Source organism: Enoplosus armatus, chromosome 9 (genome assembly GCF_043641665.1).
Source record: "Enoplosus armatus isolate fEnoArm2 chromosome 9, fEnoArm2.hap1, whole genome shotgun sequence".
NCBI lineage: Eukaryota > Metazoa > Chordata > Actinopteri > Centrarchiformes > Enoplosidae > Enoplosus > Enoplosus armatus.
The window spans coordinates 6,204,706-6,348,884 of NC_092188.1; the positions used below are offsets into that span (position 1 = coordinate 6,204,706).

The 144,179-nt window shown below is 42.6% G+C and overlaps 3 protein-coding genes across 3 annotated transcripts in view; 1 reads left to right on the forward strand and 2 right to left on the reverse strand.

Moving 5' to 3' along the window:
* The first annotated feature begins 24,593 nt into the window (after positions 1-24,593).
* Positions 24,594-108,194, forward strand: iglon5 (IgLON family member 5). Its single transcript, XM_070911872.1, has 8 exons — positions 24,594-24,654; positions 93,902-93,980; positions 96,592-96,824; positions 98,593-98,712; positions 104,835-104,966; positions 105,241-105,361; positions 106,552-106,703; positions 108,091-108,194. Exons 1-8 carry the CDS (start codon positions 24,594-24,596, stop codon positions 108,192-108,194), a joined length of 1,002 nt encoding a protein of 333 aa, XP_070767973.1.
* A 14,885-nt stretch (positions 108,195-123,079) lies between these two features.
* Positions 123,080-124,102, reverse strand: LOC139290286 (free fatty acid receptor 2). Its single transcript, XM_070912012.1, has one exon. It carries the CDS (start codon positions 124,100-124,102, stop codon positions 123,080-123,082), a length of 1,023 nt encoding a protein of 340 aa, XP_070768113.1.
* A 13,235-nt stretch (positions 124,103-137,337) lies between these two features.
* The window catches only part of LOC139290103 (uncharacterized), an 8,540-nt gene continuing 1,698 nt past the window's right edge, over positions 137,338-144,179 (reverse strand). Inside the window, exons 3-7 of the mRNA XM_070911798.1 lie at positions 142,512-142,799; positions 142,039-142,152; positions 141,796-141,857; positions 139,712-141,634; positions 137,338-139,298 (exon numbers count right to left, since the gene is read on the reverse strand). Of these exons, the coding sequence (XP_070767899.1) occupies positions 139,269-139,298; positions 139,712-141,634; positions 141,796-141,857; positions 142,039-142,152; positions 142,512-142,799 (2,417 nt within the window). The 3' untranslated portion in view covers positions 137,338-139,268. The remainder of the gene's footprint in view (positions 139,299-139,711; positions 141,635-141,795; positions 141,858-142,038; positions 142,153-142,511; positions 142,800-144,179) is intronic.

Consider the following 144,179-nt stretch of genomic DNA (forward strand, 5'->3'; position numbering starts at 1 on the left):
CTATGTTCAAGGACAAGTAACTCAGACCTCCCCTTTTCAGAACTGCTTTTAATTTGGTTCAATGTCTCGTGCAATCTTGTGCCTTTAATGTGTTTTTAGTTATCTCGGATCTTTTGTTAACCCGTTATGTAGAGTGTCTTGAAAGTATCTTTAAAAATGCTATAAATAAAATGAATTATTATTTTGGCAACTACAGTGTGGTTACGGTATGGTTAAGGTAAGGGAAAGATTATGGTTACAATTTAAAAGAGACTTACAAAAAACCCCAAGAACTCGGACTCAAACTCTGGAATAGAGACACTTTACCGATCCAGCAAACTGACCTCTGCATTCTTTCTTTCCGCCTTGCAAATTAAAATTGTCCAAAGTAATTTCTAGTGATATGAGGCTGTTCCAAGCTGAGGTTATTTTAGCTGCTCCTCACTTCAGTGTGAGCGCCTTTTTGGGATGAGTATTTGGGTTAGGATGATAAAGGTTAGGACTCAGATTAAAGGAAAAACCCAAAGCTTTCAAACACTTAGTACTGGACAACTTTAATCAAGTCAGCTAATTGCTTTACAGCATCATTATTCTCTCTTCTGCATCGTGTGTGTCTTAAACCGCCCCTATATGATCTTCTAAAACTATGATGGGACTTTCCACTTTGTGGTTAGAGCCACCTTATGCCTTGTGTCTAGCTGGCGGAGGAGGACCAGATGTGACTCACAGTGTGACAGACTTGGGAGACATGTCTGGCTGTCAAGGTTTTGGTTTTTGTTCGGAATCAAAGAGCGAGGCCTTCTTTCCAGGCATATAAGAGGAAGATATACCATTTCCCCCACCAACACATAGCTTTAATAAACAGAATGTAATGCAGTCTCTCAGCATGGAGGCCATTTTTGTTTTTGTTGTTATCTTTGTTTTCCTCTGATACCTGACATCAAATCTTTTTTTTTCACATAGTGATAAACTTGCTTTTGGCTATCGCTGTTACTCTCTACACCCACATGTTTAGGTGTCTGTGTTTGTGTGCAGTATGTGCGTGCGTGTTGTATCTGTGTGTTTGCATTTGTGAGGCATGTGTGTTGTACGTGCCAGTGTGTGTATTTGAGCGTCAGTGTGCATATATGAGCCTCATGAGTGTACTGTATAAATGTCACTACATCATCTCTTTGTGGATGCGGCTGAGTAAGTATAGCTCAGAAAAATCAATGTTGTGCCCCATAAGGGTAACATAAAACCACATAACATTTTTTTTTGTTTCAAAACGTGTTAGCTAAGCTTTAGACTTAAAGCTTGGCCAGCAAATCATATGCCTTTTTTTTTTTTTTTTTTGCTGAATAATGCGGTTTAAATAAAAATTGCAATACATGTGGACACAGCTAGCATGCAACTGCTTGGTAGCTGCTTTAATCAAAATGATTTTCTCTGTCATGTCACCTGATTTGTGTTGGAAAGGCCTTTGTACAGCAGAGGAATTTGTTCTCTTGTTCAGGGGAGCTGTGTGAAACAACTGTAATATAAAGATTGCATCAACCAATAATGAGATTTTGATGTGTTTCCAAATGTACAGCCCAACATGAAGCCTGTACATTCTTCAACTTATTTCATCAGCCTTCACTTCACCCTTGTCCCATTCACTCTTCCTCTTAACTAACTTCCTCTGCCTTTCCTACCCACCCTGCCACCCTCCCTCGCCATCCCAGCACCCCCTTGTTCAATCTCTGCACTGTCAGTTTGTGGCTCTCGCTTCTCCTTCAGTCATTGATCAAGGTGGCAATAGCGTAGTGTTTGCCGGTCTGGAAATGTGTGTCTCTGCGGGGAGGGAAAGGAGATCAAACACTTTAATTACCGCAGGCTTGTAGGTGGTGCCAGCTACAGGCAGCAAGTCATGTAACAAGGACAGGTAGAAGAGAAACGCCCCGGCAAACACGGATGCATCATAGCAAAAACCTCCTTAATCTCGATGCACTCGTTCGCACACTCGCACACATACATCGAGCAACATCATAAATACCTTTCGCATCCTCGCGTTCATACATCCTGCTGACATGGATGGGCCCTGAATGTGTGTGCCGGGAAGAAAAAAATGAAACTCTGCTGCACCTATTTATAGGAGAGGAAATCACTCCTGTATGCAAACACCACAAATGCATTAGCATACATAGACAGTATGCACATACTGTCTATGAACACATATACATCTTCATAAGTCATATTTCCACTTCTTATTAAACTAACCAGCGTGATCAGCCAATCTCTCACTAAAAACGTAACATCCTGTACGACCTAAAAACCTATTGTCATTCAGCTTTTATAGCTCCAGTGATTCATTTGTAGGACCTGCACTGATCCTGCAGAGAACTACATGGAAAGCAGGAAAAGGCTGACACAGACTAGCACTGTGATTGATGCCCTGTCACGCTCGTCCCTGTGCTGATTCAGAGCTCCAGGCATTGTGGGAACCAACTCTCTACTTCACTGGTTTTTATTTCTACCAGGTAGTGCCTTCCTGTCACCCAGGACCCAGCCATGACTGCACACTGTGTCAACCAGCTGATCAGATGTGTGAGACGCCTGGACTGGTCAGAATTACAGTGTTTATAAACCCTAGGGTCAAAAGGTGGTGCAAAGTCATAAGGAAGGATTATGTGACCTCTAGAGGTTGACGAATTTATGGGGAATGGTTGTCGAACTTGTGAATGTAGTAATTGAGAGTGAGAGGGTGAAAAAGAGATTTTCAAAGTATAACAGATAGGATCAAAGAACAGGTAAATCATAAAAAGGTAATTACTTTAACATTAACACAAAGAGTGCAAGATAAAGTATAAGCATTCTAATTACGCCGGCTACACAAAGCCTTTTGCTGGTGGGACTCTTATAATTGTTCAGGTCGCTTTGTTTGTGGATTTCTGGTTTAATGAGCAAATTATCTCAATACTGAATTTTAGTCTAGTCTGAGTGATGAAGTGTTTTCATTTTTCCCCGGGAAAAAAAATTAAGCAAGTGGCCAAATGTAATCAAGGAGACCAATTCCATCTTATTGTTTGTGAACATAATTTATATTTTCATTGAGATTTTCTGCAAGGGGTGCCGTCGCTCAAAGGCAACGATGAAATAGAAGAGATAATTAAAGAGATATGTGAAATAATACAGGTAAAGGGATGATTGCATTCTCCCAGTGTTTCATCATTTCTTACCTGCAGTATTATTTTTTATCTGCTTAAATATACTGCTTCTACCAGTCCCACAGGGACTGCCAAAAATTTATCAGCTTTATGGTTGTTTGGTCTGGCTTGCACCATAGAAATGGCTTTCGTTTTTCATTAAGAGGTGAGGTCTTTGAAATAGCGGATCAATTTTTCACAAGTGTTTTTCTTTGATAAACAAGGGCCTTTTCCTCACCGGGTGAGCTCAGATACAGGCTTGGACCTAACCCAGAGCAGGTTGGAACAAGAGCAGTCAAAGAATTGTGGATGGAGGGGGGGGGGGGGGGGGGGGCTCTGGAGGAGGGAGGGAGTCCTAGAGAGGAACAGATGAAGATGGAGGCAGCAGCAATGAAGAGTAGAGAATAAATATTTATGTCCTGTAATGTTTCTGCATGACAGATTCTATATCATATTTGAATGTGGTGCTACACCTCAACCATGAGAAATGTGTTGGCAATGAATTGCACACTGCACCAATAAAACACATTGGGGGATTTGGAAAGAAAGAGGAAGGGTAAACAGATAGGGGGGTTTGTGCAGGAAAGAAGGGAGGAAGCAATGAGAGATGAGAGAGGGAGGAACAGAAGGTACAAGAAAGAAAGAAGAAAAGAACCGATATGAAAGGAGGAGCAGAGGGAGGAGATACAAACAAAGCACCGACAGACAGAAATTGACATCACAGGTACGGCAAATGGGACAGCATACATCAAGCAGATCGAGATAGTGTACACAGGGAGCGATGGCAAAAGAATGAAAGAGAGAGATTTGTGGCCTGCGGAGTGAAGGGCATGAAATGAACAGAGCCAGGGGGCCCACTGGAGTGTGTCCTGGGGATATGTGCGACTGGGTCAGGGAGAGGAGTGGGCTGTGGGAGCAGGCATGGTTGCAGGCAGGGTCTATAGAGCCAGCTGAAGGAAGAACAGACGAGGCCCATTAACTCAGCGATAGTAGCTAACCAGGATCATCCAGGGAGGGGCAGCAGTTTGGATCTGCACTGATGGGAAGGGGAAGAAGGATGTTTTAAATGGTAATCTGCAAAATCCTCAGTTTTTTTGATTTATATGGTGTCATGTTTGGTGATGAGTGGTCCTAGCTGTGCTGTTTTGCACTGCACTTCCATCAATTTAAAGACCAGAACTGTAGTTTGTTTTTTTACCACATAATTACAACCATATTTATTTACATAGCAGAGGTTTTAGTAGATAGTTGAAAGACTGTTTTACTGCCTGTGAAAATAACTACTTTGTTAAGGTTGGAGCTTTGTCGTCATGGTAACTTTAATAAACACATGTTTAAGGTTAAGGGACAATCTTTACATCATCAAAAAACATTAAAATCTTAGTTTCAGTTGTTGTATAGAGTATATTTTTGTATTGAAGACCAGCCAATCAATTTGGGATTGATAGCAGGTTGTGCAGCTTCTTGTGTTTTCAATTTTGTTCATGACGTGTCCCTTTTCTTTATATCACTGATTGCTCCTTTAAATCTAACAGTGTGGTCAGTGCTGATGTCTTTTTATCAACTGCAATTTCTGTTAATTAAGTCAGTCTCTCCCTTTTATTTGTCTGTTCTTCGATTTTTTTCCCAAATAGCTGCGGCTTTGCATCAAGGCAGCGTTCCCAGGACCAGCTGCTGCAACAGTTACTCTAAAAGCGGTCATGAGCCGGGTACAGGTTGATTCACTGATGTTTAAAACAAATTTGCAGTAAAGAGTAGGTCGATACATATTTATTTAAATAAAAATCGTCACAGATTATTGTTTTAAGTGCGAGATTGATTCCTAGAATTTATTGTTTTAAGCACTGACAAAAAAAAAAGAATAGTGCAGAGGTACGAACGCAAAGCCCCAGCAGCAGCACATTATCTCAACTGATATATTATTGTGATGAAGAATGCATAATGAGAAAGACAGATCGAAAGAGGGGAAAAATCCTATTCACATGGGGCTAATTTTACTCAGGCGTATTATCGAGTGATTTTTAATAATTGTGGTGCTTGATAGTGGTTTTAATCCACAGGGAATCTGCTGCATCTACTGTTTCAATCTTCCCCGTGCCATTAAAAATAGAGGAAGCTAGTGGTGGAATCAGTGGAGGAGGGCTTTGAATAGGTTTTCAGCAGAAACTTCACATTTTCCTTTGCTGAAACAGGATGTGACAATATTCAGAGCACGAGGTATTACAGTTAAAGGTGTTAAGCAATCATTTTGATAGTGACATTAAATCAAAAGACTCTATGATGTGGTACTGCGGGTCGTAACTGTTAGATAGTCGGCAACATCTGCAGCACCAGGCAGTTTCAGCCCCTTTCAGGTCACTGTTTTGATTTGCTGGTCCACATGGTTCAGTCCCTCTGGAACTCACGACCCCCGCATATTAAACTGTGGGCAGCCGCTCTCAGCTCTCATGCACACACAAGCTGATTGTAGGCCTCCTGCCCGGCGTGAAATGGTGGAGAGCCAAAGTAACTGAGTGACTGGTGAACACATCGAACATCCAGGAAGCCGGAGAGAGCCAGATGTTTTTCTCAGGAGTTGGCGGACGAAACTGTGGAGAAAGCGCCAGTGAATATTGGACCTCATTCAACAGGTGGTGAGAAAGAGAGTTCCAATTGAATGCCTATGTTGATCTGTTTCCTCTGGATGTTTAAGCAATGTTTGGCAATTGTTTGCTAACACATTAGCCCTGTGATAAAGTGATAGTTTATTAAGGCTTATTGCTGGGAGTTGCTTTTGGAGTCTACATTCTGCCCACTAGAGATGAAAAACATTTAATGCAGCTTTAATTTAATTTTTCCTACATGAAAGGTTTTAACAAAATTTGAAGATTGGAGGGTAATACACATACAATAGTGCATGAGCAAATCTTTTCTAGCATGTTTCTTGGTCTATAATACGGGAACAATCTCACTTTGGTCCAAGCCTCAGCCGCTGATGTCCACATTGCAGCCTTGGACTATATGCACATGAGTGTGCCCATGCACTTTAATGCCATACAGCACTGAGAGGAAGCACTGATGTGTGACAGAATTGCCTGACGGCTGGTGATGCGCTAGCAGGCCGTATCAATGGAAGTGTCTTGCTTGCTTCCCCTAAATGCGCTCAGACATAGACAAAGACGGAGGCTGCAGACTGAATCCCTGAAATGGACAGCCCTGGGACGCAGAGTGAAAGTCAAACAGTTTAGTGCATAGTAGTTAGGGGCTGAAGCTCTGTCTGTCTCCTCCATTAATGGAGAGTCGTGCAGGTGAGTGCTGCAGTGGTGCAGAGGCTGGCATACGCCAATCTCGAGGGGTGAGACTGGCAGTCTAGACCCCCTGCCTTCAGTGTCATCTGTCACCATCGGGGGAAGTATGTGTGTGCTAGTGTATGCATGCATGTGTGTGTGTGTGTGTGTGTGTGTGTGTGTAGGTGCTCAGCAGGATAAGGAGAGAAAGGAAGATGAGGGAGAAGGAAGAGGACAGAAAACAGTGCTGTATGGGCTCACAGTATTCAGGAAGGTAGACTGGAATAATTGATAATCCAGAGCTGACACTCAGCTTCCAAACAGGTGAGTAGAATGTAAAAAGAGTATATGTTTCAAGTGAAACAATAATGTGAAAACCTGGTGGATATCTATCCAGTGTTTTCACTTAGATCACGCCTTTTAGCTGTAAATATGTATTAAATTATTTAATAGTTTCTGAAATAATATACAGCAGAAAAATATAACTCATTGTTATTGCAATTAAAGGTTTGAAATTTCCACTCTGCTGCCCGCTGTGGCCCTGACCCACTGTTGGAAGTCAGAGTGCATCTTTGGAGGTATTGTGACATCCCTCAGCTCTTCACTGTTGTGGTTCACTCTGAGCACTCTAATAATGTCGTCTCCAGCCGCAGCAGGCTGCTGTATTCTGCAAAAAAGCTCTAACACCCACAGCGCGCTACCTCTCCAGCACCAAACTTCAGACAAACAAAATTAGCAACTAGTTGGTGAACATCGTGGAGCATTTCGCAGATAAAGAGACAAATATTTCCCTCAGGAGTTGGTGGAGACCAAAAACTGACTTACATTCAACAGGTGGCCAAACATGACAAATAAATTATAATGTTGTTCCGTATCTGCTGCATGTGTAAATAGGCTGTTTGCTAACAAGTTCACCATATGAATTTAAAAGATACTGGTGTTATGTTTCCATGTTGTTTCCGCTTCCCCCGAGCAGCCCAAAAGTCAGTTATTGCAGGTTTTAGAATTTAGTCCGGTTAGGGTCGGGGTTATGCTAAAGCTTGGTTTATAGGGCTGTGTGTAGAAATGCATTAAATGGGGAAGTGAGACTGCTGTAACATCTATCTTTCTTGACATGATGCATTTGGATCATGAAAGTTTGACATTATCTGTCAATCATTTGCAATCTTTCACACACGGAGTGTTACATTTACTTATGGGGTTGGTAGTTATAAAATTATGTAAGTCTATGTAAGTCATAAAACTTAAATGTAGTCATCAGAGTCTCACAGCACTTTCAGAAGTGCATGATCCTCTGGCTACAGAGTTAAGTTAGCTCACAACTCACAAATACAGTAAGAATATGATTTAGTATTTTTCCTCCACCCATTCGGAAGCAACATCTTCCCCTACTTAAAAATGTTCAGTAGGTTACAAGTCTTACAAAAGTCATTGTCACTAAATCTGCATTTTTCTGTCATCAGCAAAAGGAGGTAAAAAATAAAGCTGGCTGATAAAAAGAAAAAAGTGCATTTAGCAGAGCAGAAAATCAAGAAATCGCACACACTCGAGCACAGAGGTACTAGGCTTTATCATTCAAGTAATGCAAGCAATTTCCCATTTTATTTGTCCTTTCCTTTTCTTTCTTTTTTGATGACAAGCTGCAAAGCTGGGCCCTTACATGACACACAGTCTTTTTCAGCCCATAACACCTTATAACCCCCTCTTGAGTTCCAATTTATTATCCAGTGGCAGAATGAATAGTAGTTGAGGGACTTACTACCCACGAAGCTCCATCTCTTCCTTTTGTAATCAAGATAAAAAGGACACGGCTCAGCAATAAGGTATTAAAACCGAATCCCAGCTCAATGTGAACCCAACATGCACAGAAACATTAATGCATTTATTGTGCCTGCTGTATTGTGGATATATATGTATATAGATATAGATATTGTGCTTTTATAGGTGGACTCAAGAATGACAAGCTTCTGAGGATGTTTGTTTTTCCATTATAACACAAATCTAACTTAATTTAGCGACTTCATTTTCGACACAATTCCAAATTAACCTCACACGCATCAGAACAGAAAGTGTGTTCGGTCCAATGAATCACTTTTTGACCTCAGTATGTAACTGTTTGGGGAGTTTGGTCCATCAGAGATGCTACTTAATCTGTCTCCCTCTCAGTTTTGTAAAGACTTCTCTTCACCTCCATCACTTCACCCTGAGACAGTTTGTTGCGACTACAGAGGCTTCTGCCTCTCGCGTCTGTCTGCCTATTTTTCTTTTTTCATTCAACTTATTTGCTTCTCTTTTGCCGCGGGGCACAGTATGTCATCGCGCAGAGCAGGTATTGCTGACAGGGTGTGACGTTTAGGTGAGGCCTTGCAGGTCACTTTTATTCATTATCAAGCTGAGATCATGGAGAAATATTCTGCACAGGAGTTAATATGTGTCACCTGCGTTGTCACTGTTGAGCTTTAGTCAAATCTCCTGAGCTTAAGATAAATCAGTCTGCCAATAGCCAGATGAGCTGATCGCTTATTCCAAAATTACTTGCTCTGCTTTCCACCTTCCCCAGAGGTCTCCTGTTGTGCTTTGAAATTATCTCTCTGGATTTTGATATGCTGCTTTCAGAGATAATCTAACAATGTAGCAATATTAAATTGCTTTTTCTTGGGACTTGTAGCACTGGTCACTAATAATGAATCCACTTTCTTGGTGCCAGAAAGTCAAAAAGCTGTATATTCTTGGTGTTTGTTTTGACGTTGTTGTTCTCCAGGGGTGTGAATTTGGTTCCAACTGACAATGTTGGTACAGGTATTTTGATGATGATAATCTGTGTACAGATGTGTACAGATACTACAAACTACACATAGTTTGTAGTATCACTGCCACACCGGCAGTTAACCAGCTGGAGGGTCAACGTTGTTAGCCATTGTTTAGTACCATCTGTGATTTAAGCATCCCTACATTACTCTGTGTTGTGATTCGAATCACTAGCTAACATACGGAGCGCTGAAGTTACAGACTACTTGTTGCTGTGAGTTTGAACGTGGACGTATGAAAGAGAAACAGCTAATACTATCTAGACCCTAACCCTAACCCTCCTATCTATAATGTGGGATGGATACAGCCCTGAGTGTGCAGGAGCTGCAAAAAGACTCAGCAGGTGTTAAAATAACACCTTTAAAATGGACATCCAGTGGTAATCGGCTTATGTTAGCAAGCTAAGTTAACTGCTTCAGCACTCCAAGTGGAAACTAGTCAGATATTTACAGCATGATGGGTCCTCCTTAGAGTTAAATGTTGAAAAGGGACAGACATCTTAATTGTCAAGTAACCAACACTGTGGGCTTGTTGAAAAAGGGAGTAAAAAGCATATTGTATCAATGTTTGTAGGCATATATATACACAGTCAGTAGTGTACCCGCAGACGTTAACAGCATGTCTCAAAGCTGGCTCAAAACTCAGAACATATAATTTACAGCCAAATTAAATTTAAAAAAATTATACTGGATGACTCACCAGCCAGCATACTGAGGCCACACACTCTCCATGAAAAGAAGACAGAATTACCAGGGAACTGGGCATAGCAGAGAAATGCATCCCACTTGGATGGAAGACCAGCAGTGCATCTTGAAGCTAAGCTTTTGGAAGGGGCCACCCAGAAGTGGTGCCTGAAGCTAGAATTATACTGCTCCACTCGCACAGTCAATCTTAACTATGGGGAAATGGGCACTTGGCCTCCTTAAGCAGGCTCAGCATCTGACACCTGCTGCAGTCTTGGGTTACAGGTGCATGTTGTCCCTTCAGGGCGTTAGTTAGCAGCTCAGACCATCTTCCAGAAGAAAAGGGCCTGGGAGAGCCAAATGGAATGAAGCAAATGGATGTCAGGTGTTATCTGATGGACTGCAGGTAGTGGAGGATACATGTCATGAGATTAGTGGTTGTTAGGAATTGCATTTGACATACAGTCCAGTCCTTGGGAGCTGAGAAATACAAAGATATGGAACATGTTTTTTTTTCAACAGCACTGCAAATGTTATACTACTCTCTTCGTGTGATGAGCAATTTACTTCATTATATCCTGGAAGTACATATAAGTATTTCAGTCTTGAGAGTTCTGTCACTATGCAATCAGCAGAGCACTGTGATAAACTCAATACCTTCAAAACAACATATCTAGCTGCAGAACGTTGAGAGAATTTTTTTTTCAAGGCAGCTTTTTTATTGCCTGCCTTCACTGTGAGGAGCTTTTCACAGCGAGCGTTAAGTGCTTGGGACTGAACATGAGGGCCATCATTCACTGACGCCTTCTGCCAGAGCCACTTTTCACCATCCTCTTTTGGGTACAGAGTAAAATTCTAAGCAGTGGTTTTAGAGTGTCAAGGCCCTCGAGTTTCTTCAAAGACAAAGGCTCCAAGAAGTCCTGGAGAAGTCAGATGCTCCGCTATTATTCAGTCACTCGGAAGACAGTCAAGACAGTGCTGCGGAGCGTTTCTGCTGTGGCAGGAGTTTTCTGAAAGCACTTGTGGGGGAGAAAAAAAAGGGGACACAGAACAAGATCAGCCTCTACTCTCCCAGGGAGGAGTTTTCCAAAGGTCACAGTGCCCATTCACACACCAATCTACATTGATCAGCACTCTCCACAGTTGTTTATGCACCAGGAGTTTTCCCCAGAAACCCCGCCATAAATCAACCACATACTGAATCCAACATCAAGAAAAATCTAAAAGCCCTTTTTCATATAAACGCGATACCTGCAATAGCTGCAGCAGACGCTTTATCCGGACGTATCTCTTTGTGCTGTTAGACACCGTTTGGTTTTCCCTCCCCAACTTTGGTTTGCATTTTATGTAGATCAAAGCACAACAGATTTCACAAAGAATCGGGCTGTGAATCCCAGCGGTCACTTGAAAGCACTGACAAAATAAATTAATAAAGAGGAAAGATAAATTCTACTTGACATGTATTCAGTTAGTCTGTTTCAATGTTGTGGAGCTATTTGTCTAATTAATATATCGATGTTCACTAGTTCAGTTGGGATAAAATGGATAATTACTGTAATGACTCAATCAGGTTTCAACCTCTGTTTTGCCTGTGTCTTTTTTTTCCCTCTGTGCACCTTCAGTTGTTTTCCCAGGATGATGGATATTTGACTTTCATGTGCACCACATTCAGCTGAATATATACATAACACACACACACACACAAGCCCATGAATATGGAAATTGTGCAAAACAGGTGGTGAGTGACTAAAAACAAAGTATGTACGGGGAACTCAGGACCAGATACTGTATTAAAGGATGAGTCTGGCAATCCTCTTTCATCTTTCTTATTGTCAACAAATCCCATAAAGACCAAAAACTAACAATTAATTGAGTCTACTCAGCTGATTTGAGTCACTCGACTGAATGGATGTTATCATCGGTTATCAGCCTCATAGATAGATGCTACACCCATCTGCGTCAGGCGACAGACACAGGACTTTCACCCAGGAGACCGGGATTGGTGTCCTGTGTGAAACCAAAAATCAACGTTTACTTTGAAGTTATAAGTTACATAGCGCTACGTAAGTACGTGACTTACCTACGTGACTTACATTAATAACATACTTATCTTAACCCAAATCATGATCTTTTCATAACCAAGTAGATTTGTTGCATAAACCTAAGTGCGTCTGTATGAGACGCAGACATGAGTGATCAACCATATGAATATATGATAACTGCCTTCTGAATCTACTCGTAGGTGTAGCAGGCCCCTTCTAACCCAAGTCAGGGAATCACCACAGTTTTTTAAATTCCTTTTGTGGGAACATGAATGTCTGTACCAAATTTCATGGCAATCCATCAAATTTTTGTCAAGACATTTCACTCCAAACCACAAATGTCAACCTCATGCTGGCACCAGAGGAAAAGTCAGGGGAACACCAAAGACATTAGGATTCAACCTCTGGGAAACTGAATGTCTGTACAACATTTCATGGCAATCCATACAGTAGTTTGTGACCAGTTTTTAGAGATTTACCTCTTCATTACAAATGAGTGACCTTGAGGCCGAGTGCCACAGGCAGCATAGGGAAGTCAGAATATTTCTTGACATTAAAAAAATTTAATCATAATACCACCTTTATCCTCTCACTCAATGATTCTGTCAATAAAAACCTTGGTTTCTGGAGAAGGTGGCCTTTTAACAGGTGGCACACTGCCATCGTCCTGATGCAAAATAGATTATCCTAAAGGTGATGGAAGTTTGCAAATGCATGATAATGAGATTCACACTGAGTTGCAAATCTGTTTGCCTCAGAAATGTCGGTGAACTTTGTTATAACAACAGCTGCTGACCTGTCATTACAACTCTATCAAACAAGACAAAGCATCCAGTCGCAGCATTCATTTCTGCTCCAAACGGTTTCATATCATTTGAGTAAAGATATTACAGCTAAAAAAGTACAACGTAAAACTTAGAAATTAAATATGATCGATGTGTATCGGAGCAGTGAGATATTGAGGGAGTTCAAAAGAGATGGAAGAAACGGCTGGAGGGACTGAGAGAAAGATGATATCAGCTGAGTGATTGAGATGCAGAGCAACAGGGACAGACAAGTTGAGAAGCTGGGTGATGTGTCATTGATTGGCACTCTCATAGTGCCAGGACAGATTCCACATCAGCTCGGAGGAGTTCGATTCAAAGCGTATTGACAAATGTTCCCCCGAGCTTGGGAAGGGGAGGATGTGTTTAATTAATGGGCAAAACAAGGGGGTATATGTTAAGAGGATTAAGCACAGGCAGGGCAGAGCAAAAATGTGACTCTTTTACTGTAGAGAAGCTTGGCAATGGCTGCAATCAATACATTAATTAGTAGTGTGTAGTGCGTGATAATCACACAGAGATGTGGATGACAGTCCTACTTTGATTAATGATTTTACCGGGAATCAGTCCAAGCGCAACGCAAATGCGCCAGAACTGTGACATTAACAGCGCAGCATATCCGTTGTACGACTGTTTAAATGTGTATTGATGGACCATGGCAAATGGGTTAAGAGACAGCCAGCGAAATGAATGGCAGCGCCATAAACAATCAAACATTTAATTGTACATTCCATTCCACTTAACAACTCGGTTGGCTGAAAATAATCAATTTTAAAAGCCACTGAGTGAAGTCTCAGGAGTGCGGATTCTGTTTTTGGATAAATTTAATACGCTGCAGAGTTATCACCATCATGTTTAAACCCTTAATACTTCAACTGTGCACAAAAATGATTGCATTTCTGAAACTCCGTCTCTGTATCTCCCTTCACCTCTCAATTCCATCTCTTATTTTCCTCTCTTCCTTTCTCTCCAAGCATTACAAACACAGCAGAAACCTTCTGAGAAAATACAACATGGCACAGATTGATTACAGGTCTCTGCTAATACATCGGAGACCGCCACATTGTACGGATGTTGCTGAGCGTTGAGGGGAAATGGATAAATCTACCAGTATATGCTTGTCTGATTGCACTGCACAAACAGCTGACTGTGGCTTCTTTTTCTGCTGCACTTTTGTGAAAATCTGAATTAAATAATGAAATGTTTTTTAAATCTACAAACTGACAAGAAATTTATATGTGATGATGAGCGTATATATATACTGTATGTATTTCTTTTTTTTTTTTTTGTTTGTTTTTTTTGTTTATATACATCTCTGGCTGTCAATCCAAGAGCTGTTCATCAATTCTCTTTCATTTATCCATCAGACATCCTGCAGCAGTTCTACAGGGAAAAAACGTTTCCAAGCAACTGCTGCAACAGCTTAGTGAGAGACAACTATCAAAGAGACAGAAATCACAACTCATTCGTGTACAGGGCCATTTAGCTGCTTCTCTAACAGAGTTTGAGGGTTAAGTTGAAGGAATCAATATCTGCCCTCTTCCGTACTGGTATGGTTGTTTGTTATACAAGAAGCAGCTCTGAAGTTAATGGTACAAAACAAGTGACTGCATGTTTAGCGTGCCTTTGTAGTGTTGAAAGCCTGATTCATCATTCAGAGAATGTTTACAGATTGGAGTTGCAGGACTACACACATTTTCCAGTGGCAGAAATCATCTCTTTGGTTGAATTAAACAGAGCCAGGAGACTTTTTTTTTAATTTTGGCTTTCATGTTTTTGTAAGGCCCCCAGAGGTAATCACACACGGCTTCTGTCAGAAGACCAGTATTTGTAGTCCAAAGACATTGAATTGTTTTTTAGTAAGCCATGAACAGAAGTCAATATGGTACCTTCTACTTTGAAACTTGCTCCATGTGCTTCTCAGAACAATGGGTTCATCTATTCTCTTCACTCATGCATCTTTTATTCTGATGTTCAAGGATGATACCAGTATTTTGCAGTCTATTTACTACAATTCATCTGAAAGCGGTGTTGCAGGAATGTGATCACATGTAGGGGCTCGGCCTCCAGGTACAAACTCTAATATCAGAATCAGAATCAGAAACTGTTTATTGCCAAGTAACATACATTACCTGTAGTTAAGATGTCCAATTACTGGCAGTAGAGCCAAGATGATGTAGGAGAAATGGATTATGGGTCTGGAGGGAGGGATGAGGGATAAAGGGATGGAGGATGGGGGTGAGAGTTGAGGGTTGCAGGATGAAGGTTGAGGGATGAAGGGATGAGGGGAGAAAATCAGGGTCGTGAACGGATGGATGGAGGAGTATGTTGATGGGACAGGAGGGAACCAGGGGAGTCGAGACTCTGAGTGGGGGAGCCATCTCTTTGTGTGCTCTGGCAGGGTAAAGTTCCTGTATTAAGAGGAAGAGAGAGAAAAAAGGGGGTTTGGGGTGGAGGGATGTGAAAACTGAGTCAAGAAGAAGGGAACATATAAGGTGGGTTTAAACACTTCTGTGTGGAAATGGGATGTGTTCTTCACAACTGGATTGGTTCTGTAGTTTCATCCCTATCACCAGACACCAAGACATCGACATTGGACAATATGTGAAACCCCAGAGCACATTCAATAGTTTTTTGTATGTCCAATGCCAACGTTTTTTGAAATTCTTGCTTTCTACAATATCTGCACATGGCTACTACTGGCAAATAAAAGCCACAGCCACACAAAACACCGGAGCAAATTGGACACAGGTTAGAAATATGGCCAAGGCTGTAACAATACATACACATACTGTCGTTTCAGCCACTCTTTCACTTTAGCTGTAGAAAATGTAATATTAAATTTTAGCTGACTCGATGATGTTCTAATTTTATTGCTGCAAATGCCCAATTGAATCCAGACTGATTAATTTCTAGCGTGGAATTTATACAGAGGAAGCAAGTGTGATAGAGTAAAAATAATAAATTATACGACATGTCATATTCTTTAATAAATGTCGAAATATTACCGTACCTGAATAATTCTCAAAAACTAAACGAACAAGAAAACATGTTTCTATTTGGAACAAGTGACCCAGAATATAGTCATCACAGTCTCACAGCTTCCTTTTTTATGAAACAGTTTCATGGGAAGAAATCTCTTTGGGCCTCGGAGCATCACATGACTTGCGTGTGCACCTTGTGAGTTTGCCCACTCTGCCAAAATCCCCACAGTTCAGCTCTGTCCCCGGGGGCGACGTTCTTTGGCTCTGCCCAGTTGACAAATGTGATTATTCAACAGCCGAAGCAGCTCTGTCTCCGGGAGTGTTTGTATTATTACAATCTGTAGTATATGTAGGCCTTCTGTACACGTGTTAATGAAGCAGTGAGAGTTAATAAATATTGCTGCTGCATTCTACAAATGTGTTTTAGAGACGAAATTACAGCACTGCAGCTGTTAAAATACATGTTTAATGTTAATTATTTATTATCTATGATAAATGTGAATACTGAATAAAAGTATTGAAAATATTATTGTATTGTATTGAAATGCTTAGGTGTGCATCAGTGTATGTCAGTGTCAGTGTTGACACAATCATCCTGATTGATTGGTAATCTGTCTTTACAGTACTGTATATCAGTGCTGTGGTGGCGATACACTGCTGGCTGCCGACATGATATCTTATGCATGGCACCAATGCTGCAGCACAGAATGCTTAGCAATGCCAGCCACATCCAATCAAGACATTGTTCCACAACTCTGCGGAGGTTACCAAGTAAGAGGACAGAGCAAAGGAGCCCCATTTGTAATGAGTCGCAGTGGATTGCAGAGCGGGATAGATAGAGAACGAGACAGAGGAGGAGAAGAAAAAAAATCAAAAGACGGAGCAGGATAGGACTGGGTGAGGTAGTGAGGGCGGGTTGCAGGATTGCGTCAACGATAAGAGAAGGCGAAATCAATTTGGGACGAAATGAGAAAGATTGATTTGGGAGTGAAACTAAGAAAATAGTGACAATAGCAAGTATGGGAGGGAGGAGGGAGCGAGCAGGAGGGGAAAATGGACACATGACTGAAAACGTGATATCACTTATAGGTGACTGGAAGTGACAGACTTTCAAAATGGTAAAAGAGCACTAAAACTGCAAAAGTGCAAACATTTAATGTTTCAATCAGGGATATTGTTCTGTGTTATTCCAAAGTTTATTTTTCATTCTTCTTGTGAATTTCTTTCATTTAATTTCAGCTACAGTTGATTTCATCTTTTTCTACGTTCTGAACCCCTGCCGTCATTTATTCATTCCTTTGTTAATCTATCTTTCCACTATTACTGACAAACTCATAGTAAGGTTATCTGTCCCCAGTGGTTGTTGGATGAATGAGAAAGTCCACAAAAGAAGAAGCATCATCATCCACTCACCTCCCCTTGGCAGAGCTGATCTGTGTGAGCTGCTTCATGTATTTGTCTCTGTGTGTCCTTGTTAAATTTTTTAATTTTCTTAACGTAAGAACCTTGGCGAGGTGGCCAGATGGTTAAATAGTTTTTCATACTGAAATTATAAATACATTTGTTAATAATACATTATGCTTGAGTGTAAGAACTGTTGATTTATTAAGTATTATGAATCTTAAAAAAGTTGTACATTTCTATAAAACAGTTGTTCATTTAAACACATGGTTCTTATTTTTGACTCAAGCCCACCATACTTTTTGACCTCGGCTGGCGGTCACACTGTCAGACATGAGTGCATTTGTGCATCAGCTAAATTCATTATTGCAAACGTTAGTACAGTCTGTCAGTTTGTCTGTCTGTCTCTCTGGCCCTTGCTCTCTCTCTCTCCTCCACTCATCCATTTACTCTCTTTTTACACCTCAGGCAAAAAGCGAGGTTGCTATCCTCATTAACCTCCCTGCCTCTCACCAGCTCACCTCAGGCCAGCCCCACCTTAAGCTGCACTCATTACTGCTGAATCAAGCTGGGGAGACGGAAATTGAAGCTGGGAAGCAGAGAAAGTAAGAAGGGGGGTAGACAAATAGTCGGCTGGAGAGGGAAGACTGTCATAATGGGTGACAGAGAGGGAAATGAAAAGAAGAGAGAGACAACAACTGGAAACAAAAAAATCAGACAAAAAGGAGTGATTCGCTTTAGTGTGGTTAAGTGAAAAAAGGACAAAAGAGACAGACGACGGGGACAGAGAATCCATTAGGGAACTCGGGAGTGGCTAAGATGATGTGTGAGCCAGTCATAAGCAGACATGCTCAAAGCTTGGCACTTGGCATGGTTATCCATGATAGATATCTACCTTCAGATACCAGTTATTCATCAATGCCACATTTCTGTTGGCTGCGAGACTACCAATTCAGACTCAGAGCAGAGTGTTTCATGCCCTCTCCTATCCTTTTCTTCTGACTGCACTGATCTTTACCAAACTGCTTTTGTGGACCCTTCTGCTGCTGCTGCCTTATGGCTGAGTTCAATAATCCCTACAAACGTATCATTGATTAATGAGTTGCTGCTTAATGTGCAACAGTTATGGATACAAATGGATGCAAAAGTACTCTTGATGATAATGAAGCACACCATTTTTTCTTCCGACCACTGAAAAGTTCTCTTTTTGTGCTGCCCATTTTGTTTCAAGATCTATAGGATATGTGGATGATTAATGGCATACAGGATTGCTCTTGAAATACTATCATTAAGAATTTTTTAATTAGTAGGGGATGGTTCGCGGAGTGAGACGCAGCACTTATTCCCAGACTGGGGGAAAACGACAGAGCTCAGCAGCAAAGGCCTCCTCATGGCCAGAAGGCAACCAGCGGATGCTAACTAAGTCCCTGATGTGACATGAAACATGACCGGCCGATCCGACATCAGTCTACGCTAATAAAGTAATTATACTGATGTTTTTCTGTGTCATTGTACTCCAATAGCCCATGTCAGTGACTTGCATCTCGAAAGTGAGAGAGTGTTGCAGTGATGGAAAAATTTGATGGAGTGGAGAATTAAAATGAACGGAAAACGGCAGCATTTTTAAAGCCATAAAACACACACACACACACACACACACACACACACACACAGAGAGAGAGAGAGAGAGAGAGAGAGAGTGTTAGGCAGCAGACATGATTAAATTCCATCATCTATTACAGCTCGGCTCGTGGCTTTGATCTGGCTTCAAGGCCGCACTCTCTGACGCGCTCAGGCTCCATTCGCTTCTTAAAAGGTGACTCTCCCTGCACTGTCTCATCATTCATTTACTATCCATCATTCTCCGCCTATGGCAAAACACATCCATGTACATATTCCTGCGCTTCACCCACACACTCATTCTTTGGTTAAAGCAATTAGCAGCCTTGACCAAGATGGAGTACAACATTTACATTTTGACCCTCAAAGGGAAAAACCTTCAGTTTTTTTCTCTGTATTTTTACTTTTTCTTCTCTCTCTTTTCTTCGACTTTCCTCCACTTCCTTCATCTCTTGGCAGGCTCTCTCTCTTTGTCATCTCCTCTTCAGATTCAGATGCAGTACCTCAATTTCAAGGTACTTTACAAGCGTGGCGTGTTGCGGCAGCAGCAATCAGCAGTGAAAACAATTGTGTGCTTAAAGTGGATGTAACAACATCAACTTGTGAGGCGCTAACAGCAAGGGTTGTATCGGCGGTGGAAATGAACCAAATTAATAGGTTATGGTTAATAAATCAATTTTCCTGAATTAGAAATGTGAGGCCTGTTCCTTCCTGACTTTTCCTCTCAGTTCGGGAAGTTTAAAGACGATGGAAACCAATTAAATTACAACATTTGGAGCTTTAATGTCAATCGACCTCTGTCATCTTCTTCTGACCCACCAATCCCTTCCTTTTCCCTCTCATCTTCTTCATGTCGATCAAACCTCCAAACCCCCACCCATCCAACTATCAATCTCCATCCATAATCCCCTACATGAATCTCCCATCCAATTCTCCTCTCCTTCCATCTGTCCTCCTCCGTTTCTCCAGGAGCAGGGGAGCTCACATCACAGTTTCCTCTCCAGTTTCTCCCTTTCTTTTCCCTCCTTCTTCCATATCTTCCTCTCTTGCTTTTCCCTCCCTGTCTCTCTTCTTTCTTGCACCTCTTGGGATAACATAACTCAGAAGACAAGCCTTCTGAGACCAAAGGCTCTCGCTCGCTCGCTCGCTCTCCCTCTGTCCCTCTCTCCTGCAATCCATCTCAGTGGGGTTCTCCGAGGGACAGTGATTACAACCAAGTCACTGCCGCCTCTGCCATGCCAATTAATGTGGGGGGCTTAAAGACGAAGCAAGGGGAAAGAGGGAAAAAGTGCCCGTGCCCGCATCTCCATACATTACCATTCTAAACAGGCTGGTGGGGCGGCTCAGCCCAACTGGTAGCTCTACAGCAGACACTTCAGGGACAGGTTCCCCCAGCCAGACGCACTCCAAGTCAGACATGTTTGCATAAACTGCCCCGCTCCTCAAACAAGCTCGGCAAGGTGTCCTTCTATGTTTGTCCTTACAGTCAAGGTGCCAACATCTGACATTATAGTACGGGTCTGCTTTATACTCTATTAATTGGGTGTGAAATGACTGTCATTTCAGCCCAGTGCTCTCAAGGTGTCTCAGTGACTCTGACTGTGGGCGATACGTACCGAGGCTCAGGCATATACCCTCACTGCACATTTGGGTATTACCCTGAACAGACAAACTTGTAGCACACAATGCATCTTGTAGAATTTTTTAAATAGCTTGCTGCAAAGTGTGGTTAAATTACAATCCATCAAACTAACCTCACTGTTCCTCCCCCTGATGAGTTACGATGCACTCAGTAGCATTGTGGCCAGTCAATCACACTCTAGTATCCATCATGACCCCATCATACATCAAACAACCCCAATCAATGTGACTCTTACATCCCCCTTATGCTCAAAGAAGCCATATTAAATAATCTTTCTATTTTGCTGTGCCATGACAGCGCTGTAAAGCCTGTTAGCTCTGTGCAAGAAAATAGTCACTCACCAAAGTCATGAAAAACAGTGTTAATGAGAGATATGATTGGGATTATTAAGTCAAAAATTAGTTACAATAACTGGTTGCTGCAGGTATGAGAACCTTCACTTAGGAAAGGTTAAGAAATTAAAGACTGAAGGTAACACAGAAAATCTACAAAAGGTCAGAGCTCTGAGATGACTACTCTAATTAGTGTTACCTTCGAAGAAGATGAGGTCTCCCTCTTCAGAAAAAAAGTCTCCTGCTCTTCTGTGAGTAAGAGGGCCTGGGAGAAGCTCAGGCTAAGTTTTCTCTGGCTCCTGTCCGTTGCATTACATCCTCTTTAAACATTTCCCCCGGTACAAAACCACTTGCCTCCACTTTTACTTTGCCTTCAGCCAACATTTAAAATGACTGAGCAAGCACATACACACTAATTTCTAACCTCAAACATGTACTTTCCTACGATTGTCTACTCACCTTTTCCTTCTTTTTAAGTGCTTTTCTTTCTCTGTTTGTCTGAAATGAGGGTCCACTATCAGTCTCTGTAAGGTAGTGAGCCTCTGAGGGCCCTCTAAGTCTCCGGGAGCCTGCAAGTCCAGCTCGATGCTCATATTAATGCTGCCCATTGATGCAGGACTAATATGATTGCTCATGTTCTTCTCAGCCGAGTTGCCCTCAGGGACAAAATCAGACAGTATGACAATAATGCTTTTAGATAAAAATAAACAAAACAAGAAATCGATGAAAACTTTAAAACATCGCACCAAATTTAACAGCCAAGATAACTCTAAACTGAGCAGTCAGATGATATAAGGAGATAATAACTGGCTCTTATCCATCCCTGTTTATTTGACTTCACTTTTGCATAGCGGGAGGAAGAGGTGACCCTTCATATACAGTCTATTCTTCACACCCAGTGCTTTTCCACCCACCCATCAGCATTGTTTAAGCGCAGAGAAGAAAGCCTATACTTTATAAAGATATACTGCTGAAGTAGAGAACCACTGTCAGCAATACGACAGACACTCAAAGTAACAATGTGAGCATGTTGTGTATTTACAGTAAGTGTTGCATGTGTAAATTTAACTACAATGCAAAATGCAGCCCCAGGTCCTTATGCCTTAGCATGTCAGTCTTTCCAAAATGAAGAAATATTCCTCTGTCTCAGCCCACTTCCACTGTGCTCAGAATGTCATACAGTATGATGGGAGCTGGCGAGGGCTGAGGGTAATTGCCTTTGTAAAAACTGAGTCAAAATGTAAATTTATGTCAACATTTTCGCAGGTGTTTCTACTTTTATTGAATAACTTGGAACAACAGAGTAAAAACAAACTGCAACTTGTGACAGGTCTATAAATAATCTCCCTGAGTACACGGAAACCCAGCTGAATTACTGATTGCAATCATGAATGCCATTAATGAAGCTTTGCAACTGCATATACAGTATCTCTTGTTTGGATCAGAGTTTTAGTATCACGCAGAGGGCAATGTTTCTATGTTAATGTGGAAGCTGTACAATAACTGTCCTGCGGCATTTCAGGGCAAATACTGTATGTCCAAATGAAGAGGAGGAGGAGGACATGCTGATTAGAGGAACAGCGTACCATACTGTGCTAGGCTTAATTGTTTTGTACAAACAATAGCATACAGTTGAGGGTGTACAAGCCATGTTGAATTGGGGTTTCTCTCAGGCTAAAGACTAGACCTATTCTCTTTATTCAATTACTTGTATTATATTTATAGTGTCGTCCTCACTGTTTGTGTATGCCACTTTGCTGCCGGCTGTATAAAAAACTGGGACTATCTATCTATCTATCATCTGCAATATCCACGAATCACAAATCATTTTTGCATCAGTTAGCTAAAAATCAGAAAGTAACATTCAAAAATATCGCCCTAATGAGCCGGTGGTTAATACAAACACGGCTGGCTCCTGATTCACTCCACTGTGTCAAATCTTTAATAGTGAATAATAAGTATTTACAAACAAGTCAAACACTGTAAGTAACTGACGCTGGGCTTTGATTAGTTGACTCATTAATCAGTCCTGGGTTTTCTTAGTGCTTGCCCGTTCATCTTTCATCTGAGGCAGATAAGCAGTCAGTTAATCCCCAATTGTATTTATTGTAATTCTGTCTGAATGCCATACATCAGCTAATGGTGCTTTATAATATATGTGCTCAGCAGTAATAAAGCATTAATTGGTTATTCGAGGAATAAAGAAGCAAGTGTATCAGTCAAACATGGAACAATACATCAGCTAATATGGAAATAAGCATCTGAGGCATACAGTAAATATTGCAAAATGGACCTAGTGGCCTCTTCATGAGCTGGATGCTGTGTGTTTCTGACCGACGGGGGTCTGCTGATGTGATGCAATATGACTGTAATGAACTGGAAAATGTTAAAGAAGCATGCATCCATTTGGCAATCACGTTTTCTGGGACTTACACAGCTTCCTGTGTAGCAGCAGGTGTCTGTCTTCTCGGGCTTCTAGCTCTCATGCAAGATGATTAGCCCACCATGCAAGTGGCCTTTTGAAGAAAATGAGATCTTCACTGTAGACAACTGCTTCTCACACTTTAAGTACCAGACGTAGCACAGAGACTAAGAGACTAACATGTTTATAAATGGCTCATTAGTGCTTCTGCAAAAATATCAAGTGTCTTCCTACACGGGGTTGTGTCGCCTGCCATTAAGCCAGCAGTGTGATTAAGTCAGATGGTGTGTTTTCTGCAGTGCTGCACAATCTGCTCTGACACTCTACCCAGTCAACCCAGTCCGCCCAGTCCACCCACAACTTATATTTATGTGGGCAATTTTCTGTTTGTCTTTTCAGGCTTCTCCTCCTCTAATCTCACAATATTCATTTTCAGCAATTGAGTAACATCTGCTCATCAGCGGCACAACCTACCTCATTCTACCTCGTTCTGTTTCCATTCATCCTCCCCAAAACCCGCGCACCGGAGCCCATATGGCTCCACCTGCCCCTAACTCACCCCCCTCCACCTCTGTCCCTGTAGTTATTATGCCTGCCTGTCCCCCTGTGGACTGTTTTCTCTGAGTACTGCAGCAACACCGAACCGGCCATAAATCACATTGCATTATCACCGCGCCGTGCTTCGCGTCGCGCTCTGCCCGCCCACCGCGCCCCTCTGATTGGCCGGCGAGGCTGCTTGGCCGGCCTCTCCGAGCGCCATATCGGTGCAATCGTAAATCCCGCCTCCTTCCTTGTGGCCGGTGATTGGGAAAGGGGCTCTCCTTGAACTGTCAATCATGTTCTTTCTTGTGCGCCTCGCATTCAGTGCTGCTCCCTGCGACGCGCTGAGTGCGGAGCGACGAGACGCGCTGCATACCAACAGAGACATACGGGAGCAGGCTAATTAAGGCTGAAGTGGCGACTTGCGACTGGTCAGGACGCGCAGACCCCATCCTGTTCTCTGACTAAAAAACATATTTATGTCAAGCCATTGGACAGTTTCAACGTTACCTTTTCTTCCCATGCCTTTCCTAAAATATTTTCTCTTTCCTTCAAGAGAGACAAACTAAGTGTCTGGGATATTTGTTTTTTTTTCCTGCTCTGATATTTTTCCGGTCGAGAGATTCCTCACAGGAGAAGACAAACAGCCCTCTCCGTCTCTCTCTCTCTCTCTCCGACGGGGGTCATCAAAAGGAAAAGTCAAGTGGACAAGACTGATGTTTTCGTCCAGTCACATGTAGAAGCGTTGGACTATTACTGTTGACATTCATCCACTGGGTCGTTTTTTTATATACACAGATTCCCCGCAACGGCACCATAAAGGAGGAATAGTACCAAGGCATTTGGCTGCATAAACAAGCAGAAAATCAATCAGAACTCCATCATGGGCTGCCCCCTCTTGCGGAACGCGTTTGCTGGTTTGATCCTGGTTCTGCTGTCGAAAGGTAAGTTCTTTCGAGCTACTTTAGCGATGTGTTGACGGTTCTCTGCCGCTGCGCCTCTACGCATACGTATCTTCGCCTTTCATTTTCTGGAAACGGTTGTGGAGGTGAATACTAATGATGAGGAGGGGGGCTCTACCTGCCTGTGAATCACGCGTCTGCTGTGCCACTGCGCTCCAGCTTTCCGTTTGCTCACGCAGATATATACAAATGTAGAGAGACAGAGAGAGAGAGAGATGCCGTAGCCGATGTGTGTGTGTGTGTGTGTGTGTGTTGGCGCGCGCCTCTGTCTGCGTGAGCGCATGCACGTGAGCGCAGCGCCAGGTTCATCTCCAAGCCAACCTCGTGGTTCATCGTAAGCAACGAGTGATGCATGTTAAGATATCTGCTGTGGAAAAAAATACACACCCATTCCCAGCCTTCTGTGAACATTCCTTTACGTGACATGACTGGCTTGATATCCCACGCACACGACGCACCACCAGTGCAGGGGGGGGGGGGGGGGGGGTTGTGGGTGGTGGTGGGGTTAACATAAGTACGGGAAGAGGCAATGCAGGGAGACTCAGGAGAGAAAGACAGTGTTTTGTTCTCTCTCTTCAAAACCAAGGTCGAAAGAGACAGAGAGAAATACATGATGAAGAGTGGACAGTTGGGGGGGGGGCTGGGGGGTCAAACAGGCACTGGGTAGTCAAGCCTACATTTCCTCTTTTATCACTGGCATAAAACATCTTCCCCACAGCTCCACAAAACAGACAAACACACTTCATTCATCTGCCCTGAAATTCCTGCAGTTCAAACCTTTTAGGGATAACTTGAGGATTCAGACCAGCTTCTTCATGAAAAACACAAGCAGACAGTGTTGTTATGTTGTTGTTGTCCACAGGGGACGCTGACCAGGGAATATTTAAAATCCTCTTGCACTTTTCATCATCTCATCCTCTAATTTTCTCGCCATGCTATGGGATGTCCCACCATATATTAGTTGTGCGCAGCATTCTCACCATGCACTCTAATTTCCCCCTGCCCATCTAGCATTAACACACACACACACACACAAATACACACACCTGGCTCAATTAGTCCTGCCTTCGTCCTGTGGGAAATCAGTATATAAATAAATTACTCCGGCCCTTAATAACAATAATTGATGTGTCAGTGCAATAAGATGTGAGGTTAACAACCTGCAGATGCAGACGGGCTATAGCCTCCTGCTCCTGAGCTCCTTGTGAGCAGGGGAGCCCAGCTGGTCATGGCTGGCTTGCCACAGCAAGCACCTTCTCCACACCAGGCAGAGAGCAGACGGACAGCCCTGCAGGACGTACACAGCACACAAACTCAATGGGCTCAGCTCCACACAAACCAACCCTACAGCCACATTGACTCTCATTTCAGCTTTCAGCCCTCTGAATTTATAACCTGTGGGTTTTTGGGATGTGAAAGTATGACCAATCATGTAAGCTACAGTTGAGGTATGATTGGATATTGATGTGAGTTGTGCACATTGCAGCACATGTGAATCAGATTCATCTCGGAGAGGGATCCCGCCTGCTGCTCTTGAGTTGCTGTAGGTCCACAACACGTCCATCTTTTAAGGTAGAAAGCATGCATTATAAAGGAAGAACATGACTGTTAAAAGGGCACTGTCCGCTGCTTGATAAATCATGCAGCAGCGGAATAATCCTTTTTATCTGTGCTCCTGAGTGTGGTATGTGGTTGCTTAAATGCTTCGCCACCATTGTTTAGCTGATAGTGTGTGAGTTATTATTGCACGACAAATATTTATTAACAGGGAGTGCCGTTTTTGTCTTTCATACCCTCAGAAACAGATAGTAAAATGTGTTTCAGACCTGTACAATGGGATGCCAACCAGGTTGAAAAAGGGCTTCTTCTATGCTACAAAAAACAATTGGGCTGTTCAAAGGTTTCCTACTGGCTTGGCTTGCACAAACCACTCTATGGGTGTGATGGCCAGCTCCTGGCATGCCATCATGGCTTTCCCTTCCCAGTTATTTTCCCTTTTCTTCCACTTAAAATGTCTGAGAACCATAACTCTAGAAGGGTGGATGGCCAAGCGCCTACTCATACATACAGTAAAATATCTACGTATTTCTGGCACACAAGCTGTCTGCAATTAATCAAAACCTGTTTCATCTATGAGACCAGACGCTGTGAGGCTCTACCGTTTTCCCGATGATGGAGCATTAAGGCGGTGAATGTATCCACACCTCCACACGAAATTAAACAATTTACCCTCCGCTCAAAGGATTTCTGTTATGACAGAAACCTGCAAGATCTGATAATGAGAATAATGCCGTCATTGATTCAGTGAAAAGTGAAGATGACAAGAGAAATTGCTTCTTCTTATGGTGCTACATAGGTCACAGCAGAGGATGTTTAAGGTTATATACCAAAGGATATTATTTTAATACATTTAGATGTTTAGGAAACAGATTTCTGCCTTACAAACATCCATTAATGCAATTCTTACAGGAAACCCCCCTTTCACACCGTACTGTATACTGTACATATATGTCACTAATGTTCAAACGGTCCAACAGATGGGTCTTTCCACCAACATGCACTGCTGTGATGGAGGTTCTGGTAATAGGAAGTGTACAGAGCAGGAACACAGGTGAAAACAGGCGGGGTCGCTTTGTAGCCCGCCATCCTTCTTGTTTCAACAACATATGGGGGCCAAGTGGGGTCAATGCGCATTGCACATGTTAGCACGAAGCCTTCTTCCCTGCCCTCACACACACACACACACACACACACACTCGACTGGATCACCAGTGTTGGCTTGGAGATGAAGAGAAGGGAGATGCCAGCATCAACAGATGCCTTGCGCTCCTATTCTGGAGGGGCCTCTGCTTTTTCTCCCTCCCTTTGAAATCCATGGTTTCTGTGTGCTGTTGTTCTCCATGTTTGGCTCAGAAATGCTCTGCCATTTTGGCAGGTTTTATTTATCTGCAAGTATGTGAGCGAGGGGGCCTGGATTTGGTCTCAAGAGTCTCGGGGACAAGGGTCGGGGGTTTAACCAGCCTGGAGTGGGTTTGTGGTCTGAATGTTTTTCCCTTGGGTTCCCCTTTTTTCTGTTTCTCTTGCTGCTCTGTGGTGGCCTATGGTACGGTGCATCCAACATCTTCCACTGAATCTATTCCTCACACATAGTGGAGCCAAGATTGTACCTTAAGGAAATCCAGCTGTGTTTTGACCGAGGACTGGCAGAGACAGGTGCTGTGGTGGAAAATTAAGGAGTTTGGTGTTGAATGGAAACTTAATTTTTATTGATGTTGAGAATTGACACACGTCGCCACCCTGATAAAGGCAGAACGTTTGGTGAATAAAGCATGGTGTATTGGAGAAGAGTTGTGAGACGTGTTTTAATGTTTCAAAAGTGTTGTTGGGTGCAGCAAAGTGCTGTAATGGTAAAGGCATCAGAGAGTGAGAACAATTTTGAGATTTTGTAATCTTAAAGCAGCAGAAACATTTTGAAAATGTACCAGAAGTTATTGAAAAGAGTCAAATTGCACCCATGGACTATTTTGGAGAACTACTTCAGAAGTGAAACGTCTATTGTTGAATACAGTGCAGATAATCATGCCACTAGCAACCTCTGACAATGCTCTTATTGGATTTCAGGTGTTAAGGATCCACATCAAGGACTGTAAAATACAACCAGTTCAGTCTTTATTGTCCCAAATTGGAAATTTGAATTGTAGAATGACAAAAACAGAAACCACCACCACCAAAACATTCGTCAGTAAAAATAGATTAAAACAGATACCAGTAAGTAAGAAAAAGTTAAAAAAAAAATGTTTCAATAAGACAAGGACTGTCTTTTTGGTCACTTCAATGGTTTAAGTTAAGTGATTTATTGCACATACTAAAAAGACATGTTTGAATCTATTGCACCTGGCTCTGGGGAGTCTATACCTCCCTATACCCCTTGAGGAAGCAGCTCAAACACTTAATTTAAGGGGTGGCAGGTATCAGTGGCAATACCAAACGACAAGAACAGAGAGGAATGTTGAATTGTCTTCATTATCATGTCCTCACTACGTGGATTTTGCAGCATTTCCAATTACAGGCTAGACTGAGATGAATAACCCCTGAGCTGGTGACCCCGTGACCTGCCAAGCTGAAGCAGAAGTCCGCACCTCGTAGTGTTAGCAGCTATCCGGGCAGAGCGGTGACTGAGAGGTCACAGGTTCAAATCCTTTGAGGATGGTTAGCCATAGCGTTGCCACGGACGATAGCCGGGTGTAGCACCACCTTGCTGCCCTTGAGATTTCTCCTGTCGGATTTGATAAACACTTCACTGGGCCTCACATATTGGTTCGGGGGGTTGGCAATTACACATAGTGTCAGTGTCATAAATAATGATTACAGCGAGGCTTGTTTGCAATTATAATTACAGTTATAATATATGGAGTTCAGTGTAATGGAAAGGAACTGGGGCTGCTTTCAGCTCGGGACAGGTAGTTATACTGTGTTTAATTACTGTAGTAATTCGCTCCGTTACAACCTCCCCTCATCCTCCCTGTGTCCCAGTCCCAGCTTAAAGACCTGCGTCGGTCCAGGTGTGAATATGAACATTAGCTGTGGGTTCTCACTGTAACAAACGCAAAAAGGGTTATGTTTTATTTAGTGCAGAGGAAGGATCATTCAAGAGGGAGCAGAGTGGCTGTAGAAGCAGGAATAAGTGGTGGCTCGTGTACTCACATCAACCACTTGCCCACGCAGGCACACACACACACACACACACACACACACACACACTCTCACAGAGAAATAAACGTATGCATGTATACACTGTGGAATAGATCCTTTACTTGGGCCACTGGGAAGATGAATTTCAACAATTCCCCCCTCTAAAGGTGTGAGCGGTAAATCAATGCAAAGCCAATGGAGCCCAGCAATGAGGGAGACAAGGGGACGTCTTTATATATACAGAGATACACACATCAGCGTGGATATTAATAACTCTCATTGATCTCTGTTCAATAGCGTTCATATAAAGAAAATCGAATAAGTCTCAGCACAGTGCAAATGTCTTCCCTTTGGTTTTCAGGGCTTCAGTCCACACTGCAGATTGAGCTGTCTGCAGGGAAAAAGAGAGTGGGAGAAAAAGAGATGTTTTCTTGTTTGGTGATGTGCAGATGTTACACATTTACGAGGAATGAATACTGTTAGAGGGGGAGAGAGAGCGCTGTGTGATTTTCTTCCCTCTATTCCTCTTCCTTCTAGTCTTTTTTTGTGCCAGGGAGTTAGCATCATTGGAAACACAATTCAGATTAGTGCAGGCGGCTTGTCCTAGGGGAGACGGGAGGGACGAGGGTCCCGCTTCTCTCCCTGTCCTCATTACCAAAAGACAAGGAGCTCGCCGGCAAATCAATGGAAAAGGCTTAGGCACTAATGCAGGCCATGCCTGGTGATGGGACTTAGCTTTGTGTGTGTATGTGTGTTTGTGTCTCAGTGTGTTCATGTGTTTATGTGTGTGATCCTTCCCTTGTGTGTGTGTGTGTGGAAGTTTAATCATTTGTGCTACAACAGAAGGCTGGAGAAAAACATTAGTTTCAAACGACTGCTGAATTGCTCGCCGTTGGAGTAACCTCAAAACTCCCGGTTAACTGCGCTGATATTTACCACGGGGACATGCGATAGCACGGAAGCCCTTTAATTACGCAGAGATAACGTCAGATTCATCAGTGAATCCATTTAGTCCAGTACTAACACTGTTACCATTGTAATTATAATTGCTCAGGGTATTGTTGCCATGACTACTATTACTTCAATAGCCTGCAGTTGTGTACAACTTCCTTTACACTGACAAAAAAAACGAGCAGCACCTTGGTGTTTCCTGTCAACAACCCCCTGCAGCGGATGCCGGCATCAAAATATGCCGAACAATCCACCTGTCTCACAGCTCAATCTGTGCCGCATCTGTTCTTGCTGTAGCTGATGCTGTTGTTGTTTTCACATTTGCCTTCATCCCACACTCACGCCTCTTGTTTTGTTTACACAGGTAAAACTACTGGGTGCAACAAATGCTAAATAATGGTTTCATGTTGTGGATTTTCAGCCCCTCCGCCGCCTCTGACATCTTATGGTGCTGGAGGTGTTTCTGGGTCTGTGCAGAGGGGAAGGGAGGGCAAGAGGGAAGAGAGGGAAATAAATAAAACTGAGGAAAACAGATCAATAAATATTTCAGCAGCTGCTCCCATCACAGACTTCTCCTGAAGCCATAAGAGGTGGAGAGAGAGAGAGAGAGAGAGAGAGAGAGAGAGCTAGACAGAGGGAGGGATGGATAAAGTGCAAGAAAGAGAGGGACAGAACAGGAGTAATTGTGTTCCAGACTCTCATTCACAGTGAGCGAGAGAGATGGAGGGTGAAAGAGAGAGACAGAGAATGGGATAATTGTGTCCCAGACTTTAATAAACAGAGAGAGAGAAGGCATGAGTGAGGGGTGGAGAAGCGACACAGGGTGTGCTAATGAGCACCACATACCAACATAGTCTCCTATGGGAACCAAAAAAGGCATACGAGAGGCTGGGTCCCCGGACTTTGGCACTACATAATAGTGACTGTAAGAATGTCTCTCTCTTCCTGACTTTCACATAATTCTAATTCCTGTCAGGAGTTAGCGACAGACCGTGTGGGTGTGTAGTTTGTGCAGCGAGCGGTTCTAAATGATAATGAGTCGGTCAGCACCTGAGACGGCTAACGTGTGGCTGTGAATCAAGCATGGGCAGCGTCAATGCCACCGTGCTCCAATCATTAGCTGATATGTTCTCACGTTGCCATGAAATTTGCACACACACAAAAAGCACTGCAGTGTGGTATATGTATGTTTAATGCAGAGAGCGAGAAGCAGTGGGGGCTGGGGGCTGGGGGGCGGGGGGGAGGGGGCAGAGGGAGCCTATGAGGGTGGGTGGACAGGCTGGAGAGATGGAGGAGTTATGAAAAAATGATTGAAGGAGGGCTGCTGAGAGGAAGCAAGGGAAGAGAGACAGATGGTGTGAGGGAAGAAGGGGAGGAGGGATTCAAAGACCCGCAACAGGCAGTGATCGAGATGGATTGATTTCGCAGGCAGATGATTAGGTGGTATAAAAAACATGTCAGGTTTATCCTGCCAATGAAACTGTGTTTGGGTGATATTGCTGTGAGTGGGAGTAGTAAAATTGTTTCAGGGTCACTTGTTGTGTGATATTGCGGCATTAAGGAGCTGGTGCTAATGTGATATGCCACTGGTTAGGGAGTCATTCCAGCGAGGCAGCACACCTCTAATAAGATGCTCATGCAGTGCGCCCACATCATAATAAGTGGTTGGAGCTTGTCAAGAATCCACAGGTTACATAAAATATTATATTTAGATGCTCTTTAAAATTGCCAGCATACACAGCAATCATGCACTAACATTACATGTTTCCGTTGCTATTTGGAAAGCTACATAATTAGGAAAACAAACCATGCCGATGCCCGGTGGTAGTCAATGCTTGGCGTAGTCGATGTCCTCCACTCAGAGCTTATGCTGCGATTTAGAGATATGCCACAATTCTCATGTCGTTTAAGGCTGGCACGTGGCTCCGGCTCCAGCTGTGAAGGTGCCGGTGGGATTTTCTTGTAATAAAGTGTCCATATTAGCACGACATCCTGACAGTAAGACTCAGTTAAGGAGAATTTCACCAAGGATTTGGCTGTGACAGCCCATAAATGGACTTACAGGAAATGTTCTACAGTGTCTTGAAAGATTTTGATTCCTTTCTCCATGTCCTCTGGGTGTTAAAAAATTGCTGCACACATTTTGAAGCAAAAGATCACAGGAATCATTTTTGAACAAAATATCATATTTGTGATATTGTGCTGCTATTGTGGTAATTGGGATGTTAGGTGAGATTTCATCAAACATTTGTGCTGCAATAGACCATTAATTGGGTTTGGGAGAAGACGCTGCTGTGTTATCGTATTATGATATTTCACTAATTAGATGTGGGGTTGGATAACACTAAAAGCCTGTGCTGCTCTTCCCAGTTTTGTAATGCAGTGGGTGAAAATTCCATTAGTGCTTGGACCTGCATGGGGGCGGTTGTGAGCACAATATTCAACATTATTCAAGACATTTCCAGGATATGGCGTGCCTTTAAATTGTGCTTCAATCACATGCAGTTCCTTTATTCATTAAGGGATGTGGGTGAATGGTGCTATCTAATTTGTTGTATTTATAATTTGTAATATCATTCCTAGGGTGCCAGTGTGATTTCCAAATTTTCATCAAAAATCTTTAGACTTTTCAAGGCTGTGGTTCACTTTAAAAAAACACATGCCAATTACTTTTTTCCCCCTTTCCTCTTGTTAGAGCAGCGCTAAACATGAAGGAATCTGGCCAAATTGTACTTATTAAAATGCATACCATTCCAGAGATGCAAATCAAATTTCCAATTAAAATTCCTCTTCATTACTGTCCTTGTTGGGCTGCTGTTTACTCCTAGTTGCAGCAGTTATCGCAGTACTAGAGCACATGTAGATGTATCAATAAAAACGAACCTGCCAGAACTCAATATTCCCCGTCACCCAGAGTGTTCTGGGTTAATGTTATGTTTGATGTACTGATCAAATATAGTGCTGGAGGCGCCAAATAGGTTTAGTACATAAAAACAAAAACAAACATTTTAGCAGATCCCCCTTTAGAAATGACTCTGTGAAATCATTTTGTCACAGCAGCGAAACATCACACTCTCTCCCCATCAAGGGGGTACTGACTGTATCGATGTGACCTTTATCTGGCCAGCAGACCTCCAATTCCATTAAGAAATAATGAAGGTGTCAGAAAAGGGCAATTTGCTGCTTAATGTTGGGCAACAGTACTCTAATACAACATAGTTTTGCTGACAAGTCAATATCTATACCTGAAAACAACTGCTGTACTTTGAGACACAATAAGAGTTATTGGAGTAGTTGACATTACAGAAATTAATTCCACTGAGCCTGTTTTACTGGCTCCTTAAAAACAAAACTGTTATGCATTTCTGCTGCAATAGACTGGATGAAAAATAACTGAGTGATAGAGAGGCCTTTAAACGGTACTATAAAATGAAATATTTAGTCATAGACTGAGTGATGATGTGACAAGAGGCTGCCCATACAAAATAAAACGTGAGAAGGTTCAAGATGAAAAGTTTTGCTAAACAAAATCAGGCTGACGTCACAGCAAGACCGACTGTATTTAAGATTTAAATCAGATGATATCTGAACAACCCAGTTCAACACTTGTTATTACGCTTCATGTTGGTATTTATCGTAAATATCTGCTTCATCAAACCTGCAGTTACCTTTGTTTGTTATTTTGGGTTTGACAGCTGTAATCAGAATTGATCTGTATACTGCAGGGAGGCAGCTAAATCAGACATGACAAATGTGGGGCAGACAGTGCAGGTGTTTTCTCAATCAGGCCGACGTGATTGATCTTCTCTTGAATCCATCATGATCAAGCCTTATTGACATTGGGCTTCGTTTAAGATTTTTTTTGATGGAAGAGAGAAAAGAAAGATAGCAGCTGATCGACTACAGTGCAAAAAAGTTTCAGCAAAAAAAGATGCTACAGAGCATTTATAAATCCAAAAAATGTTGGAAGGAATTCTGCTGCTGCTATTGATTTTCCTTTAATTAGATTTTTTACCAGACTGGTTTTGTGTGGTGAATTAATGTGAAGAGTTATGATGGCAGGAGAAGACTCGCCTTAAGGTTCAATTATTTCAGACAGTTAAAGCCATGACATCATATGTGTAATGGATTGCACTTGATTAAACATGTTTTGTCTCTAAAATTTGGGATGAAGTGCTGAATATGATGCACTTAAGCAAATATGGTTGATATCATGTACTGAGTAAGAAACGCTTTAGCCAATGCCTGTCACATTTAATGCCTCATTTCTGCTCCCTTCATGGCAGCGAGGTTTTTATTCACAAGTATATAGATGTCCGTTGTCAGCATTTTGACAGTGCAGCTTGATGAGGCGCAGTGATTTCTTTCTCAAAGCAGGGACTTCTAAATGAGCAGAGATTCTCTTTTATACAAGTGTGCCGTGCAGACTGAAAGCAAAGATGGCACAACACAAGTTGTCAAGCCATATAGACTGAATGGCTTTGAAATACTGTGTCTTTGAAACTGCAACATTTCAATTCAGGGACGGCAATTACACAGTCAAACATGGAAGTGGATAGAATTGCATTACAGTAGCGCCGCATTTATTATAATGTAAAACCCAGCCGGTTTGTGTTCTATAAGTTATGCTTTAGTGCTCAGCCCTGGGGACCCCCTGTCCTTCCAACTGTGCCCACTCACCCGTTGCTACTTCCTACTCTCAGCTCACACTTAAAAGACACAAGCGCACAACCTAAGGCCATCTGTTTGCTTTTTACTGGGGCATCTTGGTGCCTACGGGGATATGGACATATGTGATAAAAAGTACCATCAGAGTTGTCAACCGTGTGTCTGCCCTGATTACCCGGGGAGCAGCACATCTTCACAACTTGTAATGAAAGCCTCGCTTCGCCTGCTGTGGTGCCCCCTGTAATGTACTCCCTTTGCAGCAAGTTTAATGGAAATGTGCGCAGATATTAATAACTTAATTCATGCCATGCTCGTTAAAAGATGGCTCCTTCCAATAGTCAAAAGTGGTATAACAAAGGACATGTGTGAATACATTCTTCATGAATGTGTGAACATACATTACATCACTCGAAGGCAGGCCTATGTGACTGCTATCAACATCACAGTAATGAAACTAATATTTTTCCAATATAGATATATTTATAAATGTATGGCAAATACATGTATATTAAATTGTATTCTGCTTCAGACAAAACTCTTCACTAAGACAAAACCATTTCTTTTTGCCTTATTTTGTAAAACAATAAAATGATATGAACATAGTGTCAAAAGTTGAGATACGATAACATTGAAATATTGCCCTTACGTCACTCGTATACAAAAACAGTAATGGTATGATGGGTACCTCGCTCAGTAGAACCAGGAAGTAGCCATACAAATTACCCTGTAAATAAAAGTCACACTTTTCAACGCAAAAGGTGATATCTCAGATATCGCTGATGATTTTGATCAAACTTGACACATTTTGTCAACAGTTGGTAACAAGTTTATTTTCCTATGCAAAAGTGTGTGAAAACAGGATTGGCATTTGATATTGGGTTATGATTATTATTATTAACTTTATTATTATACTCAAGGGATGCTGGTAACGCACACAGGTAAGCAGTCGGCAACCACTTCAATGACACGCGTTTTATCCTCGATTGCAGTGATTGCGACTTGGCTGGGTGCCCCTTTGAACAGATTTCAATGTTGCTGATGGGAAGCCAGTGAGGGATCCATATGTGTAGGAGGAGATGTATTGTCTTTACCTCCAGCTGACCTTCTGTTTGAAAGAAGGTCAGCGGGAGGCTGCACCAGTAATGGCTCCTGCATGTAAGGAAGTGGAACATGAGAAGAGTGCTGCATTATAGGAGTTAATTGGCTGGGCTGGAAAGGGTAAGGCCACCTCTGGGATGGACTGGGCTTTGCACAAAGGATGGATGAGCCAGATAGAGTTGGTTGAGACAGAAGCACACCATATGGATGGCTGTGTCTGGCTGTGGTTGGTTGTCTTATTTATTAGCTCTGCCAGGTTGGTTGCAACATTCATTTCATGCCTGTGTTACTCCACCTGCTTCTTCGGTTGAAGCTGCTGATTTAACAGTAGCTATATAATCGGGGAACACTCGCTTTCACTCAAACTGCAGGAAAAAAAATTAATAAAGTAATACCAATGTGGCATTTATTGTAATTTCAAGTGATTAATAATATGTTTAATTTTCCACATTGTCTTTAAGCTTTTGATCTTGTGCACACACTTTCCTTTTGATCTCATATATTCCCTTTTCAGATATTCTGGGTTGTATTGTTGAATACGGATGTGCTTTGATAAAATCACAAAGTCCTGATTTGAGCAGCAGAGTCACAACATAATTAAAGGTGACAAGAGCACAGCTGCTCTGACTAATATTGACTTACATCATGTTCCCTGGCATGTTAGTTGTATTGCCATTTCTCACCAGTGTTCCTTTCAGTTACTCATCATAATGTCAATCACCTCTGAGTCACTGATTGATTGAAGGAGAATTTGTTAGTGAAAATAAAAATATATTTTGACTAAATACATTGAATATGACAGCCCTCCATTTCCAAAATAATAAACAAAGAAAATTGGAGAAAATTGTTGGATTTCAGTTACATAAAAATCAGACACACATCTGTTATGGCACATGCTCAGAAAACTGGGTCTGGAAAAATTTGGCCCTGGCCAGAAAGGTGAGTTGTTTGTAAATTGCTAGCGACAAACCAAACTGAAGGATGGTGGAGTCTAGCGGCTCGAGAGGAGAGAAGTAAAGTGAGGAATCTGACCTCTTGGCCAATCAGTGTGGATCAGTTTGGAGGGGAGAAGAGGCTCTCAGCTGCAAGCGTCTTCTCTCATGTTGAAAACAAACTGTGAACAAAGAATTAATCCCAGCCTCATGCATCCAAAAAAAATAAGTCATGGCATAAGATTTGACTCAAGCTTTGAATGTGGAACCAAAATCTGTTGTTTCTCCTTTGCAGTTTCCCATAAATAAGAGAAACTGTAACAAGTGTGTCTGAGAACTGAATCCCCACTTGGCCTCTTTCTGTGTCTGCAGCAGGATGACCTACCTGTCCAAAAGATTGTCTGAGTCCATGATCCAGGTGCTCAACCCTAGTCTCGTCTCATGGTCCGTCAAAACCCACTGGGGAAGCAGCTCTCCCCTCTCTTTTTTCTCTTATTCCTTCCCCCATATCAAACAGACAGCCACTACTAAAAGATTCATGCATGTGGACTTTGGGTCATTAAAGAATGATCCACAGCAAAGCTGTTTTTCACCCTCATAATGAAATCCAATATTCATGAAATGGATTTTCCTCTCCGCTCTCCCACTCACTCTAGCCACAGATGTGTGTTTGCTGGTGTATTTAGTCTGTGTTTGCACAGCCTTGTTAGGCAAGCACGGGTTAATGGTATCCTAAAGGCGCATTTTCAGGCCACCTAGTTAATTACACAGGGTTGACGGATGACCTTGCCATACATTACCTGTGTAAAGCAACGCAGAGTTAGGGCGTATCTAGGCTTTTCAAAGATTGGGGTCAGTGTAAAGACCAGTTAATCAAAGCTTTGTTTATTCAAGTATGGTACTCTGTACTCGCCTCACAGAGCTTCCAGTGAGAGGTAGCAAGACAACATAATCAGATTGGTACATGTGTATTAGAAACATACGCTATGCAAATGTTGACATTGAAATAAAATAATTTTCATACCTCACTCTGTTTCTGAGCCTGCCTGCCTTTGTATTGTGGAAAACATTGAGGGTGTTAATCATTAACAATTGTAATACAACTTTTTCATACAAACAGATGCCATACAACTTGATTCACAGAAAAAGATAAAAAAGACAAGTGAAAAAAGTAAAAAGATATTTAAAAAAGAATAAAAGTAACAGTATAATTAATAATACTTTGGGCGAGGTAAACTATAGCAAACATTTTTTTAATAAAAGCAACTTTTGTGAATGAAGTGTGCATGCGCATCTGATGGTTTATAACTTTGGGGTCAGTACATTGTGTTTTCAGTTGCTGCCATGTCAGTTTTGGGAAATGAAGCAGGCAGATGGAGCAGGCAGAGCCAATATGTACACTAGGTGAAACCTAAATCCACTGAAAGATGACTTATCAGTCGCTGGTTGTCTTACCCAATATCAATTTATTTCTCTTGGTCCTATTATTATTAGTTATTTTGTCATGTGATTACCTCCAGATCCTATTTCAAAATGTAATTATTTCTCATGTTGACTTTTGAAATGTGTTTCTACCCAAACAAACCTTATATTATAGTAAAGGTGAGCCCTCCCTCACCTTTACTGGCGTAGCTCCAGTTTGTGAAAACAGGTTTATATACAGTAGAATTTGATTTCCGGCATGTATGAGGATCAAATAATCATACAACATGACTTAGACATTAACAGACACAAGTTCCTCCCCACTCACAACACTTAATATCCCACAATCAAGACAACACAATGTAATAACCCTCCTGTAATACCAAGGGACCCAAGTAAAGATCCTTCCTCTAATCAACCTGTAATACACTGCAGTTGTTCTGGATCTGACCACTAGATGGTATTAGCTTAAAAAGTCAACCACTTTTTTGGCACTTGGGCAAAACATATGTAGGCAGAACTCGTTAATAAACATGTGAAACTATTTATTTATGTTGTCGATTTCCATTTTCCTGTTCTTCCACACCTGTGCTGCTCTTTAAGGATGCTGGTTGCCTCAGCCTCAGGCGAGATAGTGGACAGCTCATCAGTATGGGTGACAAGAGTTGGGGTGGGACCTTCAACGATTGTGGGGAAAAGCTTAAAAGCTTAAAGTTAATTCAGTTAAAAATAATTTGCTTCTGTAGGTATAAAACGGCCATGTAGCCCTAATTTAATTTCTAGGGTTAGCAGTCATACTAGATTTAAAATAAAAGAGTGACATGAGTGTTGATACCCCAGGGCAGTATTGGTGGTTGAATATTCATGAAGTCATAAGGGGGATTGCGTTCTAAAATGCAACAAAAAAAACAAAAACAAAGTATGTGATGCAAGACAGTCTTCCTGCTATACTGAATTAAGGCAGAATATGTAAAATCTGGAATCTCTGTGATTAAAATTGTGCCAACAAAAAAACACTATCATCACTGGCATCAGTAGCAATTTTAATCAAGTCATCTTTTTTTTTGTCATATCATCAAGACATTATGCCACGTTTGATCCCCACCACCTTCATTATGATAACCACCAACACTGTTATCATCAACACTGATAATCAGCCGAATCTTTCCTCCCCATCTTCTCACTGTTATCTCCATCTTTATCACTGCTGCTAATTCCCAGCATCACACTCGGGTGTCTGCGGCACAATTGTGTTTTGTTGTCACAGCGAGTCACAGTGTTTTTTACCACAATTACATACTCCACTGAAGCAAAGAACGTAATCCTTTCTCTCACTGTCTTTGATTATGTTTCATTGCACTCATTCTTCAAACCACCACCCAGCCCAAGCTCACCCCTCCCCCCTGCCCACGCACCCTCCTCTGGAATCTGCTCCCACCTCCAGATGTGGACATCTGTCCTGACCTCATCTACATCTGTGAATGTGTTCTTTAAAACCTGTTTCCTTGTTTCTATCTCTCAGTTTCTCTTTTAAAGTCTCTTTCTGTGCCTGCTCCCCATTTGTTTTTCATTCATTCTGCCCCATCTCTTCATTCTTATGTGCTGGACCTCTGTTGCTCTTTCCCTCTCACTGTGTCATAAACTGTGAGATTGCTGTGTAGCACCAGGCGTACTGCTCTGCATGGGGCTGTTTGGGGTGTGTACCAGCAGTACGGGCGCTTGAATTGGAGGGGTAGAGTGTGTTTGTGTATGCATGTGTGAACACATTTGTCATGCACACGTGAACATGTGCACATTTGTTAACCAGGCCTATTCTCAGTGTGAATCTAAGTGAATCCAGTATCCTGGATGGAGGACTGATATCAGGTGGGCTGTAGTTGTGCATGCGCACTGGAGTATTGACATGTGTGTGTGCAGCATGCGCTCATGGCTGCAATCAGCTCATGCATGTGTGTGACAAGAGAAGGACGGGTCACGTCTGTGATGCCTGAGGCTTTGAGCACAGCAGGAGGCAGGGTTAAAAGGTCAGCACAGGGTAAGCACTCCTCCACCTATGAAGCATGAGTCATCACAGGAAGGGGAAGCCAGCAGAGGGTCCAGTGCAAATGTGCACCCCGCATCCCCTGAAGGGACCTCCACCCACAGGGACAAACACCTCGTTATCTTCTTTATCGTTATCTCTGTTACTGTCATCCACACCTCCATTGCTGTCACTGCGAGGGAGAATAAAGTCATCACTCCCACACACACGGTAGCGGGATGGGGAGTGCTTGCTCCATTAACAAGTGTTTTCTAATTGGCTCTGAGCACTGACAGACAGCCACGCGCTGAACAAGAACAAGAGCTTTCTATAAATACAGTCTAACAGGCTTGCGTCGCCCCAACGTGAAGTATACTGAGAGGAAAGCACACCTGCCTTCACACAGGCACACAGCACAAGTTAGACAAACAAGTGAATAAATCAGAGCCTGAATAAATCGGGAGATCTGGATATGTATTTTTTTTCCCGTCTTTTGCCTCAACCATTCCTGCCTTCTGCTTGATCTTTCAGCCTCAACAGGAAAAGAGAAATTGAATTAAAAAGTGCTTTTGATATCTCTTCCTTGCTGCAGATAAATAAAATGATCAGACTCTGTCAACAGGATGACTTCTGCCCCTGTTTCACCCTCCTCCTTCCATCTCTTCGCCCCCACCTCCTATCCCACCCCTCTCCTCTGATTGGAATCTGGAAACCCATTTGCTGTCTTGCTCTCAGACCCAACTCAGGCCGTGTCAGGTAGTCTACGCACGTCCCCCTCAGTGCTTCTACCCTCATTCCTCCCTTCCCCTTTTTTCTCTCTTATTGCTCTCTCCTTTCGTCTTTATCCCCCCGCCGTCTGCTGCAGGCTCTGTGGAGAATTTGCCCAAATTACCTGTCATACTGGCAGCTACGTGTAAATAAGCCCGGAAAGTGTGTCGCTTTCTCAGTGGCCCACCTCCCTCCCTTCCCCCGTCTCTCTACCCTTTCCTCCCCCCACCTTGACGCTATCTCATCTCACTTCAAACCGCCATCCCCCTTCTTTTCAATCCATCACATCTTTCCCCCATTTTTTTCCTTCTTGCCCTCAACCTCAATCTCCCCTTGCTGTTTATACCTACTTCTCTCTTTCTCCGTCTCTGCTCTCTCAGTTCGCCAACAAAGTCTTTGTGATTCTTTCTAGTGGGGAAAATGAGTTTGTTACTGACTCTGTGGGAGATACAGCATGCAGAGAAACAGGACATTGACTACCCGTCATTTAGCCTCGGGGCTTAGTGAATTAAAAATTGCAGCCTTTGGTCCGCTGTTTTGAGTGGTGGCGGTTGTGAGGCAGGAGGGAGGATGTGTGTTGCATGTGCTTATCAATGAATAAAGGGCAGCTGCATGTCTGTTAAGCTATACTGACATGATGCAGCAAATGTTCACCCTATTTACTGTTCTTTTTAATTCTGCAGGCGTACGCCTCTCTTTAATGGTGGTTGTTTTGGTGTTTCCACATGTTAGTCAAGGTGGGTGGAGGTGTAGGTGTGTGAGTGAGGTCAGGGCCAAGCTCTCAGTTCAATTTCTGCTTCGGAAGGTGTAATCATCTCTCACCCAGGGGTTACAGGTGCAAAGACTGTGATTTGAAGGGAGGGAAGCGGAGGCAAAACCTGGAGGAAGATGTTGTAGCGAAGTGGAGAGCGATAAGGAGGAGGACATGGAGAGAGGGAGCTCTTAAACCTTGTGCAGGTAACAGAGCCGGGCTCTCACCAGTCAACTTGTAAAATCTATCGAGCGCCCCCCTCTCTCAAAATTATAAGCCAATAGAGACGTGTCATCCTGATAAATGAAGAGTGTTCTGGGTTATTTCTGGGCTTTTTAAGGACCCTGTCGGGAGTAAACACTCCTAATTCAAGGACAGGGTTTTTTAAAAGCTGGACTACTTCATTCATCAAAATGCAGTGTCGATTTCACGTCTTCAGACTGATTCGGTACGGGCCAACAGAGATGGAAATCACCAGGGTTTGCCTACACAAATCCAGGAAACCCTCTCCGTCCCTGAAATTCTCTTATGAAATGCTCTTATCCTGAAGTCCAAAAGCCCACTTTCAATTATCATTCAGTCCGGGATTTCACGCTGCGCCTCTCTTTGTGATCTGATAATTCATACATTTGTTCTTCTTTTACACCTTTTGTGGGGACCATGAGTGTGAGGCGCCGGCCAGGGTTTGCAGAGATGATAGCACCTGTTAGCTAAAGAGGGCTCAATCATGAGCAGTCACGCATCACCTCACTGCGATCCCACCATGTGGGAAAGAGGACAAGATATGCACACTGGGCCCAAGCTGCAGTGGGGAAACAGTGTAGCTCTCCTAATTGGAGATGGCCTGCAGCTCTGGTAAAATATATATGGAGAAGAAGGAGGGGATAAAACATCGGCAGGTAGAGGATCAAGACCTTAGAGCATCTTTTGCATGTATGTGTGAGGGTATGCAACATGGTGCTTGTGCACAAACATATGGATGCAAAAGCACATACACATACATATACTTCCACAAACTCATGCTAATCCATGAGCAGTAATGTAATATATGCATAGCAGTCCCCTGGGGCGTGGCACATCCATGAGGAAAGAAAGCTAAGAGAGAAATTCCTCCTTCTAGTGAATCTTATTAGCATATCTGTTGGAACAACACACCTCAGGGCCTTTTTTCACGTGTGCAGTTTTCTCAGACATAGAGGCGGGAGGAGATAGATGTGGGTGAGCATGTGTGGAGGTACATTTAAAAGAAAACAACAGGCGCTGTTCCCCTGCTGGACCATCTCTTACCTGTGCAGCTTTTTCTCTGAACTTAAAAGACAACAGTGGATCTGAAAGGCAACAAAGGGTAGTGGGGATTGTGAATTCCAACCCGCTGCAGCTCCAGACTCACACACAGACTGATTACATATAACAGTGTGTTGCAGGCAGTGTCTTCAGATTTTTCTTTTGGGGCTACTCTCCGTTCATATTAGACCAGTACCTCTGCCAGTCAGCCAGCCAGGCCGGGCAGAGAAGCAGCAGAGAGGACGCTAGAAACTCTGACAGCAAACTGAGATAGACGCCTTTGATCAGGGCAGCTTTGTGACTCCACACAGCCCTATTTACTCTGGTCTCACTGACACACAGCTGCCCTATTGTCACAAAGCACGGAGAGGCCTCAGGACCCTCTTCCTCACCTCCTCTATGGCCCACTGTTAGTTTGACAAGCTGAAGCCAGGCTTGATTTCTCCCACGGCTAGTGTGCCAAAGAATATCTGCAGAACAAAAGCCCAAACAAACATTCCCAATTAAAAAGCATTCATGAAAATGTGGGAGCTAGAGAGAAAAAATATTCTATCAGCATAGTGTGCAGCAATACAGTGTGCGAATAAGGAAACATGCTTTTCCTAATGAGCTCAGGATAAAATTCCCCACCATGCCATGTTGGCTTTTCATGGCTTGATTTCACATCCATTTATCCGCCCCCTCACAGCAAATGGGCTTGAGAATTTATGCTTTTCTATGACAGTGGTGCTATCAAAGCGGAAAGCTGCCTTTGGATGGGAGAAGAGATAATAAAAGGGGTGTACGACTGGATCAATACCACAGCACTCGCTTGTGTTCAGCCAACAGCATAAAGGTATAACAGGGATTGAAGCGCTTGAGCCAGATGGCAAGATCTTGTAAAAAAGTTTTGTAGGTTTAATTTTGTTTCCATTTCCTGAAAGAGTAATTTAGGTGCACACAGCCAGGACATCTTTGGCTTTTTTCAAATGACAGTGCATTATGTTTACGCTCTGCTGCTGTTTGGTTGAATGTCTTCTTTTTTTCCCCCCTGTTTGATCTTTTTTTTTTTTTTGTTTGTTTTCTTTTCACTCGTGTACTCAGGACACAGACACCAAGGCGGAGCTGGATCACATACAGCTTTGGCTCTCTAAAGCTGATTGAATTCCTAAGCCCATTTCCCTTCAGAAAGGGAACGAGAGAAAGCAAAAATGATGCATCTCCCAGGCGCTCCAAGACTATCTTCTGCCGTTTCATTCTCTTCCCAATTTAACTATGTAACAAAATCCCAAACTCAGATTGAATGATATGACCTTCTTATTCACTCTGCTGTTGTACTTAAGATAAGCAGGGGCCCTTTTCTCTCAGCTGTGAGGGTAAAAACAAAACTTTTATTTGATTTCCTCCGCAAACCTAATTTGAACTTCTTAAAAAAAGGACGAGCTGAGAGAGGGCAGGATTTTGAGTTATTGATTTCTGCATATTTCCTCGAAGGGAATTCTTTGCAGCTGTATAAATGAGCACATAATGGTATCCCCATGATGCATTTTGATTGGATTACTCCAGTATCCAGGAAGATGCCTGCTCAATATGTTGGCAGTGCAGTGAGAAGAGAGTAAGTGGACATGCTCAGATTGGGATTGATTTGGCAGCCCCGCGTCACTGGAGTGCTTGTTACTCACCAGTGTTTCCCTGGCCGCCAAATTATCCTGAAAACCCAAGCAAATTAACCCTAATGTCTGTCTTAAGAGCTCGCCTGAGTGTGTTTGCACAGCACAGTCCAACAAATGCTTCATCTATGGCGAGTTGTGGTGGAATTCTCAGAGAAATAGTTGCAGTCGGCTACACCATTTAGTGATAGTGAATCTCCTACAGGAAGTCTGCTAAGACTATTTGTCATGCTTCTGTTTTTTTTCTTCATATAAATGACACGTAAGGGCATTTCTATTTGATATGATTCCCCTGGCGGATTAGCGCTGCAGCTCAGTGGGAGACCGAAGCCTGTCCACCGTGGCCTTCCTTTGCTGCTAAGAGGGGTCGTGGACACGCCACAGAGAATAGCTACGGTCCCATCAACCCCCCTTTACATTTTATTAGGAACAAAACTGAATGGAAGGAAGAGGAAAAAATAAAGAGAGTGGAAAATGGGGAGAAAGAAAGACAGAGGGAGAATAATAGGAGTATTTGTTGTAATGGAGACAAGAAGTCAAAGCAGTGTCAAGGGAAAACACTTTGCTGATGATGGAAACACTGAAGAGTATTGTTAGCCTTTGTGGAGAGTAGTGCAAATGAGAGTTAGGGGGGAAAAAAGGATTGGCGGAGGGGGATAATGAGGTGGTCAGGGTTGAAAAGACAGCTGCACATTGTACAGTGAGGATGAGAAAGAATCATAGAGGGAGATGAAGAAAAGGTGAGATACAGATACAGAGGCAAGCTCGACTCATGTATTATTGCTGACCATATTGATTGAGCTGGGAAGGCAGAAAAAAGAGAACTACTCACTGTCTTGAAACCAAGTACTGATGGATGGGAAGATGACAATAGTGGTATTCAGACGAATGAAGCATTCATTCTCCACAGTGAACAACATCCGAGGGCCTAGTGAGTACTCGGAGCAGTTTATATAGCTTATAACTTTGTAAACGACATCCCTTCAATAGGTTTGCATAAGGGAGTCGTTGTTCTCCCTTTAGGTTAGAGACAGATGATCTGCTAACAGAGTGATTGTCATCAACACTCCCAGGGAGGGCAAACTGCATGTTTACCATCGCTGATTGTTTTTTGAATGACTAATACAGGCAAATACAAAATGATTGTTGTTGTCTATACCACTTTCCCCCCACAGGCCACAACCTCTCACAGAGGCAATTAGAAATCGAGCAAAGACATGGACATGCGAACGGAGGGAGTTGCACGTCTGGCTCCCTCTCCCCCCGGGGGAAAACCACTGTCTGTGACCTTGAGCAAGGTACGCAATTTTCAGTCAGTGAGCATGTGACAAGTGCAGCAATTGCGTTGAACAGAGTCTTATCAACATGGGAGTCATCTCATCAAGCTGACATGCAGATAATTATATGGCTGAAATAGGAGAAAGACAAAATGTTTGGGAAGACAAGCTTTCGGCTCAGCACGTCTGTCTGCGGACGAGCTCTCGTCCTTGGCCCCAGCCATGGTTTAGTGCATTTTAGTGTTGATTCTCTGTGATTGTGTGAGTACCTGCGACGTGCCCGACAATGTGTTTCGATTGTGTTTGCGTGCGTGTCCGTGCGAGTCTGCGCGTGAGCGATCTGTGGCTAGAGCCATCCCTCAGGTGTCTGATATCAGATCGCCTGGATTGATCGGCCCAAGGAGAGCGTGACATTCAGCTCGTGGTATCATGCCGCAAGCTCTCCCAATAAGGCTGTGAAGCAACGGCGGTAGAGCCCTTTGTTACAGAAAGTTAATTAGGCCTGCTCAAACCGCACAAGTGAAAAAAAAAAAGAAAAGACAGGGTAGCTACGAGGAGTTGCGTTGATTTCCCAGCAGTGGATAACTGTACGATGGAGCGTTCCAAAGCTGATGCGGGGGGGGTTCCCTCTTTCTGCTGTAAGGCGAGTCCCCGGGGAAGCCAGCTCCGTCTTCAGACGAGACGCAGAGGCTTTTAGTGGGGCTCCAGGCAGCACAGGTGGTGCCCCTGCATGCATTGATCTCTCAGTGCTTTTACTATAGGGAGTGTCATCCGTGACAATGGAATACACCCAGGCATGGCTATAAGACATGGTGCATTAGAAGCACAGAGTGGAGGCTGCGCACGGTGTTGCTGTCAATACATCTTTATGTCAAATGAATATTGCATGAAATGCTGACTAAACTAAAGGAATTTAATGGTCCAAGATAGTGTACAGTACTTTTATCTTACTGAATGCATCACAGCAAATCTCAGGATTCCAGGATGACATGATCTTACACATACTACCACTTTTCTATACATTTCTGTGGTTTTGGAGTAAAATACATCCTTTGACTGGCTTCACTATATGATACGTTTAAAACAAGCTTTAAACATGTTTTTCTCTGCCCTAGACTGAATTGCCCTCTTGAGCAGACTATTATTATCCATTATCCATCTTACAATCTCTTAATTTATGTTTTCACCTTTTTAATTTGTGTTTTAACTGCCTCATGCTGTATTTGTAATTCCTCCATATTTTCTTTAACGCAAGGCACTCAGAATTGCATTTGAATTGCATTGCATTTGAAATACATTTGACCTTGCTTTACAAGGCAGTTTTGTGTTATGGCCTGATATAGTGGTCCTTTATGTGAAGGCATTTGGGACAACAGATCATGCCCAGGCCACTGATTCAATGAATGGTCTTTTCTTATGTGGTCCACAGGTCCTTTTATTCACTGCATAGCACTGTGACACCATGATAGCTATCTCCCATTCAGTGGAACTGTTTTTTTCTTCTTCTATAAGTTCCCTCTGACAAAGCTCTCTCAGTAACTGCCAACTGGGAAAAGTTCTCCCTCTGCATCCCTGAGAAGACCTATGCTCACATAACCTGACAAGATAGATAATCGTTGGGTGGAAAGGTTTTTTATCAAGAGTCTAATTCTATTAAAGGGAAATTAATAGTAGGAGTTATCGTGAGCTCCAGAGTGGTGCCAGAAGTCGCAGTGGATCCCCCTGGATCTAGATCAAGAGTCCTTCTAGTGGAGGATCCCACAAGACATAATTAACATTATCTGTCTAGCTGACTGGCTGGAGGGACATATTCTCTAATTCCACCACAACGTCCTGAGTAATCCCCAATCATGAACCCCTCTTTAAAATGTGCAACCAAAGAGCGGTCATTGACAACTACATGAGAGATCTCATGAAGGTTAGTAAAAGCAGACAAAGGATTTTATAGATAATTGATAAGATGTATTTTTGTTTTTGTTTCTGTGTGTAGCTACTGTGTTGTCGTGGTGCCAGCAATAATGGTATTTTTATTTTCTAGCTGGCATTGCCTTCATACGGCTCATCTCTGCTGACATCATAGTCCACATTGTGCATTTGGTCTGGCCAGCAGCCATGGTCATCAGTGGCAGTTACGCCTGTCTTTGATCATCAGCTGGGAGGGCAGAGCCTCACACTTCACAGCACCTGGTTGCCTCACGCCCCCGCATACCGTACACCTACCTGTCTTTCCCTGCAGCCTGCCGTGTCCTTCCAAACTCCTTTAGCTACTGCTGCACTCCAGATGTCCACCACGGCAAACAGGATGCAGGAGCGGGGTGATTGTGAAAACATTTGTAATTATAGTCTAGTCATACAGGTGCATGCTGCAAGACTAGATTAGATTCTACAGCCCGCCCTTGTGACTCTTGTGCCTTGTTGTTCAAATGATTTTCAACTTACATGAAAATCTCTGTTTCCTACTAAAAACAATGTCTAAAGTATGCAAACTCTGCATTCTGTGTAATTCTAATTAGTGGCTGGATGAATGAACCACAGAGGCGGCAGGTTCAGGATGAGATGAATAATTTTATGGTGAGGCAGACTGCATGTGACACCATTGAACATGTGGGCTCAGAGGCTGCCCAGCTGATGTAATTGCATATGTTTCAGTCACTACTTGTTTAGCCCCGAAAGATCAAAAGGCCACAACCGACATTTTCTTAATATGTGTGTATTTTCCTCACCAGTCATTTAATGCAGGGCACCTACTAAACCTTTCATAATTTGCTAATGTAGCTCTTCGGTTCTGAGGTCAGCTGTAATAACGCATTTCTCTGAACATTTAGCCTTATCTGTGGTTTTGCTCAGAAAGCACTATTAATGTTCCATTCCAATTTGTTATTGGTAAACACTGTGAAATTGCATGAGTCAACAGCTTCACTGTGGACCTGATTTGCATGAGTTTGCCTTTTGAAACAACATCCTCCCTCTTAAAGTATGTTTTAGTCTGCACCATCTGGTCTTTAGTTCAGTGCTGTATCAAGCACTGAATAGTCATTCTCCCACCAAGAATGGAAGGTTTCAATTTTCTTCTCTCTATGGGCGTCTGTTGCATTGAGCGTCAAAACCAGAGTAAATTATATGATGTAGGACTGTATTTCATCTGCTGCGCCGAGTAAATCCTAATGACTATTTTGTGGATGGACTAACATCCATCTTCCCTGTAGATCTCTTATTTTTGCCTTTTAGTTTTTGCTGTGAAGAGTGTTTATTTTTCTCATCCTAAAATGCCAAACTTTACAGGCCATAAAATCCTCTGCTACATAACAGTGGCAGTGAATGTATCTAATGTGTATTTTTATCACGCCTTTGAAAATGGGTGGCTGCCAAGTGGAAGGATAATAAGATGTGGAACGTGCCGATGAATTTTAAAACAATTCCAATTTTGCCCTCCGTTTCCATTATCATAATCTTCAAAGATGCTTGTCTTGTTCATTTTGCTCATGACCCTGGCAAGTAAGTCATTGAATTTCCTGAAATAACTGCAAATAAGAGAGCCATCATTAAGATCCCCAGCGTGTAGGAGTGATAGGACAGCAGAGACTTAGGATATGAAAGGACATCCAGTTGATGGCTTTGCAAATGATCTGAACTCCACTCATGACATGAATGCAAATCTGTCAAGTTTTCCTCTTCCTTCTGCAGTGCTGACTGACCCCCATAATTACATGAGTGCTGAGAGACGTGCTCAGCTTGTGGCAGTGCTGATGTGAAAGAGAGTGAAGTGTTTTTATACACAGTTCAAAGGTTGTAGTACACAGAGCAACTCTGATAGGTAACGTTGTACCCTGAGTTGACTCGGCACAGTTGTTCTGATCTCACTGGAATATTTTATTGAGAGGGAATATTTGACAAATGTTTTGGGCTGTTTTTTTTTCACTTGGGCTCAAGTAGGGGTGGCTAATACTAAAACAATACTTTCAATGCCTTAAATTGAGATGTTTTACTACAAAGGCCTTTTGTTGAGATAAATATATGCCAACCTTTACAAAGCATCAGTGCTTGATGCCATCTTTATACAGGCAACCACACACAGCTTTGCCTTATATCAGGAAACATTTGTTTAATGAATAAGTAAATAAGAAACCAAGAATCTGAAATGGATGCATTCGATACTTGATAGTTTTCAAAACTCACTTCTACAGACACATTTCAGTCGGTACTCAGAGCCTTGATACCCAGCCCCTAGTCATCCAAAGCAACAGCAGTTTTACCTTTTTGTAGAGTTAACAGTTCTGGTAGGTGCAGTGTACACTCAAAAGCAGAACTCTGAGGCAGAGCAGGTAAGGTTACACAGAGGTTTACAGGTAGAAAGCGAGGGCAAACAAATCCAAAAAGAGATGCAGGCAAAAACTCAAAATCCAAAAAACAGACTGAGCCCTATGCATGTTCCTTGTGTGAATTATCAAACATATCTTCATCAATAAACTCACACAACATAATACAACAACAAAGAAAATGTCATCAAAAATAACTATGGTGCATATAATTATTATATATTTTTTTCCATTGTCACTGGATTATGGGTCATTTTCTGGGCAAAGTCCGGTGAACTGCATCCCAAGCAGACTTTCTGGAAGTCTGCAGAAAGTCCATTTGAGGCCTCTTATGGACTTAAGGAATTGTGGATTTGGATGGCCTTCAGCACTCTCGGACTTCCCGGGAACGTGCCTGTTAAGTCTTCAAGTGCAGTTAAGTCCAGACATATGGATCCGGCCACAGACAACTTGTTCTCTGGACAATAGAGCATATTAATTTCCTCTTCTGGGAAGTGTCTGTATTATTCTAAACTTTTTTAAAAATGCTTATAAAAGAGTTCATTGTTGAGCACCCTGGACACAGAAGCCCTCTGCTGTTTTTTTTTCCAACTAGAGGAGACGATATATAACTAGTTTTGCCTTTCACATCATTATGAGGGGATCATTAGGAAAGGATCATTTCAGATCATCAAGGGGAACTGGCCAATGAACCAAGCTAAAGCCGTTCCACTTGGAAATAAATGAATGATAACACTGTTTCATTGTATTCAGTGTAATTTGCTGATTGTGTTGTTGCAGTCTGCAGGCTACTAAAACCTTTACTGTTAGATGAATGGGAGGATGAGCGACTCAAAATCTATTTGATGAATCTTTTTTTTGTCTTGATATTGACTCATTAGATTCAATTTCCACTCTGTATTAATATATTTAGAGAATGTTATCAGTAAAGTAAATATTGAGATAAAACAGGATAATAACAACCTCTGCAGCAGCATTCCAATGGGAATATGATTATGGTAATTGCACTGTTCACATTTAGTTACATTATTCAACAGTTTATTCTGAATTATGTCTGTTTTCTATGCATAGTATATATACTGTACATTTGCAGGGTGTCACTCATTATCCTGACTGCTGTTTACATGTTACATAAGCGTCATGACTGCAGAGCTATGTTTCTGTTTCTGAAGATAGGGGATCTTTGGCAGGCCTGGGGCTTCCATTGCACAGTTTTTACGAGCTTCCACCGAAACACACAAAGCCCCAAGGTGAGCGGGAGCCTCCATACTTGGCCTACTTAGCTGAACTTTCCTAGTTCCCTGCTGCGCTCGCCAACATTTCTCTTCCCTTAACATCATATCATCAGTATTTGTTCGAATGTATTCTTTCTATCTTTCTTCCTTGTGTTTTTAGACGTGGTAACAGTTCCTTTTTACTGTCCAACAGAGCACAATGATCATAACTTGTGTAGCTGTTCACTCTCGTAGTTCACCGACAATAAAGACTGAAACTTTACACTTTCTGAGATTTCAGATGCTCTAAACTACTTTTTCTAAATTAATTATCAGCTGTTCAAGATGGTCCTATGAGTAAGGGAGCTGCTGTAAAACATATGTCAAGCTACGGAGACAAAAAGCCTCATTTTTGAGCCAAACTAAGAAATGGCAATTAGTGATATATTATCTTTTGAGTAAATGATACTTTTGGGTCTCTGCTCTAATTAGCTAACCTACTAGTCTCTATTTTGAGAATTAACTTTATTATTTTTGTCAGTTATAGGGCACCAAAAGCTGTGACAGAAATATGTTTATTTTTGTACAACTCCTTAGTGACGGTTAGAGATCAGTTAGAGTTTTATTTCAAGTTGTGAAACATACAGTTGTCTTTCATTAGCGAAAATGTGTGCACACATTATGTCACAGTGTGATACACACAACCTCAGGATTAACATCAATGCTCTGAGGTCTTCTTAACACATTGTATTTGTTTGATCTTGTTTAAAACCATCTCATGCTACTCTGCACTGATGAAGTGTCACTGTATCCCATCTGCTGCTGAGACTATAATGTCATATATTTAAGTGTAGTGGTGTTTGTCTTGTAGTTTATCCTTGCAGAGACAAAAAGCTGGTACAGAGACGAATCACTGACATGTGTCTTAACACCAGTGTCACGCAGACAAATTCCAGTACTACTTTGAAAGAGTGCATAAAAAGTGATTTTATTTCTAATTAGTTATCTGAAAGAACTACTTGCTGCCGCTGTAACCCTGAGGTGATGGGTACAGGGTCGATGAGGGCCGTATAAAAAAAAAGCTTTAATGTGTTGAGAAGCAAATCCTGCGCTTACCCTCAAGGTTCCTCGCTGTAAGACTTGGTGCATAGCAGTTTGGGATTAAGGGACACAGCTGGGGACAAAGAAAACTGAGTTGGCTATGATTTGCTGTGTTATATACATACCAAGCACAGTTCTACCTGGCACTGCAGAAAACTAAAAGCGGTGGGAAGAAAAATGCAATGCAGCACTTTGATCCATTTTCAGGTGTGTCGCGGCCACATTGCGCTCCTGTGATATAAATTGCCGTAGAGGTAGGGTAAATAAATAAAAAAACGAAGTCGCTAGACCACATTTGAGGTGATATGATTGTAATTTAACTCAATATTCACACAGAGGACAAGGTAACAAGCATAAAATCCCCTACACCTGGCTGTGGCGCGTGTCCAACTGGCTGTCGGTAACGTGGAGCCGGCAGCAGCAGGCCAAGGGACTAAAGCGACATGCCACATGCTTTTTTTCCCTGCTGGTGCTACTCCCATTGAGACTTATTGTTTTATTCTGTCACTTATTCGCTTCATGGCTGCCTTAATCTAATGCAATTTAAGCCACTTACATTTTTCATACAGTGCACATTAGCGAGTTAGTACTGCCTGAGTGGGCCAGGTTAAGGACCTTCCTGAAGGGCATTGTCACTGTTACACACTCCCTCATCTTGGGACTTATCCGCTGTCTTATACACTTTGTTTTACTTTCTCTTCCCCCCCAGTGTGGAGTGGATGCAAGGGCTACTTCATGCTGGGGCTCCTCAATAGGTGGCTCAAAACCCATTTGCAGGCTTGAATGGCCTGGTTCTAGTCCAAAATACAGCCTTTTGTTTTCATGTCTTTTTTTTTTTCTCTTTTATTGACTGGACAGTATATCACACTGCAGGAGAGGAAAGGCCCAGAGTGAGGTGGTACTGGAAATAAAGACTAACATAAATCTCTCAGTGGCTCACCTAAGCCAGAGCATAATGCTATCTAGTAAATGACAGAGTCGTGGCTTAACATTAACATCACATATACAGTAGCTGGCAGAATGGAGATAATGAATAGTGAGGTTTATGTGTGTGTTTATTAGCGTGTTCAGCCCTGACGAGTGTGTTCAACCCTCGCTTTGCTCACTGAATACAGCTCGTTAACTTATGTGGTGGCAGTACAAGGCCAGGCAGTTACTTTACATTCAGTATTTATACATATACATAATTGTCATGCCTGTCATATGGAGCTATGGATTAAGCAGCCTAGGTGAGATAAGTATATCAGGCTCAGGGTATGGAACAAAAAACAGATGTTAGCTGGCATCTTAAACATTAACAAATAATAAAGGTATTAATCCTGGTTGCAAAGGGTTTAAAAGGTGTTGCACTTCATCACCCTTTTGCTCACTTTCCTCCCTCCCTTTCTCTCATTCCCTTGTTTTTGCTGCCTCCATCCTTCTCCTCCACCCCATTGGTCTATCACGCCATCGTGGCAGTTGTCAGAGATGGAGGAGAGTATTCTGGCTATAGAAACTCACATCGATCCGCTCGCCCGCAGTCCACACCCAAACCTGCTGACTCCCGGCAGAAAATAAAGGGAGACAAAAAAAAAAAGTCAACCCTCAGCTCTTTTCTTCCCTCCCCACCCCTCCGTTATCACAACCATCAACAATACAGGTCACTCCTTCACTCTTTGGTCCCTCTTCCTTCCTCATGATCATACCTGCCATTTTCCATCTCAACCTTTTCTCTCCCGGCGACACTCCCCCTGTATCAGATGTGACTTTCCCCAGTGTTTGCTCCCCTGTTCAGCATTTTTTTTTCATCCCAAGATCCAATTTTCCAATTCCCCTCCCCATCTCTCATATTTCTACCTCCCGCCCATCTATCTTTCACCCTCTCCTCTTTGCATCTCCTCCTTTCTGCTTCCCTCTGCACATCTATTGCTCTGTGTACACAAACACAGACGATCAAACACACACACTCACACACATCCATTTCTCTCTGTCTTCCCCCCTGCTGTTTGTAGCCCATATTGAAGGCTCAGTCATAGAGGATTAGCCACAGACTTGATCAGAGTCTCTGCGGTTGCCAAGGTTGAATCTGTGGCATGAAGATTTACACCAGACACTTAATAACACACATGTTGGGGTCTTGAGCTTGATGTCTGTATTTCAGCTTTATAGGGCAGGCTGGACTGCTCATTGTGTGCTTGCCTTCAAATGAGTCTGTCCTTTTTTGAAGACATTTTAGTAATGAAAGGTCTGCACATCACATCATTTCTGCTCCACCAGTAAAACATTTCAACCTGAATAGGTTTTGTCATGTGCCAATTACCTGATCCCATCTTATCTCATTACCTGGTGCCCTCCTATTGTTGCGTTATTCAAGTCAGTAGGTACAAGTTACAAAAATAATGAAATAAGTTCATAAAATCAGTTAATAAGCTCACTACAAAAGAGATAACTGTCATTAGAAAAAAAGACGCTTACTCTCACAGATTTATTAAGGGAACAAAATTAAAGCAAAATGAAGGTCTTTCTGAAGATGATAGCACTTTAAGACATTGTACCCTTGGTATTTTGGAGATATTTAATCAGAAATTTCAGATAATTATTTGCTCATTCAAAATGGATAACACTTTGGAATTGAACTCTTCAATATTAACCGATCAAAGATTTCAAAGAGAAAGTGCAAAATTAATTTTTCATGAAAGATACAAGTGGATCCAACCCACTGCTGTGCACACTGTGTGCACATGTGCCCCAGAATATCTAACATTTTATCTGTCTGCTAGAAGAAAAGTGTGATATGTGACAGGATTTACTAATTTCCCTGATTGGTGAGTCAATATGCTCCAATCAGGAATTCTGTTGAAGTTGTAAAAGGATTCTCAGTGACCCTGAAAATGGCTGCTTGTGCCTGCTGTTGAGCATTAATACAGAGACCCTGTGATCTGATGCATTGCATATTCACTGTCCAATAAGCAAGGCGGGAGCACATTACACATTCAGTTTTCCATCATACAGTCCTAATTCATAGAGCGTTTTCATCAAAGCCGGCCCCAAGCTGCGAGATTAATGGGCGTCATGTCTCCAAATGTAGATTGATACTGAACGACAGGAGAATCAGTAACAATTCAGCTTGCGTCTGTTTATAGTTTGGTATGCATGCTACTACGATACAGCGGCTGCCAATGAGTTGACAGTCAGAAGGCTAAGAGCTTCCCTTCTCCCCACTGCGATAAGACAGATCTGATCCGCTCCTTTGCTTGGCTGATGTCAGCAGTATCATTGGAATAAATGAATCACCATATTGCACTGTCTCTGCTTCTTCGCTTCATGCATACATGAGGAGGCGTCGATTGGCAGAAACCGGTGTACACTCTCTGTTATTTTGTTTTTCATTTATTGACCTCTGCGCAAGAACACACGCATTTGAGCTCTCCAAAATGCAGTCCAAAAAAAAATCTCTGTTTATTTACACAAATGAGTGTCCGTGTTCCTCGTTAGGCCTCCAAACGAGGTCTTAATTAGTTAATTGGCTTATTACGCCCATTGCTCCCAGGGCAGCCGGTGTGGGTTGGCTGTCATTCATCGGAGGCCTCCACAAACAGTAAAAGAGGGGGAGTTGTCAGGACCAATGAGAGACACGAAGGGGAGGGAACAGGAGGAAGCGCCGTGAGAAAAATGTGGCGGTCGCTAGTTGATTTAATAAAGTGTGGCAGTTCAGTGGCTCGCCATTCTAGAGTGGGACAGTTGCAATCTCTCAGTCTGCCCTCAATCTCACAGCGAAACAGTGGGTGAGGGGTGACTTTCAATTAGCAGAATGAGCCTAATTAATCAGCGAGGAGGTGATCTGTAATGGGAACCAGCAGCATCGCCCGCTCATCACTGTGACGGGGTGAGAGGTTTTGCTGCTTCTGTCGCCATGTCGCGATGACCTTCACTGCTACAGATGGGGACCCACAGAGTGCACACATGACAGCCCAGAATCACTATCACCCTCATTACTGAGCAATATGGTAGAAATTTTTCGTTGTCGTACATATTGCATAGTGACCTGTGCATGATGACATTGTCAGCTACAAGGTTTGGAGCATGAAAGGAACATTTCCATTACGTCCTCTGGGTTTAAATTGATTCATCAAATCGGTAAATCACATTTATGACATGGTGTTCCCCCCAAAAATGTAACACTCTTAACTCCCTGAGTACCCTGCATAACAAACTATTTTACTCCAGGTGCAAGATGCAGACTATTTTGCTTGTTGATGTACTTGCTATCTCTCTCATATAGCTGGCCCAACAGAGAGCTCCAAACATTTCTGATTGAAGGAGATTCATGTTGATTGACGGAGCCTCCTGGAGCGCTGACTCAAGAAAACTCTCATAGCAGGAGAGTTTATTAAAAAATCTTGGAGGTTATATTTCAGGCCAAGCCCAACATTCATTTTTTTTTTATTATAATCCAAAGAAGTTAACTTAAAAATGATGAAAGCCCAAGGACAGCCAGCATGTTCGGCTCAGCAGACCTGTCAGGGTGTCGAGGTGGTCCTCATCAGAAAAAGAACCACACTGGTTGTTTATTCAAATGGAAACCGATGTTTACTTTTTTCTTACAAGTCTTGCACTTTTATCAAATTATATATTTATGTTCAGTCACAGTTAGTTTCACAAAATACTCCTATGAGTAGTATTTTGGAAAGGCTATAAGGTTTTCTAATGCACTAAGAAATTACTTATGTTGTTTTGGGTATGATGATATGTCAAATATGAAGAAGGAACTAATTAAAAAATTTTATTCAGAAATTGACCATTAAATTCTCATACAGCATAGTCTGATGCAAGGTTTGTCTGGCTTGGGAATGATGCAATGGGCCTCAGAGGTAAAAAAAAAAAAAATCAGCTTTGTATTGCCTCCTAGACTCTGCACTGTAAGCTGTAATGCGATGCTCTAATTACCCTGACGTGTGTAGTTGCATGTTCACATGTTCGTTTAATGTAGAGGCATGTTGGAATGCACATGAGAGCATAGAAGTATTTACACATGAGTACATGTATGTGGAAAGCTCGTTTTGTGTGTGTGTGTGTGTGTGTGTTTGTGCAGTTCATATGTATGAGGCGTGTACTTGAGTTACTGGAAATGGCGTGGGTGTTGATGGTGCATTCATATTGGCAGTGGACTCCCTCTTAAGGCTAAAATGTTTGCACTTGACTAAAAGCAGAACACCCACACGCGCCCAGGCTTTTAATAACTAGCTGGCTGTTATACAAGTTGAATGCTGATGCTAGCAGCTCCATGGGATCTGTCCTTTTCTTTCTGTTTCTGCTTCTTTCTCTCTGCGGTGATAACCGCACCATAGATCTCTTCAGAAGCAAAGTTTCACAAATGGTGTTACAAGGGCACAAATTATCGTCAAATCCATTTGCTTTCTATTCATCACCGTAACATTGTGTTTTGTTTAATTGACTGTGAACCTGCTGGTGTGCATCCAGCTCGTGTTCGGCAGACGCCAGGCCTCACAAATGAGTCTGGGGGGAAATAAGAACCGGCAACAAATTTGCCAATTCACATGCATGTCAGGGTGCTGCATTTAGGGTGTCGGTGGGAATGATGGACAACAGAAAAAGAATAACAACCACAACTGTGAGATGATCTAATGGCAGAAGTACATGCTCATAAAAACACGCTTTTCTTTTGTATCCTGTTGTATTTTAAATTATGCTCTTGTACTAAAAGAGGTGAACACTGGTGACATTGAAATTAATTCTCAAAACTCTGAATGGAAGGTGAAAAGACAATTATTATTAGAAAACAAGAGAAAGAAAACACTATTTGCGTCACTACAGATATTTATGATTTCCTTGATTTGACTGCAGCCCCCAGTGAATGAGGGGGAGCCCAAGAGTCTCTGTATATCTCTCAAAAGGCAACCAGTGACATGGTGTGGCAAGGAGGTCACAGATCACTGGGTTTAATTGTCCCTGTTGGGCAGCACGCAGGGCAACACTGGGACTGCTCTACTTGACTTGGTCAATATGTGCTTGTGTGTGTGTGAGAGTAAGACAGTCAGATAAAGAAAGAGTGGGAGAGATAGAGAGAGAGAGAGAGAGAGAGAAAGAGAGAGAGAGAGAGAGAGAGAGAGAGAGAGAGAGACGCAAAGTGAGTGGTGCTTTCCTCCTACTTGCTTTCTGCTTTAACTCTCATCGCATCAAATGTCCCATCACGTTAACATCACTTTGTCACTCCCTCCACAACACAACTCCAGGGCCTGTTTCATTAGCTGCTATTTTCAGCTGCAGCCCTTGTTGTCTCCCTTAAATTATACTTAGTTATGAGTTATGAGCCTGCCGACTTTAAGAATCCTGTCAGGATTTCAGTCTCATTTGACCCTTTCCCCAGAAGGTGGTTTGTGGAGCGCAATCATGCGTCGGCTCGAGCTTGCCGGCTGTCGCTCATGTTGACAGTTTTTTCCACATCCTCACACTGAGCGGCAGGCCACCATGCATTTTTATGCCACCATCAAATGGAAATGATCGTTGATATTCCCATCTGAGTGACATTAAAAAGTTTACAAGTGTGACTTGACCCGGCAGTGTCGATGCACTGAAAGCCGGCTTAGGACCTCACAGTGACGGAAGCAACCTCTTACTTCAGCTCTCATGTTTTCAGGAAGCTGTAGAAGTGGCCCTGGCTGTTCAGATAATTAGCAAATCAAGTGGTTTCTCTATATAAGTCAGTAAGCCCATCATGTTCGCCTCCTAGCAAGCTGATACTGACAGGCATGCATTTAATAACTATAATTAGCAATATCCCCTTTCCCCTCATTCTGACAAGAGTTCATCTGCACGCAAAAAGGATTGTTGTGTGAAGATTTATGTCCAAGCTATTGTATTTCTTTGCAGTGTAGGGAAATCCCCATTATCCATATAACTATGGTGGTGCTTATCAGAGCAACACTGTATCCATTCATTTTCATACAAATTGGCTAATAATTACGCAGAAGTGGTAATTATCCACTGTAATAGTTACCAATATCATAGTATCAAGAACTTTGATTCATGATTACTGACTTCATGAAACACATGTCTCCACTGAAATAGTTTGCTCTTACAATGAAAGGATTTTTCATGAGACCCGCCCTTCAAAAATGTGTTGCAAAAGTTGTTGCTAATTTGCTTGATTTGATCATTAATTTTGAAACTTTTTACCATCCAAATACATATTATATCCAGCTTACATCAGGTGACAAAATATTTTGACATGAGTCCATTTTGCGGCCTAATTTAATTAAAACTCTAGAATAGACATTAAGTCATTAAATTTAATTTGTTGATACAGCTGGATAGGATTCGTCTGAGGACAACTATATCCAACTATTTTTTTTCCACAGAGCAATTCACCACCTGGCATCAAAGTCTCCTCCAATATCTGCACCTCCTGCATCAGCCTGAGCTGTGCCAAAAACTCATTAGAACCTCCACCGAGCAGAAATGAGTGTCACGGGACAGAGGGAACGGGGAGTAAGCGATACAATTGACTTTCAAAGATTTGAGCAAGTAGAGCCCACACATCGATACAGAACCAGAATTTTTATCACATGTGGAATTGGATCAGTCACTTTGGATTGGAGAAGCAATTCACAAGGGAGAGCGATAGGATGGTGGTGTAGGCTTAGCGGACTGATCAGCTGGGAAACAGGTAGCATCAGAGGCAGCGAGCATCACGAAACACCGGCTTTGATGGATGAGCTTTAGACCCACGCTAATGCTAACTCCTGGCAACGTGGCATCGCCTGTCCCCAACCATATTCAACTGCAAGGAGAAAAGGTACAAAAGGCGTTGGAATCACAATGAAACACCCTTACACGTCTTGTAAATCCAAGCCTGCAGTTCATTGGTGTTGCCTGTCCCGTGCATGTGTACTAAGTCAGCTCTGCTCTGCATGGCAGGGGTAGTAACACGCTTGAACGGACTAATTAAAGGGATCACTGTAAATCATCTCTGTGGATGCCTAGCGGACAAGCCCCGTCCAACACTCTGACCTTTAGCCTTTGCCAGCCAACACCGCTCACTACACCAGCCCGCTGACTGGTCCACTGAATTCAGGCTAATAAGCTATTAGACCATCCAGATGGTTCCGGTGGCTGGGGGAACAGGCTTAAAACAAGGCTGGACCATTGTCTGCTGCAACTCTGCGTGTGGCAAGATGTCTGAAGCCATTTTGTCTCCCTTGAAGCCGTCTCGAGCTCATGGTTGCAGGCTGATATGAAGTGAAAAAAGATTCCATGCGCTTTTCCTTGAAGTCATTTCACAAGCACTTATAATCTCTTTAGAGGGAAGAAGACGAAAGCTACTGCTGCTGCTCCTTTTGTTTCCCCTCTTCTCCATCAGAAGCATTCTGGAAAGGAAGCAAACTGGAACAAAGAGACAACGGGGACCAACACAGAAAAATAAATCTGCTGATTTAATCAGGTTGCTATGCCTGTCTCTCACCAAGTGGGTTTTATCCCTGCCTCCAAGACAGGACGGAGCTCCGGCAGCGACAACCAGCATCTCACTGATCCACTGTAACCAAGAGAAGAGATAATGTCACTCCTCTGGAGGGCATGCAAGTTCAGGTACTGTTTAATTATCGCCTCATTAGGACATGTCTTCAAGATTAAAAACTGAATGAAACAGCCAGTGTGAGTTATTATCCAAATGACCAGTTGAATTTGGTAATTAAGGCCGGGAGTGGAGAGGAAATAAGCAAGCCAGTTGGACTCTCAGGAGGCAGTCTGACCACACCTGGCGCTGGCTAACCTTCTCCTATAAGATGCTCTTGCCCACAGAGCCTCAACATGCTCCCACAGCTGTAGGCCCAGTAGGAGATCCCGGCACTAGAGGACCAATTTAGAGCCAAGTTGGACGATTGAATCATGGAAATAAGACTTGCTGAGCATATGAAACGCATAATTTCACGCCAGTCCTACTCACTGATCTCATCATGAAATCCTGCAGGAGGGAAACTGGGTCTCGATGTGCTATGCGAGCAACCCAACAGCGCCTTGATGTAAATACGTGTTGGGTAACAAGGAGGAGGAACACAACAGAGCCAAACAGGAGGCAGGTTTTCCAGCCTCCGGGGAAATCACAGCTCCAAGCAGCGTCCACCATCCGACAGAGACAGAGGCCCTCAGATTCATAAACAAGGCCGGGGTATTTAGGCAGAAAAAAAGAAAGCAGGGGGCTTTGATTTAATCTTCGTCAATGTCAGGCACTTTGTGACAGCTGATGGGGAGATATACAGTGGACTGTGTACCATTTAACCCACATGACACACTTCCAGATTCACACTGGCAGTCTAACAGACACACTGCCTAAACCGGGTGAGCTGACTGACATAGTGACTCACAGCAACACAAAGTCTCATTACAGGTAGGGGAGAAGAGGAGACCCATGAGGCTATTCCAGGCGCCTCCCACTCTCCCCGCACTTCTGGAAGCGTGGGCCAGGATGTTAAGAGGCCAGAGGAGGCTGTGTGTAAAGATCGCTCTTCTCTGGTCGAGGGGTGAATGGATCGTAATGAAAGACTGCGTGAACGGCAACATCATCAATGGAGGCAACAAGCGGCCGTCCCTCCAGACCTGAGGGGGTGTGTGTGTCTTTTTTCTGATCAATAGCCCCTACAATGATGCCCTGAAAGACAATTTATGAGGCATAAAGGACAGACTCATTGGTTCAGCTCCAACTGCCCAACCCCAGCCCCTGAGATTCCTCTGTCTGATTCTCTTTATTCTACTTTTTACCTTTTCACGCACTTTTGCCTCTGATTTTCCCTCATAGTCATTTGGTTTGCGCTCTCTTTGCTTATCTCCCGATTTGGCAGTCACATTGTCTAACTACTCCCCATCTTCTCGTTTTTTTGTTGTCCCTCTTCATCTGTCACTCGTCATCTTGCTCCGTCCCTCCTTTATCTCTCCACAGCTCCACACATCTCTTTCGCCATCCTTCCCTCTTTCATTAACTCCTCCTCTCTTTCGTCTCTGTCTCTCTCCCTCCCCCTCTCTCCCTCCCTCTCTCTCTCTCTCTCTCTGTGTGCCACTGTGCCAGCTGTGTGATGAGCCAGGGGCTGATAAGCGGTGGTCAGCCTCTCTCCAGATGGCAAGCCTGAGCAGCAGCTGCCTGGGGGGTGGGAGGGTGGGTGGTGATGAGGGAGGGGGGTTGTTGGGGAGGAAGATGGGGAGCGTGGGGATGATTACAGTTTTGTTGCATTTCCAGGTGAAAATGGGCACACACAAAAGAAAATCAATTGTCGGCAGCATGCTATGGTCTGCCTGCTGAGCCGCTGTGCGACACACGCACACAGGCAGCCTCTCTGCTGTGTGGTTTCCGCTCTGTCGCCGGAGGTGCTGTGTCGGTGGTTCGGCTTTGTGGAGTAGTCGCTGGAGAACGCCGCCTCTGGTTCTGGAAGTGCCGTGCATGCCTTCCCATGTGACATCCCTCTGCCATGGTAGCCTGGAGGAAAGAGCCTCAATGGGGGATCGCCTCCATATGCGGAAGAGGCAGTGATCTAAGTGTGAGCAACGCCATTTGTTTGGGTTAAGCGGACTTGTTATGCAACCACATGAATTTGTCGAAAGATGTCTGGAACAAAAAAACATATCCTCCCACAATATTTGCTTCAATGTGAGTCACTGATGTGCCATCATACCCTGGTACGTGATGTAACCCTAATTCCTTTCATCTGCAAAGCTGGATATAAAATCAGTGGCCTTTTGTTCTAGCCAATGTGCTCGGTCACGGTCCTGGCTTGTCTGTATGAGTATTCACAGTGTGGGTCTGAGTGAGGGGCCACTGCAAGGGAAGAACACTTAAAACAGTCAATAGTTTTAGCAGTTTCAGCAGAGCCAAAGTGGATTTCCTCACATGACCAACTTTTCAATCGACAATCAACACACTCATAAATCTTTGAAATAAAAGTGTAAGCTGTGTATTTTTCTACCCACAACAAGGAAAACACACATTGTCTGACACATACTAAATGACACCTACTTATGTTCACCTCACTTGCTCTGTTGATCTCCTCAGAATGTTTATACCATTTCCTCCAAGTCCTCCCCTCTTCTCAGTGCCCCCCCCTTCAATTTGGATCCAAACAGGGACTAAACTCTCTCAGCACCATCCACTTCAAACAAGGCCTGTTTTCTTAGAGCTGTCGGTGGGAAAGCCAGGGCCAGCAATGGAGGGTCTCCAAGGGACTTGTATGAGAGGCATACAAGCGAAAAAGGGATGGGATAGTCAGATTGGAAAGAGAAGGACTGGGAGAGAAAGGGAGTGAGGAGAGATACCCCCTGTGCATGACAATGAGGAGACCATTCAATTAGCATCGCTTTATGGCCCCTGATGTTGATTACCTCAGACAGGCCAGCAAGTCCCATCCTTTTACTGATTAAAACCAAGAAGGGCACAGCAATGAGACACTTGGAGGGATTGGTCAGACAGTGGAGGCTTTCTAATTTCGGGTTTCATAAGCAAGGAGAAACAAGGTCAATGTATTCTCTGAAACAAAGCCCACTTGTGTGTATCACTCCCACCACCAGGTAATTGGATGTAAATGGAACACAAGCTGGGAAAAGCAGTAACTAGTTGTCGTTTTTAAAATGGACTAAGAACATATGTCTCGCATGATTCTCATCCAACAAGTAAAGTGGCGCTCGACACGTGATTAATTACCTTCAAATGTCATTACCCCCTGTGGGGTAATCAGGCCGGCCTCCAGAGGGGTTCTGTGCTGATTGCCAAATGTGTCAACAGTGACAGTATTTGATGATGGTCCGGTAACGCGAGCGTCATGGCCAATGATTCTCAATTTAGAGAGCGGACGCAGCTTGCTGCTCTGTGACTCCAGTTCATCAAAGCAACAGTCGTCTTATTTACCCTTGGACCATCTTTCAGTTTATGCAGTCACTACTGTACACAGTCTTTCAAACCTCCACCAGCAGGTGTTTCTCACTGTACTGCCATTCCTCCTGTGTATGAACAGTGATGTGATAATTGGTCCCATCGTATTTTATTCTGCAGGAAAAACACTGTCAGAGGCTATAAAAGCTGCAGAGATGTGAGCGTTAGAAAGGCTAGATCACTGTTGTCTAGTTTGGAGTTTTGCGCCATCAGTTAGGAGGCATCCAACGGCAGCAGGTAAATCAGAAAGACATGCAATGCGCCCAAATGTCTTGTGCGTACCTAAAAATATTCAGCAGTTGTTTGAGTTCTCACCTGCTTTCATGTTTGTCCCAACCTGTTTTCATGGCGTCACTCAAGGTGACACTGTCATCAAATGTCAAGTAGCATAATTGTGGGCACCGGAAAATAAACACTGACATTAGAGCCTCAAAGGCCACTTGCAGTAAAGTCTGTGTCTTGTCTGTCTGCTAAAAAGAACTGTGACAGACAGTTCTGACATCCAATATGGGGGAGGAGGTGAGAAGAAGTGGGAGGGAGGGGAGGCGAGGAGCAGAGTGAGGAGGCAGAACAAGCGTGGGGTGTTTTTAATCACAATTTTGCCAGTGCCACCGCCTGCATGTCAGCGATGTTTGTTGCTTATTTAATAATTCATCCCAAAGCCACTGACCCACTCAATTAAATCCCCCACGATTCCGTCTTACATTTTCCCTTTTTTTCCAAGAATGTAGAGAAGAGAAGACAAATAAATATTGCAATTTCAATATTCAAACAGTTGCGGGGAGGGATAAACAAGTGGGGGGAATTGGTAAATATGATTGCCTCGGTAATTAAAGAAAGAAGGCGAGAAAGGAGTGGAAGAAAGAGAAAGGGGAATGGACGGAAGGATGTGTTAGTCATATTTGAAACGCGTTTGCGACAAGATTACATAAAGAGAAATAGAAGCGGATTACAGAGGGGCGAGATGGGAGGAGGAGGAGAAATAGGAGAAGTAGGAGGAGGAGGCAGGAATTGGATGAGGTCTCGGAGGCCCCGAGGTGTAGATTTAGACCGCCATGACCTCACAGCTGAAGCCCGGCAGATGAGGTGTGCGTGCGTATTTGTGCGGATATTTTTGTGCACAGATTTGTGTGGGTGTACTATAGAATGTGTATATGTGTGTGAAATAAAGAGAGATAATAGGGAATAAGGGTGAGATTTAAGCAAATGTACAGAGAATGTTTATGTTGGTGGTTTTGTCAAGTGTTCAGTGTAAATACAAAGTGGGCGAGAGCTGTTGTTGGTGTGTATTTGTAAAGGTTTGATTGAGTGTGACTCAGTGGAGGATTTTTTTTTTTTTCCAGAACGAGGATACTCATCAACCTCCCCATTGAGTCCCTCATGGCCTTTGCTGCCACAGCTTTGATGGGGGGCATATGCCTGCTCTTGTGTGTGTGTCTCTGTGTGTGGTGTGTGTTTGCATGTGCATTTCATGTGTGTTTGTAAGCATTGTGTGTGTGTGTGCCTGTGGGTGCACCACGGTTCACCTCTCCTCTGAACCCCATTCAGTGAAAAGCGCGGGCAGCGATGGAAAGTGAACAGCGAGTGGATGAAGGGTGGAGAGGTGTGTTTCGCGGGGCGTCAGAGGGTGGGGAGTGTCTGTTTTTGTGTGGGGTGGCGTCTGGCAGCTGGAGGTGACGCTGGCAGCAGTGCAATGATGGCGGAACAGGGAGGAGGGGATGGGGAGCCAGCGAGCAAGCGGCGAACTAGATCAATGACACGGCAGGCGCAGCTAGAACAAAGTGCTCCGGCCCCGTGTGTTGATGTGGTGGAAATTGCATCTTCAAGGAAACGTGCTTGATGAGATTGTGGGATCAATAAAGGACGGGGGCTGCCAGGCTGCTGAGCGGCTGGAAAGGCGAGGGAGGCCGAGGATGGGTCTGAATGAGAATGGCGGGCGCAGACCAAGGCTCCGTAACCTTCCTCTGATGGTCTAATACAATATGTCACCTCAGTCACCAAAGGGGCTGAGCCAGAGAAGTGGGGGGGAAGGGGCCTGCCAACAGTAAAGTCTAAGGTCTTTGGAATCCAGGAGCAAATTGAACAGATTCAATTCCCCCACAGCAATCCTGGTGTTGGCTGAGAGGTTTTAAACGGGCTGTGGTGCGTAATGAGCCTGCCATGCATGCAGCAAGTATAAGTGATGTCACCAATCAAACATCCTGTCTCATTTACATTAATGTTATACATTAATGGGCAGGAAATTGGATCAGTAACACACATTCACATGTCCGTGGATGCATACGACCACACAGACATACAGAGCATACAAAGTAGGACGATGGACAGTTGAGGTTTGACTTTACTTTACAATGTAAACGTCTTTCTGTCGTTCTCTCTCTCTGTCAAACACACATGCAAAAACACACAGCATCCCGTCTCCACAAGTGCCTGATTACACACTCATTCATAAGGTCTCTATCAGACAAACACACACATGCACACACACGCACAAATGTACAAAATACTCATCCAAGTCGAGCAATGCGGCAGAGATTTTTTTCCCCCTCCCCTCCTATACAAGGCTGTTTCTATGGCAACAAGCTCCAGTTTCTGGCACTGAAAAGTGGAAACTTACAGGAAGTATGAGCGGCCTCCAGAGGGCGGGCAGGGGGATGGTTGGGGGACTCGGTTGGTGGTCGGGGGAAGTGGTGGGGGCGATAAAGAGTTGGGGTTCAAGAGGGTGGCTGCAGGGTGGGGGCAGAAAACGAAACTGTAGATGCAGTCAGTGTATGGTCTCAATAGTGACCAATTATCCTCTCCTTTATTTCAAGCCTAAATTCCATCGGCCTTTTGCTATCTGCGTACCCGTCTTCCACATTCAGCTAAATTCATCAAGGACGCCTGATTGACGTCAAAGCATCTGCTGCCAAGATCTATTGCAATGCAGGGGCGGGGGGGGGGGTCTTTGTAGCTCAGCCTCAAGGGCTGACATGTAGGTCAAGGGTGGTAGGAGACAGACGGCTTGTTGCTCATTTCTTCCAGTGCGTCTGTTTTTCTGTCTTTCTTTCACATTGAAATTCCCTCCCCTTTTCCTCCTCCTCCTCCTGGGCTGATAGAATTATTCTGCTCACTTTTGAGCTGGTTTCATGGAAGATTTATCAATGTCTCACCTATAATCTTGACAGCGGAGTGACCAAGGCTATGTAGGTGCTTGAGACTCCTTCATTCCTGAATTATAACCTTAAGCATGGAAAAACACATTACAAATGCAGCACCATGCAACTGCAGCTTGATTATCTGACGCAAGTTTTTTTTCTTTCCCTGAATATGAGTGTCTGTTTGTGTTGTGGAGAATTTGCCTTAAGGGGACGGGCTGATAGCTTGGCAGTAGTACCGGCGAACAAACTGGAGGCCATTTTCACACCTAAGTCTTGCTTGACTTAGTGCAATATTAATGTCTCTCTTCATCGCCATTCTCTCCTCTCCCTTTACCTCACCTCCTCTCTGGAGAGATTTGCAATGTGACTGCGACAAACATCTAAGCTTTTCCTTTTCTATCATTTCATTGCTCTTGGTTGCTTCGGCTTTCACTCACAGTGTCTTTTTTTTCACCTTCCTGTTTTTTTGTTTCTTTTCCGGCTCATTGTTGTCTCCGTACCCTTCCTTCTATCGTGGTGTCTTTCTTTCTCCAGCTCTCTTTCAGCCTGCACTTCAAAATGACTGTGATTGACATATCCAAGCGCAATCCCATAGCACACATGACTTTTAAAAATTAAGTTTTTACATTAAAGCAAGACATACACACGTGTTTAAAAGACATTTCATTCAGCATATCCCCTCCACTTGATCCCGGTGGATTTACAGGTTTGCACACTTACCAGCTGGCTCACAAGCTAAAGTGTAGAGTGTGTAGGTGTGAACTGATGATATGAATGTGTGTGTGTGTGTATATATATATATATATATATATATATATATGATATTTATGATATTTATGGAGGTTGAACTCAAGCATTTTATTGCAACAAATACATTTGGGATACTTGACACTGCTGCTCACTGACAGTTTCTGTAAGAATTGTGGATTGAGCAAGGACTGCTGAGACATATGGCCATGGTTTAGAGGGAGAAAAAGTTTTTTTTTTCATCATGGACTTAAACCTCAATCTTCATCACACAGTAAGCTCTGCTACAGCACTCCTCGGCCCTTCCGGGAGAAAGAAAAAAATCTTGACAACCTTCCTGCTAAAAAATGTCAGAGCAGTACTGCTTTATTTAGATTTATAATTCCAATACGAAAGATTGGAGTGGATTGGACTTGGACATACAATTTTTGCAACTACATAATGCGCCTCTGAGCACTCTCTGAGCCACCAGAATAGAAAGAGACTCCTTGCTCTCAGTGGACCAGTATTGTTAGTGAGTTAGCTGGAATCTGGCTGGCTAACTTGAAATTCTGTGATCGACTCCAAAACTTTGAAGATGCCTCTGACCGGCTTCTGTAAATGAGTTTTTCTTATTTTTCCTCCACTGCATTCGGCTCCTAATCCTCCCATGAGTCAGTGTTTCTCTTTCCTTTGGTTTGTTTCTCTCCCTATGTTTCAACTCCACACTCCCTCCACCACTTTTGTCTCTCTCTCCTGCTCCATATCTCCCTTGTTTACCTTTGGTCTCCCTTGATCGGACTTAGACAAGCCCAATTCTTCTGACCCTTGGTACTCTGCCCTGTCTTTCCACAGGAATGAACAAATCTGATGATCAATTCTCTCTCTCTTTTGCAGCACACTGACACACACACCCCAAACTGGCACAGAGCGCAGAAATCGGCTCAGCCAAGCTGCCTGCCAACCAATTACTACACCACATCACAAACCCTTCCACCTGTCCCAACCCCCTCCCTGTGTGCCTCTATCTATTCGCGTCCACTTCCTTCTTCCATCGCGCTGCAAACTTAGAACAGTTTGCTTTTATCACCTTTAATTACCCATTGTGTCAAAGTTCTCCCTCCTACAGGGCTAGGACTCTTGATTGTCTTACACCTCCACCTACTCCATCAATCCTCCAACAGCAGTTTACCCTTCTCCAACTCGTTCGCAATTATCGCCTGAGTTTCTTGCTTTTTTTTACCCAATTGTTTCTTGATATTTTTCATCTCTTTCCTCCACTCTCAAGCCTGTCCAACCCCAGTCCCCGCTGAGCAAGCTTCCTGGTCCTCGAGATGTTTTCCACTCAGCTCTAATTAAAGGCTCTCTGATATGAACACCCATTTTCTACAACTCTGAGTCCTCTTCCTTGAGTGTGTAGCAGCCATGTAGTCTGATCTCATTAAATACGTATCTGTTACATAATGAATGCCTACTGCTTGCTAATGGGTATCTCTGTCATTTAGTCTTATGTCTTCTTTTGTTGTACTACACTGGAGCAATATTTCCCTGGATCAGCGTAAAGACTTAAGTTGCAGTTTTTTTAGCTAACTGTTTGCACGCTGAGCCGAACTTGTTTTTCTTTTTTGTATGTATGGGTTAAAAAGCTGGGTGGTTTGGTGAACTCTGGGCTGTTTGATTTGCTGCTTGACTGTGGTACTTGTGTTGACTGTGGAGTTTGTTTTTCTGCAGGTTTGTCTAGACAGACCCAATCAATCCTGGGTTTTCCTACAAATAGTCTTCCCTTCCATTTCAGCTCTTCATTAAATAAGAGATATTTTAGTACGGGGCCCCAGCTGTTTTTCTAGCTTCTAACTGGGGTGTGGGCATGGTAGCGAAGGAAAATTGAATGTCCAACCGAAGGGGTTGTGGCCGGAGCTTTCATCTGGGTGCCTCCAGTCCTTTGCCTTGTTTATTGCCTAATTTGTTTTGCCTAGTGTAGTTGGGTTAGACATGTCACTCTGCTAACAGGCACTGCGAGCCACAAGGTCAGTGGTTAACAGCTCCCATGAACTATCCTTCTGCCTCCTGAAATACACATTTTTCAATTGAAAGGTGTATTAAAAGCTTGAGGAGACCCATGGGCTTGGAGGTTAAAGGCTGAGTCAACCAGTTGGAGTTGTTTACATTTGAGCCTTGAAGAGAGCAGGCAGGTTTCACACTGTTGTACAGACTCCAATCAGAACTCCAAGAAGAAGACAGAGGAGACATAACTAGTGCTGTGTTTCCAGTCATTATACTTCTGTCCGAACAGCCAGCTGAAAACCCTCACAACCCTTTGACAAGCGTTTGTCCAGAGAATAGTCAAAAACAGCCATGCTGAACGAGGCTTAGCCTCTCAGTACAGGTGTCAGGTTGTGTTAACAGCAGAGCACTTATTTGTCCCATTCATCTGTAGTGTTTTTGACCTCTTATCCTCTATCTGAGCAGCCAGCATCCTCCCTCTGACTCTTCACCTCAATTTGCTGCTTCACATCCACAAGGCCCAGGCTTCAAAGTTCTTGTGACTGGTGTGTCCGTCTTTCCCCCGTTTCAGAAGTTCCTTTTGAAGTAAAAGTTCAGTCTGCAGCATTTCACGACCAACTTATTTTCCAGCCATTTCCTTGATTTTCTATTGATTCCCATCTGCCTTGGTCGGGTGGAAAGGAGAAGAAAAAGAGAAAAAGAAGAAAGATGGGGAGGGAGGAGGGTGGTGGATCGATGTTGGCTTGACCTCCCATGGGGGGATGGGTCAGATGCGTTTTGGATGAAAGTCATTAACCATTTCTGGTTTGCCAGCCTGAGCTAACGAAACAAAATATGATAACGATTCGGTTTTTATTTGATTCCAAAAGCTACCTCAACATTCAGATTTCCATGCAATTTTCAGCAGTCTTCCTTCATAGTGAACTTGCAAATGCTGTGACCATGAGATGGTGGTTGTTATTGGAAATCGTTAAAGGACATCAATTTGTGAGCTCAAGGCCAACTTCGGAAATGATAAAGGCAAATATCTGTATCCAAAGTAAGCACCGAAGATGTACTGTACTGCATTACTAAATCTGCCCCTGCAGCTATTTATCTACTATTATTGTGTCTCTGAGACTGGTGTCACATGTGTGACACACACTGAACAGGAATATAACAGGAGAGCATTTTGCATTGTTTTCCTATATTATGCCAATACAGGAAGATAGTGATGTGGGGACCCAGAGCCATACCAATCAGAATCCCAGATGCTTTCCCTTAAAAATACAATCAAATTGACATACTGTTCATGCCCATGTAATCAGGCAGCCAGTCATTAATTATGGTTGTGTAGTAGACCTCAAAACCTCAATCCACAAATGGCACAGCTGCATGCAGCAGTCTCCTCTGTGTACTCGGTATCTCCATGCTGTATTCCTAGAGCGACTCCATACAGCACTCCCTCACCAGTCGTCCTCCATGGCTTTGGCCAAGCGTGCAAATGGCAAATGGACAGCGGGCGCCCCGGCAGCCCTCTCAGCCCATGTCTTATTCATGAGCAGGGGTCGGCGCGATGCCCCTCGTCACACACCATGTCAGAAACACACTCTGCCCTGTGCACCAGAGCCTCTTACCACGTTCCCCCTCCAAACCTCTTCCTACCCACTAAAACCCCCGTGACATTTTCACTTTATGTGCCGCTGTGCTCCTATCCTGCCTAGCAAGGAAAGTGATAATAGTAATAGCCAGCCGTAACGGCAGGAAACACTCAGCTGAAATGTAATCCAATGCAACAGCCAGCTCGCAGCTAGTCACCGCTCCTCTATAAGTCACACAGATGCTGCGTGAATATGATAATGTGATTACTGGTGGTGTTTTCTTATATTGCAGCACATCAGTGAGGAGAATGTAATGTTGTGGTCAGGCCTCAGGCCAGAATGCAGCCTGCCCGTCCCACCAAGCATCTCATAAAGAGCAGAGAGTGGCGCTAAGCGAGGGGGAGTTGGGGGGTCTAGATGATTACATGGCTCTATGGTTTCATGAAGATGGGTCCAGCTTCCCCGGCAACTATGACATCAGCAGTCTGACATTCAGGATGAATACTGTGCAGCACTGGCACTGCTAAGCCAGTCAAGTCAATAAAGTAATAAAGTTGTATTGAGCACCAGGCTTTGCTTAAAGGTCGGGTCGGTTTTGGTGGCCAAGCGAAGGTGTTGGCTGTACAGAAGGTGTTGGCATTATCAACAATAATGTCTGAGTTCCAGAGAGGACTACAGCACTAATTGTATTCATTCTCAGAGTACAAATATATTTACAAAGATATATCTCACTTTGACCTGATGTTAAAGCAACACTATTTACAACAGACTCTCCGAGTATATCCTCAGATGAGTAGGGGAAAGCTGAATTGAAGAATTTCACCTTTATAGCAGCTTCATCTTTTTTAAGATCTGGCAGCTTCACTGAGAATCAACTGATCGATTAAATTTTAACAAGACACCAGTGATGGGCTCTCTGCAGGGTTTAAACATCCAATCCATCATGGCCATGGCGCTCCTTCTTTCACCTTCTACTCAACTCAATCCATCTCTTCCTCTTAACTGGTTTGGGGAAGGGAAAATTATCTCTTGATTAAAATTTAATTAAAAGCCATTTAACTTTTTCCCTCCTCCTCCATTGCCCTTAACAGAAACAACCTTCCCCTCCGGGTGGGGAGCATCTCACTTTGGTGGCCGAGAAACCACTCAACACTCCCTGGGACACTGATTATTTCTCAGCTTCTTTTATTACACCTATAGATCAGCACAATTAAAGTCCAAAAAAGCGGTCATAAAAATGCCCTTTTCTCCATGCGACGGTAAACAACCACTCTCTGGGGGTCTAAATGAAGATCTATTGCCACATCGACTATTCACAATGACCTATCCTGTTGGTACCCCACCTCAGGTTCAAAGTTAAGTTCATGGAAGCAGAAATCAACTCTAATCCACTTATCCCATCGATTCATCCAGCTCTGGCCCCTCTGTCTTGCCTGGAGATCATATCTTGGGGCCCTGTTTCCACGCTGTGCTGCTTGGCCTCAGTAACATGCAGTGGCAAGGGTCAGGATGCAGTGCAACGTTGGGGTTTCGAAGAGGATCCCATCCTCTCAATTAGCCTCCTCCTGAGTCTCCCAGGTCCTTGGGGGCTTGGGATTTAATTAAGTAATTGAATAGATGATTCCCATTTGGCTGGCTCGTGCCACGTTGGCTCCCCCTGTGGAAGGTAGTGAAAGTAGCATGTGTGTGTGTCCCGTGTGCTGTATCTATCTCTCAGTCCCCTTTAACCACCACACAAACACAATATTTTGTGCTTATGTGTGTCAGTGTGCCTTTGTGTGCTCATGTGTGCGTGTGTGGGGGGTCATCCTCCGGCTGTGCTGCTGCTCCTTAATGACCCGTGCAGTGCCTGGGAGCTGGGGGTGTCACAGCGTCGTGACTAACAGCCTGGGCAGATTGGCTGCTGCCAAAGCCCCGGCCCCAGCCAAGCCCCCATGCTCACCACACTAAAACACACGCGCACACACACACACACACACACACAAACACACATCACTGTGTGTCCTGCTGCTTAGATTCCTCTAAATGTGTTTACGTGGCTATGGATGGCTGCCTTAAGACTTTATTATGAATTCATGTGTCTGCAGGGTAGAGATGTGTGTGCGAGTGCAGTGAACATGTATGTGTTGAATGCATCTATAAGGAAGGATAAGATTGATTGTGCAGCTGAATACCGCAGCAGGAAACAGCATGTATGTGTATGGCGTGGGAGAACTCTAAACCATGGCTGTGTAAACCTGCTCCCAGTAAGTATGCATCCTGTTGCCTTTAAGTATCCATCAGGTACAGTGCACGTGACACATTAAAGATTATTAATTAATTATATTTAACCTTGAACCCTGGAGACCAACCTTTATATGCTCAAGTAAAGTACAAGTACCTCAAAATTGTACTTCAGTACAGTAGTAGTAGTAGAGTAAATATACTGACTTAGTATATGATATGACTGATATAGTGACTTTAAAAAAAAGCTGCCAAAGTCCTCAAATGTCTTGTCTGGAACTATTTGCTCAAATAATAAATGCACAAGATTAGACAACTGAGTAGACATTTGATGCCAGCTTTTGCTACTTTACAGGTTTTGAGATGGTTGGTACCAAAAGTGTTTTGAGATCCAATATCCAGCCGTAGAAATAAGAAATTATATTTTGAGATATGAGTCAAGACTAAAAAGGCAGAAGCTCCCTTAAGGCCCTTGTCATTTTCCTTAATATTTTACTTAAATTGTACATATTTACTATCACATTTATATGCAATTTATCCAGAAAATAATTGCCACACAGTGATCTTGAGGCTTTTGGGGCTGCTGAGGATCTGGGACCCCAGTTTGCCTGGTTGGTAATCCTGACTTAAATCCATAAGTAGCAACGTTTGCATACAAGAAACAGCAGGCCAGCCTGAGTGACAGCAAGTGTGTGTGCATGTGTGGATAAGTGCATTATTACATCTTTCTGTGTGTAGGTGTGTGAGTAAAAAAAAATTCTGTGTACATGCATTTGTGTTGGTGTGTGTATACACACACACACACACACACATAGTGGGCAGGTGAATGATGAGCACTGCAGCGCTTTGGTGCAAGAGCTTGTGGTTAGAAATCACATGGGGGACCCAAGTGACTAAATTCGCCCTGCGCCTCATATAGATGCACCTTCTTCTTCACAACACACACACACATACATACACACACACACACACCCCTTGGAGATATAAAGAAAGAGAGTGAGGTGAAGGGAAGAGAGAACCCTCACATCCTTTTAACTGGGTCTCATAAATCACAGACAGCAGCATGGCAGGATTATGTTGTCAAGTAAAAAATGTGTGTGTGTGTGTGTGTGTGTGTGTGTGTGTGTGTGTGTGTGTGTGCATACGCCCCTGTATGTGTCTAATGTGGTGCTGCCTACAGTAGGACAGGTGGCGAGGCATTGACACTGCATTGTTCAGTTGTTGTTTGTTGAAGAAGGGATACATAAAGCCGCCTCACAAGGTGGAGACAGCTGAACAACTTGAAAAGGCTCATCTGAAAAACTGAACAGGTGGATGAAAAGCTGAAACAGAGATGTAAAGGTTTCACAGTGAGGTAGAGGGGAGGCACAGAGTGTGTTTGTGTATGTATGAGAGAGACTGAGAGTGTGAGAAAAGAATTAGGATGGTTCAGTAGATTCATCAAGAGAGAGAGAATGAAGAGAAATGCTAGAAAAATGCATTTTGATAGCATGGGGGAAGTGAAGTGGGAGTACATTTAGAGGCGGAGGAGAAAGGATGGAACGAATGAGAGAGAGAGATGGAGGGGTCCATCATAGATCTGTGGTTGCAGGCTTCAATCAATTATTAACGCCATGCAGATTAGCAGCCGAGCCGACAAACGATGCAATGATGGCTGTCAGTTTCCCCCGCACCGCCGCCTACCTCGGGGAATGATGGAGAATGAGAAAACGACAGAGGGAGAAACAGAGAAGGGAAAGAGCAATGATGAGAGAGGAAATGGGAAGAAGAAGAAAAAAAGTTAGCAAGAGCAAACTTGTTTTGGGGTTTGTTTATTCCTCTGGGAGACAGCTAGAAGGAGGAGACAAGGACAGTGTGAGCGAGTAAGGAGTGTGATGTGTTAATATGAGCAAGAGAGGAGATGAAGTACAGTCATCATCTGCTAAAATGATTGGATGAAGGAGAGTTTAGTTCAGTTTAGAGTTGGGGGATATGAAGATGGATATCCTGAGGCGAAGGAGATTTGTCAACTGGTTCGAGGTGTAGCTAAACCTTTTTTTTTTTTTGTAGCTACTTCTTTAATATCACTGCTTGTTGTCCAGTTGGAGCAATGTTGCAAGTCAGTGAGCATAATAGGGCATTTTTCATGTCATGACATTTTATAGACTACATTATTTATTTATTAATTGGAAAAATGATAGATTAACCAATAATGAAAATAATCATTAGTTGAATTAGATTGCTATAAATGTTATTTGTCATTCAATTCCATGGATTAGCCAAAAACATTCTGTTATTAAGTCTCGCCAAATCAGTGCACATCTTTTCACACGTCACATCTTGATTTTATAACTTTTATTTTGCATGTCTACACTTACTTATTGTCTTCTGTCTCTTTTATCTCCTCCTCTTTTTCTTCTTCCTGTAAAGCTTATGTAGCTTCTGTTTCGAAAAGGGCTATATAAATACATGTTTACTATTTCATTCTTTAACAGTCGCTCAATTGAATTTCCAGATGATGTAGTATATCACATATGTTACATATAATGTGAAGAAGATTGTATCCACATCGCTCAGTTTGTTAAGGTTTGGAAATGTGATTAAAAGGGAGCCGCACCAGAAATGCTCTGTTTTTCTAAAAGAGGTACAAAAACATGACAATTATTAAAAAATAAATTAAATACATTATTATATAATGTGTTTGTTAACGTTTCAGCATGTAACCCCAGCCATTACACCTCCAGAAATGGTGTGAGATTTTTAAACGGAGCGCTGAGCCACACAAAAACAAAAAATCATGTAACACCAGGGAGAACAGATATAACTTCAAGTCTACATCAATACTCTGTGTTGTTACATCCAGAAAAGCCCTGAGTCTAGCTTTTTTTGGTCTCTCTCTCTCTCTCTCTTTTATCACAAGTGCTTTGTCTAAAATGTCAAGAGAACAAAAGCACACCAAGGTGATGTTGCCCACCTTCCCAAAAAGTTTGGGAGTAGAGGACTTGAACTCCTGACCTCTGCGTGGGAGAACAGCTTTCACCTGGGGCACCGAAAGCAACCAACGTTGTCAAGGGAGATGATGATGATGACGAGGCAGTTTGTTTGCAGAGGGGAGAGAGAGGGTAAGAGAGAGAAAGAGAAAATGGGAGAAAAGGGAAGAGGAAGGCTTTGGGGGGAAGGATTGCTTTGCCTTAAAATGTATAATGGTAAAACTCTCAAGGGCACCACAGCTGGGACGCCCTTGAGTTAGAACAATTAACCTATACGCCCATTGGCACTATACATAGCTCTCTATAGAGGTTACCATAGAAGTACCATTTGAGCTGTTAAATCTCCCAGAATTCATAAATCATTCAATGTTACCTCAGGATGTGCTGACCATATCGGGACGCCCACACAAGATACACTGAGTACACAGTCTCTCTGATGTCTCTGTATTTACAGTACGATGCTTGAGCTGACGGTCGGTAACCAAACATGCACACCTGGCGATGACACCTGAGCTCAGCACAGCAGCAGGCTGCAGGCAATGTGGCTTTAAAAAGGGTCATTGTGGTTTATTGGGACACATTTTTGTAATTTTAGGCCCTCTGTCCTATCAATATTAATCACACCACTAACGATCACCAGGTTAAGTGCTGTGATTTTGAAATGGAATGGGGAAGCGAGCTCACCAAAAATATAAATTTGAGTATGCTCGCCTTTACCTCCAAATAATGTGGTTTAGATCAGAGGCTACCAACCTTTTTACATTCTGATCCCTTAAAATCAAGCAATGTCTATGCACAATCCCTCATAACATTTCAATAAGTTTTGATTAGTTCCTCTCTTCTATCCTGTAAATTATCTTGTGGCCTCTCAGGTTCATCCTGGGGGCCTGACCCGTAGGTTGAGAACCACTGGTTTAGATAATCTTGCTAAACTGCTACAGTGTTTTCAAGGCTGATATAAATTTTGGACGAAACCACAAAAATTAGATCCAAGTTGCAAAAAAAAAAGGAATTATGCTTTTAAAATATTTTCACAGAGACCTTGGATATTTTTTTTACTGAATACATAATTGTTCCAAACCTTGCTTCCTCTGTCACCTTATGCTCACTTCCATTACTGGTGCCTTCACCCTCTTTTTGATGCAGTTTTAGGCTCTCAGAGACCAAGGGCAGAAAGAATTAAGCATTGAATTCTGCAGGGTGTGCGAGTTGAATAAAAAAAAAGAAGAAAAACTAGATAAGGGTGTGGTGATGGGTTGAAAAGATGGGGAGAGAAACATAACTTCTGGGGTTGTTTTCCTTGCCTGAAGGCTCTCTTGCAGAGGAAAAAGGTTTCAAGCTTGCCAGAAAGAAACAAGGCTTTGCAATTAACCAGAGAGCCACTGAGACAAAAAAAAGGATGGATGGTGAGAGAGTGGTGGAGAAAAGAGCAAAAAGAGAAAATACATTAAAGTAAAAGAGAGTAGGTGATACGTGTGCTCACAGTGGCAGTGTGTTCAATACTTCAGTATCTCCATGCAACATGGGAGGAAGTCAGCTTTAGGTGAGGGCATATTCAGGGATGTGTTGGTCTCTATCCTCTTTTTAAAAGAGGTGATGGCAGACAGACAGTCTATCACTGCAACACTCTCCCTTTCCCTCTTTGTTAAGCCAGGGCCCTGCCGCCAGCGGCTGCCTGCTGCACCATCTGCGGCTGCAAAGTGCCCAAAATTCATTAGTGGAGAGAGGCAAGGGAGACGAGGAGCAAAAAATCTACCAGGAGAGTGACACACAAGGAGAAAAAGAGAGGGGACAGAGAGGGCAGGAGCAAACAGGGCAGCAGATACTGACTTTTGAAGCTTTTTAATGAAACATCTCTCTCAAAAGAATGTGGAAGAGAAGTAACAGGAGAGAAAGAGTAGAAGGAAAGAGATGGACTAAGAGCGTGAAAATTGAGTCAAGAAGGTTGAGGTGCACTGAGAAAACGAGCGAAGGGAGAGATGATGCAGAGCAGAGGAGAAAAAACGGGAAGAATGGAGTGAAGAAAATGGAGAAACGAGGCAGAGAGGAAGTGATAACAGAGGGAGAGGCTTGAAGAGAGGGGAGATGATGAGAAAGAGGAGGAGGAGGAGGACATGGAGGACTAACGGGGGGTCTCTGTGTGGCAGCAAGATGTTCTTTGTGCCTGTCAGTGTCTGACTAAAGATCAGGATTTGTGTGACACATCTGTACAAAATCTCTAACAACGACAATCTGTCTGTCGCTGTCTTTATCTGGGGAGCGGAGTCTCTCACTCTCTTCCCTCTTTCTCTCCACATTTTTTTAAAATTTATATCCATTACCTACGTCTGCTTTGTTGCTCTCTTGCCTCTGTTTGAAATTACTTTCTGCGTTATTTGACATAATCTGCAGCGATAGGTGACAGGAAGCAGATTAAATGCAGCAAAGGTCCTGAACTCGAAAACTCGACGGGTAGATGGATTTATCCTGCCCATCTAACAGGATGCTTTTGTCTCTCTTTCATTTCCCTCTTACAGCCATTATTTTATTTATTATCTTTGCCCTCTTTTATGCACTTCATTGCATTTCCCTTTCGCCTCCTCGTTCTCTGACTTCCTCAGCATTCCACAGCGCTTCCTCCGCCTCCACATCTCTTTCTGTCACCTCTTCAACCTCCCACCTTCCTTCATCCCCCCCAACCAGCTCTTACACCGTCATCTATCTGCAGCACTGACTCATGATTCCCACGAGGGCTGCGGGGTGACAGGGATCATAGAGCTTTGTGGAACTTGTGTGCTCAGATAAGCTGCTGAATTAGAGGATGGAGAAGATCAGCTGTGGCGTTTCAGGGGAGAGAAGATGAGCAAGGAGGTGAGAAGATAAGAAAAGTAGTGAAGTGTATATAAGAGAGGAGGAAAAGGGGTTGAAAGAAAAGTATATTTTAAAATTAGGTCCTTGAATTCTTGACAGACGTAAACAAAAACAGGCTTCGGGGACTGTTGATTTTGTGGGCTGAAATCTGAAATTACATTGGAAATATAGGTGTAGCTAGCTAGTTGAACGTTAATGTTTAATAGCTGTTGAAAACGCTGTCTACGGCAGACTTTGTGATGTTTGCAGTTGACTTGTTTTATAAAAAGAATCTTAGGGGTCTCAACTGTGCACTTTATGGCCACATACATGATGTTGTGCTAAAAGACTGAGGCTAAGCTACATGCAAAAAAGTCAGTATCCTCACCAGATCCACAAAGAGGACATGGAAGTAAAGAAACAGCATTGTTCTTGTATTGCAGTGTAGAGATTGTTAGTGTTTGTAAGGTGATATAAAAATACATAATTAGACTGTTATTTGAGCCTGTTTAGCTGCTTATCTTACATACGTGTTCGTATTTTCAGACAGTGTGTTTTCACTTTTAATGTAACAAGAGAAAAGGCTTTTAGGACTAACTGATGTGTTTGGCAAACGTAATGCTATCTTGGGTAATGCCGGCCTGGGGTTGCAGGAGTGTAAACTCCAAATCCAATAGAGATCAGGACAGAGCTGCTAACAGTTTGATAACATCCTGGACCAGCTTCCATGCAGATATACTTGTCGTTCTTTTTTACCATAATCTGTCACCTCACTCTGACCCTTACTAGCAGTAACCAAGCTTTACTCCCAAGGGTCAGGGTTGAGGTAAACTGAACAGTTAGCTGAACATGCTAACGTTGGACCTTAAGTTAGAACAGACTAACACACCGTTGAACACATTCCTTACACTTTCACTCTTGTGTTTTTGGTTTTGGAAAGAAAAAAAAAGAGAACTTTTTAAATACCAAATATCGCTCCTACCTCAACCCGATGCACACTGCTTCAACATGTGGAGAAATACAGTCGCTAGGCTGTTATTGGACAATCGCTGTTCCTGGAAGAGGATTAGGGAACAGCCCATTGTCAGCCCTCAGATTTGTATGTGTTCATGTATGTGTGATATTTCTGTGCATCATATGTACATGTGGCTTCTGCATGCAAGCTCAGAACAGTGTATGCAAACATGAACTGTGTACTCTGTGGCAAACAACATAGAGATTGACAGCCTTACACACAGACAGAGTAGAAGAACTATGCAAATAAGTATATGCTCCATAGAGAGATGTAAGGAGAAAAGTGTGGGTGAGGAAAACATCAAATTTAATTTAGATTCTGACAATGTGTCCACCTCAGTGCATAAAGGACTTAAACTGAGAAAAAGTCCCCCTGATAAAAGTACAGCTGACAATTGCTGCATGAGGTAAAACATTCGGCTAGAGGTGTGAGGTCAGAAAAGGTCTTGAAAAAAACAGGATTGGGCTGCTGCTTTGACTCGTCTCCCTTTTTTTAAATTCTTCATCTTCCTGTCAGTTTCTTTTCTTACATCTTCCTGTTCCTCAAGGAAAATACATTTTTAATGCTGTTAAAACACACTCTGCCCATTTTATGGTTTGATGTTTTTTAACTAACTCGGATAGCCAGCCAAATGTAGACGATGTGACACCACGCAAGTTGGTTAGCGGGGCACTTTTTAGCTCTGCACTGTACAAAATCAACAGTTTTGGCTTCAGCCCAACAATTTTACAGGGAGAGATTCAGTGTAGACTATTCTAAGATACCAATTTTTCTCAGCTGACGGCAGCCTCAGTAGAACAAAATGCAAGGTTTCAAAAATGTTACGTTTCAAGGACAGAAGTCATATTTTCTCAATCTGACATCTCACTCTCTTGCTCTAACAGTGCAATTCAAGGAACCACATTAAATCACCAGCTTTAGCAGTAGTAGATGAGGCAGATTGCAGCAAAGTGGGTACACCAAAAAAAAGGAAATTACTTCACCACAAAATAACTCCTGGAACACATTGAACATCACAGATTGATGATAAGTTACATAACAGTGTAAAAGAATCCAAGGGATGATTTTTCCTTGAAAATATTAACCTAATCTTCTCCATCATCTTCTCTTTGTTCAAAAAGGTTTTTTTCCAATGAGACTCTGAATGTACTGAGTCAGGCACAATCATGTCTTACTGGAGGTTAACTTTCATCTCAGGAGGGGTGATTTTAATCCTTTACTCTTGTGCAAATGTAGGGAGTAAACATCTGGCTAATGTTTTGTCGGGTCATTTGCAGATGAAGTCGGTGCCGATGCAGTACGGAGTGAGTAAAGATAATGAGACAGCTTGTAAGAAGGTTAGAAATTATGTGTTAAAAAGCCATCTCACAATGACACTCTCACTTGCTCACATGCTGAATAGTAGTAATGAATGACATGTAAATTAAAGAAGCTGCCTGACAGTCTTAAGTGTGTTTCACACTAAACTGAGGCTATATAAAAACTGTTGTGCTACATTAGCAGGCGGCCTAAAAGAAGGATGCTTCTGTTTCCACTTGACAAAGTTTCTATTAGTTTGTAGCATTTTGGGGGGAAATATTCCTTACAGCATAGAATAAACTTTCACTTGAACAAGATTCATTGCCATGCACCCTCATTTGTTCTCAGTCTTTGACATTTGCAATACACCCTGGCAGCTGTGCATGTTTTATTATTAATATTTCAATTTGTGTCTCAGGAAGATGGCTACGTCCTGATGCCCCCTTGTTCTGTTATGCATTGTATCTGTAAAGTGTAAGACACTTAAAAAAGAAATGATTCTCCAGGTTTTTTGTTGTGGTTATCGACAGGTACAACTGGTGACAGAGCAAGTGAGAGTGTGTGTGTGTGTGTGTGTGTGTGTGTGTGTGTATGTATGTATTACCTGCTATTATATTTCTATGTGGGTATATATGCATATGCATAAGGAATGTCTGCAGTCTTCACATGCTTATGTGTGCTTGAGGCACGGTAGTAAAATTGTTTTTGCAGCTCATTCACACATGAGGGAGAGGGGAGCCAGAGATCATTTTCAGTGCTCCACATGAAGGAGCATTAATCCAATTCAAACAGCTCCAAGGAGACGGCCCTCTAATAACTTATGGTGACTTAGGAATTTGTTTATGTTTGTAACAGTGCACTGAAAGATTAATAACCTCCACAATAAGAGTTATACAACCCTTTCTGCGAGAAAACACAATAAGAAAAACACACAAGAAACTGATGTGTAGAGATAAATGAAAGGCAAATTAGCCAGTGGCATTGTATTTAATTACACATTACTTCTGTCACAGCTTTAGTTATGCCCCTGATTTCCTCATATTCCTCAATCGCCTCAGGCTTTGGTAAAACAGCTTCATCAGTAACATGAGCCAGCAGATTCATCAGTGGCTCAGTCCGCTAGGGCTGACATAAACGCACAGCTTAGCTTTGCTCCAAGTAACTGGCTTTATGCTTGTTTCCTCCTCAAACAGACTATGACACATTAATTTACCTTTACCTCTCTTCTCATCTCTTCTTTCTTGATTCTCAGTATTTTTTCAGCATGCCATACACGAGAGCCCTCTCAGTTCTGCTCAGCTGCAAAGATTAAATGGGCTCTCTATCGATTGCTCTTTTCTAATGCACCGGCCTCTCCAAAGAAATACCAAAAGCATGTCATCACCCAGGCTGAAAGCAGGGGTTGAAGGGTGAAAAGGGAGAGAGAGACTAGTGTTCAAAGTCGGGTATATTTTTAACTTCATCTTTGCTCAACTAGATGAAGAGAGCAACCAGGGTGCATGTGAGCAAGATTATCACGCTGTCGAGGGATGTGTAGGGGCTTTTCTGCAATTGAGCAGCGGCAGCAAGCCGGTCGTGCCAAAAGCTAGCCAGGGTGTCATCCGGCTTCCATCTGGTGTGAGACAGGGATGCAGAGAGAAAGAAGAGGGAGTTCCAAGATTTGTCGAAGGAGGGTACACTCTAGCTTGCGAACCAGGTAGCTCACAAAGGAAAATGACGTCAACCAAACTCCCTCCAACTTACAGACCAAGGCCTGAGCTCGTGGTGGCGGTTTGAGTGTCTGCCACAAGCTCTCCAGCACAGCTGTAGCCAAACATAACTGGCACAGCGGCTATGTGTGCTAGGAGCTAGCGGTGCCGAGTCACAGCAGTGGAGCAACAATGGCAAGAGCTGCTGCGATTCAGAATGCAAATGAACCCCATCCACAGCTGTAAGGATGGCTGTGGGCACAGCCAGGCGGAATCCAACAGCACACAAACAGACAGAAGTATGAAAACACATGCACCAAAACACACTTAAACACTCGCACACAACGAATCACAAACACGCACGCAGCAAACGGATTTACACAAGCTTGCAAATACACACATGCACATTCGTTCCAACTTTCTCTCACACACACTCACACACACACACACACACACACACCAATGCTTACTTCATCTGTACTTGCCAGAATCTTAGTGCACTGCACCATGCCTCCCTCCTTTTTTCCTCCTTCTCCCATTCCATCCCTCAGGAGCTCCCTCCTAAGCAGGTGTTAGCTGAATTCTGTTCCCTCAGGTAGTTCTGTTTTGTTCTTCGCAGCAAGTACTGCTGCTGTGAATTATCCTGACAGCACCTTACTCCTGGGCTCTGGCCCTCACCCACTCCCCTCCAGCCCTAGACTCCTTTCCTTCTGTTTCCCAGCACCTTGTGCCTCCATCCTCCACTACCAGCCTGGATCTCCTCCTTTCATCCTCACTCTCTTACCACCCCCTGTGGTGCGGGTGGCGAGACCCCTGGACGAGCAGCTCAGTGGTTACGAACATCACATCAGCCCACACACACATATTAACGAATACACACGCATCCCGAGATGGACCTACACGCACTCAAAACACACATGCCAAAAAATATACACACATGCATGAATTCAAGGATGCACGCAGGTGCTTAGATCCCATGTAACCCATGTACACTTGAAACCAACCCATTCCAGCTGTACACTCAGTTATTTGTGCATTTATTGAGAGTGTGTTGACAAAATGTTTTCCCCTCTTGTTTTGCTGTTTGCAAAAGGCACAGACAAAGAATGACTTATTTTAGATTGCTCATTACCATGGCGGCTTCAGACAGCAGCTAATTCCCCTTCATTCAGTCATCACAATTAACTGGTCTTATTACTCTGTTTGAGTATATTACATATTTTGCGTATTTCCACAGAAATATGTTATTATCAGTATGAAGTAAATGGTTGGGGGTGGGGAGGGGGGGATTAATAAGCAAAGTCAGTGGTGGTGCTATAAAGGCTTATGCATGCAAAAAAAAAATCTAAACAAAAGCTAAATGAGATCTTTTATTCAGCTCCACATTGACTTGAGATTTTGTTCGAAATTCACTGAATGCATTTTCAGCACATCATCTTTTGTCTTTGATGGAAATTGCAGGATTTTAGCCCTTTCAGTGTGAGTTAATGTCGAGATTAACAACAGTGGCAGTGATTCTCAAGCTCTCGTCAAACTCTGTTTTTCTCATTAGTCCTACTTTTCAAGTGTGTCATAAATGACCATTGGCAGCTTGTATTGCCTGGTCATCCATTTCACACACATACTGCCCAACACTCAACTGACTTTTTGATGCCTCATTCTTTTTGACTCCACTTTACAGCCAATGGTCCTATCGAAAATAACTGCTCCCATGCTATTACACTCCTTTGTCTCCTGTCACTATCGCCTGGTAATTGCTGTTTTTATTGTAGCCTCTTAGAGGCTCAAGTGTAAACTATAGGGTAAGCTTCGCCACTGTGCTGGAAGCTTAACCGCATGGCTGGAAATATTCGTTCAGTCTGACAGCATCTGACAGAGCTTCTATAAACAATAAAAATATGTAACAGAACATATTCACAGTTTTATTACACAGCTTTATTATTTGCCTATTTATTTATTTTGACATTATGGTATAAGGCTGGGCGATAATTCACTATTATGGTTGAATTACCTCTTGGTGATACGATCATATTGTGTTATCTTTTACAAAATTCTGTTGTTAAATCAGCGATTCCAAACAAATCATGATAAGCTTTTGTTTTACATGTGAGCCTTGTCCGCACAACAGTGGATCACAGTTTATTGTGTTAAACATTAATATTATGTGACTTAGCAAGAATGTCCTCCCAAGAAAAATGGCAGCATCAGTCGTTTCATCAAATGCCTAAAACAACTTATGGTTACATTGATTACATACATTGGGGCAGGAGCTCATTCTGTGGGGGATCAAGCTGGTGTATGAAGCAGCCCCATCACTCTGACATCTCTCCACAACAATTAAAGCCTGTCCACAGCTCCTGTGGGTGCATGTGTGTGTGTGTGTGTGTGTGTGTGTGTGTGTGTGTGTGTGTGTGTGTGTGTGTGTAAAAATGGAAAAAAAAACAATGGACTGAAAAATATTTAATTTCCCCAAGGGGATTAATAAAATAGTTCTTCCTCCTCCTCTTCTTCTTCGCCGTAACCAGAGATCTGTAGGATCATAAAACAGTTTTTGAAGGCTCTGACAAATGATGTTGTCCGATGTCAGATCAAACAAGTCCTGGAGAGCAATCATAAATGCTGTATTTTCTTGTTTTCTTATTTTTTATATTTTTGTACACACTCTTACTTCTAAATTTATGCTACTTTCCAGTCTTAAATGGGAGCATGAGTACTGTATAATTTCCCCCCGGGGATCAATAAAGTATTTCTGATTTCTGATTAATTTGGAGGACTTGTTGGAGTTGTTAGTATCTATATGTTCCTGTTATCAATATATATTTGCACTAAACAGTCAGTGGCAGTATGGCATCAAGAAACATGGGAATGCACCAGCAAATGGCAGAGAAGAAGATTGCTAGCATGTAGAAACAGATGTAAATAATGCAGTATTCAGAAACAAAATGCGCTGATATAATGTCCTTCCTCAGAGAACATTTGCAGACCTCAAGGATACACACTGTGCATTTAATCCTAATGTCCAGTAAAATAGACATGAATACTAATATTTTGCTAATATTTCAGCCTATATCCATCTATTATACCGTTATTGTATGCCTTTATGTATTAAAATGTGAATTTACAGCTCAGATTTGCTCAGTGGCTCCATGCTGCTGTTACATGTAAGTATTCTATTCCTTTTTATTGCGTATAAAATATGTTATTTTCAGAGGATTGTAGATGCAGAGCTACTTGGGGTGAATCAGTATTTAAAGCTTCTCTTTTAAAGCAGTGACAGCACTTACCCACAAATCTGTCAAATTACCAGCGCACAGGGTGTATTTAGGGGAGTCTACAGGGCCTTGTGTAAGGCGGGCGTGAGTGTGTGTGTACTCACTGGGAAAGGAAGTAACAGTTTAACTACTGTATTGATTTCAAGAGTGCTAAGGGGTTTAGGCGTCAGTCCAAGGAAAATGGGGGGTAAAAGAAAGCGGACTGGGGCTCGTTCCTGGTTTTAGCACGCCCGGCTTTTCTCCCACGCTTGATTCAATGGTAAAGGTCTTTGGCTGCCCATTGAAGTTGTACAACTGCTGCATTGAGTACTGTATGGCTCTGTGCACTCTGCAGTGCTCTATTGATTGATGTGTGAAGAGGGATTAATGGGAGGGTGGGAGGGAGGGAAGGAGGGAGAGGAGGAGATACTGGATGGGAGGGAGGGAGGGATGGGCAGAGCGAACAGAGGCAGAATTGTGGACGCAGCATGTGTACAATAAAAGGGGCAGATGTCACATCTTTGGTGTGGCCAAGTTAGACACCCGAGGGTGATGCCCTGCCTTCCTGTAAATGTTGATGGTTTTGGCATGCTTCTGAGATCAAGCTGTGTTAGCAGTTATATGTGTGTCAGAAGAGTTGAAATATGGGGGCCCTGTAAGACCAGCTAAATATATGACCTTGAATGACGAGCAGCTAAATGTCCAATCGATCCTCTTGATGCCTCAGTAGGAGCTCACCAGAGCAGTTAATGTCAAAATAAGCCACAGCCACGTAAAAACACTCATTTTAGTCATTCCACCACATTCCTCCAACAGCAGAAAACATCTTTGGTCTGAGACGGGGGAAAAATGACATTAAAAGAAAGATTCAAAACAATTCATCCACCGTGACTTCTCTGACATTTCTTAGATTTCCTGTCAAGTAGAATCCTGCTGACATCCATTTTGCTTCACCAGCAATTGTGGAAAGCAGACGACCTGCATATCCATCTTGCTGTGCTGTTTGAGCGAGGCATCCAGGTGGTTTCTCACTCCTTGCCCATCACTCTCTTCCCTGCTCTCCTGTTGCTCTGTCCCTGACAGGTGGTGCTGAAGGTGGAAGGAGCCAGGAGGGGAGTCTGGGATTTCATCGATAGGGAGTAGAGGGGCAGGATGAGTAGTGGAGTGAAGGAGAAGAGGAGAGGAGTTGGAGGGTGGGGGGGGGCAGGAAGATGGGGCCGCAGAGAGGTGGACATGAGGTTGGATTTTGGCCGTCTAGAGTTAATGGGATCGGACGAGGAAGAGAAAGGGATATCTGTGCCGGTTAATGTTTAATCCCCCACCCCCAACCCCTTGTCTCCTGCCTGAGGCTCTCGGCATCTGATAATCCTTGGGCTGCCTCTCTTCATCATCAAGGTGTCGGAGGGAAGTGCCTCTGTAAATATTTAATTGGCTGCAGCATGCCGGTGTTAATTATGCGGGTGTGTCTTTCCTTTGCTTTGCTCTCTGCCCCAGCGTCACTGACTGTGTCTTTGCACTTTTCTCTACTCTTCATACTGATACTACTCTGTCACTCCCTCTCTTACTGCTGCTGTTAACGCCCGTACTGCTATTATCAACCAATACTACTGCTACTACAACTGTATATTTCTACTGTTACTACTGCTTTTTTGTTGTTGCTACTGCTGCTGCTGCTGCTGCTGCTGCACAACATGCTGTAATCCTTATTCCACTACGGCTTCCTCGTTCTCAGTGACGTTTCTTTTTAGGACCTCATCTCACCCTGGCTATCTATTTTCACCTCTTCTATCCAACCTTGTGCAATGCCTCTCTCCTTCAATTTCAAGGCAGCCTCTGTTAAAACGGATTATTGTTATGGGTTTCATTATAGCCTCCGCTGTTATCCGTCCTGACGCCAATCATGCTTTCAAAAGTAGCTTTCCCTCCTCTGTGTGTTTATTTGCTCGTCAAGGGCAATGCGAAATAGATGAACAGTACAAAGACATCCTTGCAAGGACTACGCAGGCTAAAGTTGTACTGCTCAATAGAGCTCTACTCATAAGTGTCTGCCAGTAGCAAGTGCAATTACAAACAGGCGCATGTAAAAGTCAAGAGAATACAAATCACATAATAGATGTCTCGTGGGTACTGAGCAAGCATCCTTGCAACGTTTTTACAGACAAAAGACACAATGCACGAGAGCACAGAGACAAAAACATTGGACACAAGTGGAGGGAATTATGTGAATGTCTTGCTATGGGCCAGCAATAGATAAAGTGTTACCCACAGATGAGCAAAACAGATTTCTGCTTTTGCAGAGTGTGTAACAGCTGGAAGGAAGACCTACAGAATAGGTGAATAAATGGTCTGCTAGGCCGATGTTCACCGGTGAGTAATCCCTCAGGCATGTCCATAAAATGTTATTCTCTTAAAAATGCCAGACAAATCTAGACCAGAGGCTCAATACTGTGTGTAGACAAAGGCTCGAGGGGGGGTCATCTGGACAGCATACAAGTGTGTATGTGTGTCTGTGTCTATGGAGATGGGGGTTGCGTTTTTGTGCCAAAGTAGCAGGTCATAGCAAGGACAAGAGATACCAGTAGCCAGGAGAGACTGTATCTACAGTAGACAACAGTGAGCAGGGAAATACGATATCCACACCAACACCAGGGGCCACTGCAGTATTCACCACCGACACTGCTCTTTATGGTTATTTATCATTTCTCCATTTATAATCAGCAGTTGTGTTTAAGATAGGATTTTTCTCTCTCATAAACAAATACATTTTTGTTTCAGTAATGCAGTGTACTAAGGCGGTAAAAAGAGAAAAAGCTTTTTGGAATTCACATTGTTTTTGTGTTTCCGCATTTAGAGTCTGCAGGGTAGGCGGTGGTTTAAGCCTCCCCATTGGCAAGCCCCCCCCTTTCTACAGTGTCAATGGGCAAGACTCCTGAATCCTCCTGGTGGGTGCAGTTCATCAGCCTGCATGCTGAGCCCCAGGAGGGAGCAAAGAAAGAGCAGAATTTAAGATAGGGATCAATAAAGCCAGAAGTAGCCCAGAAACTGAAAGGGAGAGTCTGAAGATTCTGTTTTGGCCATGCAGCAGCACGCTGCTGGTTGCCCTCTGGACTCATTATTGTTCTGTTTGATCATGTCCGTTGTGTTTGGCTGGCAACATTTGAATTCATTGCCTGAAAGGGATAAATAATGTGGATCACATCAAAGGGTGGGAGACACATGCTGTCATTCAGCCAGATGATGTTTACATTTTGTTGTTTTACACCCAACACTCCCACTCTCGCATTAATGAGATGCAGATGCACACTTTATGTTCCTTTATCTGCAGAAGCAATAACCATTTACCTCCATGTGTTACAGTATTTTATTTTATTTGATTGCTTTAGCCAATTATAAAAACATAAATCAGAAGTTACATCATTTCAGTGTGCAATATTCTTGCCACAAAATCCTGCGCTCCTAAATTTTGGGCTCAAAATCTATTCTAGCATGGAAACTGAATTGAAGATTAGGTAGAAAAAAGAATCAATGAGGAATAAAATTGTCATTGTACATACATGTAGTTTTCTTTTAATGTTCTGAAACAACCACAAAGTTAGCAGCAAGGCTCACAACGGCAATGTCAGTCAGTCTGCCCATCAATATTGTCCAGGCTAAATATCTCACAGATTATTGGATGGATTGCTATCTTCTATCTATCTCTTGCTATTGTCAGTTCTAGGCATATAGCCAGTGGACATTCCTGAGGGTTTGGGTTGTATGCATCTTGGTCTGCATTAGGTTTTCGATATTATCTTGGTGCCAAAACAAAGTAGTCCAGCTGTCAAGCAAATACGAATATATAGGGAGCATGAACCCCAGCATTGTCCTGAGAAACACTTTTGTCTGTCGGACAGGACAGAAGCTGTTGATTTCCACAATATTTTAGTGATCACCTTAACCTGTGACACAGATCAACACATTCACTGAGTGACAGAGGTCAGAAAGGGTTATACAGTAGTGGGTGTGTGTGGATGCTAGATTTTTGTGTATGCTTGTGTTATCCTTGTGGGTCTCGACGAAGTCACATTTGTATTTTCCCACGAGGAACGCGGAGTGAATCTTTGCCGTGTTCGTTGTCACAATGAAGTCAGACGAACCTTCATCTCTGCTTGTTTGCCTCATCGATGAGCGTGTTTGCATATGTTTGCGTATGTGTGCGTAAACGTGCGTCTGTGATTGATCCTGTGACTCAGTGTCTGAGAGGAAGTGTGGGCTGAATGTGTTGACCTGGTTATCATGTTGTGCGGCGGCGTCTGGGAGTGGAGCAGGGTGATACAGGTTTTAGAATGCGAGGTGCCAATCGAGCTGTGAAAATGGGAATTGAGTAGGGAAATGGGAATAGCTCCCTGCTGGTTTGTAACCTTCGCAATGTTGTTTGGAGCATTCAGCGTGTGCATTCATCATTCATTCAATCAAAATGTGTGCGTCGCGTTTGTGTCCCTGTGGTTACATTATGTGATAGGGAGCATCTTTTCTCTACTTGTGTGTCTGTAATTGCATATGTGGGGTAGTGTGTATTTATGACAGCATGTCACACCCTGTCTCCAAGCCCCAAGCCCTGGAACTGAATTGAATTAACCTAAATAAAGTCTAGTGTGTAGAGTACAGAGCACTTGAAAGGGAACAGCTGAGGGCTTGAGCTGAGGACTGTCTGAGTCTAAGACAGGAAGCACAGCCATGCTATGCAACATTACTTTGTAGTAAAAACCACAGATAAACGAAAGCTTGTGACAGTTTTTGAACACTGGACACAATGGCTAATGTGCTATGCCCCTCCCCCAAGGCTTTCAGAGAGAGAGAGAGAGAGATGGAGCCAGTTCTGGGATCCTTGGCTGGCCCAGATAGCACAGCAGCAGTGGCAGCAGCAGCAGCACCCATTAATGCGATTACAGCTTTTAGCGGGAGATTTTCAGGGCCAGTTTTCTTTTGAGGCGTCATTAGTTTGTCCTCGTTTCTTGTTCTCCACCGGTATGTCAGCAAACAAACGTTACACATTCACACCCATGAGCAACAGACGGCTAGATACTGTAACTGCTTATACAAGCAACCATGAGCAACACATGCACTGGTGCACTCTCACACACACAATCAAGCACACATGAATATGGTAATACAGAAGCATGGATATAGCCTATATTTACTGTGGCATATCCACAAAGAAATGCCAAACCACACTCTTACATTCACAAACATGCAGAAAAGGAGAACAGGCATAATTAGTCTTTATTTAAAAAGATAATAAATTATTATTTAGTGGAGTTGGCGCTTCTCAGGACTTTCTGCTAAGCAGTTTGAAAACCTTTTGATTAGCAATCCATGATGCGCATTATAATTCTGAAGCCTCTCTCATTATTCTTTGTAATCAAACCATGATTCCACAAAGACCCTCCTTTAATTTAAAAACCACACTTCCTGCCCATTTAATGGTGCACTGCCGTCATTTTGGGTCTCATCTCTTAGCGGATTCCCATTCGGCATGATTAACGTGTCTTTGACTTTGTGCGCCCATTTAACAAATCTTGAGGTGCTTCTTAGCTCCTCACTGCAGCAGCTCCATTTCATAAAGTCACCGTTTATTAAACCTCAAGGCTAGACCACAGCAAAACTCCTATTGAGATATTGAGGTCATCTTGCAGGCAGAGGGAGAAAGAGATTGTCAGAGATGGAGGGAGGACACAAGCTGAGGTATCTGGTGTCATGCTGTGATTTGGCAGAGTTTAGATGGACAGAGCCAGGTGTCTTACTGAGGAGCGGCCTGTCTCAGTAGGCAATATCACTGCCAGCATATAAGGTCTTTTGTTATCTTTGTTTGCACTCCAAGCAAGTTCACAAAAATTACTTCAAACTCTTTCAAAGTTTTTTTCTCACCTGAGTGTCTCAAACACATCTCACAGATGCCAATTTCGTATTTCCTCTTCAACTAATGGCTCTCAGGATGTGTGTCTGTTCTTGTGTGTGTTTGTGCTTTTGTAAGCATGTGCCTCTGTTCTCCAAGTGTGTGTGTGTGTGTGTGTGTGAGTGTGTGTATGTGTATGTGTATTGGTAGGCAGGATGAGCATCCCTTCTGTTACCGTTGCTGTCCCTTCATTTCACGCTTCAGCAGCTCCGCGTGAATCCTCTTCCCTTGGCTCATTATCAGTGCTGTTCAATGAAGGCGCATCCCACCAGAAAGCAGGGTAAAACCAAATCATTATTCAAGTATGGGGGTCAGTGCAGACATTGTGACTCTTTTGTTTAGTATATTTATTACTTTCCCTTCAGAAACAAGTAAGCAGGAAGCAGAGCACATCCCCGCCCAACCTTATTTGGTGAGGTAGTCAATCTTCAAGCTCTTGACCCAGGATTGATGAACACCAGCGTCTGGTGCCATTATTGGATGCTCACTGGTCTCTTCTCTCTTTCTTCTTGGCAGGGTCCAGTGTGCGTGGAACAGAATTCGGACACCTGCCGGACAACATTACAGTGTTGGAAGGAGAAAGCGTCACTTTGAGGTAACTCTTGATTCTACACCTGCACCTACTAATTACATGAAAAACATGTTTGTTTTTCCCCCCACCTGTCATGCCGCTTTAATTGCCAATTCTCTGTCACATAACTTCAATTAGGCGCCCCATATTGTGCCATATTTTCCAGCTCTGTCTATCCTATAGCTAATTGAATGATAATACCCGTCAGATGTCACTGGAGTCACCCCATCTGTTTGTAATCACCTTTTCTTTTCACTTAGATGTAACAATAATGATGCATAGGTCAGCTCGATGGGTGGACCTGCTCTACGTCCAACCACACCTGCCTAACTATGAGTGATAAAGTAGAAATCACAGCTTTCCTTGGCTCCCAACCAAGCAGAAAAACAGCCAACTTGCTTTTTCTCCTAGCGTAGATGTGACCTGGCTTGGCAGCACACACAAAAAAATCAAAGTCAACTCTCATCACCTTTAAGCCGGCACATCTACAGATCTCCGAACAAATTCCTCTTTTAGTCCCCTTTTTCCCTTGAAAGAACCACAAAAATCAAATATGTTATTCCGAAGCCAAGTACAGTTTTGTCAATATTTATTAACATCAACAAGTCTCTCTCAAAGTTGGAAATCAAAGAACCAGGATGCTGATCTATAATGTCATCAACTGTGTAGCCTGAAGCTGTTCTATTGACGCTGCGGAGAAGTCAAATCTATAGAATTTATTTGGGTGTTTTCACACCTAAAACTCTAAACTGAATGCACCATGGTTGATAAAATCAGTGCTTTCAATGTCCACTTTTAACCCTTTACAGTTGTGCAGTAGTGTTACATTATAAGCATCTCTTTCTTGTTTCTTAGTGATGATCCCCTTCAGTTCTTTAAACCAGTAGTTCCCACCCTTTATGACTTTTGAAACAAAAACTATGCCACTGCTCGTGGCTCTTTTTCACAAGTTGCATAAGGTTTTGATCAGTTCAACTAAAGGATGATTATTCCCTCTGAGCTTGTTTTATTTGAGTACAACAAAGGACACATTGTCCAGTAACTTACAAGAAAAAACACAAAGATTAGATCTGTCTGAAGTCTGAAAAAATATACCCTTTTTTGTTGCAGAAATATGTTTTCCTGCTTTGTTCTCCTGTTAACCATCTCCTGCCCCCTCAGGCTTGTGTTGCTTCATCAGTAGAGATGTGATGGCATATTTTGTAATCAGATGTGTGTGTAAGTTTGGTTTGCACTGGATGGCCATTAGCTGACAAACAAAAAGACTAAAGAGCTTTATAAATAAACTACATTTTCATATAAAATCACTTTTGCCCAAGTGGCAAAAATACTTGTGTTATGCTTGAGACAATGCTGTTGTGTTGGCTTTGATGCGGGCCATTAAGACGAGGAACATTTGATGCTATTATGGTGCTCATTTCCTCTGGGCTTGCAGTCCTGTAGCAACATCATCAGTGCAGAAGTGATTAATTTTTAAAAAATAGATTAATAGTGTTTGTACACAGATAAAGAATTGTTATGGAGGGTTTTTTTTTTACTTGTCTCTTTATTTAGCAAACTGAATCTTAATCAAAATTGTGTGGGGGAGGGGGGGGTTCTTCTTTTCCTTTATTTCCTAACCTGCGAAGTTAGAAGTGGTTTGGCTCTCAGGTCATATGTCAAAATGAACATCAGCCCAGCGCCTTGTCGCCTTTTGTTAAAGACTTCCAAACTTACCTGCACTGTGGTTGATGCATTGTGGTGTCACTGCCACTGACTTGGCAGGTGATCTAAGATCCACCTCAAAAATGATATTTATCCAGGTCATATCAATTAAACATGAGGGCTATAGAGGCATGTCCCTACAGCTAGTTGAAGCTGGGTAAGGACATCTAGTGGCCAAGAAGAGAACACCTTTGGGCCATAGTTCATGTTTTGAAGTGTGCCACATCTTTACTTTCCCACCATCTTTCCTATATATCCACATATTTTTACATGTATTGGTGTTAACTTTAATCTTGAGCTTACAGCTAGTTTTAAGAAAATGGACGGACCTCTGGACTGATTTAAGACAAAACACAGTAACCCAGCTCTGAAGAGAATAATAATAATATATGACCACTTCTGATGCAATGCTTTGCTTGCAAGCTGTTGACTTTTCTAGAACTGATCTCAGCCATATCTTTTTATAATTTGACCCATTTTGTTCCACCTGTGTAACAGGGGTGATGCATGTGCTTTTGTACTGTGTTACCAAGAGGTTTCAGACAGGTGGAAAATAAAGATAAAACTAGAATAAATGAGTGGAGAGTCATAACGATGCAGATGCTTACACACAGTACAAGATGAATGGTTTGATTAGTAGAAAACAATGAGAGTCAAATGCTATAGCCTTTGCAGTCCCTTTATTTCCACCTAACTGAACACCTATGGGAGTATTTTCTGGTGTCCCATACCTTCAATACACTTCAAGAGACTGCCTCATGGACGCTCAACACTGTACTTAGACACTTAATGTAGGTTTTTCCATTGGTATGTCACCTGTTTGTATATGTGTACCAATGAAAAAACACCTCTCAGCAGTATTTAGTATCAACCCTAAACATAAACGTCAAACAGGCCTCTTACCCGTTCATCACTTCCTGTCCTCTCACAGATGTCGGATCGACGAGGAGGTTACCCATAAGGCCTGGCTGAACCGCTCTAACATCCTGTTCACGGGGACAGACAAGTGGTCGCTGGACAAGCGTGTGACGCTGGCCAACAGTAACAACAGTGACTTCTCCATCCACATCGACAAGGTGCAAGTAACCGACGAGGGGCCCTACACTTGTACCTTCCAGGCCAATAACAAGCCCCGCATCTCCCACGTCTACCTCATTGTTCAAGGTCAGCAGCTGAGTTCAAATGTAATAAGAAAGTGTTTACTGCATCCACTTTAAGGGCTGGCGCATTTCCCTAATATATCCTGTCTGCAGATTTGATTGCCACTGTGACTGCAAAAGAAATATGTGTGCACCCATGTTACTGTAAGCAGTCTTAGATAAAAACATCCGCTAAATGGCTTAATTATGCATTTCGTCATTCATCCAAGCGTAGTGCTGTCTATTGGATGTGATTGAGGTTCGACATCAGGGGAAGCAATTAAGATTTTCTATGGTTACGTTTCAGTGTTCCTTTTCTGTGAAATCACGCTTAAATGTATGCTTAAATTTATGATAGACAACTTAGTAGTTAATGTTTTTATGGTGTTTGAGCATTTAAGGTTGGTATTTATGGTTATATCAAAATGTAATTTCTTGATTATGTCTTGAAAGCTCAGTTGGCCTGTGTGCGTGTGTGTGTGTGTGTGTGTGTGTGTGTGTACGTGTGTGGCTACAGTAAAGCAAGCCTGGTGCAGGTGGTGGACAGATAACCAGAGAGTCAGTTGCAATAAGAAGGCTGAGTCCAAACCCATTTGTTCTTTCCATGTAGCCAGTTACGGTTTCTTGTCTTTATAAAACAGAAAGTTAGGAAGATCAGATGGACGGGGATGTGTGTGGAGGAGATGAGGTACACAGGGGGGCTGTCCAACTGCCTGACTAAATAACTGACAGTGCAGGACCACGACTGGGGCTCAGTCATCAAGTCAGCAGCTAAGTGAGTGAGAGTCTGACTGATCCTGAGTGACACGATGGATTTGCGCAGGACTGCCCGGAGGATGGATCTCAGACCTTTTCCCCCTTCATGTGTCAGTTGTTATGCATATTTTGGACTTTGTGTAGTGCAGATTGCAGTCATGCATCACCAGCAGAATGAAACTGAAAACTTTTAACAGGATATATTAGGTACATTCTGCTGGAATGAAAACACGAGGCCTGGCTCACAGCTCACAGGTGGCAGAGACAACGTCAACTGCTTACTAACAGAGTTTTCACTTCGCACTGCAGCCAAACAAACACTCTTGTCTGCAGGGTCCAAAGCTTGGCACAGATGACCATATATACCCAATTCCAAGTCGCCTGCAATTTCAACCCTAGCTTGATATCGCACAAAATAATTACACCCTCAAGTCAGTGCATCAAGCAGGAGCAGGTTCAGCGCCACTCCAATCTGTGCTTTATCGCTGTAGAAGTATTCAACTCCAGCTAGATAGAGAAAAATAGGATCCTCGGTAGATGTCTCGCAAAAAAGCAATCTCGGGGCCAAGCTCATTAAAAACAATGATAATGGGCCATTTAAATTCAAGGGCCATCTTGTTATCAAACTAACTACATGCATAACACTGCAACACTTTGGGCGTTTGGGGCAAAATGGTATTCAGGGGTGGTCATTCACTTAAAAAATAGAAGCAAAAATTCCGGCTAACCCTTCTGCAAATTTCCTTCTTTTTTTAAAGATCAAATTAGATTAGATGTCAGGAGAAGGAGATTTTGCCCATTTGCAGCCATTTAGAATTCAGTGCATTTTAAATAGACGGTCAAGCATATTGTTGCACAGTCCAGTAAGCTCTCGGGCACAGATCATTAATCAGCTGATTGCCTGTCGGTCTTAGGTGCAGGGATTTGCATCATACTTTAAACACCTTAATAGGCTGTAAGGCCATACCCCATCAATAATTTATGAAATAAAAGATGATATGAAGGTCATATTTTAATAGCATAATCTTGTTTTTCAGTGCCAGCTAGAATCGTCAACATCTCAAAAAACGTGTCGGTGAACGAAGGAGAGAATGTAAACCTCTACTGTCTGGCAGTGGGTCGGCCTGAGCCCACCGTCACCTGGAAAGACCAGAAATGTAAGCTACCCCTTCTTGTTTGCTTGTCTTCAGATCCAGAGATCTCTTGTTCACAGCTTCACCTTTATCTCCCCCTCTTCACACTCATCCTTAACCCTGTTCGGTCTTTTATAGTCTTCTTTTTTTTTTTCCCTTTCACCCTAAAGGCTTATCAGCATTCAGCTCATGTCCATGTCTTTATCCCCCGTTCGTGTGTCATCATTCTTAAACCCAGCTGTTTAGTCAATCCCCATCTTAGATTCATGCTCCCGTATTTTCCCCATGTCCCAATGTTTTGTCCCAAATAACCACACATTATACATAATTATCCCCACCGCGCCACCTGTAATCATCAGCATCTGTCTTCATCCACCCTGTCAACTGGCATCACGATGCCAACTGACGCTAACAGCCACTTTTGGCTTTAAATCAGCTATTTATAGATTCCATCAGTGTGTGGAATCAGAACTAGTTCAGGGTGGTCAGGATGCACGGCTTGATATGAAGTCAGATCCATTTGATTTGATCAGCACAGCATTTATTCCCTATCTGTTCCCATCATTGTCACCACTAATGTCCAAAGTCAAAACCATTATGTGGTCTCTAGAGATTGTAATGGTAGTGCTATGTCATCTGTTTGGGACATAAAGAAAATTGCTGTGTACTGAATATACAACTGTGCTATGACTCAATATGTGTATTTTACTTTAGTGCTTTAGTAATTGTTAGAATTTGAATAACGTCGTTTTCTTATACAATGTTTGTTGTTCCTGTCAGTTTGGCTGTAATTTAGTTTTTGTTTTCTGCCGTGTGCAACTCTCATTATTGCATGTAGCAAAATATCAACACTGAATGAGCCGTACAAGGTGTTTTGTTTTCAGAGACAGGTTAGCATATTATCTATTGTGTGTGGCATGGTGCTTTGTTGGATAATGGGACTATACTTCGATTTGCTTTTAGTTGTTTTTCATTTTCTTTATGGATTGGGAGAAATTGCTTGTATACTGCAGGAGCTCTGTTTTGTCTTTGGTGAAATATCAACAGCAAATTTTGTGTTTTGTGTTACATGGGCATGTGTGTGTGCCAAAAAGTAAAACAATATCCTAGATTGAACTTTTGAATGTGACAGACGAGTTTCATAGGGAGATAGAACAAGGATGATTCTTTTTTTTTTTTTTTTTTACTTTTCAGTGTTTTAAAGTCAAATGATGGCATTGCATCAGTGTCACCAAAGTCATGGTTAAAGCATGTCTATCACAACAGTGTTGGCTGAGTTGTAGCTTGACTACAACAATTGCAACACAGATCAAATGCAGCACTGAGACAGCAATCATAAGTAGGTCAGTGTAAACAACTACTCAACACGATGTAATTATACTGCACAACATATACTGTACTGCTGTACTTACAGACAGCTTTGAGCTTGCTCAGAGGTATGTTCCTCCTCCTCTCTCCTTTGTGTGTCCCTGGGTTAGCTTGCTGTGCATGCAATGTCCTTCTTTGCACAGTTAGTGTTTGTGAACCTACACAGTACAGTACAGTACCTCAGGCAGGGACAGGAGAGGAGAAAAGGAGAAGCATGCATGAATGCACACCTGCAGCAAACACAACCTTACATCACAAACTCTGTGCAGTTGTCCTCACTTGCAAGCCTACAGCATTTCTCCTCTGTCAGCAGTAATCCTCCCTCTCTAACCGCCCCCACCGTCTCACACCGCCTCCCCCCTCTCCTCCCTCTCTCCCCCCATAACCCCTCAGCTTGCAGAGAAAGAGATAGGGGCTGCATTGCTATTCCGTGGGAGTCTCTGCAACCAAGCCATCAGTTGCAGGAGACCAGGGCCAGTGGAGAAGGGGGGGTTGGACGAGCCCAAAGAAACAGCAAGAAGCTGCCAGCCATCTGTCCCCATTACTCAGAGACTACATAGAGAAACTGCAGGGAGGGGAGGGGGGGGGGGGGGGGGGGGGGGCAGTGTACGTGGAGGTTGGGTGGAAAATGTTTGTGTGCGTCAGGAAGTAGTGGGATAGGAGGAGGTGCACCTCAGAGGTGAGGCAGAGACCTGCTAAAAGTATTTGCCCCCTTTTGCAATTTATCCACAGTTACCAGAATCCTTAGTCACAAACAGATAGTGATGCTGCTCTGCACTGTTTGCATGCGCCGCCTCCTTCATCTTCACCAAAGCACAGATACAATCTGTCGCAGCCATTCACTCTCACTGGCATCCATCAGTTGACCCACTCAGAGACATACAGGCATTCTGTCTCATTCAGTTAAATACACCAGCGCATCAGGGCCTTATCATCTGACATCCCATCCGTTAAAACACACACCGGCACACAAGCTTAGCATGAATGAATGGATGCTTGTGGCTGTGCCGAGGACAAGAAATGAGCTTTTCACTAAGAAGTCAGCAATATGATGATAAGCATTTAGAGTGTGTTCATTTGACAGGAATTTTATCACTTTGAGATTGATTACTGAGATTTGGGAGCTGTGACATTACTGGTGTGTGTTACGTGGACAACAGAGCAGGTAGGATTGAAAAGAGGAGGCAGAGGTTGGCTACTGGCAAGTAGTCAGTGGCTGCAGACAAATCCAAAAAGGAGACAGGCAGGCAAAAACCAGAAACGGGCAGGACACACGAACCGATAGGAGCAGCGGCTTGAACACTAGCAGCAAGGATGACCTGGCAGAGGACAAGCATTTGTGTGTGTGTGTGTTTATATACTTAGTGGAGTTGATGAGGGGCAGGTGTGGCTCGATGAGCGAATGAATAGCAGGTGTGCAGGTGCGGTGTGGAAATCAGATGATTGGAAAAGGCAGCAAAGTCTGAAGGCATCCGGTCAACAGGTGGAAAGACAGTGTTGCCAGAGAGTTTATTTTTCAATTGTAAAATGTCAGTCTCACAATCTCTTTAATAAACAGTGTAAAATATATTTATGTCCTTATGCTAAAGGTTAAGACCGGCAGTATTCTATGTTTTTGTTATTGATAATAAATCCCGTTACAAGAACAAAACCGTCTCTTGCTTTGGCTCTCGGCTCTAAGCCCATGTGTTCATGCTGAAGACATAAATCTTGAAAAAGTCCCAAATATGCAGTTTAATTAAAGAACAGGCAAATAATTTACTATCACAGTTGGGCTCTGTAGTGTTTAGCAAACGTTACTCAAACAGGAGTAAATATTTTATTTGTTGGGAACTATTTTCAGCTGTGGATTAAGACACATTAGTGAGTAATTACAGCAGCAGGACGGTGTATGTGGGATTGACTGAATAAACTACAGTGCCCATGTTTATGGAAATGAAGGAAGATGTACAACAGAGTGCAACAGTGTGGCTCATAAGGGGTTTTCAGACCAAACAGTTCTGGGTTCTCCCTGAGAGGAACTGCTCACTGGGGATCTCCCCCGAGAACCTCATACCTTCAAGGACCGGTGGTTGGTATAGCAACATCACTTACAACACCACACACATCGCTGTCGGCCCATTTATCCGTGTTTTGGTACATTTTTTAAGGTTGCCGTTACCAGTGGTAACACGGGTTTTAAAGATGGAGGCTGCCGGTGCTGCATTGGCTCGTGTTTGACAAATCACGTTCCTCTTGTGCTGGGAGAGTACCTACTCTGAAGTAAGAGCTAAAACAGTCCTTCAAAACGGCGTTTTAAGAACTACGATCGTTTCCAGTTTTTACAGTGTGAACACGATAAAAAGGAGAGGGGTCCTTCAACTGTTCTTAGAACGATGAAAACGTTTCTCCAGTCAGAAAATGGCTATTGATGTATTTTAATGGAGGTCTATGGCAAAGAGGAATAAGATATATCAGATTATATATGGAGTAATATTAGGCATGTGTGAGGAGCGCCAGGACAAGCTGGCCGTTGTGGTTTAAATTGTGCTGTAGCTTCATTTAGCTCAACTAAGACACATTGCAACCCTTTATTCTTCCAAATGACGGGTTTTACAGTCTGTCAGCCTGTCCATCCTTCTCTGTTTTAACCCGACATCAGACCTCTCTGCCTTGATGGTAGCTTTTGTAATGGAAATGGATAAGAGGAGTAGAGAATCAAGTGCCCTGATGATCTAGTCAGGCTCAAAGTGCTGCCGGGGAAATAGAGCACGGTTTCACTGTAGGGCAGGCCAGAACCCCTGATCCTTTTTCCCCCCTCTCTCTCTTCTCAGGTGCAATCCAACTATCTCTGGTGGTCAGGAGTCAGGCTCCTTCAAAAGCCATAAGTGGTTGATGGAGCTGTATTTTACAGGCCATTGTAGGAGTGCCAGGGGCCGGCTCCAGTCAGATATGATCTCCCACCAAAGTGGAGAGAGGTTTGCGATGCCGGTCCAGAGATCTCAGGGGATGGAGAGGGAGGGAAAGAAAGGGAGTGTGAATATTACATCACACATAGGTGCTGGGGATGAAAAGTCCATGAAAGAACCAACCACATCAAAAACCCAACTTGACATGTCTTCCGTTTCCCTCTTTATTTTGGTGTTTCTCTCTTTTTCCTGTATCTTCATATCTGTGTATCTCTTTCAGTCTCTTGCTCGGTATCTCTTGCAAATTACCACTCTCTCTCTCTCTCTGTGTCTGTAATATGCTCTCGAGCGCTCGATTGCTTTTTTCTTTGTCCTTTTTATTTCTTGGAAGTCATCTGTAACAGCCTTGTGTGTAATTTCTCCAGTGCTAGTTGTCTGATTCTATCTTTTTCTCCCCTTTTCCCCTCTACGCCGCCACAGCTTCCTCCCTCTGGCAAAGTTGGGTGCTCTGCCTGCTTGACAGAGATGTCACAAGAGAGCTATATTTATTAGACTAATGGAATGAGTGAATAACATTGCACCCACCCCACCCCATCACCCGGCGCCTCCCGCACTCGCTCGGGTGGCACAAGCAGCCATCACCGCGGTTGTCGCTGGCTGCTCAGCCTCTGCCGCAGCAGCTGCAAATAATCGTCTCCAGCTCAGTAGCCGCACTAATAATCCTCCAGTATAATCTTCAATTAGAACCGCCGCGCTAATCTCTGACAGGAATAATCATGGCGTTTAGTGTCTTTTTGTGTGTGTGTGTGTGTGTGTGTGTGTTTGCGTCGGTGTTGCTCACAAAAGTGCTCAGGAGCCGTTTTGTGTGTTGTGAGGGGAAGTAAAGGTCCACTGATTGACAGTGGTTATGTGTATGTTTAGGGGGGCTTTGAAAGGGAAAAGTGAGCTGCAATTTAAGAGCTGGATTTCCTTGTTAGTGGTGAGATTATATATTATGTCGTGTTCCACAGTCTGACTTCTTTAATGGGGTAAAGGGGAGAAAAAAAGCCCTAATGGTTTTGGAGGCTGTGAGACAGCTGGCTGCTAAGACTTGTGTGGGGGGGGGGGTCTCACTCTCATTCTTCTTCGTCTCTCTGCTCTCTTTCTCTCTCTCTGCCACTGTCGATCCAATAACACCCACAACATCCATTCCCTCACATGAAGGAGCAATAACTTGTAGCCCGTCCCTTCGACTCTCCCCTCTGAAGAGATTCTGTGGCTGTTTGTCGCCCGAGGAAAAAAGAGCGAAAGTGCGAGACTGGCTAATTTGGTTTTGGGGGCACCTGGGAGTTTGTCAACATCAAATAACAGCCAAATATTCCTCTCACTAGTAATGTAGTGAACAAGCCGTCACCCCCCGGTGTGTCCACTGCTTGGAAGCAAGGCTTACAATTTCCCCTGACACTATAAAAGTAATGGTGTCACCGCTGTCAAATCATGTTTACTTACTTTGCATCTATTCAAAGATTCACCAACTGACCCATTATTTTACTGCACAAACCAGCTTGAAGCCCTCAGTTTAAGTCATGAGACAAATGTGATTGAAACATAATCAGTTTTTCTTGATTACAGATATTTCATTAGGACTTTTTTGTTATGGAGTTGTATTCTTATTAATTTCATGTTGTCGTTTTCAATTTCGGACAAAAGACTTATGAATGTCATGATATTGATTTCCAACATATTTTCCAAAATACTGTTTAAAGATGCATCGATGCCTCCCCCGAGCTCTTAAATCATAGTAGCTGTAAGTTGGGTGTCAGTCCGCCTCAAGTAGCCAACCTTAAATCAGTAGCCTGTCACCTTGCATTTTATATATAGTGACCTTTGACATCTGCCTTGCGTTAATAGATGGGTTGGTGAGCGAGGGGGAGTTCCTAGACATCACAGAGATCAAGAGGCAGCAGGCCGAGGACTACGAATGCATTACCAACAATGGAGTGGCTCCACCCGATCAGCGCAAAGTCAAAGTCACGGTCAACTGTAAGTATCCCTCCCTGCACCCAGTGGTGATAATTCAACTCACACTGCACCTCCCATGTTGTAGCACAATGATGTAGTAGTGATATATGTAAATACTGTAGATGCATTATTATGTATGAATTCATACATCTCAATTTTTGTCCTCTCCGGGGGCTTTATTATTTGCAACCCCGGCCTCACCTGACTCGACTTCTCAGCGAAGGCAGATGGATACTAATTACTGAATTCCCTTCTTCCGTTTATTCATTCTTTCCTCCCTTGTTTTCTCTGCCAGACCCTCCCATGATCACGGACATGAAGAACATGCCAGCCCATTTGGGTAAAACGGCCATCTTGCGCTGTGAAGCCATGGCAGTCCCACCAGCTGCCTTCGAGTGGTACAGAGATGACCACAGGTGAGACCACCAAAGAGTTCACAGTTATTTTATTTGTTTTGACGGTGTCCACACTAAGCCAGCTAAAATGCATGTTTTTCCCTCACTGGCTTTTGGGCCTCACTAAGCAAATGTTTTTTACACCCAAAATGACGCTTTTTGAAAAATGTTCTATAAAGTGAAAAAATCCCAAAACACTGCATTTTAGTGTTCATGTAGAAAACTGAGCTTTTGAAACAGTGACGTAGGCCCGCTCAGACACAGTTAGAGGCTGTAGCAGTGAAGTTTCTCTCTAACCCTCTCTGTGAGCACTCATTTTAAAGAGCCGATCACATAGGTGTCATCTTTAACCTGTATTTTTGATTTTCTGACGTTGACATTGATTGGCCAACGCCTCAGTGCAGCACCACAGGAATAGCGCCTGGTTAACAGAGACTTAATCAAATCACTGTTTTAACCCAATCAGTTGTCTGACAACAGAAACAGAAAGTATGTTAATAAGAACGGTTAAATTGTGAGTTTAGCAACATTAAAAGACAATATACAATGGGTGATCACAGGAGGGAGCAGAACAGAGATTTAACTGAAGTGAAGAGGATGACAAAGCGATTATTGTTTTGGCATTTCAGTGTGGAAAGAGATCTTGAAAAATCATTTTCGCACATAACCAGCATTTTAGCTGGCTTGCTGCGGACATAGTCCTGGCTGCCCTCCATTTGCCTAACCTCTGACATTAGTGTAGGTCTGAGATAATCATGTATGTTTGCTCCATCTCTGGAGAAATATAAAACCTATTTTCTCTCTATTACCTACACATAATCTGTCCTTCCAAGTTTGTAAAAGGTCCCAGAGAGCGTGGAAGAGTTAGGATGATTTGGCATCGGGCAAAGCAAGACACAGAAGTACTTAGACAAGCCTTTGCCAGCCAGAGAGAGCTGTTAATAGAGTATAATGGGCCCCAGCAGGGGGTCTCTGTTATTTATGGACTGTTAGATTTCACTATTAGTACAAGGTGAGACAGAGCTGATGTGTGGAGGGGGACTGTGTTGCTTGGTCGTCTCTGGAGAGACGGAGAAAAAAAGCCTCTTATGCGGGCTGAGTCACTGGGTGTGATGTTATGTTGTGTTATCTCTCTTTTTCTGTCACACACTTTTTTTTCTCTTTTTCTTCCTGCTTCCCTCCTTCGCTTTTGCTCCCCCACCACCATCCAGGCCGGTAGAGAGTGACAACACCCTGAGGATCAAAAACGAGAAGACGCGCTCGCTGTTGCTGTTCACCAATGTGACAGAGAAACACTTTGGCAACTACACCTGCTTTGCCTCAAACCGTCTGGGGGCTTCCAACGCCAGCATGCTGCTGTTTCGTAAGTCATCACACAGAGCCACATGCAAGTGAATGCACGCAATGACACAAATGCATATATATAATAAGTACGCTCACATTTATGTCATCACTATCAGTCAACGTGCAAGTTTGGACGGATGACACACTACCACAAAATGATACATGTGCGACGACACACACAAATGTTTTTCCCTCTTCGCCCCGTCTCATTTTGGCTCTGCACACAGCACAGCATTTTCTCAGCGCTCTCCTCCCTCCTTCTCCCCATTTTCGTTATTCTCCGCCCCATTAAAGCTTTGCTTGCCTATATTATCGTCTCTCTCTCTCTCGTTCACACTCACGCTCTCGCCCTCCATCTCTCGTCCATACACATTCCTGCATGCACACACACAGACTGTCGCTCTGCTCTGTCCCGTTACGCAAGAAGTTGTCATTTTACTCCAAGCCCAATTCACATTAACCGTCCCCAATGAGCGATTTCCTACCCTTCCATTTCCCGTCACCCTCCCTCCCCCTCTTTAGTGCATTCGGCATTACCATCTTAAGTGAGTCCTTCATCTATCCCCTTTCTTCTTTCATTCCTTTACCCATTATCTCGGCCAGTCTCCCTCCAATGACTCACTCCCCCGTCAGACCCATACATCTTCCTGCTCTCTTTTTCCACCACCGCTGCCACTTCTGTCAGCCTATCTCTCCATCATCTGTCCTTCTGCCTCGTCTTTCCTCCCTAATCTCCTCCTTCCATCATTAGAACACAACAAACCCCTCTCTGCTCTGGACCAGGCGTGGAAAATCGGACCATAATCAGATACTTTTGTGGCATTTCTATTCACACGCTGTCCCTTACTGTCATTTCCTCCCCTGACTTTGTTTCCCTGCTTTTGTACCTCTTTGATCACCATTTTAAAAGGTGCCGCATGTAGCATTTTAACATCAACAACCCACTATCACATCAAAATTGGCACATTATTGTAATTACCCTCAACCAATGTGCCCATTACTGAGACCATTGGCAGCATGCACTAGCCACCACTCTACACTGTCACATTATAAGCCACCAGGTTAGAATTTGGAAATCTACTAGACTGCCTAATGGCACAAAACAGGAGGCGAGAAGACTAATTAAGGTTTTCTTGCAATTGTCATTTCAATCATGATGTAATTCCGTGTCCCAAATATGATATTCTTGACGGTATATTGAATATCATTGACTTTTGTGTTGCAACTTGTTTACAGTAATTATACCGAGGTATCAGAATTAATTTGGTTTATTAATTGTAATATGTTAGAAAATGTGTACAAGCTGTCACAAACCCTTACTTCTAGCAGTGTTAATAGCTTTATGTGTTTAACGAGACACGTTTCTCTTTTTTCACTCTTGTTTTGGTCCTTCTGTTTCCGTCCAGGACCGGGGGCCATACAGGGACGAGGGACTGGTTTACATGCAGGAATGAGTGTCGGCCTGTGTGTTTGGGTTTCCCTCTCTGCTGTTCTTCTGCTGAAGGTGTAAAGATCGAGCTCCACCTGGAATTGTCCCTAAACGTCCCTGAAAGCCCCCCGCCCCCACTCCCTCCCTCTCTTCCCCTCTACGGAAGGAAGAAGGAAATGAAATTCTTTAATTACGAACCCATCACTGTGAACAAAAAGAATATGCATTAATCCAGGAGCCATTGAATCATTGCATAAAACACACAACCACATCACTCCTTCTCTCCCGCCCCCAAAAACCCCAGCACCCTCAATTCAATTTCGAGGTCAAATCATTGTCATCATCTCTTCCTCCCTCTCTCTCACACACACACACAGTCTGTTTCTCTCTCTTTGTCTCCCAGAATGCCTTGCAGATTTGTCTGACTTGGTACTTCCCTCCTCGCCTTGTTTCCCCCTCATTATTCCCACTGGGCTGATGTCGATGGAGAGTGTATATTAATGATTATTGTGTCAGTGATCAATGAGAAAAATAGATAATCTAACAACTGGACGATCATTTATGTAATATACTACATTGACTAATGACTGACCTACAATGTTTGCCTTATGGAAATGATACATAAAATCACAATATTATGGTGGATATTTATGGAAAATTATAGTTATAATGTGGTTCTGGCGGTCATGTGACCTTTTGAAAATTGTCCAATTGGTGGCCATGTGAAGTGTCACCCTTTGATCACACACGCCTACACACACACACACGCGCACACACACACACGTATGGCTTTTTGATTTTAACTGTGTAGCAGTGAAGCTGCTATGAATGATGTCAAAATGTATAAAAAAAAAAAGGGTGGGTGGTGACGGTGTCAGTCTTAACTACCCCTTTACGTAATTTGGGGGGTTTATACCAAGGTTTCGCATGTAGACCCCTCACTACCCAAACCTTTTTGGCCCCCCCGCCCCTCTGTTCAACGTGCTCTGTCTAGTCGACCTTCGCATCGCTATAGTGTTCTTCTCTGCTCCGTGTCACCCCCCTCCTCCCTCCGTCGTCCTCCTCCCCAGTGTAAATATATGCAGCACAGAGGCCACGCCGGCGACCTCAAGTTGCTCGGCGCCAAACGACATCTCCCATCAGCCTCGACTACGCTCCAGTTTTCTGAAGCAGCAAGAGACTGTCCAGGGACGACAATATCTTCTGTCTCAAAGCTGCAACTCCATCCTCTTTGTCGCTTGTTGATAGCATGTACCGGTTAGAGATGTTCCTGTTGTGAGTCCATTCTCCCGACACTCCCTCCCTCCCTCTCCTCCCCTCCCCTCCCTCCCTGCACTGTGTCTGTTTTACTCTGCAAGGTTACCTGCTTTTACTTTTTTGGTGTTAATAATAGTACAGATGATGATGATGTTAATAAGTATTTGAATAACTATGAATAGTAATTCCATGTGAGAAAAAAAAGAAGAAAATCTGAGGGTAATGAGCTGTGCGTGGGAAAAATAATTTTTGTACTTTACTCTGAGAAGTCACACACACACATTGAACGACTACAATGAAAAAAATGAACAAAAAAAAAGATGTAAAGTTTTCGAAGTGATGTGCTCTATTTTGCCATGACAAGCTTTTTAAAAACGCATTTGAAACAGTCTGAGGGATTATTTCATAAGAGTCCAGAAGCAGTGAATGATGATGTAATTTATAATTTGTAACAGTTTATGTTTTGGACTCTTTTTTTTGTCATGCTGTTAACTGCATCACACACACATTTACAGCATATTTGTCCACTTATCATAGTGTGTCTCTCTACGACCAACTAGATAAATGATTTGGATCCATGTCAGTCTCTGGTCGTGGCTGTAAGTCGGTTCTTGTTCGGCCAGACCGCAGGGAGATAAAGATGTAATTAGCCATTACCTGTGGCTGGCTAAGTGAAGGAGCTTGGCTCCACCTGTCCCTCCTGCCAGCCAGTGATGGCCCCCATAAATCAAGCTCAATCCTGCCACTGACAGGAATCCTCTTCAAGGACAACCTCGCCTTGGTGCGCCAGTACTCCCTCCAATGTGTACCTGCGACATGCAGGCATGGGCACTACAAAACCCCCATGGCACAATTATCCATCCAGTTCCCCCGCACAGCACAAACAGTGGGAGGTAAGCCCATATTCCAATACGGTGGCACTCGTTTCTCCGCTGAAACACTGTTCCACTCACATGCAGCGACTATATGCAAATTTGCCATAACGAGCCTGCACGGAGAGATGAGTTTACCCCGGCTGAACCCTGACTACTGCGACCTTAAAGGGGAATTACTCAGTATTGAGCCAATTGTCTGAATGTGTTATGTTTGATTTTGTTTCAAACCAGCAATAACCCCTAACTCTACTGTGCAAGAGGTATCAGATATGGTTAAAGCTGTGGTGTAATATCTGAAAAGTTTCCATTAACACGGTATATCAAATAAGTCTGTTGTTGTACTTTTACTGTGTACAGTACTCTGAAATGATTGTGAAGCTCTGTTTAAATGGCCCTTAATCTAAAACACTACATGTTGTACTCAAAAAGTCTTGCCCTCTGCTATGTAGTCGGGTTGTCTGTGTGACCGAACACACGCTGTTTGTGCATGCATCTTGTTGCTCCAAAAATAATGACGGATTCCATTTCAAGCACAAGAGCAGGTCATTTGGTCAATGCTTCTTTTTTCTGTCTCAGTCACTTTTTCATGCTCCCACTATCTGTTTTTCATGCTGCTTCTTTTTTTTTTTTCTGTCTCCCACTCATACTGTTCCATGTCGGCGTCCCACTGGCTTTGTCAGTGGCATATAACATCTGTATGTACATAATCTGTCCTTGATGAAGAAAAAGACATAAAAACAGAAGAAAACATCAACAAAAAAAGAAAACACGGACAAAAAAAATAACATACTGTCATGTTTCTCAATGTGGGTTTGAAAAAAAGCACGTCAATGTTCGTGTATGGGTGGATTTTGAAAAAAAAAAAAAAAGCCAACATTGTATGTTGTGTTCAGGTTTATGGGTAAAGGGTCCAGATGGAGGGTAATTTGGGCAATATGACTTGAAATCGTGGAGTGGTGATAAACAGAATGTGGGCTTTTGTACAAACAAACAGCAAAAGAACATGTTTTCGTGAGTCATGGTGTATGTAAATGAGTCACACTTCTGGCGAGAGAGAGGAGGACTGGAGAGGGTGTGGGCAAAGGAGGCAGCAGATCCCCCTGGGTGCACAATTGGAGGGTAGATGAGGATGCTGTTGAGAGAGCACCCGGTCCGACGGGCCTGTGGGAGGATGCCCTGACAATGCAAATCCAAAAGCTGAGAGCCAGAGGGAGATGGGATGACACTAACCAGACAGTGAACTCTCCATTTAGAGGAAGAAGACAGACAGGCGCTCATGTTGCATCTCCAAACTTGAGCGCCGTGGTCTTTCCCAGGGGAAGGTGTTCCACACACTATTTATGGTTGCACTATGTAATATGAATAGCATTAACATAGCCTTGATCACAAACACAGCCTGGCCTACTTCAAGTGTATAAATAACACCCCAACTGGGGTTCAATGAGTTTACAGACATATAAACAAGACGTTTGCTCGGCCCCTAATTACATTCGGCGCACCCTGATGAGAAAGTGTTGATTGGCTCCTGCAGCTGAAGGTTGTGATGATCTGTTTACAGAATCTTTGTTAATAAGGTGCCATGAAGCTGTTGTTCAGACCTAGGACAAACAAAACTACAAAACTAGGACGTAGTGGTAGTTTACAGTACATAGCATTATTGCACTTTAATAGCTGTACTTTATTTAATCAATGCGCGTTATAGCTGGAAATGGAGATGAATTTATATAGGTGTAAAGGTGTAAACTTTTTTTTATCAGTGCAGTGTAGGAATAGGGTTTGTAAAATACTTTGAAATACATCTAACAGTCTCGGAGCACTGTGCCTTTGGTGAAAAGAGTCAGGTAAAGAAGCTCTTTAGTGCTCTTTATATACCGCACATCGTTCCTGATCTGATGCAGTGATATTTAAAAATAATTATGGTGCTTTAAAGCCAAGGCTGTAGAAGAGCAAAAAGAAGTGTAAGCCCGTGGAAGGTTTGAATGTACTGCTTTCTTTGTTCTGGATGTGGCAGGCTCAGGTTGTAGCCGTTCCTACAACACCCTCCCTCCCAGAGAACAGATCCCGGACAGACTTTCAATTTAGAATGCAATGGTTAATCAATACATTCGACTGAATGGCTTTGGAATAGAGCAATTTCTCCCGGGCCTGCCTTACCAGGTCCCCAGAAGCTGAATTGATCAAGTGTCTATAGACCAGCCTTAGAACAGAGAGCATAATTCATCATGCCTGATACAAGACACCCCTAATTGCGCATCGATTTTAAGCCCTACTCTGAAACTATTTGGGCAAGCTGTAATGTCAGCTCAGTAAACTATGTGTTCAGAGCTACGGTTCAGATCCAGGGAGCAAAGAATGAATCATTTGTTTTTCTTTTCAAGTCAATCCAGACTGGTATTTGTTGTTTGTTTTGCTACATAATATAGTGTTAACCGTACGTGCTCCCTGTACGTACACATTCGGTGGGTGCTGCAATGTTTCATTATGTTTTATTAGTAATGATGAGAGAGAGAGATGAGAGACGCAACCTGGATCATTTTGCAGTTGGCAATATGTCAGCAACTACTGACACTGTGTATCTAGAGGCTTACGTCTGGATGTAAAATACACAAAGACAAGGTGAGCGTGTGATTCAATAGTAAGGAATTATATGTAAGACATTATAATTTAATAATGTGAGAAATTGCAGACGTTGCAGCACCAGAGTCAGTATACCAAAAGGATATTCTACGCAGAGTGACAATTATATATGAATGATTATCATTGCTCTAAATCCCCTGCTCATATCCTTTACAGCAAAGCACGCCTAATTCCCATATATTATCCTAATTATCCATTGTTTACCAACTATCTACAGGCTCATTCAGTTCTCATGGGCAAAGTCAATGTTGCAAGTCTATTAAGGCCCAGTACTTTTCCATTACCACAGCTAATGAATGCATTAGTATACATCGTGGTAGACAGGATGGTGACAAGGAGAGTCTCCATAACAGTCAGCGAGTGGTGTTTGAAATGGCGTCAGTTTATGTTAATTAAAAAGTCACCTGACAGTTGCAAGATCTTGGTCTAGATCAGGATAAGCGTTCACTAATTGCTGTAGTTAAATAGGTACATTAGGATAGATAGATAGATAGATAGATAGATAGATAGATAGATAGATAGATAGATAGATAGATAGATAGATAGATAGATAGATTAGTTAGTTAGTTTTAATGCTGTGTTTTAGTGTTAGTAATTAGCTGAGAGTAGTTTGATAGCTTCCTTATGCATATCATTCAGTTCAGCTGTTCTGTATATATTTAAAACCTCAGCTTGCAGCAAAGATGTTGGGCCACAGAGCCGCCAGCCTCGCCCTCTTCCTCACTGCGACCACAGATGGCGTCTTGTCAATCACTCACCTCTCTCAGAACAGGAGCGTCTGGCTAATTAACAGTGTGCTGCACTCCACCAGTTGAGCAACGGCAACGTTTGCACGGACCCGGGCAACACAATGGAGGCATCTCGCCCACCACGTCTCCCCTAGTCATTAAGTCGCCCACCTCACATCTCCCATTACTTGGCCTCTGTGAATCACCAGCCCACGCCTGGCATTTTCCTTGTCAATCAACCAAGGGGTAAATATTGGTTGTGGTGCTGAGAACTGACAGGGGAAACTTGGATTTCTTTCACAAGCGACAGCACCAACTGGTGTTTTTGTGCTGATTTATATTGCAGTTATGAGATGTGTAGGGAATGCCGGGCTGCGGTGAAGTCACCGATGCGGGCTACGAGTGTCTTATTACCGTGTACGGTGCGCTAGAGGCTGGGATACATGACAGGATGTATGATAGGGGCTGGTCATGTGCTGCGTGCCTCAAGAGGGCAATACGAGTGAACAGACTGCAGGAACCGTCACTGCAGAGTAATGGAAAATGTCTCATTTGGAAGCTAATAACAAATTTTACCTGAAGAGAACCCACCGTGTCTAATTGAGGGAATGAGTTGGCTTAGGTTAGTGTCGAATGTGGAACCCATCTCTCTCTCTTCTTCTTTTTTTTGCTCTCTCTTTCTCCACACACACACACACACACACACACACACACACACACACATCTAGTTTCCTTCATTCTTCCTGTCCTCCTTTTCTTTTTGTGTGAAGATAACCTGTAAAAAGTTCTGCCCTCCCACCCTCAGTACCCCAGGTTTGCTCACTCTACTGTTGCTGATATAAATGGTGTGTTTGTACGTGTGCGTGAGCGTGTGAGTGTGTCTACCTGTGTATCTATGTGCAAGTGTGTATTGAGCTCCACAATGAGCATGAGTAATTCAATGAGCTTCACATTATAGCATCTAACAGTATGTGTGCATCTGTGTGTGTGTGTGTGTGTGTGTGTGTTCTCTGAGCTGCACAGGGTTGGCATGTTTGGTCCATTCATAACACAGACCTGAATTACAGGCGTTTGCTACATTTCACAAGATCTCATCAATGTAAACACACAAGACAAAAAAAAACAACAAGGAAAGGAACAAAACATTTGTCTTCCACCCTGACAGATGTTCAGTGCTGTGAAGCGATGATTGTACTTTTTTATTTTTTATTCGTTTAGTTGCTGAACGTGTTTCTTCTTTGACTTTTTATTTCGGAGTGTGTCTTTTTTTTTTTTTTTTTTTCAAAATCCATGAAGTGGAGTTTAAAAATCATATCAAGTGGAGGGAGACAAAAAAATAAAAAGTTTTGTTTTTAACAGAAACTCACTGTGTGTGGTTTGTTGCTGGAAGCGTGGCTCTCTCGGTTGGCCCTTGTGGTTGGAAAGGAGGCGAGGTCAGCAGTTGCTTCAGCTTGCTTTTGGCTTCCTGCTGAGAGCCTCTGCTTTTGTTGTGTTTGCAGGTTTGTCTCCGAGTTTGTTTGTTTTTTTATTATAGTTTCTTAACATTTGGTTTAATGAGACACTGTCAGAATAAATCTCTTTCCAACAAATTATTTAAATGTTATTAGTGGGTGACTTCATAATAGAGATCATCTGTAGTCATTACCAATCATTAATATGAAAATGAGTCCTTTTTAACCAGTTTGTCAGGGTTCATTTTGATTAAAACAGGCTGTTGCCATGTGGTTAGTGTTAGAGTTGTAATTAGAGGCTTCACACACAAGAGGAAACTCTCCACTTGTCGTCCTCTTGTGAATGACAAACATCTGTTTCTCCACATCCTCAACTTCAACACAGCTCCACAAGTTTAGTTGTTTTGTGTTTGTATTGTCAGAGAACTTGATTATGGATTTTGGGAGCTAATCTGCTCTAATTCATTGTAATAACAAAATTTAACCAATATTCTCTTAATTAATAAAACTATCAAGTTGTATTTTATTCCAGTTTCATTGAAAGAACGTATAAATAACAATAGTTTCTGTCTTATATTTTTGAAAAAAAAGAAAATGTGAAATAAGAGTATATATATTTCAGTTTATACTTGGTAAATACACTTTTGGCGTCTTGGGGATTTAATAACACTAGAGGTTGCATTGACCCATGCAGGTACTTGAAAAGGTGACAGTGACTTTTGCTAAAACTGTGACAAAAAAAACTGAAAAGCAAAAGGTTGTTGACTAATACCAATAATGTGATGATTATTTCACCAAGCTCTGACATTTTTTCGCTTTTGAACTCACTTCCTGAGTGCGCTCTTATTTGGAATAATTCTCTGTTGAAAATAATGTGACTTTATTGTTTAAGTTGGGTCACATCTGTCTTGTTTTTAAAGTTCCTTGTCTTACAAAAAGCAAAGTAATTACATTAATTAATGCTCCTTTAAGTAATTGCAATTAAAGTATTTTTACAGAGTGGATCCTCTGTACTTTTCAATTTAGAGTGGTAAGTTTTAAGCAAGTTTTAAAAGTGTGTTTGTCTCTTTGTATTAAAGTAAAACTTCATTAATAAGCACTTCTTTCTCAGATAACTGGCTGTAAATACCAACCTTTTTGCAAAAACATTACATACATTCTTTTAGTAAAATGCAATTACTTAAAATTGAAATACAAATCAAATTGTTTTGATGATTTAAAGATCCTCTGCACTTTAGAGGGAAACAGAAACCTTTAGAAAGACCTGTAGAGTCTAATGGCAGCAGCACGTGCTTGCTGTTGCTCTGCGGTTGCTCCGTGAGCATACAGACAGAGGGCCTATTTGTTTGCCAAGACACTGACATATGTAGTTTTTTCACCCCAACAGTCTCTGAGATTCAGGTTTGTGTTGAAGAATGACCTATTAATGAACCATCAAGTCTAACCATAGAGTGCTGAACAAGCTGACACCATCACATTTTTAAGCACAGCAAGACTTTAGACTTCAGAGTGTCTGAGAAATGATTTCACCACTCAAGCTTGGAGAGGGGAACAACAGCAGCATGGCAAAACCGACTCATCTGTGTTTGGTTCTTTTGTTGGCAGGCCAAGGACCAGGTCAGTCTCAACACAGTCAGCCATGTTACAAAATGTGTTGGCTTTGTATAAACTGTCACCCCACTTTCATTTATTAGCATTTAATGATCTCTGTTGAGCTTGTCTTTTCTTTCATCTCTTTGAGCGCCCATTTCAAACGTTTGATTTGTCATTTTATAATGAAACAACACATTTTTATTAAAATGTACCAGCTGTGACAATAATCAATGTTGATGCAATGGGACAAAACATTAAGTAAGTGACATACACCAAGGATGAAAAAATGATTGAGTTAGTGCAAAGAAATCTTACGTCTTTTCTTCTTTTAGTAAATAAAAGCAGAAGTAGAGATGCAAGCTGTTTTTAGACCATCATTTTTGGGGTTTGCTGGTCATCTTTGTCGTCTGCACTCCACAATTGTGAGCGTCTTGAGTGTTTTGCTTATCTTATCTGCAGTATTTCATCATCACACTTAATAATCACTTCATCACACTTAGCTAGACAAGCAGTCACTACAATCAAACAGCTATTGCAAAGCTTTTGAAATCTTTTGTACTCAAGTGTGTCTGCATTAGTCTTTGTTGAAAAGACTAATGCAGCATTTGTTGGGGGTACTGTCTGCATTTGTTGTTAGGTGAGGGTTATCACATTGGGAGCCATTCAGTAAAGGTTTGATGCATTGTAAAATCATATGCAATTGACTTCCAATTTAGTTCTTCTGGTTGTTGAGTTTTCTGTCTGATCGTCTTTGTCTGGCAAACCTCGCTCACAGCTGTCACCCAGGCATACTAAACACACATTTAAAGTATTTGTAGTTGACCCACAGGTCTGCTCTGCACTTTCTAAAAGTTCCTTGTATGACATATTGTATTAATGGCTCTGTCTTTAGCCCTGACAGCGACCCCGGAGGGACTCGGGGTCAGACAGTACCCTCCCACTCTCAGAGTGATGCGGGGTGAAACGGCAACCCTGTCCTGTCATTTCAAAGTCCAATCCCTCAAGTATGGGGTTCAGTGGTTCAAAATGAAGGCGGAAAAGCAGCTCATCCCAAAGTCATCCAGGCAGATCGTTGTGGAGAAGAATCAAACCTCCTCCCTGGTGATCACTGAGGTAGCACCGGAGGACTCTGGGTGGTATTACTGCGAGGTGAACGTCTTGCAGAAAGACCCAGAGTGGGGCAACGGCACCGAGCTGGTCGTCTTGGGTGAGAAACAAATAGCTCGGTTCAGAAATTCATTAGGCTTGCCGTGCTGGGGTGATGTTTGTAATTATGTCTTATTTGTATCTTTTGTGCACCAGAGCCACAGCGTTTAGTGTGAGGCGGCTCGATACAAGCGACGGCGTGGACCATGCATCACCATAAAAAGAAGGGCCAGACTCGATCTATAAAAATTCAAGTCATGTGAAATTCCCTCAGAGTTCATCTTTTTGCCTGAACAGTTTCATGACAGATCTAGAAATAATCACCCCGGCACCATGCACAGTGCCTTGTATCGATCTTGCCCAGGGAATTGAATCTCACCAGAAAACAAGGCAGGGAGGGATGGCCAAATTATTATGTGGAAATCCGTCATGCGGAAGAAAAGCTTCCTTTTGATTTTCTCTGGATGCAAAGTTACCCCTCCGCCAAATGATAATTGATATTGCACTTTTTTAGCCATTTAATTCCAGGTTTCCTCTTTTATACAGTTTAAATTTTTTTTTTTTGTTTACAATTAATTTTATCTTCATGCCTTTTTTTATTTGTTGTGGGTAAAGGCAATGCCTGTCTTAAATGACATACAGTGCAAATGGTAATTATAGATATTAGTAAAAGTAGTACTGTAGAAGTAGTAGGAGAAATAGAACTAGAAGAATGTTGCATGTTTTAATTTTTGTACTATTTTACATCCTTTGTCTTTATGTCTCAGGTTACCAATGTGCTTTTTGTGCACCATGCATACATGCTTTTATTGGTGTATTATTATACTTTTCATCAACATATTTCCTCTTAATTCTTCCTTGTCTTTAAATAACTAAACTAAAATAAATAACTAAAACAACATTAGCTTTTTTCACATTTCTGCCGTATTTTCCATTGCTGTATATTATTATTTACGGCTGCAATGACCCAATTCTACCATCTGATTTATTTCATCTGATGTGTTTATTTTGTTTCTCACCCCTTTTCCACTGCTAGCACCACCTTCTGCTCCCAGGATTTACCTCCAGATCCCCCCAGACCCACAGACTGGTCATTGGGCTCTCCTCTGTCTCACCGGGGGATTCCACCCCAGCGAGCTCACCCTCACCTGGACCTACCAGAGCGCAGCAGCCAATATCGATCACCTGTCAGTCACCAATTGCACCCTTCTTGCAATCAACCCTCAAGGTAACCTGTCTGAACACCTGGCTGATGGAGCCCTGCTGTCCTCAGACTGGTTGGTGAACTCCATGCCTCTGAGTCGGCCAAAGTGTTTCCAGATGATGGACAACCACAGCCAAGAAGTGTATCTCTTCAGTGTGTTTTCCCTCCCACTGAAACAGTCTTTGGACACAGGTATCACCTTCACATGCGGGGTGCAGGACCACCCTGCCATGAGCACAGCCCTGACCGCCTCCTACACTTGGGGTAAATAAAAATGGAGAGTCTTATACATTACAAATTTGAGTTGACATTCCCATTTGGACATTTTCTTTTTGTTCCTCAACATGAAAAATGTGACTTAATTATTTACTTTGCTTTTGAGAAATCCATTTTTTCTTCATTCAGTTTGGTGTGACAGATGGCTTTAAATATTATGATACCCAACTGTTTGCTTTGGAGAAGAAGCCTGTTAGAGGTAGCCTATGAATCACTGCTGTAATAAGTGTAGAGCACATGTCACTGAAATTTAGGGAAAAACACTGCACCTAGTTGCTGAATTCATCCCAGAAAGTGAAACTGAACTGATTTAAAGTGCTGAATGCATTATCAGGTTTCTACAAAGTGTAACCTTTAGCTTCAGCTTGCCGTTCCAGTCTGCCGAAATACTTCCTAAATACTTTCTGCAATAACAGTTTTTTTGGCGACTTTGGGCTGTAAATGTATCAGTGTTGCTGTAAACACAACATTGATATATTATCATTTGGAGTTGTGTTTTTGTCCATCTGACAAATGTAAGTCCAATAATTACGCTCCTTTTAGCTCCACTATGGTCTCCACCAACTCCTGAGGGAAATATCTGACTCTTTCACTGCTAAACCCTACACTATGTTCACGAGTTAGTCGCTAACTTTGTCTGTCTGCCGCCTGGTGCTGGACAGCTAGTAAACTGTTGGTTTATCAGAGTTTGCTGTGTCTGGAAATGACGATACTGGCAAAAAAACCAGGGTTCATCACTGCAGGCCTAACACATTACACAAAGTCATTTGATCCATTATTGATATAAAAATATCGACAATAGATTTCTATGTACACAGGCTTGTACCTTTAGCATTTCATCAAGCAGCCAAATATTTTCTAATTCTGTTGCTTAACTCTTGTACTGATGATTCAACCTGGAGACTTTCATGCCTATCCAAGCCTTGGAAGTGCTCCAACTGCCATTCGCCTGACTTTGTCTACATAGAAAATAACTTTGCTAGTCTATAGGCAACTTCCTTCCAAATAACACAGTCTGTACTGACACAGAGTTCAGGGATGACAGGGCCTCGCATACCACGTGTCGCTTGTTCAGTGTTTGCCCTACTTGACTGTTAATGTGGGTCAGACATCGATCATTCCAAGGCAACAGATTGCCTGCAATACTGCATACTTGAACAAATTAATGATTTTCCCAATCAATGTTTAAACACCTCTCCTCCCAGGGAGGAGGCGAATGTCCATCAACCAAAGCCAGTTCAACCTTTCTGATTTAATTCTGTCGTGCTCAATAACATGATAAGTCAGTGCTAATCAGTGTTTGCCTTTCCAGATGCCTCCCCTAACGAGCTGATTGTACACTTGAATATTCTCAAGATGTGCATCCTCTCTGCAATGACAGTCGTGTTTTTATTGGAAGGTGAGTGAGTAAACCTCTTAGCAAGAATTACAGGAAGTTGTTAAAAAAAATTATATTTAATTTATGTGATCTTGCTCTCCACAGCAGTCAAACATTTCTGCGTAGAGGGAAAATGATGCCGGCCATGTGAGTACAATATTCTCCTCTGCCTTTGGCAAACACATCATGTACAAACACATGCACACGCGCTCGCACAGGGCTGTTTTTCTTATTGCCTTATCCCTGTAACCTATCACACATTGTTAGGAAAAAGTCAACACTGACTCAACAACCAATTATTGTCTTCCAGGAAACACAAAATGAAATAGGAGAAAAAACATAACAAGGACCGTGTCAGTGTGGCTCTTCTCAGCAGACCAACCTTTGACAGACAACATCACACATATCAAGTCGAGAGTCATCGCTGATTTATGAGAATTAATTCTGATGCCACAATTAATTCTGCTCTATGAGTAAATGTTGTGTGTAACAACTCTCTCTTGTATTTGAAAGTTTTTGCCATTTTTAAACCTCCTGATGTACATTCTGCTTGGCTTTCATACACTGTACTGTATATCCTCTAAACATTGATGCAATGTCGATTTCTTCCCGCGCATCAAAGCTCTTTATCTCTGTAACTCTATCGCTGTGGCGTGCTGACTAGCGCGATTTTGGATTCGCTCATTGTGCCAGTGGCTGATAGTCCGCACATCAGACTCATTCACTCGGGTCTGTGTGTCAAAATGAATGTTTCATGCATGATCCACCTGTCAAACGGATACAGTGATCAGCTCAACCTCCGCGCAGGCCTAATCCTCACAAAACAGGATTACAGTTGATGCCAGCGCTTGCTTGTGTGATAGCATTGTTTATGTGTGCAGTGTGTGGGGTGAGATCTTGATTCACGTGTTGGAGGAAGTTCATTTTAAATTTAGGCCTGCCCACACTGCCAAGAGTGCCAAATGTTGCCAGTTATAATGACCATTAAATTTAGAGCAAGATGATGAATCTACAGTATAACCAGATTAGTGAAAACAGGCCTTTTTTTCCTGCTCAATAAACTTGCTGTTGCTCACACTTAATCCTTATTTTTATTTTAAACCTTTATGAACTTTTATGAATGTCGTTATATATAAAGTAGAAGGTATGCATTTTATACAACGTGACTGATGATCTGGTGATCACGTGTACATGCATGTACTGCAGTGGATATTGACAATGTTCTCGTTCGTCACTCTCTGTTTCAAAAACAAATTAGTCCTTATCTCTCTTTTCACACACACACACACACACACACACAGACAAACACAATCACATTGTACCTGACTGCTGCCCATACAAAACAATGTTTTAGTCATAAATTAAGTAAGTGTATTATCATATAATTTGTTTATGGAAACAATGCATCTGTGGTTTGTCTTCATGTCATCACTTTCTTTTCTTCCTCTCTCACGTACACTCACACACACACTCACACACACAAACAGAATCATCTATTACTTTACAAAAGAATCTGAGTTGTAAATTATGTAAAATATATGTTTATATGATTTGTGTATGAAAATAGTGCTTCTGTGTTTTGTCTTATATAATTACAGCCATCACGCAGCTTTCAAACATACATTACATGCATATATTCATACATGTATTCATACATTTTGTACCACATTATGGTTTAAATATAGCCATGTATGTAATATGACATATGTAACCAAACGCTTATAATCAAATCATATTATGAATATAAAAACCTAAAATCTGCATGAACATGGTCATAGCCATGTGAGGCAAAATACAAAATACACAGATATATGTTCATATAAAAAGCTAACTGTATAGTAGATGCAATATATATATGTATATATATATATATACATATATATATATGTGTGTGTGTGTATGTTTTTTTAAGCTCTGTAATTTTCAACACACTTGACTCTTCACACCTCACAATTTTCCTCACATAGTGAGCATGTTCTTCGAAACAGACGACACATCCTGTTCAGGGTTGAAGCTGCTAAGAAAGCTTTATCTCTTATTGCTTAGAGATGACGTCTGAAGCTGTTGCTTAGATATTCGTTTTGTTGCCGTCTCTACCGCAGCACTCTACAACACCTGCAACTGCATTAATGGAGATCTTCTGAAATCCTGCTGTTATGTAAGAAATATTTTTTCATTTGAATGTGACAGTTCAAAGTCTGTCTCTGGCTTTGCACTTCATAAAAATGTCTGTGGCCTGCTCAGACAGAAAGTAGGTTTCCTATTTTGTCTTCTTTCCAAATAGGAAGTTCATCAGAGAGTCACTGTATACAGTAAGTCATTTCCTTCTGTGTAAAAACATACAAATTCATTTCCTGCTTCCAGGGATGAAGAAATAACAAATTAGTGGAGGCAGCTGCTCACAGCCTCCTTTCAGTACGCTTAGATAGCATTGATCTCCTCTTGTTTGTGTTCCTTATCTTTTGCAGTCTTGTTAATTCCCCCCCACAAGGCCCAGAGCATGTGACAGGACATGCACCTGTTTAGGCGAGTCTTAACCCCTTCCATCACACTACCCACAGTCCCTCTCACAGCAGAGGAAGAAAGGTAGAAAATAAGAGGGTCTAGACAAGCATTAAAGGTGCTGCACAGCAGAGCCTTGTCTCTCCAGTCAGGACTTTTCCATGTAAAAAAGCCGACAATGTGCGAGACGTTATAGGGGCCAAAACATAAAGCGAACACCAGCAGTGTTCCTAAAGCCATGCCAATGGCCCGCAGGCGCCGGCGCCGGTCAATGTGCTGCAGCTTGGACAGAATCCTGATGAAGTTGATGTAGCAGAAACTGCAAATCAGGAAAGGGATGCAGAAAAGTACCACGCAGAGCTCCAGCCGCACAGGCAGGAGGACCCTCAGCTGAGCCTGCGTGAAGTTCTCATAACACACCTCTTTCTTTTGGTCAGCAATGGCGGAGCTATCTGAGGCATTGTAGCCTAAGGTGGTGTTCAGAGAGTTTTCAGAGCCGATGAAAGGCACGATGAACACAATGCTCAGGTGGATGAAGGTGAAAATCCAGAAGAAGATGCTGGCGGCGACGGCGTACACAGGTCGCCGCTTCAGGGTGTGCTGGATGGGGAAAGCCACACCCAGGTAGCGCTCTACGCTGACCGCAGTGAGGAAGAAGGTGCTGTTGTAGATGGTCATGTAGAAGATGAAGCCAGACAGTGGACAGAGGGGGTAGGGCATGTCCCAGAGCATGTTGTTCATCACTTCCTGCATCTTGAAGGGCAGGAAGAGGAGAAAGAGGAGGTCAGAGATGGTCAGGTTGAGGAGCAGGATGTCAATCGGTGTAGGCTTCTGCCTCACTTTCTTGCAGAAAGTGTAGAAGGCGAGGACATTGGCCGGGAAGCCCAGCACAAAGGTAATGATGTAGACAGACAGACACAGGCCAGTGTGGCACTCCTGCATGGTGGCCTCGGTGTAAGTCAGTCAGTCAGTCAGTCAGGGATCAAGATGTGTTGCATTATGTCCTTGACTCTGGAGGAAATGAATATTCCGCAGCACAGGGAGCTTGATCTGTCAGGCAGTCAGAACCGCAGAAGACGACTTCTTATTGGGTCAACAGCCTGGAACAAACCCGGTGAGACAGCATGGTTTTCTTGTCCCCACCGATAAACCAGTGCTCATCGTTTCCTCGAGGGCTTTGAGCTCTGCTGATAAGAGAGAATGGAAAGACATTACCACACTGCACAGCACAGTATTTCGACCAACTGTCCATTTGATGCCCCGGTTTAAGAGTGCACTGCTTTATTTTTATACATTAAATTTTACAGGAAGAAGCCAGAGATAAACTCTAATTCCTTATTTTCCCTCTTAAATTCTTTCTGTATCCCTACTTCAGAATTTATTGTGGAGCTGAATTATCTCTTAATGAGGAGCCAGTGTTTTGGTCTGGCACATGGGTTTGTATACAAACAGTAACACTCTGTTATTGCTTCCTCTGTGTCGTAAATACAGTACAATGATGCTTTTATCATTAACTCCCAGCCCCTGTTCTCAGTATATGCACAAATACTGGACATGTTGTGAAAATGATGACCCTCATAAACATAATGACTTAACTACACCGGGGGAAATGAGTGTCTCAAAGCTTTAGCTGGCACAGCTTCACAACACGCTTTTGTCATCGAAACAATGTCTGTATCTAATTCCTGCATCTCATTATAAAGGAAAACAGACTGAAGGAAATTGGTAGAATATGAAAAACAAATACAAAGAGAAAATAATTGTTTAAGGAACTTATGATATTAACAAAAGCTAGTTCCTTACCCTTCATGTAATGAGCTGCATCACACGAAACTGAAGGTGTGTGACAGCAGCTCGACTCTTATAGTCCACTGACAAAGCAGGGGGAAGTTTTTTTAACTAACATCCAAACAAATGTGACGAAACCAAAGAAGTGCCAATTTAAGCAACTTTAAGACTTCCTCCTTGTCTGTGGTGGCGGTTTTTCAGTTCACAAGCTTCATATTTCAGTTGTTTTGAAAAGAAACAACCTCAAAAAAAAAAAAAAAAGTAATTGTGGCTTACCTTATTATTCCACTGCGTGTTGCTTGGCACACCCACATGTGGTGATTGCTCAACTGTTTTATTATCCTCCTCTATTCACCAGCCTTCAGCTCCTACCTGCTGTCGCCTGGCACGTCCCCCTATTTACATGATAATCTAAACATCCAGCGCGGATAATAGAAATTATTATTAGGGAGATACTGCTGCAATTTATCTCCCACGCTCGCCAAACATGGTTTCCGTGGTAACAACTGGCCTTTTTTGCAATGTGAGTGGCGCGGACGGTCTCTGCAAGCCTGTCTGATCGTAGGTTATTAAATCATATTTAGTTATCCATGCCCACTGCTTCCACATCCTCTTTATTATGAGAAGGAGAGAAAAGGCATTTGACACAAAAGAGATGACCTGTTGTCAGAGCAGTCCCTCCCTTCACAACACGTGGTGAGGGCAGCAGGAATATGGTTATTCAAACAGAGGCCTGTTGTTTGGATAGCCATTCACTGTACACATTAATAAAAATACATGACTTGGGGTTTATTCAGAGGAGACTGATGAGACATCCCATTGTGAGATCCCAAGTTAGAGATCAGAGCCCTTTTTGTGTTTACCGCCTAATATCACAACAGCAGGGTCATGTTTCTCTTGAAGAGGTGAAACAGGTGAAAGCAGGTAGCATGGTTAGTTTCACAAAGTGAGAGAAACGAGCTTTTGAAGTAATAATGACTCAGAGGTGTACAAAGAGTCCTTTTGATGTTGCTTAATGTATGTAAATCACTCTGAGGCACTTTCACTTGAGCTTAGTCCTTAAACACTTGATTCTCAGGGGTGAGTTTTGGATATTTTGTTACCGTCTGTCTGACATAGCTCCTTATTAGATGTTTGTCCCCTTTACCATGTCAGTCACTTCTTACTCCTGCTATTGATCTTATTTAAAAAGAAATTTCTTGCTGGCTCCCTCTGCACCACAGACCAAAGAGAAAATGTTTCAGGCACTGTGCTCTTGTCTGACATCATCACATTTGTATTCCACACATAAATTTAGACGATCACATTGTATTATGCAAGCTGGTGTGTTCCACCGTGACAGCTGGTTTTACAGAATGACATCAGGGATTTTCTAAGATGCTGTTGGAGCACAAACTTTTTCTGTAACGCTCAGTGATATTTCATCACTGCAGGACAACCCGCTTCAGTAATTAGCCAGAGACAATTCCCCCTCTTAGCAAGAGACAGAGGAGCAAATCAAAAGAGAAATTCCCCATTTTGCATTTTCACATTCCATATTTTACTTTTTCTTATCTTCTAAAATGATATCAGAGGCAGAACATTATTTTTCACATTAGTCTATTAAAGTTGTCTCCACTGCCAAAGGAAAATCTTTTACATAGGGCTGAATGTGTAATATAAAGCATGCAGCATTTCCCCATTTAGTTAATAGCTTTAACTGCAAGAATTATTATCAGTGTAAGCAGGAAGAGGTAGAGCAGACAGGATTTTTAGAAATACTGAAGCCCCCCCCCCGACACCACCAGCAAACCCAGACCAACTTAGACAACTCACATTGTTCACTTACTGTTCAGTGAAAATATAAATATTCAGCTATATCCCAACATGAAGGTCTAAACGCAGTTTCAAATCTTCACTGCCAAAAAAGAAAATTCAGGCGGGGAAATAATGACTACTTTACTTATTTTTTGCTGGCACAAAAGTTGTCGAATATAAATATGTCGAGTCTAGATATACTGGAATCAGCTGATAAATAAGATTTTATATGGAATATATTCTCCCCCAGGTTGCTAAAGTCCCCAAATTCCTAGAAAATGCCCCAAAACGATATATGTTGAAGTAACAAAGACCTCGAGCAGCTGTAGTAATTATGATGGGAGAAAAGGTGTCAGGTGACGTTATTATAGAGTGACAAAGTCCACATTGGAAGGAGGTAAACAAAGCATCTGACTTAAACGCGGGAGGTTTTTCAAGCATGACCATAAGATCTCCTAACCTTTCAGCAAGTTGTCATTATTGTAACCATGACGATGAAGGTCCTCTAGCCTAAACAAAGTAGTTATTTTAACCTAACCATGATGTTTTTGTGCCTAAACCCAGCCAAACCTCAATAATATTATTGTGAAATATTGGCACATATTTTTCGCAGAGATAGAATTTGTAGTGTAGTAGCAGTAGTAGTAGTGGTAGTAGTGGTAGTAGTAGTAGTAGTAGTAGTAGTAGTAGTAGTAGGGTACTGCAGGGGGCGCTGACAAGCCTTGTGGCAACAAACATGGCTGATTCACTCTTCCTGATGTGTTATGTGTGCTTATGAATGCACAAAATAAACAAAGATGGGGGTTCCAGGCAGGTGTTCCAGGTATGTGTAAAAGGGAAATAAGGGATTTTCCCAGCAGCGTCAGACCGGTTGAGTGGTGTGAAAACAGGGTGTGAATGGCAGCAGCAGAGCAGCGGCCCTGAGGCTCTTTTCAGTTCGGGACACTGGGAATGAAGTCAGACAAAGCTGATGCAACAGGATGGCATTTGTGAGAGAGCCCACTAAACAGAACAAGGACATGGCTCAGATGCTCAGCGATGAAGTACAGAGAAAAGCCTGCAGAGCGCCAGTCTGTTACTAAAGCAGCAGAATCATACATTTTACAAGCAAGGATATTTATTGGTGTGCCAATGTATCAGTATCAATTTTACATTGTTTTTTAAATTAATATTCTATTTTACCAAAATATATATAGTGCAATGTTCTCACTGATTCCTCTTAAGTATCCCATAGGCTAAATAAAGAGAGTGGGCAATAATGCTTAATGGAGCTGCTAACTATAAACGAATTACATTAGTGAGCGTTTTAGTGTACCACGGAGCGCGTGGAATATTTCCTCAAGATTAAAAATGTGGGGGAAACAGCAAATTGTTCTTGTATTAATTAATCGCAAATTAATATAAATGATTAATTTAAAAATATAAATATAAGTGTGGGCCTTCAGAAACCTGCCACCATACTGCAGTGTGATATTACCCAGAAAATAAACTGGCCCTCTGCTTCGTGCTGACTGGGAAAGGCCACTTTGAAGTTCAATTGACATGGCTGTTAGGAACAAAGTGTCAGAGTGCTTGTGTTGTTAGAGAGCACAAACATGGGCAGCGTAGACAAGAGCTGCTCTGAATGTTGTCAAGCGCCTTTTGAAGAGCAGGAATGGCGAGAAAGAGGAGGTTGGAGATGATCGAGTGGTAGAATAAGTGGACATGACTGTGTGCTTCCTCTTCTTGATTTATTCTAAATGGTGTAAATATAAATGAACTCTTAGCTTCCTCAAGTCTTATGAGAAAGAGGAAGGAATTAAAAGAAACCCAAGTTTCAGTTGAGGTAACTGACAACATATGCAACACCGTACGCCTCTGCTACACAAATCTATTTTCATCTTTTGGACTTTTCTCTAATTTTGCTTTTTTGTGAAACATTGGAGAGTTTTGCATCTTTGAGTCTCTGTTGAAACCCTCTGAGAAGTTTAGTTTTGTGGAACTGCTGACAAATTATAGACGTCTAAAACATGACAACTAGACGCTTTTTTGTAAGAGGTCTAAAGTCACAAAGGTTGGAAACCACTGGTTTAATCTTTAACAATGCATAGTAATTTATAAGATTATCATGCATTTTTTTATTTACCAAAACAAATTTGCTGATAAGAGACAGCTGAATCTGCCACTGCAAGAAGCGTGTGAACAAACATGACCGGAGACAAGGTTGGTTAAGTCAAGTCAAGTCACTTTTACTTATAATGCACATTTAAAAACAACAGGATTTGACCCAAAGGGCTTTCCAGTTGATGCAGATGAGTTAGATTAAATAGTCAGATTAAATATGTGGCACTTCTTTGGTTTCGAAAATCTTAATCTGAAAAGAAAGAAGAAAACTACATTGAAGTATTTAGTAGCATTAAATGGATAATACTAAAAGTACAAGCACAGCAAAGGTGTCCTTAGGTAGAAACTTGTTGTCTTACCATTGTACATAAGCCACACTATTTTCATTTAGTTGGACACAGTAGAAATAGCGAGGCTTGCTAGCTTGTGCAGCTAATTTCACAGTTTATCTGACCAGCATCTTGCAGAGGCAAGACTCAGCTGCCTCTTATCAGCACATTTGTTTTGGTCCATATCAGAAGAGAAGGGAACCATTGTCTCACACAGGGCTGTGCACAGCCACAACAGGTTAGATGCAACACATAAAGAATGATTGCCACTGAAATCCGCTTCCATCTCGCCTCTATAAGACCTGAGTGCATTTGAAATAAATAGTTAATTGTGTTACATCAAGTAGATATCTCAACAATGAAGAGATTGCAGCTCTGTGCTTCATGGACTTGAGCGTCCCAGAAGCCTCCTCACTAATCCCTCTGTTAATACCCAGAGCATGAACCTATAAGCTTCCTTACATTTGTGGCGGAGGGAAAAAAATAACAACATAATTCTCCCGTCCCGACAGAAGAGTTCAGTGGCTGCTAAGCCACCATATTGCTATTTGAAGAGTGACTTTGCTTCCAACACAGCCGGACTCATTTTATTCCCAGTGACACATTCATAAAATAAAGCTTGCTATGTTGAAAAGATAATCTTGTACATTTGGCTGGCAGCCTTATCAAGTATGACCTGAGTCCAAAGAACAAGAGTTAGAGGACGGAAATCTGTGAGAAAAATAGACGGCAGTATGAAAGCCATGGAGGCAAAATAGATTTTCAGCCCCTGGCTCCCCGCCCATACCAACTAATCAGTTTTATAATGATCACATTAATTCCTTTTATAGAGAACTACCAAAAGGAAACCCTCCTGTTGTCCCATTCCAAAGTGCTGTGCAGTTTATTCTCATTGCCAACATGCACAACATGTGGTGATACCCTGCTTTGTGTGAGTCTTGTAAACACAGAGACCACGATTAATTGTGAGTGTAACTTTGCTAAAGCTTATGATCACTGTGCAGACTTTTTAACTTCTCCCACTACTGGGAACGAGGCCAAGTCACACACCTGTACAATCAATTCCAGTCGTAGGTGTTTATTGGGTTATCTGGTGTTGCTGGGAACTCACAAAGTGGTTGTAAAAGCAAAGCTGATATTGAGGCTGCTGGATGTATGGATGTGATTAGAAAGTGGTCAGAGATCACAGTCGCATACAGCATTAATATTTGAGGTTCCAAAGCAATAATGCTCTCGCGTCATCTGACCTTGATTATGAGCCTGAAAATTATGAATATGCACAACAGGAAACAGCTTGTTGATTGTTAAGAGGGCTTGTTGAACTGCGCTCTGCCCGTCTATTATGTCAGCTTTATTTGAAAACCAGCCGCCATTATTTGTCTGCTTTTTATTTACAGTACAATTAGATCCTTGATTACCAATATTTTTAGTTCTGGCTTTCACACAAAACCTGTCTCACTTAATCAGCTATGATTCAAGGTCTTGAATACAAAATGCTTTTTGTCAGCTCTGAGCCAGTAAAGAGAGTTTAGTTGTCATTGTGCAACTGCAGAGAGTGATAAAGAGAGCGATGTAATGCCTAGATGTTGAAAAGCTGCTCTTTCTCAAACCAGGAGCTTGGATCATGGAGATAAAAATGTCTTGAAAGATCAAAAAGCATAGCTCTTAAAATGCATCTCATTATAGGAGTAAAAGAAAGTTGAATCAATGGTTTTGTCAAACGGTTGGTGATTGGCAAGATAAAAGGAGCCACAGATTGGACTGGAGCCACGAGACGGAGGCATCACACTCATTCTTGGAGGTCGAGGAAAAGTTGAAAGTCACTACTCCTCTGATTAGAGTGTTAAATTGCTCAATAGATGTACAAAATACATCTCTTTAATATCTTAGCAGTGTAATATGAAGGAGAGCAGAGAAGTGCTTCCGTGTTCAGGTAAGATGAAATTTTAATGATCGCCATGGGGAACATTTGCTAACATTTGGAAGCATTTAGATAAAAAGTCAGCAGCTGATGACCTCACACCAACACTCTTCTGTAAAATAAGTAGCTCTAATACCAATAATTGCTCTTCCTGATTTCCTTTCTCTGGAGAAATTACAAAAAGGTGAATGTACTGGAAAAAAGCTTCATTATAGAAAAGAATTTAGTATATAATTGAGGTATGCCTTCCTCAATGTCTTTTATTGTAGTAACCCCACATTAAACGGGTCCAATATAATAATAATATAAGAAAATATGTTTTCAGGGCCTTTAATATAAAAATATAGATTAGAGCAGCTTTAAATCAATGTAATGATGACTCCTAAATCAAATATTCACATTGAAATTAGTACTGAAATTATACACTATAGTGTCTAGTAAATATTCAGGCTTTTAGGGCTCTATACATAAGCTTTTAAGTACTTGCCACTGCAGAATATAAAGATGAACAGAAAATCATGTATGTTACAGCGTTTCAAGCTTTGAAGTGCTTTGCTTACTCAGTTTATTCTGTGAAGGCTGATAGGACAAACAGCACCTTTTTAGGTCAGCAAAAATGTCATTTCCTAAAGACCTTCAATGTCCCTTAGAAAATATTGTCCTTATCAAAAGCTGTTCAAAAATATATGATAGTGAGCAATTTTATATGAGTGAACCCTGCCACAAAAAAATAGTTGTAAATGTCACCGTTAACCCCCCCAAAGGCATGCTTAATATGAGGTCACATGGCACGGCAGTGGCATTTCGAAGGGCAGAGATATTCGAAGGCTCACTGGGCCACAGTTTGCAACATCAAGTCAAAAAGAAGCAGCAACGTGTCGGTACCTGGCAAGGCAACCAATGTTTGTTTTACTGATTAATCATTTAGTATGAAATGCCAGCAATGATGAAAAAAGCCCACAGGTTAGCAGAGCCTAAAGTGATGTTTATAAATGACTAAGTAATAATTTTACATATGAGAATGAAAATCAGCAAAGGCTTTGTTGTTTTTATGTCTAACTAAAGCAATGAATAGAAAATTAATCACACAATTAAGCTGTTCAGCTTTCAGGCGATTAACTGATAATTTTGGCAAAGTTACATATCACCCACTTCAACCCCTACCACCCAGGCTTGAGCTCTTAACCATCTTTTTGTACATTTTTGGGGCAATTTGAACAGTAGCCGTTGTTTACAGTACACAGAGATGCCACCAGGTGTCTTCAAGATGACCTTGATGACGACAATAGAGACTAGAGGAATTTTTGATCTGCATGTGTGTAGGATTCACATTCTGGCCGGGCACTTTTTCAGATACTCTCTTCTGGATGGTATTCATAGTGTTGCACCCAGTTGCTCACATGACAAGTGACAGAAGTAGTCAAGAAGGAAAAAGAGTTTGAGAGTTGGAGTTCAAACCCTGGTTACTTTCTCACCTCCCACACCAACCTGGCCAATAAAGTAGCTGTGAATGTCCCTCCAAACCCACGTCGGAAAGGTGAGGGGGTTTCTGAAGCTATATGACCATCCAACAAGCAGTTCTGAGGAGGTATGCAGGTAGTTTCCAGCCCTTCCGAGAATATCCATTTAATTATTATTATTATTTAAATTTCACCCCCTTATTTAGCATTTATAAGCAGTATATAAAAACTTAATAAATGGTTTATAACGTAGGTGTGAACACAAATAAATGACAATGTATTATAAAGGATTTATTAACGTTCACATCATTCACAGGCCAATTTAAAACTGTTTATAAATGTGCTAAATAGCTAAATATGCTAAATACGGGAGTTGAAGTCAATTGTTACCTTTTTGTTTTGTTATGTTTTACTGAGGATATAACATTGGAGATTGTCATCATTAATATATTTTATATTTAATTAATTGTTTTAAAACCCTAAAGTTGTTTTTAGACTGTAACTGTGACAACACAAATAGATTTGACTTGACTTGATACTGCAATCAGAAATGTTTAATGAGTTGCTAAAACTGAGGTAAATTCATTACAGTTTACAAATCTGTCAATCAAATCTATTCTCATTTCCTCCTGTGGGTGTAAGAGATATATTTAGAATTTAAAAGTAGTCAGGCTGAGCTGCTGAGCCCCAATAAGTAGGGCAACACTTCCATATCAAATAACACACATTCACACACAGGGCCACATACTGTATTTACTGAGGATGCAGGGATGTACACAAGAGCCTGACCAATACTATTAGCTGATAACAGGTCACTGATATCTGTATTGCCATGGATTGTGGCTGAAAATGCATGCAGTACACAGTGCAGGAAGAGCACAAGGTAATTTAGAAACAGCGGCATCATTACTGTATAACAGACTCCATAGTTTAAAGTACTCTGCAGCACGGGAGCTGGCAGAGCAGCTGCAGCCGTGCAGATACTGGTGCAGTTATACTGTAGTCCAGCTGTAAAACATCCTGCCTTCAGCACATATACCATATCTGTGTCTGTGTGACTCTTTGATAAGCAAATCTGAGGGATCCCTGCTGTCTCTGTATCAGTCAGGCTGTAACAAACACCTACAGAGAGAAAGGTTTTCCAAATGTATTGTTAATATGCCATCTGGATTACAGTGAAGAAGTATTTTTGAGTGTGTGTGTTCTGCTTTACAGTCCCAGGAAATCAATCCAGTCAAGTCAAGCTAATAGTAGAGGATAGCATGCAGGGTATTTAAAGTACCACTGACAGCCTCATGATAAAAAGGTATGTGGGTCTTGGCTGCATGTAGGACAGAGAGCGGCCTGCTCCTACTGCCATACACTGTACAGCACCATACCTCACCTTGACACTGTCAAAGGAGTGGGGCTAGGCTGGACTGATAGATAAACTATTTGAATTCTCCCTTTATCTTCATCCCTTACAACACGTACAGCACGAAGTTTAAGGAAACTCATCTCAGCTGTTTGTCCTACCCGCTGCAGGTTTGCTCCTGGATTCATCCACTGATTTCTGTCACCTCTGGTTGGTATGTTGGGATATTTGAATCTCTTGTCTGCTTTAAGGTGTGTGGGTTGGTTAACTGGCTTGTATGGATGTTTGGTGTAATGCAGAGCCTGGACAAGGCTCTACAATATACTGGAGTGTGTTGTGCACGCATTGCACACAGAACTATGTAACTTAAGCACATTTCTTTCTTGCAAAAGAAAAATTTAATTTGTCAGCAATACACTCAGGGGGTTTTCTGCTACAGTCTCATTTGGTCCTGTGTGAGCACTATCTTCTCTATCTCTCTGTCTATCAGTTCTGACTCAGTTTACTTATGACTACTTTTGCTACTTTTGCTTTAAATGAAGATCTAACAGAAATGTAACGTCCATCAGCTTGTTTTTTAAGCCTTCATTAGAGTCATAAATTGTTAATAATTCTTCATGTCATAAGAAAGCAAGTAGACAGACAGAGCTGAAGAACACAGAAAGTGGACCAAACAGCGCTGAGTGGAACATGAAATTCAATATAAACAGAAATCATTTACAACAAAAGCCATGAACCCCATTTTGTTAAGTACTCCCCCTCTAACTGTGATGCTTTCATTTCTGTTCTTAGCTCACATATATTTTTAATGACTCGTGCATCTGCTCATTTTTGTACAATCATCTTTCTTTTTTTCTGCTGACTTTGGACTTCTGCTGCAACACATGGCTTAATTATGAGGAGAACTTTCTGCGCTGCAGTTCCAAGAAGCTGCTCTTTCTTTGAACTTCTTCTGGGCGCTTCTCGTCTGATTTCCGTCTGCGAACCGCTGTTTCCTTTAAAATACTTGGTAGGTGTTAAATTTAGTGCCATGAGAGGTGGGTGTGATGTCTATTGTTGGTGCACTTTCATTTTCAGTACTTCTTTCACTGCAGTCCACTGTGTACCTACACTACAGTATCTATGACAAATTTAGTTATTCATTGTTGTATTTCAATGCCACAGAGGATATCAAAGATCTATTGAACATGCTTTAAAACGCTGAATGTTCACGATGACTCCTCGGTTAGTTTCTGATTTTACTTAGAAACATCAGTAAAAGAGCCCGTCTTTATTTGAAAGAGAAAGCATGGTGACGATATGAAACACAACATGATACGCTCAATTGAATCCACAACAGATTACGATAAAACTCAAAACTCTTTGAAGTTATTGTGTTTGATATGTGTCCCTGAAGGCAGCAGTTCACCTTTAAGCATCTATAAACATGTCTGTGACTACTGAGGATTTCCTTGTTGCTGCACACGTCTATATATTTTTCCCTTTGCTTTTTGTGTGAAATACTGACAAGAATAACTTTGCCTATGGCTTGCTTTTTAATTTCAGCACTCTCCATCAAAGTTGCACAGATGGTGAAGGCCTTGAGGAGAAAAAAATGGTGGAAAGTGATCAATAGATAACCTCAAAATTCCTCTCACATGGCTCCCCCTTGTGGGATTACGAGGCATGGAGTCCCTGGCTACCACAGTGCAGTTTCGGTGCTTGATTTTCATTTTGGACACTCCCATGTAAAGCGATTTACTGTTAGTGAACTGTTGGGGATTCACTGTCCTGCTCAAGGACACTTTGACTGGATAGATGGCTGTGGCACAGACTGAAGCAATAAATTTAGAGGCATGCTGTAAAATGTTGAGTTTTTTGCAGCTGCCCTGGTGTGCAAAGTTTAACCATAAATTTGTTTCATTTCATATTCCTCTGAGACTCATATTCATGTGACATTTCACTAAAGGGGGTCAGTGCACAGAGGCAGTGGTTCAGTGTCTTGCTCAAGGACACTTTGACAGGGATGGACACTTGGATCTCAAAGGACTTACCAGTTCATTTCAATGATGATATGGACTTATGGGGACTATCAAGCCTGACCTCTTTCTTTTCCCTGGTGGTGGAGAAAAATCGGCATCACTGCAGTGAACAAAAGAAAGGCGGCATCATGATTTTTTATTCACTTGGAGATGTTCGGTAATTGGACTAAATTCTGTCTGTATGGCACCTCCTATGTCATTTCAAACTATAAAATGCCATCAAATCTACAAAAATATGTGTGCCTGCTGAGCTAGAGTGAATTTAAATTAAAATTGGATTAGGATTACATTGGCCATCTTGTGGTATTAAGTTTTCTTCTGCAAATCTACTGCAGTCTCTTGAGTAAAATCAACACCGACTCTCTACGCACTTGAGTCAGGGAAGCTCTCTGCCGCAGTTTGACACTCACCAAAACGAGCATTCATCAATACAAAAAAATGCCCTATTTGCACACACCGCACTTGAGTTACGTTTGCCTTTAATTTATGCCTCCAAAGGGATGCGTAAACAATTACAATTACTTGCAGCAGTCACAGTAAATCACACTAAATCAGTATACTAAAACAACAGGAGCAGATTTACATGCAAATTGGCCCAGGGAAGGTGGCCACATCAGCGTTTGAGGTTTACTGTGTTGTGTGTTTCGAGACTACAGAGTGTCTTGTAATTTCAGCTGTTTAGGCCATAAACAACACACTCCACTCCAAAGACAGCAGGAAGAGTATAGTATACCAAAGTGCTGCATTTGTAAAACCGCTCCAAACTTTTCATAAATCACAGCTTTCATCTGGAACTGGTAGGCAATGCCGTAACCTTTTCTAGTACCAGGTACTCAAATGCACTCCATCTCCACTCATTACAGTGCTAGACTACCGTGAAGTGTCTCCAATAGTGAGCAGCAGGACTGTTCATCTGAGGTGACGTACAAGTGGGAGCAGGGGATTGGGAGTGATGAAGCTGTGATCCAAACACACACTATGCACCTCCACAACAAGCCGAAGGAACAGATTCATCTGAGGAGAATCAACAACAGCGCTCGGTGTACACAGGCGCCATGCATAATTAGCACTATAGACACAGTGAGCAGAAATATGCTCAGACTGCAAACAGCTCTGCGATTCAGAGGAACACCAAAATAAATAGGTGCTTTTGTGGTCTGAGCTACTGTCAACAGGCATGAGGAGGTATTTTGTACTAAAAATCAAAAGAATCCTCATGTTTGGAGGAAATACTTCATTTCGAAAGTCGAGGCAAAATAAAAGTAATGATTGTGCATTCTGCTGTGTGTAGTCTAGACAAGTGACTTCCATTGTGATGGAAATGAGACCAACAATGTGCCAAATTTGACGGTTCTTTTGGTTTTGTTCAACAGCAGACTTCACCCAGGTTGCAAACACACAAAATAACAAAAATGCTTTATTATCATTGATAAAATAAGATCTTCGAACAATTCATAAAGCCCAAACGATGTACAAATCCTTCCTGAGGATCAAAGATAAATACTGTGCTTGTAGCATCTCACAGGGATATTCAACATCTGTATGAACTATTTACAAGCATTCATTTTCCAAAAACAGCACAATTCTTCAAGGCAGTAAAGTAAATCTTGTGCTACAGATGTTTGTTTGAAGCCGGAAGATGTGCTGTGTGTTTGTTCATGTTGGTTTTCAAATTTGAGTTTATGTATTTCAATATTAAAGGATAAGGCTGGGATTATCCAGTTGTTTTTTTTCTTGTTGTCAACAAATCCCACGAAAAGACAAAAAACAACAATGCGTTAGTCCGTCTCTCAATATGTTTGACTTCCCTACCCTGTTCGTGGCTCTCAGCCCCAAGCTCATCTGTTCCTACTGAAGACGTACTTAAAAAAAAAAAAAAAAACTCACACAGCAGTAAATAGTGCATTTGTTGGGAGCATTTGGTGCTCTAATGAGAATTCACAGCAGCAGGATAGTGAATGTGCTGTCGCCTCCAATAAACTACAGTTCCCATGTTTATGGTAATGATGGACCATGTCACCCAGTGCAACTGTGTGGCTCAGTGATGTGTGTGGAGCTCGACAGCACAGAGGAATGAGATATATCACATTCTGGCTACACACACACCTGTTAATAGGATCAGTTGGTTTTGGTCTTGTTGGATTTGTTGACAATAACATAAATATAGAATATCACCAGCCTTATTCTTGGAATTCAGTATGAACTTGGTCACACTCATTCATAATTCATCATCTATATCATTGATGCAACCTAAATAATACATTTTACAATACTTCCCGGAGTTTAAAACCCCCCCACAAATATTATAAATCAATAAATACATAATCTGTAAAAGTAATAATGACATCCCACCATTTTTAATGTGCTGTAGACAGTAAATTGTTACACTGTGCTTTTTCAGCAGAAAGTGTGGCAGCTCAGGTCTCTGCACCAACCTCATTCATGCACGGGTGTGATTATTTTCCAAGTCATTTAAGTCACATAAAAGCATCTAATTAATAAGCGCCCATCCATTCGTGGGATCCCCTTCATAGTTTGCTGAGCATTAGTTCTGAGCGCCACTGAGGCGAATCCCCTTAATTGAGAAGTGTCATGAGAGGCATCTGTAAACAAAAGGCGCAAAATAAATAGTCCCATGTACAATAAGACCACCCCTACGGCTAATTTCTTCTTTCGTAATTGTCACTGTTCCCAGGGGCCAAGTCAGCCTTGTGCAGAGTCCCCTCTCATTTACTGTCTGTCACTATTAAATCTTAAGTGTCAGATACACACAGATAGGCATGCAAGCCCCTCAAATGCATTTTGTCAAGGTAGTGTTGTTTAGTTTTGATGATGAATTGTTGAGGGGATGTGAGCTTGGTCAAGATCTATGGATCACTGAGCTTGTCTTCTCTGAGCAGGCAAAGTTTGATGCATGACCAGCGCTTCAGAAGTCAAAATAGTACAATACACGTGGGTCTAGGTAACAGCATGTGTGTGTGTGGAGAGAGAGGTTGTTGTTGGGGGAGCATTTTATATAAAAATCCTTCAGTATCATTTAGCTTATTTCATAGTACATATTAAAAAAGGCAGATCAAGCCTCTTTCTTTAAATATAATTTAAAGATTAAAAGAATAGTTTGTCATTTATTTATTTCCAAAAAGTTAAGTTTCATCACCCCATGTTCATTTCTTCAAAAACTGACTTCAGGACTGTGATGCCAGGATGTGACAGCTTTTTTTGAGTGCAGAACCTTGTGCAGTCAGTCTTGCTTGGTGGTATATTGGATCACGTCTGTCAGCTATTTGTTTGTGTCAGTGGATGCGGGACAGTGTGTAGTCTGTTGACATCTGTCATCATCTTGGTCTCCCTCTGTGAGCCTGTTGCTGGAAAGACACAACAAGCCCTTCATTGCCAACATGTCATGCAGAAGGAGAGGCAGAACCTCTGACACACAATGCTACTTTTAAAAACTGCCACAGTGTCACAAACACTCAAGACTAAATACATTTTTAAGGGAGAGAAGACTGTCAATCATAAAAAATGCAACATCCAAGTGCTGTCAAGCATCCTTCAAGAAATGCACACTACAGACAAAAGCACCAACTGCTAAGGATACATTGCAGGTAGAGGCAGGCCTATAACACTGCACACATGCAAGTACACAGGAAGTATGACATGATATGACAGTCGTAAGTGCACATCTGAGAGAGAACCATGTGCTGGAAATCTGTAATATCAATAAACATATGGCATCTTTTGGCAGCAGTTTCAAACTATCATGCTGTGTCTCACTCACCTGCCGTGGCTGGGTGAAGTGGGCAGGGTGCCCATGGCCACGGGTATGGGCATGGGCATGGGCATGCCTGTGTGCACTGACATGCATGTGGCCATTTCCAGGATGGTGCTGCACATTGGGCCGCTGTTGAACTTGTAGGTGTCGTTGAGCCACCGGTATGTTAACAGGAGGTCTGGGGGGCTGAGGACCTCTAATTGGGGATTTGTGCTGGGTGCGCTTCTTGGGGAGGGTCTGGAACTGTGTAAGGGGGATAACAGGAGGAGGAGTTGGTGGGTGCTGAGTCCCAGCAGCTGGAGCTTGCGCCTGTGGTCCGGGGTGAAGCAGGGCAGCCTGGGTCTGTTGTTTCCGATTCTGAAATGTTTCAGCCCTCACAGTGTGGGCTGTAAGTGCAGCCTGGGTTAGGTTACTGAGATTAGGCTGGGCAGAAGAGTTTGGGACTGGAGCAGTGCCTCCTTGGCGGGGTTGATTGGCACCATGTATGACAGGCTGTGTCTGTGTGCCCAGACCTTGTGGTGGTGTTTGGATCGGTACTGCTCTGCGTTGCTGGGCCATGTGTGCCTGTGGAAGGTGATTAGGATCAGCCAAAGCTCTTGTATCTGCACCCTGCGGTGCAGTCAGTTCCTGTTGTGTCCTGAGTCCTTGTGACACAGCAGAGCGGCCTATAGAGGCCTGCTGGCTCATGAGAGGCAGTGCCCGGGGGTTATTGCTGTGTGTGGCTTCCTGCCTGGGGGCAGTCTGGCTACCAGGCGAACCTCTGATGTCTCGCTGAGCACTACTATAACTCTCCCTTTGTGTGCGGGGGCTTCTCTGTGTGTGGTGTGCAGCCTCAAGCTGTGTTACACTGCGAGCGTTTGGACCTCGAAGATCAGCTGAACGGCTCCGTGTCTGTCTGTCCACTGATGGTGCATCTTGTCTGGGTGGAGCTCTGCTCCGGGAAGTGGTCTGGCTCTGAGGTTGAGGCTCAGATCTGTTTGGTGTTCTTGTGTCTCGTGTGGGAGGATGGGTAGTGTAGTCTGTAGTGTCAGAGGTGAACTCAGGTGATATCTGTCTTGTTTGAAGGGTGCCGCCAGGATACGCTGGTGTGCCTCTGAGGCGATCCCATGGCATCTGTCGACGGGAGGAGCCGGCAGTGGTATCGTGTCTACTTGGGTTTCTATCAGACCTGCTATGAGGCTCTGGCTCCTGCTGGTACGTCTGTGTGTTGGCGTTCCGCTGAGATGTGTTATTACTGTTATAGTGTGTGTAACCAGTCGGTATAAGTCCAGGCTGATCTCGGTGACCTGCTTCTATGTGACCATTCAGCCGGGGGTCACTACGATAGGACTGCCCACTTTGCATTCTGGGATTTGATTGTCCTGTATGTATCAAGTCTTGCTGGGTTTGTGAAGCGTTATTATTGGCTGTATTGGTAAGAGGAAATGAGCTGTCTTGCTGAGTCTGTTGACCATTGGTTGAGTATGAGTTAAGATTGACATGAATGGTGGGCATTTGTGTATTACTGTTTTGCTGGGCAGTTCGTGGCAGCGTGTTAAGGCTGACGTGGACCGCCGGCGGCTGGGCGCCGCCCTGGGCAGTGCCAGTCTGTATGACGATGTTAGGATTTTGCTGCTGTGTGTTTGGGAGTGTGTTTGCATTCTGAGCGTCAGTGCGCGTGAAAGCTGGGTTGTCAATGCCATTGTGTGGGTATGAATTGGTGTTCTGAATAGAATTGTGTAGGACTCTATTTGAGTGGGTATGACCATTGTGTTGGTGCGTGTCGGAGTTATGTGGGCCGTTCAGCGGCAGTGTCTGTGGGTTGCCACGGTTTTCACGCGGGGCTGTGTATAAGCGGTCAGCGTGGTGTGTGTGTGTGTTCAAGTGATAGAGGGGGGGATGGGGACCTTGGCCCAAATCTCTTGCACCATTAGGTTGTGGATCTGGAGGCTTAATGGGAGCAGATGAAAAATGAGGGGAGGGAGAAAAGAGACAGCAAAAGAAAGGTGGAATGAGCGGGTTAATTTGTGAAAAGCCCTTTAGCACCATCGCATGGACAATATAAACACAAAATCAATAGTGAATCATATGTAAACTTTACTGTGGCTTACTATAGGCCTGGGATTTCGGTTGGTCTTCTGCACGAACAGAGTTTCTCTTTGTCCCTGTTGTGCTGTAATAATAGAAATGACAAACACATATATCACTTTAGTGCAACAACACTTGCCTGAGCTCTTATATAAAGTGTAAATGGAACATTAGATCATCAAAAGACCTTTTACAAAGTGTTTTACTCCACATATTATACAATTAAATGAAAAGTGGGCAAATGAAATGTTCATGCACAGACTTACCCCTCCTCCTTCGCACGAGAAAGACAATGAGTACGATGAGGAGCACAATGATAATGATCAGCAGCAAACAGCCAATCACAATCCCCGCCACTTCCCCTGCATCAAGACACGTGTCTGAAATAGAAAGAATGGTGTCAAAGGGGGAGAATTAATAAAGATAATGGGTCTGGGGCTCAGACAGACAAGAGGAGGCAAAGAAAAGAAAAAAAAGATAGAGGAGAGGAGGGGAAGATTCTAAAAAAGGATGATAAAGTAATAGCAGAGAGAGACACAGGGAGAGAAAGAAATGAAAATAAAGGGAGGAGAAAGTATGTGTGAAAGTCACTGAATGACTTTGACCACATTCTCACCAGATCAATCTCCCAGGATACTTTCTGTCCCTCTCCTGTCGTGAAGACAGATACAGGGACAGGGTCCAAAACCAACCGTCATCATTATCAGTCACAGAGAGGTCAGCATCCACCATAACTCACCTACGATGGCCAAGTCTGTCCCCTGCGCCGACGTGTCTTCAGTGATGCTGTTTCTGGCTACGCAGACATAACGGCTGCTCTCATCGGTTGAGAAAGTCTGAATGCTGAGCACCCCGCTGTCCGGCTGGCTGGATGCGACCGGCTGTCCATCACGTTGCCATGAGAAGAGGGCAGGGGGCAGCGAGTCGGACATGCAGGTGAGACGCACCGTCTGTCCCACCAACACATCCCCTCCCCCGACACACTCTTTCGGGGTGTTTTTGGTCAGCACGGGGGTGTCAGGGCCATCTGGTTTGGTGATGATCAGAGGGCATCGTTATCAGCATCAAAACATTTGGTTCTCAAGTACAAGGAATGTATTCCAAAAAAGCCGACTCTAATGCACAGATTATATATTCCGCTAAAAGGCTCATCATTCTGTCAGTTTGGGGTTTAAGTCGCCTCGTCTGGCTAAAGCATTTTGATGAGCCCTCTTCGATCTTGTCGGCACATTACTAGCTAATGAAGGAGCTGCGCACTTTCTGGTTGGATGTTATTTCTAAAACCACAATGACTGGCACTTCTTGAATCAACATGGAGTCTCAACACAGTAGTATTTACAGTAGAATCTGATTGGCAGGCAAAGGGCATTGTGCAAGTACTGCATAATGAGGAGACATTCCCCAGACGAGCTACTGCAGCCGGCTGTTCAACACAGTTTGGTGTTATTGAGTCTGCAATTTACATACAGTACTATTCTTTTTTAAAGTTTACCATGACTTGCATTTCAAGCGATAAAAAAGTACAAAAGTTTTATTAAAAGGGAATAGTTTGACATTTTGGGAATTATGCTTATTCGCTGACTTCCTGGAGTCTCCGCTGGTTTCCTGACAACCTCACAGTGACAAGTTACTACACCTGCAAATAGTCCAGCACATAACCCCCTAAAACCACAACTTGTTTTTGTACAGATTAAACAAACAAGAGGAGGAAATAACAACGATGAATAGAGAGCTTTAACGGTGCTGGCTATTTACCAGGCAATTCAATTATTCAATTACTCGTTCCAGTAATTTATCTTACAAGCCAAATCTTTTTCTACTAGATTCTAGTTTCTCAAATGTGACGATTATTAGAGGATATTATTGTAAATCAAATGTCCTTGGGTTTTAGACTGTTGGAGAGACAAAACATGCCACTGAAAGATGTCTACTTATCTTCTGAGAGGCATTTCTCTCTATTTTCTGATATTTCATAGCTGAGCAATTCATTGAAAAAAAAAGAATAAAAAAACTATTAAAAATAATAACAGTTTTATGAGCTTCAACCAGAAAGCAGTATTGCAACAACCCCTGTGACATTACAGATACACTCTATATGAGGAAATGGTGACTCAAAATTTACATACCTTTGGCATGTGTAGCCCCAGCAGGTTTTAACAAAACCCATAATCTAATGTGTTTTTCATGTGGGTAAAGAAACCTCTGTTTGATGTTAGAGGAAAACGATGTGGAGCCATTTTAGTGTGCCGTTGGGGTGATTACTGTGAGACTGTCACATCAGAAATAAGGATGTGATCAAGACAAAGCTAGAAGCAGTACAATAAGCTTGTGGAAGAATGTCCTGTGCAATCAGAGTGCAATGCAGCACACTGTATGCAGTGCTATGTGGATAATAGATAAGCTACTG

Bases quoted from the DNA above. Each gene is read 5' to 3' on its own strand.
- iglon5 (XM_070911872.1), top strand. From the start codon at position 24,594: ATGGGCTGCCCCCTCTTGCGGAACGCGTTTGCTGGTTTGATCCTGGTT. The intron at 24,655-93,901 runs GTAAGTTCTTTC...TCTTCTTGGCAG, and splicing joins CCTGGTTCTGCTGTCGAAAG to GGTCCAGTGTGCGTGGAACA. The intron at 98,713-104,834 runs GTAAGCTACCCC...TTGCGTTAATAG, and splicing joins CACCTGGAAAGACCAGAAAT to ATGGGTTGGTGAGCGAGGGG.
- LOC139290286 (XM_070912012.1), bottom strand. From the start codon at position 124,102: ATGCAGGAGTGCCACACTGGCCTGTGTCTGTCTGTCTACATCATTACC.